At 40.1% G+C, this 144,179-nt stretch overlaps 1 protein-coding gene and 1 pseudogene across 2 annotated transcripts; both read left to right on the forward strand.

The window, feature by feature from the left end:
* Positions 1 to 7,920: 7,920 nt before the first annotated feature.
* Positions 7,921 to 8,346, forward strand: LOC308514524 (small ribosomal subunit protein eS24-like; annotated as a pseudogene). The gene has a single exon. The product of its transcript is annotated as a small ribosomal subunit protein eS24-like (transcript).
* Positions 8,347 to 8,897: 551 nt separating this feature from the next.
* On the forward strand, positions 8,898 to 112,275 carry RERG (RAS like estrogen regulated growth inhibitor). Its single transcript, XM_081084607.1, has 5 exons — positions 8,898 to 9,152; positions 13,057 to 13,220; positions 99,754 to 99,810; positions 108,542 to 108,615; positions 110,440 to 112,275. Exons 2-5 carry the CDS (start codon positions 13,160 to 13,162, stop codon positions 110,845 to 110,847), a joined length of 600 nt encoding a protein of 199 aa, XP_080940733.1. The 5' UTR covers positions 8,898 to 9,152; positions 13,057 to 13,159; the 3' UTR covers positions 110,848 to 112,275.
* The last annotated feature ends 31,904 nt before the right edge of the window (positions 112,276 to 144,179 follow it).

Raw genomic sequence — 144,179 nt, forward strand, 5'->3', positions numbered from 1 at the left:
CCTTGGGCAACTCTGATTTGTATTCTTTCTCAGGCTCACCTCTTGGCCTCTCCATTGGGATTCAGCCTGCCCATTTCCCTGAACTTCTGGAATACTTGATTTCAATCCCTGTCCCCTAAACATCACCAGCTGTCTTGTGTAGTTGATGAGTTGATTCTTTCAGAAGTTACTACTGTCCTAATGTCCAATGTATCTGGGTCTATTGGCACATTATAGAGCACAAGGGACAGGTGGAAAGATAAACACTATATCTGTGACTCACCAGGGTTAGTACCTGGCTTCTATACCAGGAGAGTGGGAGTGTTGTACGGAGAGGGGCAGGGACAAATTAGCTATAGTTTAGAAATGCAGTTATCAAGGGCCGAATTCCTTTTTTTGCTTGATCTTTTAGAGGATATTGTTTCAAATAAGGAATAATGTTTTTTTTTCCCTGGTACCCAGACTTACACTGGGGCAGTGATCTTGGCCTGTCCTGGCCTGCCTTGGGCCCATACCTCAGGAGATACTGCCCTCAAGATTATACCTGGGATTTCAGTAGAGCTTATTTTATTATTAGAGTTGCATAGGGCTACCTGTAGAGCACAAGTGTCTTCTGGAAGAACTTTAATGTCTGTTTGGCCAGGGGCAAAGATTACTTTTGTGTTCAATTTGGCCAGTAAATCTCATCCCAGGAGCAGGTGGGGAACTTGGGCACATATAGAAAGCTGTGTCTCAGGTACATTTTCCCCATTTCACAGTCCAAAGTTTGGAGGAATGGCTGTTGTTGGGGTTTTCCTGAAACCCACATTAACATACTTTCATGTGATAGTTTTGGCAATCAGGTCTTTAACACAGAGTAAGTGACTGTTGTTTTGATGAAGAAGATAATTAATCTGTTTTCCACTGCTAGGGTAACCCTGAGCACCATGTGGATGATGTGGAAGGAGTTTCTGGCTAGATTCTGACTTAGGATCAGGCAATTTTTTTTTTAGAATGCCCTTGTTTGCAATAGGCACATTGTTTGGGGCTTAACTTTGGGCATCCTCTGAAGTTGGACCATTTAGGTGCAGGGAAAAGGGGTTGTTATTTACCTAGTTTCTTGTTACCTTGTTTCCTAGTATCAGGCTATCTTGGCTTCCTGTGGTAGCCAGCATTTGGGCATGTAGTTTTATTTATTGTCTCTCTTCCTTTTTGGAAGCCTGGTTATTGACGATCGTGAAAGCAAGTTCTACTAGTTGTGATGTAGACATCGCATAAGCTTCCTCAACTATTTGGAATTTCCTCTGAATATCTGAAGCAGTCTGTTATAAAGGTCATGTTAATGACCTTTAAGTTTTCGGAAGCATCAGGATCTGGGTCAGTGCACTGACAGTAGCCCTTGCAAATCTGCTCCAAGAATTCTGATGGATTTTCCTCTGCTGGTGGTTGGAACATTTAAACTTTACTGAAATTCTTTTGTTTAGGTACTTTCTTCCTTAACCTGGCAAGGATACATTCTTTTTAATGTTCAAGTTTTGGTAAATCCCAGTCATTAACATTCCTGGCCGCAGAAGCTTCAGCTCTAATCAAGTCTTGAGGATTCTCATTGTGTAAGTCACTAGCCTCTCCTCTAGCTCTTTCTAAACCCATCCGCCACTCTTTGGCAGTAAGGAGAGTATTCGGCATTTGCTGGAGGTCTAACCAAGCTGAGTTATGGGAGGTGAAGATAGAGGCAAAGAGACTTTCCATCCTCAAAGGGTCCTCTTTATATGGCGGCTCAGTACTTCTCCAGTTCAGGAGGTCTGGGGTGGAAAAGGGAGTGTATATCCATGCCATTCCTGCCAGCTGGCCATTTACACCCAGCCTCCCTATTGGCATCTGTCTTAAAGGGTATTGCCTGCCTGGATTGGAGCAGTTATTAAGTTTTAGTTTGGTGATATGACTTAGCAAAAGTGACTCCATTTGGTCTTTGTTTTCTTTTTCTTTTCTTTTTTTTAACATTATTAACTTGGTGTATTTAGATAAGAAACTCTTTGGGCCTCACCTTCTTTATCTCTAAAATGAAGCTAATGTAGAGTTAAAGAAATAACACTCTCATTAAAGTGCTATCCAAATGTTAGAGATGATTGTTTTTACTCATATTGGCAATGTGAGGTTGATAATCTGGTTGTTACAGTCTGAGGTTATCAATCACCTGGAAGTTTATAGCATTATAATAAAAGTAATATATCTCAGTGACAACTTTATATAAACTCATCTCCTGGCTTGCTCATCCTGATATGCTGGGAACAAGAGACAAATCACTTATTTTTATTCCTTACCTTTAAAATGAGGACAATGCATATCTGCCTCCCAGTTAGGACACATAAATTAATTCAAGTATGTGTATCAGTTCATCTATCCTAAGATTTCTCTTCTCTGTGGAGCAAGAAAGTGTCCATGGTTAAAAGAAACAGGCAATTATATTCATCTAATTGTTATCTGTGTTTTAGATTTTAAGTCTGCTGTTTTATATCAAAATGTAGAAACAACTGTTAAAAACTTTATGAAGTTTATCTAATGCAGAAATGAAAACTCAAAATTAAATTGTTCCATATTCTGTTCTTGCTGTTAATTAATCCTTGTTATTACCTTCACGAGTAAGATAGATCCTGAAGTAACCTAAGCATGTTGCACAGCATATTAATAGGAAAATCTTGTAATGGTTTTTAACCATATAAACCTGAGGATACTTCTGTAACTTAAGAAGTAGCTCTACAGTGAAGGTTACTTCACCATAAAGTGAAGGTTTAGATTAGTAATGGCCAATGTCTTCCAGGAGGCACCCAAATCCCAAACTCTTCTCATTCCAGCAAAACTGCTAGAGAATTTTCCATCCCTAAATAGCCTCCCTCACCATGCAATGAAAGAAACCGTGGAAAATCTCCCTCCTCATAACTGTGAAAGCTTCATGGAAATAAAATGCCCTTGTCTCTTAAGACTAAAGGTCATTCCCTACAGAATGTTTCAATAATAATGAAAGCCAAATTTCAAAAGTACTTCGTGAAAGTGGGTGTTAAAAAACATAATTCAACAGAGTAAATGTTAGAGATCTTACTTTATTCAGTGGTTCATGAGCAGGACAGCATCCCATCTAACAAACAGAAAGGAGCTCCATGGAGCTGTACAAAACAGAAGACTTTTATACGCAGAAGGCAACAGGACGAGGAAGTTATATTAGCGAAAAACAGATCAATTGTGCCAAAGTCCCCTTTCCTTTGGGGATGGCAGGGGTCTATCGGGCAGATGACCTCATTGGTGCTGACCAGTTAATTTCAGATCGACTGGTTTAAGAGTGTATTCCTGGGGGAGGCTGAAACTGTAATCAAGTTAGGTATTAAGTCTTGGTTTGGTGATGTGGGACTTAGTATAACTGACTCCATGTTTGGCCTGTCATTTCTTTTTTAACACTTGAGATCCAGGATTATAACTGTGTGAGAGCTGTAAGCAGCAAGCTAGGCCAAGGTTCTGGACAGGGCCTCCCTAACTCCAATACAGCGGGGAGGGATGGGCACTCTAAACACTGTATCGGCAGCATGCACAACTCTCATATTACTTTATAGATTTAACAATTATTTAAATGTGCGGGTATTTTCTTAAATGAGTCCATCCTGTGTTAGCAGTGTCCCTGAATAATAAAAGGCATGCCTAGTTAAGTATGCCATAGAAAGGTACCCATGCTAAAGTTGGTACCCCAACCTTTATATCACGGAGTGACAATAACAAGGCTCCTACATACGGAAGCAGCACTGAAATGTCCCATGGGAAGCTTGGGAATAAGGGAAATATATTCACCTTCTGAAAGTTAAGCTAGTGAAATCTGCAGTAGTAAATAATGGATGTGATAAGTAACCAAGAAATTGTCTATACCTGGATCAAGATAGGATTTTGAAAAGTATTTTAACTCCAAACTGGGTATCGAATCTGATTGCAACGTAATATCAAATTTATTGTATCTCCTCCAGGGAAAGAGAACAGAAGAGAGTAAAGAAGAGAAAAGGAGAAGCTTGTTCTCTTTTCTGGGTATCGGAGCATTTTAAATATACAGAGAAATCCCTCCCATTGCATATGCACAGCTGGTACATATTTCACAATTTATGAAGAAGATAATGTAAAAACATAACTAAGAATGAAAATAAACTAAGTACAATTTGCCATCATCTCCTCCAGGTGAAACGTTCCCTTTTGCCAATTTCATATTCTTTAGAATCCTAAAGAATGTTATTTTGCTCTCTAGATACACAAGAAATAAAGTGATCTAATGGGGAACCCAAACTTCTGGTCATAAGAAATTGATGTACATCATTAAAACTTGTCAGCCTGATGTATGAACTTCAATATCGTGTGAGTTTGAGTAATGTGAGTCAGCTGAGCTCAATCGATTCTGCAAACTGAAACCTGAGACCCAGACCTGGTTTATTATAAAGTCTAAAGGTAATGCTACCCTGTGAGGCCTTGTCCTAAGTTGGTAACTAGAGTTCTTTTGATAACACCCTGATCTCGTGGTCCCCCATCTTTTCCTTTACCTTTATAAACTTGTGAGTGGTACTCAGATTCCATTATATGCACCATATACCTGACACAAATGATCAAAGAGATGGATAATTCCCCAAGTTGAACGAAGACTCCTGCTCTATTCTCTTTCTATAGGAACCCAGGTTGGGAAATATTCCCAACTTCTCTGCCAACTATAAGAGCTAGGTGACAAGAAATTGCTTCCAGTTTACATTCAAAATATGCCCGTGGAATTTTGGATGCTGTAAAGCCAGCTTTAACCATCCCTGCCCAATTCCACTGCTTTGCCAGCCTACAGCCAGCTCCCCAAGGTTAGGACCCCTAATCTCACTATTTGAGATTTCCCAACTCTTGTCTCATTCCCAGTCTTCTGGAATTTAGCACCTCGTGTGCCTGAAGCAGCACCCCTAGTTCACAACTGAGGTGCTGGTTTTGAGGTCAGACAGTCAGTTCAGACTTTCTCATTCCTTCTCGTGTTTCCTCTTAAGAGTCTCATGATCCTAACTTGCCTTTGCAGCTTATGACCTCTGTGAGGTCAACCCAATAATCAGTCAGGTTCCGTAACTTTGAATTTCAAAAGGAAAGAGGTCTGGTTCATAATGCCATTCTTCCCTGAAGGCTTTTACTTCCATTTTAAATTCATGGATGCAAAGAGATCTATAGGGAGACAAACTTTATATTCCCTAAGGACTCAGGCTATTGACAATAAAAAATAAACAAATAATTGAACTCCTCCCTTTATATGATTTCCCTAAGGCAATGCCTAGGTTTCCAATAACTCAAAAGGCCTCTCAAGTAGTTCTTCCTAGAAAGGAAGGAACCTGCCCCACAAATGTCTCCAGAAATAGGAAACTATTAGCAACTTTAAGTGTTATCTCCCACTTCTACCCCCCCCAAAAAATAAATTTTGATCGCCATCAAGAAATCCATTTCATGACTTACCTAATGCAGTCCTTACAAGAATATTATAAAACAGGCATTATTTTCATCATTTTACAGATTTTAACAACCAGTTGCCCAGAAACACAGCTACTAAGTGGCCAAGCCTAGATTCCAACCTATGCTGTTCCTTATCTTATCCATGATGCCATTGTCCCAATTAACAACTGGCAGGAATTAATTTACCAAATTGCTCTGCCACTGAGCCAGGAACTAAGAAATTGAGACATCAGCCAGGTATATTTGATGGGGGTGTAAGTGAGGGAAGGAAGACAAATGGAGATGAGCCATGCAGGCATTCTGCTCAGAAAACACAGACTCAAGATATATTGTAGCTGAGAGCATGGTGGACTTGGGCATCTGGGAGGCGGTGGAAAAGAGGATGGAATTCCTGAAATGAACAAGTGTCACAGATGCACTCATCTCTAGCAACTTTTTTTAAAAAATGTATATTTTTATTGATTTCAGAGAGAAAGGGAGAGGGAGAGAGATAGAAACATCAATGATGAGAGAATCATTGATTGGCTGCCTCCTGCATGCCTCACATTGGGGATCAAGCCCACAACCTGGGCATGTGCCCTTGGCCGGAATAGAACTCAGGACCCTTCAGTCCGCAGGCCGACGCTCGCTCTACCCACGGAGCAAAACCGGCTAGGGCAGCTCTAGCAGCTTTTGAATTAATTTGTATCTGGGTCCCGGATTCTTGCTTCTGTATTTTAGCTTTAATACAACCTGCCTCTCTGTCCCTCTCTCTTTTGAAAACTCTCCTAGTTCAAAATCTGCATGTTTTTATCTTGTCTTGTCATGGCAGGTCGATGTAATCCAATCCTTACAAAGGTTTTTTGGTTGGAGTGGAAAACCAGTTAATATTAGGCCACTGTTTCCCCAGGTTTTTGTAGAATGCTCTAAGAATAAATGCATGCTATAATATATGGCTTCTCTTCATGTATTCATTCCTCGTCTCTTCTCCCAGCCAGGATCAGCATACTTCAAAGCCTCTACATAGTCATTTGGTTGTCTCTGGCTGTGCATTCATCAGACTATCTGTTGCATAACAGTGCAAGTAGTTTTTTAAATGTTTAAAAACATTTACCTAAGAGGTCTGCTTACTTGATTTGCAGAATCTTAACAAAATAACTGGTGGGGTTTTACCTAGTCTGGATCTTTGAGGAAGTTCTTTCACTTGGGACTTTATGACAAAAACAAAAATAGGTCATCCGAGAATGACTGATTTATGTTGCAAACTCAGGAATAATTACCTACATTGGCATATATTGCACAAGAGTCTTTTGACATGACTTTGAAATTTATTCTTACTAGAGAACCAATAAAAGTCTTAGTGCCAGCTTGGCCAGGAGAACCAGCTCTTTGGTTCAAAATTCATTACATAATCCAGGTTTTTCTGCCTGTATTAGGTTATTCTTCCATTCTCAGCTGTGACAACCACATCTTTGTATCAGGGTGAAAGAATTTGATGTACTTGTATTAGTTAAAAGTTTGATACCATGTTAATTAGCTAGTGATTAATAATAGGAAAGAAGCAAAGGGAAGGCCAGGCATTAGAGGCATGTCATTTGGGCAGCTTCACCAGGAAGCTGCATTTTTACACTCTCCAGCAAACCAACTATTAAGTGGCCAAGCCTAGATTCCAACCTAAGCTGTTCCTCATCTTATCTTTGTCCCAATTAACAACAGGCAGGGATTAATTTACCAAATTGTTCTGCCACTGAGCCAGAAGCTAAGAAATTTGAGACATCAGCCAGGTACATTGGATGGGTGTATAAGTGAGGGAAGGAAGACAAATGGAGATGAGCCATGCAGCATTCTGCAAAACACGGAGGTGGGGGGCGGGAGGAGGAAGGGGACTGGACAAAGGGAAGACAGAGGCATGCTGAGGATCAAAAAAATAGCCTAGATGTTTCCTGCTCCTTTGATAGTCATTGGGGAGGCATTTAACCTTTCTGACAGTCACCTTCTCATCTGTGAAAGGCTAGTAATTAGGATACTAGTGCTTACCCCAGGGAGGGGTATAAATATCAGATGAGATGAGAGGTGAAAGCAGGTCTAGCACCACATAAAATTAATCATCTTTGTTAGGTTTTGGGCATGATAGAGTATGACTTTGATTCAAATAGTGTAAGTGCTGATCTTCTAAGGAGGATGTGAAGCTTTTGGCACTTTCTCAAATAAGTAACGATAAATTTTAATTGAATTCGGTACATATGTCCCTCCTAGCATCTCTCAGCTTCCATTCCAGCCGGCCTGGACTTAATTCCAACAAAATACTAGCCTTGGACAAGTTATTGATCCTCTCTTTCAGTTCCCTCTTGGGTATCACGGGGATAATCAAATGGACCCCAAAGGGATGCTGTGAGCATCATTTAAAGTCAGAAATGGGGCGTTAATATGATTGGCCAAGGAAGAGTGGCCCTCTTTTCCTCTCTGGTTGCTTGAAGATAAACCTTCATCATGAATGACACGGTACTCATCCAGACCAGGAAGTTCATGACCAACAGATTACTTCAGCAGAAGCAAATCGTCATTGATGTCCTTCACCCTGGGAAGGCAACAGTACCCAAGACAGAAATTCGGGAAAAACTAGCCAAAATGTATAAGACCACACCTGATGTCATCTTTGTGTTTGGATTCAGAACCCACTTTGGTGGTGGCAAGACCACTGGCTTTGGCATGATCTCTTGGATTATGCAAAGAAAAATGAACCCAAGCACAGACTTGCAAAGACATGGCCTATATGAGAAGAAGAAGACCTCAAGAAAAGAGCGGGGGGGGGGGGGAAAAAGGAAAAGAAAACAGCAAAAGGAACGCAAGAACAGAACGAAGAATGTCAGGAGGGCTGCGAAGGCCAATGTTGGTGCTGGCAAAAAGAAGGAGTAGAGATTCTTCGGTGAGTTTATCTGTGATGGTTGTGCAGCTTTTTCATGAGAGGATTAATAAACTATAAACTTAAAAATAAATAAATAAAAATAAAGTCAGAAATGGGCCCAATTGGTGTGACTCAGTGGTTGAGCACTGACCTATGAACCAGGAGGTCACGGTTTGATTCCCGGTCAAGGCACATGCCTGGGATTGTGGGTTCCATCCCCGTGTGGGGCGTGCAGGAGGCAGCCGGATCAATGTTTCTCCCTCATCATGGATGTTTCTATCTCTCTCTGTCTCCCTTCCTCTCTGAAATCAATAAAAATATATTTTAAAAAAGAAAGAGAAAACCAGGAATGGAAAATACCACGTAGTGATGCTTTCACACCCAACATGCTAAGCAAGGAAAGAGGTCCTCTTGCGAGAACCTAGAGGCTGGGAACTGAGCAAGGGGACGGAAGCCTGACTCCTGTGTAGCCCAGAGAAGGCGCAGAGTCCACGCTCTCCAGGAGGAGGCAGCACCGCGGCGGGAGCAGGTCCCTGGCCAGGAGGGGGCGCCCGAGCGCCGCACTGCAGCATCCCGGCCGCGAGCGGGCTGAGCTCGCGCGTCCTGCCGCAGTCCCCAGGCTGCGAGTGGGAGCGAGGAGACTCCTCTCTGGCTGGTCCGCTGGCACTCGCTGCTGCTGCCGCCGCCGCTCGCAACCCCGATCGCAGCCCAGCGACTCCGAAACGCAGCCTGCACCCTGGGCTGCGCGGCGTGGAGCGGGAGTGATTCCGAACTTGCAGGGGACTGCGCTTCTCCCGGGCCTGGAGATTGTGAACAGGTGAGTGTCAGGCACGTGCCCAGGTGGCTCTTTCGGGACGACCTCCTGCAGACCCTTCCGCGTCCCTGAACCCTCGGTTCTGGGTGTGTCCTCCCGGTCCCTGGGCCCCCAGGCCGGCTCTGGGGTACCCCAAGAGGGAGCCGTGAACGCAGGCGCCCAGAGTTTGGCAGCGCCCTGCGAGCTGGGACCGAGCGTGCCCTTTTGACTTGGGCTGCATTGGCCCTCTGGGCTGCCAGCAAGTGACCTGCGAACGGTCCACAGCGGGCCTGTTTATCATCCAGGATACCTGTTGCTCCGGAGCAGCGCCACAGCCGGGGGTCTGGTACAATTATTCTCGTGGTTGTGGGTGCTGCGTTGTAAGATGAGGGAGAATTCCGGTGAAGAGAGGAGGAAAACTTGATTTCAGGGCTAGAGAGGGGGCAGCCCAAAGAGAATCTCATTCCCACGCCCGGGCTAGAGTCTTTGCTTCCCTAAACAGCTGCACTTTATTTTGATGATAAATACAGAAGTTAGAAAAAAACTAGTACCTTATAAAGATGCTTTTCTTTCTTTTCTTTTCTTTCTTTTTTTTTAATTATTTTTTTAACCAAGAGGAAGTGGGAAGCATGGGCCTTGACAAGTAGTCTTGGGAATGATTTATTATGAATGAAACCTTTCTTTAAATATTTTTTAGATGAGGTTATTAGTGACCTAAATGTCAGAGGTCTAAGCTCCTGGGAGGTAGCCATTCTGTTTGTATATGCTTAGCATAAATGTGGAATGAAACAATTAATGCATTAATAGCGTAGGATTTGGAGGGTAGCTCCTGTTTTTCTTCTTTCTAAGCTTTCTTTTAGGTCTTTATTGTTTAAAAAAATCACCGTACCTTTAATCTCTTAAATATCTAAGTTTATGTAAGTTTAGCTTTGGGATTTATAGGGACTCAGAAGTTTTTGTCCTGGTAAAGCACTGTCTACATAAAAACTAAATGGCAACTTCTGGATTCAGCCAGAATGTTTCCGCACAACATTAAAACTAATAGTTTTTTTTTAGATTCATGTTATGGGAGGTCTTGGTTTATGAATTTCTTAAAAATATACCTTTATTGATTTCAGAGAGGAAGGGAGGGGAAAGAGAGACAGAAACATCAATGATGAGAGAGAATTGTTGATTGGCTGCCTCCTGCACATCCCCCAGTGGGGATCAAGCCCGCAATCCAGGCACGGGCCCCCGACCAGAATCGAACCTGGGACCCTTCAGTCCCCAGGCTGACACTCTCTATCCACTGAGCCAAAGCAACTAGGGCTATGAATTGTTTTGAACGTCAGAAATTTGGCAACAGGTCACTTATTACAGCAATTTATGTAACTTGACATTTTCATGAGAGAAATAAAATATTGAAGGATGTATGTCAGTTTGTGTCTTCCTTTAAGTCATTTTTCTAAACATGACATAAGATTCAGAATAACCAGATGCATCTTTATTATGTTATAAATGAAAAAAATTAGCCCAAACAATTTATCTTTCTTATGTGAAATTCCTATTCCTCTGAGGCCATTTGGGAGTTACTGAAAAGCTACTGAAATATCTGACTTAACAAATGTGGTTTTCTTTTTTTTTAAATCACATTTGATGGCTACTTTCATGAAGCATCAATTGTATTGACAATAGGTAATGACCCAGGTTTTTATGTGTATGCAAATGAACAATTTTGCATGAAATAACAAATTGTTGTTTATACAAGCTCCAGACACTGGCATGGTCTATGTTTTAAAGAAATGCTTGCCATTCTTGTATAGAATTTGCATAGTTAATGCATCTTTATATATTATGCTTCTGTGAAACTTCTATGATGAAGCACTAAACACAGAGGCCTCTTCTTAATGAATGCATATAAAGTTAAAATAAGGACATCCTGTGATCTTTGGCCCAAATATGGGACTGGACAAATAACAGATGTTAAAGCTTCTGGGTTTGGTACTATTAATGATTACTAAGAAGTTTTTTTCGTTATTGAGGATGAAGGAAACTATAGCCAATGTTCATGTTGACCTTTTCATCCTTCAGGGGAAGTTCTGGCACTTTGAAAATCAGTACATACAAAATTTGTTAGGTACAGGTTGATAGCTTGGATGCATAATGAAGAAAACAATTATGTGTTGATGTCTTTGGAGAAATTTTCAGAAGGAGTTTTACTTTTATCTTGCACTGGAGAAGCTGTTTGTGAAAATGTGTAGATGGCAAAACGCTGGCAGGAGCAGCTTACACATTTAGATAACAGATTTGTGTTTCAAAATTCTCTTTACAGACTGGAAAACTGGATGAAAGGAAGACTGATGTGATTAAGTTTAACCAGGATAAAAGTGAAGTCTTGTATTTAGGGTTAAGACGTTGACTGCAGACGTGCAGAGTGGGGAAGTCTGCAGCTCATGTGGAAGAGGAATGGCTGTGGGGCAATACAACCACGGTGCCCAGATAATGAATAGAGAAAATGTCAGTGAACTTGAGCTGGGTCACTTTGTCAGGTCACATCTCTAGTGGGGAATGCAGTGGATGGCACGTTTTTAGAGTACTTAAAATGGCAAGTGTCAGAGGAAAGAGCTGCATATGGTGAAGAGGGAAGGTGAAAGTCAAAAAAGCATAAACAAGACCCTACATCCTGTGACGTACAAGGGGAGATTCTGGCCCTCGCTTCCCTAGAAAGTAGAGCCTGGGGTGGGGCAAAAGGTCCTCATAGCTGCTAGGCTACCTGAAGGGCTCTGAGTGGCCGAAAAGAAAAGGCTGACAATGTTTCTCCTTCCCCTCCTCACCTGAGAGTGGTAACTCAGACACAGGCTAGGTGTTTCATGGTTGTCTGTTAATAAGGATTCCTGCAATGGCTGGAGGATTCTTTGGTTGACCCCAAGGCTCTTTTCTTTTCTTCTTAATATTTTTATTGATTTCAGAGAGGAAAGTAGAGAGAGAGAAAGATAGAAATATCAATGATGAGAGAGAATCATTGATCAGCTGCCTCCTGTGTGTCCCCCACTGGGAATCGAGCCCGCAACCTGGACATGTACCCTCACCAGGAATCAAACCTTGACCTCCTGATTCATAGGTCAGAGCTCAGCCACTGAGTTGCATCAGCTGGGCCCAGGGCTCTTGTCAACTTTGTATTTCTATGGTACTAAGAACCCAGGTGTCATTCCTGAAGCACCCACCTATATAAAATGTGCTTATGTTTTTTGGAATATAATTAATTTCCCAAGTGTTAGGATAATATCATAAACTAATTTACTTGAATTTTTCATAGAAAAGGGCATGGCATTTATCTTTTGTGTACCAGGCCATTGTGCCCAGAAAAATATTAAAATATGATCTATATATTACATAACAATTCCTGGAACATGAGTATCTATCACATGACTTGATCATGTGATCTAGTGTCAGCTGAGATAAAATTTAAACCTTAAAATGCAAATTCAATTGTGTTACATTGGGGTTGACTACTATGAATGTCTATTACTTGGCCCAAAGGGAAATAATAGATAAAGAGTTCCAAATGTGACTCTCCCCATCACATCTGTTTGCATCTTGGAAATTTACAGACACATGGTAAATGCATGTAGTCACATACTCTGAATATTTGTTATCAATTACTGACAGAAAAACAATGAAAATATTAATATTCATTAAATATTCTTGAGGAAGTACTTTAGAAAATGCTATTGTAAGTGAAAATACATGTTTTAGAACCAAAACAGATTGAAATTCAAGTCCTGGATCTGGATCTGTCATTTAATAGTTGAATCATTTACAGTAAATTACTAGAGCCCTCTTACAGGATTGTGGTGAAGGTCAAAATGGAAAATGTTGATCAAGTTGAATAATGGCTGGCATCGAGGAGATGCTTAATAAATATTAATGCAAATCTCTTTTGTCTAAGGGTTGCAGATTTGCAATGATATGGTGAACCCAAAGGCTGGAGCCAAAACGATTTTCTCAGCTCTTTAGTTTGAACGACAGGGAGTTGTCTACCACCACCCAGCATGGCTAAAAGTGCAGAGGTCAAATTGGCAGTATTTGGAAGAGCAGGCGTGGGCAAGTCAGGTAAGTTTTGTTGTGGTTGTGGTTGTTGTGGTTGTGTGTGTGTGTGTGTGTGTGTTACTGCCTCCTGGGATTGGGCAGGAGGGTGGTTGGCATTTCTCATAGTCTCATGTGCTCTTTCAGATGAAGTCTCTTTTTCTTTATCCAGAACTTTTCTTTTGCATAGCCAAGTTTTATGTACTCTTTTGCTTATTCATGATAAAGTAGCTTTGTTGATAATATGCAAGGCAATGGATATATCATCGGTCTTGGTATTTAGAGGAAGGATATTAAACAAACCTCTGAAGAAATCAGATTGCGGAAATTAAAAATATATTTGCTCCTTTTTCTCTATATGAATTCCTAAGGGGCCAATTTTATATCTCATTCATCTTACTAGTCTCAGCAACCAGTCAAATGCCAAGCATGTATTGTGTGCTTAATAAATGCTAGTTGAATAAATATGTCTTTAAAAGAAACAGAATTGCATTATTGTCCAAAATCGGGGAGGACTGGTGAGAACTTAGAGTGACCAAGCAAGACAATTGCCAGGGCCTCTGGGTTGAATTTAATGATCAAATTTTGGCTCCGATGAGTAATTCTCACAAAGTGCTGAAGGCTTTTTGATTCCTCACTGAGAAAAGGCTTGCATACCTTCAAAATTAAGGGTGAAAATAGTGAAAGTGAAGATGTATCTAATCCAATTTGAAAAATATACCTCAGATTTTATAATTAAAGGATGCTAAGTAGGCTTTTCAGATAATGTTGCTTTGATCTCTTACCGGAGAAAAGACCCATAAATTACTGCATATGGAGCCTTTGGTTCTTAGGAGAGGACTCTAACAGCTACCTGGTAGGAGTGTGTGTGTGTAGAGGGAAACCCGTTTGGATCTCCCAATACAATAGGTAATCCACATCATCTTAAACAAACACACATGTGCAGCTTTTAATTCTGCGACCAACCTCTCTTTCCTAACCTGCTTTCTGGCTTAATTTCAGCAGTAAATCTTCCCTATTCTGTGTCTTTCTTTTTTCTTTTAATCTTTTCTGCTTTCACTCTTTCCTTTGACTTGTTACTTGCTCTTGCCTCTGGCAGAAACCAAGCAAAGAAAATAGATAGTTGGCAAGGCTGAGAAACTGCCAGCCTTCACGAGATGGAAGATAGAGTAACTCCTCCCCATTAATCTCCTCGGTGTTTCCCGATGGCGTGAGAGCCTAATTTCTGAAGTCGGTGGACTGGTCTGGAGAATGAGGAAACTGTGCCAGGGAGTGGGGGAGGGAGGTAGGGGGGGGTGTGGGAAGGCCTGTGCTCCTCTGAGTCCTTGGTGACTGAAGGGTCAAGGCCTGGGTCTGACTGTTTATTATTCATTCATCCAAAATTTGTCATAGGCAATAAGGGGAGGGGATTTATTACCCTTATATCACTTATCAAAATAAATTCCACATGGTTTGAAAGTTAAAAATAAAAAGCCAGTTGGGAGAACCTCTTAGCTGCAAGTATATTCATCTCAGAGCAAGCTGTGTACCTCCTATCAAGGTGAGCCCATCAGCCTGAGTTTAGACCCCAGTTCACTTTGTCTTCTTCCCAAATTGTTTATAGTTTTGAATATTTTCTCATTCTCTACTGATAGTTTTCCTTGATCATTTCTTTGTACATTTCTCTGTCTTTTTCTTTTCTCCAAGTTTATTGAATTTAGGCTCTGCCCTGACTGTCGTAATGCACTTAACTCCCATTCATTGCTTAAAGCATTGCAATCTTCCATTGCAATCATGCTGCAGAAACTGCTTTTGCTAAGGTCACCACCCATCAATAGCCAACAAACATAATGAACATTTCCCAGTTCTGGTCTTCTGTGACCTCTTGTTATCGTTCAGTACAATCACTTATTTTTTCCATTGCTCCTGTCTTCCCAGTCTCCCAGGATATCACATTCGACTTATCTGCTCCCTCTCCATTGCCCCTAACCAGCTGCCTTCATGGCTGCTCATCACAGGGCCCACTTCTCAAAAACCAAAGCTCCCAGGGCTCCACATACCATCCTCTTGTCTTCTCACTCCGTACATCTTCCTATGGCTGAGGTTAACACCTGCACATCGACTACAAATTCTGATGACCTTGGTTTAGTTATGTAAAATGCTCAAGTTAAACTTGTTCACAAAGGCCCTGCTAACTCTAAAATCCTATAGTTCTTTATTAATGAGCTGTCTTTAGACTATATAGAAGAAGCCTATACACATTCTATCACTTGTATTTATTTTCATTTAAGTAAAAATGACAATGACAGACTACATGCCTTTAAACAATTGTCTTTTGTCTGTCATTTACGCACAGTGTTTTCCTATTTCAACATTGGACTTATTTTCCTGAGGCCTTGTAACCACACCTCACATTGAAAAGTACTATTGGTTTAACTTAAGCATGGGGGAAAATTTTGAAACCTTTACCCGCACTTTAGTAAAAACAACCATAGAGTACTTCGTATCTATTAAATTTGTTCTATAAATCTTTGTAAATGTGGGTATATAATATCTTTGCTTAGTCATTGTATCACGTGTTCATCTTCCTATTGTACAGACTATATCAGTCATATTAGTAACTTTCGTTTTTTTAAGTCTACAAAAACATGACTGAAGCTCCTCACTTACTCTTATGCCTCCCAAAAATGGACATGATCTTTGCATGGGCTCAAGTGAGGTGTTTCTCTCCAAACGCCCAGCATGGGAACTATTCCTGGGGGAGCCAGTTTGAGATCGTGGATTAAGGAAGCTGAGCATCTCTGATTTGACTTGTGTTTGTGTGAATTATTTCAGAGGTCTGAAGTCTCACTGGTCCCATCTACTTTCCCTACACTCAATACCAAATTGAATTTGTGGTAAAGAAGACCATATTGTGCATTTGCTAACAGAAAGTAGAATATTCTAGAGTCGAAAGCATGGGCTGTTAAATTTTATTCCCAAATCTGCACTTGCATAGCCGTGTGAGCTTGGAAACTTTGGCAAGTTATTTAACTTTTCAGTTTCCTCAACTCTAAAAAGGGTACGATAGTGCCTATCTCAAAGAGTTGTTGTTAGGATTGAATAAGCTTTTACATGCAAGTTCATTAGAACAGCACCTGGCACATAGTAAATGCTCAATAATTAAATTAAAAATTTTTAAATTATGCTCATTTTAACTTGTTATTTAGTGAAACGTACAATCTAAGATATATTTACATTCAAGTGGTTTTCAGTAAAATTTAGAAAAATTATAAGACAAAAATTCCCTATTGCTAGTCACCACACTCCAAATTTACACACACACACTTTCTCTTAAATCGAAACTCTGATTAATGTCACTTACAGCTTGACAACTGACAATCAGAACTATATTTCTCATGGCTTATATCTTGGAAATCTTGGGGAGACAGCCAGAAGATGTTAATGTCATCAATAAATTAACACCCTTAAATTTGAAAGTGACAGCTTTCTAATTCTAGGTAATATATAGGACCACTGTTTAAAACTGAGTTTTACATTAACCAAAACTCTTTGGTTGGTGAGTTGACCAAAGAAGTGTCCTTGTAGGCAAAATTTAATAATGTCTCAATCACTAAGAAACACTGATAAAACACATGAGGGTTGTGTGTGTGCCCGTATGGCAATATTATACACATATGGTCTTTTTGTGTTGGGGGAGTCATCTTTCTTCTAATTTTACTTTGAAGCTCTGTCTTCTAGTGCGTTTACTTGTTGGCTTACGGAGCTTCCTGGCTCAGCATGATGAGAACCATGGGGATACTGCAAAGCATAGAGCCACCATTTCTGAGATTTCTGAGCCCATTTCATTTTCCCTTCCCTGGCTAAGGGTAAAGCCCTAAAAACATGACATGTAGGACATAGATTTCCTTACCTGTGTGTCAACTCATCATTTGATAGGCTCCAAGTAATTGAAACAATAAGACCTGCCATATACCCTAGAACACACACCATATTTATTTAAATGCCTCCTGGATTCATATTATTCAAATTTGTAGTAAGTGTGGGAGGGGCTAAGAGAAAAAGAACTGAAATTTTACATTTAGTTTTACAGTTGACATTCTCATTGTAGAATTGAAATACTGTGTGCCACAGCTAAATATATTTCTTGAAAAGGCTAGTCTCAGAGTTGATTGAGTAATGCTATCCGCGAATTCAAAAGCCAATTGGTGCAGTCATCCGTGAAGGCTTTGGGTCATTGATTCAGATTGCTAAGCGAGAAATTGGGTGCCAAACAAACAAGCTTGTGAATTTTTTTCCCTTGAGAAAAAGAGAAGTGATTTACTTTTTCCTCCTTTTTCTAGTTCTTGCCTGCTCTCTCTCTCTCTTTCTCTCTCTCTCCTCCCCACCTCCCATTATTAAAAGTTTTGAAAAGTATTTTCCTCTCATTTTCAAGTGGAATGGGGACAATTTTGATTTTAAAATGTGACTTTTCCAAACATTTATTTAACATATATATGTACTTTATGGAACTAACCTTTGCGTTTTAGAAATGTTTCTCTACTCTCAGTCGCTATAAACCAGTTTGTTCCCTTCACTCCCCACTTAATAGGGTAGTATGATGCGTCTTTAACATTGTTTTCAAAGTACTTCTAAAAGAAGTAGAGAAACAGCTAGGGTATTTGGGGTATATAAGCATCTCATTACAATAATGTAACTAGCTTGCATGCCTTATTAATAAAATATATGCAAATTGTAATATTAATCTGATTGGACCAAAGGGAGGAAGGTGTCATTGAGACAAGTTTGGATGAGGCTAGAAAAATAGCCATTCCATTGTCATAAAATATGGTGATATGGTTATCTGAGGCATTTCTTTACCTGCAAAGATAGAAAAGCCAAAAGAGGCAAACAGCCTAGGTGAGTTGATTTTCATTTGTTTCTTCCAATCCAAATTGCAGGTGTATCCTGTGAATCTATGTAAAATTCAGACCTCTGTGTAAGGCATAAGTTGCACTGACCTTTCTCTCATGCCCAGGATAAGCAAAGGGGAGGAATAGTGCTTATGTGGGCTTAGAAAAAACAGCAAACTAAAGGAAGAAAAGGGGAGGAAAATTAAATCACCAAAATCAGTTGTTTAATCGTGGATAGTTAAACATTTTGTAGGTTGGCAATGATCATTGATTAGACTTTTCTCTTAAGAAAAAATATACTTATGGAGGAAATGATACTGGAAAACAAAACAAAACAAAATCAAGACATGTTTTTCAAAACCACAAGGAAGTATCTCTATCTCTGCTTTTTTCTATTGGAGTATATTTTTAAAATTCATTGGTCCCTTATTTTTAACTGATGACTAATTTATTCATTGAAATATTTTCCTGTAGTTAATTATCAGTTATCATTCAGTTCCATTTTGATCTTGCCTTGTTTTTTTGGCAACTGACAAGGACTACCTTTGAGGGAAGGGAGTGAAGAGAATTGTAAATCATCCTTGTAATTCCCCTTTTTATTCCTGATATTTTTCCAACTTATGGGTTTGGGGAAATGAGCCAAATGTTCAAGGTGGTACTGGCCTTGAAGCCAAAATTCCAGTGCAAACGCACCTCTGTTGCTACAGCTGCCTTTGAAAATTGATGTGGTTTCAGAAAAACAGCCATGATTTCTTCCATCCCATTAAAAATGAAAGTAGTTATATTACAAAGAAAGGCACTCTAAAATACACACACACACACACACACACACACACACATATATGAGGAGAGAGATGCTTACCTAGATCACCCAGCTTCCTGGTGCCACAGCCAAGTCTGGAATCCCTGTTTATGACTCTATGAAGGTTTTTGCAACTTTGCGACTAAATGTTTTCATTTTGTATCATTCCATTCTCTTTGATATCCTTTCAAACACCTTACATTAGGAAATGAGATGGTCATTAGAATTTTATAATACAAGGTTTATACAACTGATGAGTTTTGTTTTTATAAAATAATCCTCAGTGATCAATAAATAAACCAAGGCATGGCAGAGCTTCTTGGGCTCCCTGGGTGTGTTGCCCGTCAATACAGCTGAGATTCTCAGCATCCTGTCTGTATAGAAAAATTCCCCTGCAGTGCTGTATTCCATGCCTTAGGGCTTTAGATCAAGTGTGAGGAAACTGATGAATCATGTTCTATTTGAACATGATTTCTTGTTATAAATAAATTTCTTGTTATAAAAAAAGAATATGTTACATATGTCCTGTCAATATGATGTAACAATTGAAAGTTTAAAAAGTACCCACTGTCCTGACTGAAAAAAGTAGGGTCAAAACTGTAGCTTCATCTCAATCATGTCTCTTTTCATTCACCTATCAAATGATACATTCATTTGTTGATTGATTGATTGATTGATTGATTGATTGATTTACACTGATGCAGGCAGGATGGGCTTTGAAGGTACTTTGAAAAATTACAAATTTTTGTAATACAAATGTGGTCTTCACACTATGATACCCTCGTTATTGAAATTCATGTATTCTCCCGCTGTGTTCCTTCACATTTCTGCTTGGAAAAGTAGTATGGAGAGTTCTGTGGCTGTCCATTCTTGGAGGCCCGAGGAGCGTGCTCAGCCCAGCAGTCAGCGGTAGGTTCCTCCACTGCATACACAGCATTACAGACTAAACCGGGGGTGCAGTTTCTATGCTTTGTAATTTGACCTTTCAGATATGTAAATAAGTAGATATTGAGTCAGGGTCTTTTTTTAGGATCAGTGGGTAAGAGCCTAAACTGTTTAGGAAAATGGTTTAGATGTCTGCCTTGTTGGAGAAGGAAGCATGGCTTGTTATAGAATTGTTTGATAATCAAATCTTATCCTTATTTAAAAATCAAAGCTTTAAAACACTTAAATATTTTCGATGGAAATATTTTCCACATAATGTATAAATATACGTACCTGTATATTTCCCTATAAACTTAAATGTTTTTATGTATTTATTCAATTATTCATTCGAGTATCGGTTGAGCACCAACTTTGTGTTCTAGAATAGCTTGCCCATAGTACAGGATTCATGTACATACCCAAAAGGAAGAGCAGTACCTATTTCTGCTCACCATTATAGCCCCAGAGCCTCAGACAGTAATCAATGCAGACTGGATCCTCAGTAAAACAAATAAATTGAATTACACTATGCAGTCTATACATGCTTTATAACTCTATTAGGAGGCATATATTTTAAATGGACTTCCTATTATAATCAAAGTGGTTTCCTCACCTCCACTTGAATATCTTCAGTGACAAGAACTCAACATTCCATCCTTAGACAACTGTGTCAGTCAGTCCTCAAGAGTAACAGAACCAATAGGACACTCTGTCTATCTATCTATCTATCTATCTATCTATCTATCTATCTACCTGTCATCTATCATCTGTCCATCCATCTATTTCTCTATTTTTTTCTGTCTGTCTGTCTGTCTATTAGGGCTGGAAACTCAGGTAGGAATTATGTTGCAATTTTAAGGCAGAATTTCTTTCACCCCGGGAAACCTCAGGGTTTGCACTAAAGGCTTCCAGTAATTGCATGAATCCCACCCACATTATTAAGGTTAATCTCCTTTACTTAATGTGAACCAATTATAGATGTTAACCACATCTACAAAACACCTTCATGCTAACCCCTACATTAATGTTTGATGACATAACTGGGTACTATAGTCGAGCCAAATTGGCACAGAAAACTGTCACCACTCTTTCTGTTAGTTACTTTAACTTCCTTGGAACCAAAGGCTGTTCATTAGTTTCTACTCATTGACTTTACATTTAAGCCCCTAGAGTTACATAGAGCACTTTTAACCCCTCTTCCCTATGACAGCCCCTAACACATTTGAAGATAGCCAGCATGCCTCAGCCCATGCTTGAGGTTTCTCTTCGAGTCTGGTTAATCGTAGTCACCAAATTTGCCCTACAGAAATCATGGTTTCTACTTACAGCACCATCTTTGCTGCCCCCCTCTACCCCCACCCATAAAGTGTTGAGCCTGAAAATGAATGCAGATATTTCAGATGTGGGATACCCCAGACCAGATCAGAGCACAGCTGTGGTTTTGCTAGTAGACACTTTGCTTCTGCGAAGACATCCTAAAACCACTGTTGCTTTCAGGGTGACAGTGGAGGCAATATTAACTTCTGGGGAGTTTATTGCAAATGAGTCTTAAAAAATATTTATATGCTGTTGCTGAATCACATTTTCTCAAACCTATATCTGAGTATGTGTATTTTAACCCAGGTGTAGAAGTTTACTTTCATCCTTTTTAACTACTGTTTTGTTAGATTTAATCTATCCTCTTGCCTGTCAGGAGCCTTTTGGGTCCAACATAAGTATCATTCTTTCCCACTTTCTGTCATCTAGAAATATGTTAGTTTTGGAACATTATAGGCCCTTGATCCTCTTATTGAATCATAGAATTTTCCACTTTGGTATTATTTAGCTCATTGGAATGATGATGAATCCCAGTGAGGCTTTTGGATAATAAAGCTAGTAAAGAAAAACAAAGGTCTTTGGCTCTTGGTGTTGGGGCATTAACATCATATCATATTACTTCTCTATTCATTAAATAAGTTCTGTTTAGATGTGCCATAAAAAGGGTGATCTGGGAGGAAGCCTTACATATTAAGCCTTGTTTAATATTTTATTTAACACTAGAGGCCCAGTGCACGAAATTCGTGCACAGGTGGGGTCCCTCTGCCTGGCCGGCAATCGGGGCTGATCAGGGCCATCTCGCCCAGTTCCAATAGGGGCCAATCGGTGCTGGTGACTGGGGAGGGACCACGGGAGGGACCGCAGGAGGGCTCAGGGTGTGTCTGGCCCTGTCTCACCCAGTCCTGATAGGTGGACCCCAGCAGCAAGCTAATCTACCAGTCGGAGCATCTACCCCCCTGGTGGTCAGTACACATCATAGTGACCGGTCAGTCGACCGCTTGGTCGGACACTTAACATATTAGGCATATATATATATATATATATATATATATATATATATATAATTTGCTATTTCTATCTCACATTCTTGTCTTAGGATTCAAGGTACATTGCTACGCAAAGTGCATAAGAGTGATTAACTTTTATTGGTTCAAATATCTATACATAAAGTCATCCTTCACTCATTCCAAGATATGCATGTATACTTTTGTACTAGAATGGCTGGATTTATGTCATTTGTGACTGCTGCTGGGAATCAGAGCTGAGTGTGGTAAAGGGTTTTCTTTACTGAGTTAAATTGGTAGAAATCAAACTTTAACTTGCCTCTGACTCACACAGAGGCTTATTAAAAATATGTGCTTTTGGACCCCATTCCCAGAGGTTCTGATTCAGTAGGCCTATAAAAGGGTCAGAGAACTTGTATTTCTAACAAGTTCCCAGATGATGCTTATGCTGCTAGTCTGGGGACCACATTTTAGGAACCATTGTTAAGTGTGCCAAGTAATCCATTTCTACTTGAAATAGGTGTTGTCAGCATTGAAAAAGCATATAGCGTTCTGTGAGCTGCATGTAATAAGCATGGAGTACCAGGCACTGTCATGGGTACTGGTGTAGAGCAGTCAACAAAACAGGCAAGATCTCTGCCTCTATGAGGCTGATACTCTAATGGGAATAGACAGACTAATTGGACCAAAATATACTCTGGGAGGCAGAGCAAATGTGAGGCTTTTCTGTGGTTGCTTAAGACTAGAATTTTTCTTTCTCATATTAGTATGGTAAGTTTTGTTTAAAAAAAAGTGTAAGCCTCAAGGACTGTGACATGCTGAGCTTGGGTTTTAAGGTCATACTTTGAGCTGTTCAGCAGTAGTGGGCATGAGTTGGACTAAACTGCAGTATTAAGTGTCTGGGGTTTAGCATATAAGGTAAAGACCATGGTACCAAATTTTCTGCTCAGAAAAGCTAAAGTAGACCACATCGGAATTGAACCCATAACCTTGAGTTTATTAACACCAAGCTCCATCCAGTCAAGTTAAGGCTAATGCAGATCCAAATGAAAGTAAGGTAGTTGTTCTTTCTGCAACATTTGGAAAAAGTGATTTTAAATTGCTCATTGACAGTGGCATTTATAAAACTTATGCAATGGTTTTGTAGAAAGAACTGCAGCATTAAGAAAAGTTCATAAGTTTCCACTGTTTGGGGTAGAAAAGATAACATCTTTTTCTTGATGATGCATTTCCTGTTCTTTTAACAAGTATTTTCAAAAGTTCTCTTTTGTTTTCTACCATTGGGCAGCAGTTTAAAAGGTAAGGCCAAGAACAAAAGAGTAAGAGTAAAATATTGTGAATATTTATCTGTCTGAAAACTATTTGACTTCTTTTTGTACTAAGAACCTCATAAATTACAACGGAACCTAACAACTGAGCCAGCTTCGTAGTCATTTGGCAATACATGTTGAGTTAGAAGTTATAAAGGAAGACTCAGCCACACATGGTAGTATGAGTAATGGTTTTCTGTTCCAATGCCTGGGACTATATTTCCATTCAAATATTTTATATCTTGAATCTGTTTTTCTAGCAGTGTTCCAAAAGAGGTGAAATCAGGAGCACAGTAACTGTACATTTAAATCCTTGAGTCCTCAAATGTAACCCATTATTTCATGTCTTCCACTTATTAATTTACAAATATTTACAAACTTTCTCCTATATTCCCAACTCTTCCACCCTCTGTAATCTCCCACCAAATGCCCAATGCAGTGTTAGTAATTGTGGGAAAAGCTCAGAGAACTATATGACTGTCCTTGTTTTCAGGGACTGTATAGTGTTTTGTTGGGCATGTATGACTCACAATTAGAAATTACCCAGTGATAGTTTTTGTTCCAGCAGAATGCTTGGTTTTTCCAATTTTTTATCTTGAAATATTTTTAGAAAATTGTCAGAGTTGCAAGAACAGTACAGAGAGTTCTTTTGTAACCTTCACCTAGCTTCCCTCAATGATAACATCTTTGTTACATAATCACAATATGTTATCAGCATCAGGAAATTGATATGGATGCAATGTCAATTATATGGCATGAATACAACTAAGTTACAAATCTTAGGATGGATTGAGCTTTGACTCAATTCAGTCTCAGAGTCAATTTGAAAAGACAATTGGGGAAGGATACGGAAGGAGAACCTTCAAGAAAGGATGGAGCTCATCATGAGTTTTTAAAAGCTGAACTCTGATAACCTACTTACTATCAGAAATTTATATGTTGAGGTGTGTGCAGTTTAGTGCTTTAGATCGCACATAAGACAATCTTCTAGCACTTTAGTTCAGGTCATAAATGCTATAGGAATCTGTGAGAGGAAGAAATATCAGTAGGAAATACTGGAGGAGACCTTGAAGGAGGCAATAAGAATAAAATACTGTAAGTTCAGTGAGATTGTTATGGTGAGAAGTAGAACAACTTTCCCTCTTATTTTTTATTTTTTATTTTGCAAAATGTCGTTAATGTTGAAATTAGAAAGGGACAACAAAGTGACAAAGGAAAGGGGCAGGAACTAAGTGATGGTTAACAAGGGAGGAAAGGCCCTTTTAAAGCTTCCCAGAGCTAACACATCAGTCCTCATTTCCCTTCAATGGATTTGGAGGCCAGTCTGACTCATCATTTATTAACTGTGAGTTTAATATGCATGGTGAGTTTACTTAACTTTGGTGCACTCCAGTTTCCTCTTCAGTAAAATGCAGATGATAATAACCATGTTCTTTTAAATTGATTTTTAGAGAAATAGAGGAAGGGAGAGAGAGGGGAAAAAAAACATCGATTTGTCATTCCACTTATTGATGCATTCATTGGTTGATTCTTGTATGTGCCCAAATGGGAGATCGGACCCACAACCTTGGTGTATGGGGAGGACGCTCTAACTGAGGGGCTGCGGCTGATAATAACCATCTAAGAGTAAGGTTGTTGTGCACTAAAACAAATGATATATAATAAAACCAGCAATCAAAATAATTAGCTAATGCTTATATCATTGACTGTAAGCCAACCACTGTTATAGGACTTGACACATATGAACTCATATAATCATCTATAATCATCACAACTATTCTATAAATTTTGCCCTATTATTATCCCTCCTTTACAGATGAGGAGCTTGAAGTCCGGAGGAGTAAGTAAGTAACTTGCCCAGGGCCATACAGGTAGTGACAGGATTCTGGCAGAGCTAGGATTCAAACCTAGACAGTTTGCCTCTGTTGCCTGTGTTTTTATCTACAATACTCCCAAAATTTCTAACTAAATGCCATGCACAATTATAGATTCTCAACAGATGTTTTCTTCCCCTATCCTCCTCTAGTCTTTTCCTCCTTGTTACTTATGAACATTCATTTAGATTAATGAGTATCTATGAAAAGTACTTTACTTTGCTTGAACCATTACTAGAGAAAATGAGGAACCAGAACAGAGGAAATGGTGATTAAACTAAGAGGTCTTATAGCCTTATGTTACATTTTTATTCTATTCAGTTTATAATAATATTTCTATTCCAAATTCTGCCTATGATTTCATGCTAAAACCTTTTAGTTGGCTTTTGAGGCCCAACAGTATGTGAAGGAGATGGTAAGGGAGGAGGATGGAAATTCTAAAGAAAGATCGAAGAAATTAACATGACATGTGATATATGAAAAATGTGAAATGTGTTAAACATCCTCGGTGGAAAGAGAGGATACATTAACAATTTGACCTGGAAGTGTCGCAAAGCAAAACTCAGAAGCTTTTAAAAATGTGGAAGTCCTAGTATGTCAACATTAAGGAAAATGCATAGTCAAGTCAAAAAATGTAAATGATGATATGTATTTAAAATATTAGATTCAGAGATTATCTTCATTATTGATCACAATAAGAGACTGTTGTTTGTTTCCTTCATTGAAATACAAGATGTTCTTGTGAACCAAAGAATCAGACTTCTACACAAGGCAAAATGCCAAAAGGTTTGAAACATTTTATGAGGGCAGATTGGGTAGGATTGAATCCCATCAGATAACTAAAGATCTTTTGTCTGCCATGAATAATTCATGATTAATTATTGTTGGAGACGTCTAGGTCAATAAATATTGTTAAAGACTATGATGCTTCTTATAAATGCAAGGGACCACCACAATCTTCATAGTTGAAGGTTGATTTTGATTCCATAATTCATTATTCAAAATTATATTACGGTGGTGCTATTTTGGATGAATAGTTGGCATAGACTTGATGGCAAAATGGAAACTCTCAATATAATTTTCTCAGATTATTTTTTAAGATCCAGTAAAAAGAAGGTTTTGTTCAGTACCAATTAAAAAATTCCTCAAAGCAACCATCATGAGCTTTTTGTTAAATAATTTTGTAAGTGTGTTTTATATGAGGTATCATAAGACAAGGGTTTTTTAGTTATCTTTTATTTATGAAATGTAGCATTGCCATAGTTAGTAAGTAAACACTTTTATCTTACCTGATCTTCTACAGAATATTCATTATTGTCTATCAAATACCTCTGTCTGTCTGCTCAGTCAAGTTTATTGTAAGTCCTGCATACTTGTCTTGCGCTCCAACATCATTCACACTATTAATAAGTTTTGTTTTTAACATGTTCTGGTTTGAATGACCCAAAACTTATTGTAGAGTAATTTTATTACAGTGAAAGGGTTTTATTTTATTGAGGAACAAAAGCAAATAAAAATAAATTTCCAAGAAATATCAAGCTCATTTTAATCTTAGAACACTTTTTCTATAAAGATAAACGTAGAAATAAACTGAATTCCTCAAGCTCCACATTTTAAAGATATTGGACTAGCCATTAGATTAATTTAGATAATTTTTACATCTCCACTGTTACTTAATGAAAGTGTGTGTTTGTGTGTGTATGTGTGTATTGTCTGAGAGTGTTACTCCAGAAAAAAACTAAACCAACTATAAATGGTAGTATTTTCTACATTCTAAACATATGGAAAATTTTGAGATACTAAAGGGCTTAATAGTTAGTCTCTTAATAGTTAGCTCGTTATTCCAAATAGTGGTCTAGAATATAGGAATATAAGGAAAACATGTGACTAAGCTCTACCCTAGGAGTAAAGAGTTGCAGTCAGAATGAGAAGATTGAAATTACACATACTGGGGCATGCAGAAAAGAAAAAACAAAGCACACATGGTCTTTTCAACAAAACATTCCTCACAATGCCCTCAGCATAAGGAAACATTTGGTAAAACATGTAAACTATGCAAATAACAACATTGAATTATTTCAAAACACCTGCATTGGAGAAAGGCTACCTTATGTTGCCACCCAGAGCCTCACCCATACCTGATTTATATGAAGTAGTTAATGAAATTTGGGATTTTTTGGGCTAATGAAGTTCAGATAAGATTTGGGACTTGGAGTAGATCCTGTAATGGGTTGAGAATATTGAGGACTTTCGGATGGCATGCGTGTATTCGCATGTGCAATTCCCTTCGGAGGCCAGAGAGAGGAATGTGGTGGGCAGAATAAATTGTTCCAAAGATGTTTATGTCCTAGTTTCCAGAACCTGTGAATATGTTACCTTTCATAGCAAAACAAAACAAAACAAACCAAAACTTTGCAGATGTGATTGAAGTTATGAACCTTGAGATGGGGAGATTATCTTAGATTGTCCAGGTGAGTCGAACCTTATCACATGACTTCCTAACATTGAAGAAACCTTCCCAGGTGATGTCAGAGACTGAGGTCAGGAGGAGATTTGACTAAAATGGAATGGATGCCGAGATATGATGTGCTGGTTTTGAGGATGGAGGAGGGGACCATTAGCCAGGGATTGTGAGTGGACCCTGGAAGGTGAAGGAAGCAGGGAAATGGATTCTCTCCCAGAGCCTGCAGAGAGGCCCCGCTGACCTGCATCAGACTTCTAACCAACTGAAGTGCACGGTGATAAATTTGTGTTGTTTGGGGGCGCTAAGTTTGTGAAAATTTGGATTCTTATGCATACAAATTGAGTGTAGTTCCCAGAAGCTTTGATTTCATAAAATAAGATAATGCTGAGAATCAATATGCTCTTCACAGAAAAAGGGCTCTGAGCCTGTGCATATATTTGCCCCCTTTTATGACTTTCAGACTAGCCTGTGAAAACTCTAAATCAGACTTGGGGAAGACCAAATGCACAGGGATGACCAACATCCAGAAGGGTCATAGCTAGCCCATTGAGCTATCGCTGGAGTGAGGTGTGGCCTGAGTGGACTTGAATCTGCATCCCTCTCGGTAAAGAAGGACGTGCCTTTGAGAACCGTACACATAGGAGAGGGGGTTACCAACAATAGATTAAACCATATGGATTTAGGAAAGGCACATCCTCACTAAAAGAGAGGATAGGAAAATGGACAGCAAAGAAAACAGAGCTAGACTTTGTGAAGGAAAAAGAACCGAGGCATCAGGTAAGGAGCGGCCAGGACAAGTGAAGTCCTCATGGATGAAGCAGTTTGTGATCTTTGCATCTTTGCTTTTTATGGGCCCTCAGTAACCTGGACATTCGTGGAGCAGAGACCTAAAGGAAGTAAAGGTGATGGCAGAGGATGAAAGACTCAGGTTCCTTGGTAAAGGCAGCAGGGTGTCTGAGGCAGGCTAAACGGTGGCCCTAGGGAATGCAGGGTAGCCTGCCCTTCTTCCCCTCATGCACCACATACTGAGGACAGGTGGCTATAGGCCTCTATTCTGCTTCAACCTGTATAGTTAAAAATGTTTGCAGTTCAGGACTCACATTCCTAAGAAAATGTAGATTAGCTTTTGACATCCTATTGTCTAGGTTTGAGGGCCCATGAGTAGCAAATAATAAAAATAGTTTACTTTATATAACACCAGGCACTTTTCAAAGTATTTTATTTATAATATCTCATTTAAATAGTTCAACAAAACACAAAAAATTAGGTCTTATTATAATTTTTCTCTTACAGATGAGGAAATTGAGGCTCAGAGAGGCTCAACAACTTGCCCAAGCATATGTGTAATAAATGGCAGAGCCTGAACTTGACCCCAGCTGAGCTAACTGCAATGCTAGTAGCTCTTTTCAGTGCAAGGCCCTGCTGGCACTATTCCAGTCGAGAAGAGCTCAATCTCAGCACCCCCGAAATATAAATCACAGAATGCAAACATCTCCCAGTTGTTTCACACTTGAGTATTTGTGACCTATGAGATTCTCACTGGTCTCTAAAAGAGGCAGCATTTCATGACACCTGCTCATAGCTATAATACCTTTACATCCCAGTAGCCAGACTTCTTGGATTCAAATTCTGGCTGCGCTGCTTCTGGCTGCACTAGAATGTAAATTATACAATGCAGGCGTTTCTCTGTGTTTTGATCAGTGCAATAGTCTCATCACCCAGACTAGTGTTTGACACATTGTAGGTGCTCATTAAATATTTGGAGAATAAGAGCATGCCTCAGTTGTCATTTATTAAGTGGGATAATCCATGAACATACTTAGAACAGTGCCTGGTAACTAGTAAATGCTCAGTCAGTGTTAGCAGTTGTGACTATACATGAGATTGAAGCCCTTGATCTGTGATTGAAGAGGCCTGTGGTCCCTTGAGATGCCAAGGATGAGGTTTGGTTATTTTAGGACAGAACCTTTCTCCCTCATTCTTGGCCTTTCTTGTTCTTCTTCTCATTATCTCCTGGGATGTTTGGTTTCAGTGGCAACAATTAAGAAGGATTAAACGGTACTTGTAAAATATAAACTGTACTATGAATGCTTAAGAATAGCCTTTCCTCTCCAGTGTAATTATGCATAAAATACCTTTCTCTGAAAGAATTACTGACAGTCATTGGGGAATCACCATCTCTGAAGGTCTTTAACAACTGGGTTTAGTTTTCAGTGTAAACTAAGTGCTCACCAACCCTCAAAAGCTTTCCCTTCATCCATGTGTTTGCTTGAGTTGACTTGTAGCATATTTTTGGTGCAAGGTCCATGGCCCTGGAAGCAGAGGAGTCCTGCTTGACCTTTACACCGAGACTTTAAACTTGCACGCAGTTGATAATAGGAAGCCATACTTGAGGTTGCATCTGTTTGAAAAATATTTCCTCAGGGAAAAAGAATGATTACGACAAGGTGCTGTTTTCTAGCGTGTTTATACCAGCCTCATAATGAGCTGATGACATTCATTATCTCTGTCCAAGAACCCAGGTTCATCTCTTCCATCAGAAAAGCTGTGCCTGGGGAGAACGAAAGGTTCTTTTTTCTTGTAAATAAATAAAAATCTCTACTTCCACACCATTTCGCTGCGATGGGAGACATGCTCATTTCCACATATCTCTGCTGCTAGGCTGCATTCTTATTTGACTCATGATGAATCCTGCTCAATAAATTGTTCACTTGAGAGGACTCACTCATGTAAACTTGTGAAGGAATAACTATCCCGTTCTCATATTTTAAAATATGTTTTTGTTGGTTTGAGAGAGAGAGAGAGAGAGAAAGAGAGAGAGAGAAACATCAATGATGAGAGAGAATCATTGATCGGCTGCCTCTTGCCCCCCCCCTCTGCCCCCCCCCCCCCCCCGAGGATTGAGCCAGCATGACCTCCTGGTTCATAGGTCAATACTCAACCACTGAACCACACTGGCCGGGCCCTTTCTCATATTTTAAATGTCCTGAAAGGAGGAAGTAAGTAATTAGATCGTGTTGCTCAGGTAGTCCAAAATCACACACTTAACTTTGGGGATGTTGCTTTGGATGGAGCCGGCATTCAGCCCATTGAGCATTAGGGTGGATGCCTATGTCCCCTCCGCATGCTTCTCCATTAGCTTGTAAAGTATCTCAAGATACGCAAAACAGTACCATCTAACTGATGGCTCTTCACCCTACGTTTTTCATACATCCAATTTAAACCACGTATGGGAACTGAAGCTGTGAGCCGTCTGGGGAGGAGGATGAGCTATTAACAGTGTATTTGTCATTAGTGATGCAACTTCTAGGTATCTGCCTGCCTCAGTTTGGTGCCATATGGCAGCCACACAGTTTTCCTCCCACGTTCCTGAACTGATTTTCTTTTGACCTCAGTTCAATTTGAGACAAATGCATGCTAATGGATTTAGGTAATTAACTAAACCAACAGGGGGCGGGGGGGAGATGGGGGCTGAACAAAACAGCCAAGCTTGCTTTGCATTAACAAGGTAAGTGAAGACTTTCCATGGGTGGTTACAGAACCAGGATGCACAATCAATCATTGGTGGAACAGGGTGAAGGCCACCTACTTCGCAGGAAGCAAATGAGTGGGCAGAAAAGACTGAGAAATTAACAATGACCTCTGTCTGTTGATCCAACTCTTCTTTTCCTAATTAAGCACCCTTGGCATTACAGCAGTGCCGCTTGTATGTGCAGCAGGAAGGGACGGTGAGGGGGTCCTACAGAGTTTGCGCCTCATTCCATTTCTGCCACCCTAAGCTCACCCTCAGTGGTACTGGACCTTACCCAAAGCAACACTCCCAAAGGCGGTACGGGAATCCCCTCAATTCTGCCACCTTCTTTAGGTGGCTAATTAGAATCTTTCCATTTCAACAACTACTTGTTCATTAGCCATGACTATAATGATGTTCAGAAGAGCTTTGCTCAAGTCACTGTGCAAGCATTCATTTGATAAGCTCTCTAGCTTTCTGGGTAGTACATTAACTTTCCCACAAAGTGTATGCTGGAAGACAGTGCATGGAGAAGTTTTCAAAACAAAACAGCTCTCAGCTTCTAATGGATGTGAAGGGGCGAATCCTTGACATAAGTTACCACATGCCATCAGGCAACCCGGAAGTTGGTCTTGCAGAGATAGTGGCTATTGAGATGGCTGCTGGAAATCACACCTGGCGAACCTAGCACTACCAGTAAGATTTTCTCTGTGGATTCCTCAAGCTCTCAGTGGCCAATTATCCTACAGCGACCAACGGGTGAAAATGGACACAGCAAGAGATCGGCTGTTGTTAACAGAATTGCTTTTAACTAATAAAGCAAAATAAAACGTCTTTCTTGGCAACTGTACCTGGGACATCATGTTAAACATCCCTGGAGGAGATGGGCTCCAGGCTCTAAAACAACACCAAAATTGTGTATATAGTGAGTAAATTTGAGATAATGGAATCCTAGTAAAAGAGCAAACCATTCCTATTACAGATTTCACTGAGCACCAACCTTTTGCAGGAGTGCAGGTCTTTTCTTCTTTCTCAAAAATTAAAAACAGTCTAATAAAACCTATTTTCAAAAGCATAGGTGCTGAGGGGAGAACAGGTATATTTGGGAAACAGGAGCAGCAGACAGTGCATGAGAGAATATAAAAAGAGTGTGGCCAGAGATCAGTTTCTGGTGACTTCCGAAGGATCATTTATGATCATGCTGAAATGTTTTTGTCTTTGCTCCCTAACTCACGCCTGGAATGAGCTGCTGCTGGAAGTCACTGTCTGTTATCTTAAGTCCAGCCCGGACCCTGTGAATGGGTGTCCAGCAGCTGTTGCCGTCCTCAGCTGCACACACTCTTTCTCAGCCCTCACATATGATTTCGCATAATCCCCTGAAGGTTCTCAAGACAAGGAAATCATCTTAAATCCTCGCAGAATTTGTGAGTCATTGTTTTGATTGTTCTTGTAAAGGTGCTTACTTTTTTTTCCTCCTGGCAAAGTGAAATCTCAGATTCAAATCCTTGTGGGGGAGGGGTGGGAAAGTAGAGAATAAAAAGGAAGCGAGTCTCCTTTTTATAGCATAATAACCTGAATCATAATGCCTGCCACTGATACTTGGGAGCATGAAAATGCATGCAGGGGAAATAATAGCCAAGCGTTCTGAGGCATATTCTCTCACTTGCAATGTATTTGTAATTTCTCTTACTCACACACCTTTTCTATCCAAACTAGACTCAAGCTGATGAATTGTCTCCCAGCTCTAAAATCAGCATTCTTTCTGCTATATGTGTTGCCATGTGTCCTTTATTATGTCATGGACACAGGTAGGTTTCTAAAACTGTCATTTTAAGTTTATTTTTCTTTGAGGGAAACAGAAGAGAGGATACCAGTGTGGCAAGCATGGAAATGGGTGCAGCATTAAGACTCTCACAGTGTTCAGAGAGGCGGGTATAATTCTCCAATAAAATGAACCAGAATTCCTTGGAAAATGGTTGGTTCCAGGGCTGGGGTGAGCATGAAACACCTTAAGGTGCCAGAAAGTAAAGAAGTTCTGACAAATAAGACAGGGTGGAGATATGTCTATCACCTGAGTTGGGACATTGTGAACAAAAAAACCCCAAACAACATAAATCCAATAATTGTATTGATTATAACATAAAGGATGAAATGGATATCCTTGAGTCATACTGAATAAGTAAATAAGAGAGAGGAAGAAATGACAAGTATTCCTTATAAAACAATTCCAATTAGCAAATATAGAAGGAATGAGGGAAATCCAGCATTAGGACACCACAGTAATAATTGCTGGAAGCAACCATTGATGGGGTGAATGGGTAAAAGTTTAGCAGAAACAGTATCTTTGCATGTCAAAATAGCTCCCCTTAAACACTTATTAATGACAAAGGGGAAAATAATAACTTTACAGTGAAGACACCTGTCAGATGTCACCTTAACCAAGTCCAAGGGTTAATATTGCTAGGAATCGGCATATTGACATGATGATATGAAGGGCACGTAACTTCTGTGGCATTCTTTCCAATAATGCATAACTTCAGTGTAATCATGCATTAATATTGGACAAACCCATGTTACAGGAAATTCTACAGAATAGTTGACCAAGGTCAACAATAGATGTGTCAAGGTTGAGAAAGAGAAGGAAAGACTGAGGAAACTAGGAGGCATGACAGGCAAATGCAACATGGGGCCCTGGATGGTGTCCTAGAAGATAAAATAAAAGGACATTGTTGGGAAGACTGGGAAGATCCAAATAGAAGCCGTAGTTTTGTTAATAGTATTGTGTATTTTACCGATATTCATTACGTATTGGTTTTGATCATTGCACTATGGTTATGTAAGATGTTAACATTGCATGATTGTAAGTGAAGGGTATCTTCAGCATCTGTACTACTTTTACAATCTTTTTTCAGTCTAAAATTAGCTTAGAATAAAAACTTACTGCATAGGTGATAGTTATCTCTCGATACTTCTCAACAATGGAAAATAAATGAAGTGTGAGGCATCTGGCACAATGGCAAGATAATTTTGGCTGGAAAAGCCCTTTTAAGGAATCCTATATAATAAAGATGTAATATGCAAATTAACCCTCATGCCCTCACAAGATGGCTGCCTACGACCAGGCGGGCAGGGGGGTTAGTGAGGGACGACCAAACGACTGTACAAGCAGGCTGCATGGGGTGACCAGGCCGGCAGGGGGGTTAGTGAGGGATGACCAAACAACTGAACAGCAGGCTATGTGGGGTGACCAGGTTTGCAGGGGGCTTAGTGAGGGATGACCAAATGACTGAACAGCAGGCTGTGTGGGGTGACCAGGCCAGCAAGGGGGGCATTTGGGGGCGACCAGGCCAGCAGGGGGGCAGTTGGGGGTGATCAGGCCAGCACGCAGAGGCAGTGAGGGACGATCAGGCCAGTGGGAGGGGGGCAGTTAGGGGTGACCAAGTAGGCAGGCAGGTGAGCGATTAGGAGCCAGTGGTCCAGGATTGTGAGAGGGATGGCCAACTTCTGGTTTGGACATCCCCGAAGGGGTCCCAGATTGGAGAGGGTGCAGGCTGGGCCAGATTTCATGCACCGGGGGCCTCTAGTAGCAAATAAAGTTTTACAATTTTATTATTGAACACCCATTGTATGCTAAATATAATTTTAATATGATATTAGTAGAAGCACACATAGTCCATCCACTATGTGCTAAATCGAATTTAAATATTATTTCATTTTTATCTTTATATTAAATATGTAAGGTTTATCTCCATTCATGGGTAAAGCCAAAGCTCAGAGAAGGCAAATGGCATGCTCAGGGTAGGTGGTAGTGTTGGGGCAAGAACAGATCCAAAGACCATGCCTCTTTCATTGATGCACTTCATACTGCCTCCTTTCTGGGCATTTCTTGATGCACAATGATCAAAGAAGAATGCTAATGGGCTAGGAATCTTTGTACATGTGTTTGTGTAACTTTCTTAGTATGTCTGCAGAGACACTGTGACCTTCTCTAAGTAACAGTGCTTACCCAGGCTTGATCTCTGAGCAGAGTGTGCTTTCTTGTCCTTTGTCAAAGCCTATTCTATTAACGCATGAATGATAAACATCTCTTCACCGAGGAGGCATTAAAGCTGGCCATGTGAGAAAAAGAAAACACTGGGGGGTATACATGAACATTGCATTGGGTAGGGATGGGGTCCAGAAGTTATGGTCTTGACTTTGCCTCTAATTAGCCTTTTGAACTTGAGCAAGTAGGTCATCCATCTCTCTGGATTCCTCATCTTAAAATAAGACTGCTGACTTTAAGAACCCATTCTAGCTCTAGAACTCTACAAACCCAACTTGGTAGTGTTCCTTCATCTTATTTACTCTGGTGGGAATAAGTTTTCTCAGTTTGGGGTATTTTTTAAATCTGTATTTGTTTATTTCCTGATAATGCAGAGGAAAACTATATGTATTTGTATAAAATTATAATCAAATCTTACTTCAATGTAATTCTCTGAGTACAATTCAAAAAAAGGTCCCAGAGTACATATTTAATTTTGCTATTAAAAATAACCAAATGATACTCAGATGGTATGACTCAGTGGTTGAATGTCTATCTATGAGCCAGGAGGTCACGGTTCGATTCCTGGTCAGGGCCTATGCCTGGGTTGCAGGCTCAATCCCCAGTGCAGGGCATGCAGGTGGCAATGATTCTCTCTCATCATTAATGTTTCTATCTCTCTCTCCCTCTCCCTTTTTCTCTAAAATAAATAAAAAATATATATTTAAAAAAATAACCAAATGACTGAGAAGCAGTACATATGTATGGCATTAACTCACATTTGTACTTAAACGTAAGAGCTAACAGTATTATGGCTGGTCACTGAAGTATGAACAAATTAATAATAATGCTAAGACTCCAGATCTACAGAACTTTATGGCTGTCAGTCAAATCATATTTAAATTTTGTATTAATATATTAATATTTAGCATTTGGTTGTGCTAAATACAGCAATTATTCTCAGGTACATTGTAAGCTTTGCTCTCCAAAAAGAGGAGTGTCATTTACTTGGATTTCATCATTGCACTTAACCTACATGTTGACTTGAATGCTGGTTCTATATCTTGAAAGCTAAAATTTTATAAAGTCTATTCTCCCTCATCCCCACCTCCATAAAAATTATCTTGGTCACAACTCCCAGTTTAGCCTGGGATAGTGGAAGAATTTTATCCATAGTCAAGAGATTTGAACAGAGATGAGCTAGACAGTCTATCTCTATAGGAGTCTTAATTGAAACCAATCTATCTGTGTGTCAGTTTTGTTAAAATAAGAAAAAAATAAGAAACCAAACCAAGCACCCAAGTCCTCCTCCATTTTCTGCTTCATAGTGAAGTGAACTAGAGGCTTTTCCTGGGTATTATTCATTGACTGGGATCATTTTGGCTGTCCCCAGGGCCATCGACTCTTCCCAGATGCTCCATTAATCTCTGGGAAATCCCCAGCGCTGCAACTGTCACTGTATAATTAAATGCGCTGTTATTCTCTGCATGGCCTGTACTTTGGCAGCTGATTTTCACTAATAGCAGGGTCTGTTCTTTGTCACTTATCCCATATGGCTGTGAAGAAGTAGCCTTCAAATCCTTCCTCTTTTTTTATTTCTTCTTCTCCTGAGTCAAGTCATTTCCTCCTCCCCATTCCTCTCTCCTACTTTCTCATCTCTTTGCCTCAAAGCCAGATTTTCTAAGTAATATATCAGAGGGATCACAACTATTTTTATATCCATTCTAACCTCTTCTTAGTCAGAAGATTTAAAACTTTAGAATAAAGTGCACTGCTTTTAAAATTTTCCCCCATAAAGATTAATAGTTGGCTTAGTCCAACGAGCATCTAGGCAATATGAATTGCTATAGAAGCTGAACAGGAAAAATATTTCAAAATTCACTTATTGATGTTGTTACCATGCTAGTAATTTTATAATTACTGCTCACTAATAAGGCAGTAAGATATTTAAAAATCATTATTGTTCCCCAGAGAGTCAGACTTCAGCATTTTCCCTTAAGATATCCTGTTATTGCTAAGAGAAAAAAAAAATGCCTGTTGACACTAAATGAGGCATCTTCTCCTACTGGACAGTAGTATCATCCCAGATTTAGGGGAGTGAGGAGTTCTAGGAGCAGATGATCAGTGAATTGAATCACAAGCTTCATAAGGAGCCTCCATACTCATTTTTGCATCCCCTGTCAATTGATTCTCAGCCTTTGGGTGCACATTAGAATTAGATGGGGAAGCTTTAAAAATCCTTATGTCTAAGCTATACTCAAGACAAATATGAGAGGGGTTGATGTGGGGAGAGAGCACTAATTTAGTAACTCCGAAGAAAAATTAATGAGAAGTGGCTAAAGGTCCCCACTGGAAGCCCGGTTATTGCACAGTTACAAGTTTGGCACCTGCCTGGATATCTCTTTTTCTTTAAAGGGGTCAGTATAGTAGAGCAGGAAATCCTTGAGCTCTGGGGTCAGATCTAGGTAAGAACAGGTACCACTGCTTACAAACCTGGAGCAACACTTTTGCCCTCTCTGAGCCTCCATTCTCACATTTGTGAATGGGAATATGTACACCTAGCCCATGTGTTTGCCATGAAGTTTAGACAAGAAAACACTTATAAAGCGTACAGACAATGTGGGCACTTCTAAGAATCCAACAAATCATTTAGGTGTTTGGCATGATGATGGCTCCACACCTCATTTCTGTTCTGAACCTCCTCTGCTCCCACAAATCCCAGCCCATGGCCCATTACTCACACTTCTCTGTCATGCATCCATGATTTTGTACGTGTTTTTCATTCTAACCACAGATGCCATCCCCTTTGACAGTTTCAAGGCTTAGCTCGGTTTCTACCTACAGCATCCTTCAACTCACCTAATCAGACTCGGTACTCCTTCGGTAATGTACTCTGCACTCTGTACCTACTGTGAAAAGGCACAGAACATGCCAATAGTTTGAAGTCCTATCTATTTTCTCATTAGATTCTAGCTATTAAGGGCAGGGACTAAATCACTTTGTTGTGTATCCCAGTGCTTAGCACAATGTCTAGAAACAGAGTAGGTATTTAATAAATATTTTTGAATGAATGAACAAATGAGTTCTTTCAATATCTCTTTCACAGAAAAGTTGGAGTTGCCCAGAACGCTGTCGGGGGTCAGAAAGGGGAGGAAGACGCTGAGAACTAGTGGTGGAGATGACCTGGTAGTCAGAGAAAAGAGGCTTGGAAGATGAAGAGAGGATGGTCAAATGTTATTGTTGAGGGTTCAAATTTAATTCATTTCACTGAATGGAATGGCAAGCCTCCTGAGGAGCTATCTTTCCCAGGTCTTTTCCCTTATGCCTGGGAGTGCACACTAGAATTATCTGGAGGCGTTTTAAAAATCTAAGTAAATTCCTAGACCAGGCCTCAGCATTTTTAAAAGTTCCCCTAGTGATTTCAGGGAGAGCCAAGGTGAAGAGCCATTGCCCAGTGTAGATCCTAGCTTAGTTCCTTGCCCACAATAGAGGCTCAAAAATCTGCTCTCTAATTGCATAACTACCTTTCACTGAGTACCTGACTCCATCATCATAGCTGAGAATAAGAGCAAACAGTCGTGTTTTCCAAATACTGAATTAATCAGCCCTATAAGTCTTTGAAACAGACAGGAGCAACTAATTTGTAGCTTTAGGGAATGAGTCTTTGTTATTACTGGGTATTTTTGTATGTTCATTTTTTGTTTGCTGTCAAACTAATATATTATGTTCTTAGAGTGGTAAGACAAGTCTAAAACTATTGTGGCAGAAAGTGCTGTTTCAAGGAGGGAAAAAGAGTGGTGCAGCTTCTGTTTCTGTCAATTGGCCATTCAGGTAGCTTGTCATCCATGCAAACAGATGGTTCTCCTAGGTAGACATTGGCCTGTTCAGCATGTAAAAGCTAGTGGGCATTCCCCAAAACTGTCATTCTGAATTTAATTGTTGATTTCAGTGTAGAATTGCACAGCACAAATGGTAAGGGGAAGAATCCATGAGGACCAATATAACCTTCATTCCTAGAAGCGAGAGGATGTTTATTGCACATTTGAGGTCAGGAGGTGAAGGAAGAGAGGAGATGAGGAGTATATAATTTTAAACTCTGACTTGCCTTACCATTTTTGGCAGTCAAAAAATTCTGATTTCCAACCAGACTCCAGCGCCTATGGATTCATGTTGAAACATGCCGTGCCAATAGCCTACTGATTGCTTCTGGAACATTTGCATGCTACATAGAGAAACTTTTTAAGGCTTGTCTTTCATCAGCGTTCCTTGAGGGGGTAGACAGGATGTTCCTTATAGATTGGCACAATGAATACCATTGATTTCTCATTGTTCAGAAGTGCAATACCATAGAAGAAGTTGTTTTAACTATTTACTCTTCACAGATATTTAATGTAGTACCTTGTACCTTGTGTGCTTAAGACCCATACATTATAAAGATAGATGGTATTTGTATTAGTTTCCTATTGCTGCATAACAAATTATCACACATTTAGCAATGTAATACAACAGCCATTTATTATCTCACCATTTTCATGGGCCAGGAGCCCAGGATCATCTTAGGTAAGTTCTTCCCTAAGGGTCTCAGTCAAGGTGCTGGCTGGGGGGATGTTCTCATTTAGGGAACAGTCCGCTTCCAAGCTCATTTAGGATTAGTGTGCTCTGTAACTGTGTCGTTCCATGGCCTTAGACTAGCTTGTTACTTTGAGACTCAGTTTTATTTCCAGTAAAATGGGGACAACAACCTTCTATCATGTAAAGTTGTAAGTATAAAATTGCACATGTATTTGAAAATTCCTGTATATTGTGCAATAAACCTTAGTTTCCATTAAAAAAAAATCAACAGGGATTATTATAGTATGTCTCTGTCCTTTAAACCCAAGATCAAGCCACCAAGTTTAAATGCTTCTTTATTGAACTTTATTTCTGGAATTTTAGCAACTTATTCAGAAACAGTACTTTATAACTTAGTTTCTCTAAAAAGTATGAATCCCTGTTATGCTAGATCAGCTTCTGGTGAGCCCTCCAGGACCAGATTATACACAGGGAAAAATAATCAGACAAACAGAGGTGCCTTAATTACCACAGACTTTTCTCCTTCCAACGAAAAAGATGAAAGAGGCATTTTTTTAATATAGAGAGAAAAATGAAGGTCTTAGAATATCAAGCTGTCGGTGAAAGAATTTCATGCCATGACAGCCATACTGTCTAGGAAGGTAGACCACATCTCAGGAGCAAAGAAACTAAGCATTTTGTGCTCTGTATTCTAGTTGTTGAAACATTGCAGAATTTGGGTTCAATTTAAGTGTATTTTGGCAATTAGGGCAATCAACATAAAATCTACTGGTTTGGGAGGAATGATTATTATATAAAAACTAGAGGCCTGATGCCGTGCCAATAGCCTGCTGATTGCACGAAATTCATGAAAGGGGCTCAGCCCTCTCAGCCCCGGTTTCATCTGGAAGGTCATCCGGAAGGAAGTCCAGAAGGTCGTTTGGTCGTCTGGTCTAATTAGCATATTATGCTTTTATTATCCTATCTAATAAAAGAGAAACATGGTAATTAGCATACGTCCGCTACCCTTCCCATTGGCTAATCGGGGCGATATGCAAATTAACTGCCAGCCAAGATGGCGGCCGGGAGCCAGGCAGCTTTAAGGGAACATGAGGCTTGCTTGCTTCAGTGATGGAGGAAACCAACGTTCCCCGCCTGCCTTGCCGGCCACTGAGCTTGCAGTTTGAAACATTGTTACAAATATAGAAGCTAAACAAAACCCCTGAAACCTGCTTTCAGCCCGCCGGGAACTCAGAGCTGGAGCTGATACAGTGTTTCAATTCTAGAACCCAAACAAACCAGATACCTGCTTTCAGCAGCAGAGACATCAGAGCTGGAGCCAGAGCTAAAGCTGGCCCAGAAAAAAAAAAAAAAAAAAAAAAAGGAGCAGTTGGGAGCTTCAGTCACCACCAGCCTGAAAACAGCCCTCAGCCCCTCACCCAGACTGGCCAGGCACCCCAGTGGGGACCCCCACCCTGAAGGGTGTGTGACCAGCTGCAAACAGCCATCATCCCCTCACCCAGGCTGGCCAAGCACCCAGTGGGGACCCCCACCCTGATCCAGGACACCCTTCAGGGCAAACCAGCCAGCCCCCACCCGTGCACCAGGCCTTGACCCTATATAGTAAAAGGGTAATATGCCTCCCAGCACCGGGATCAGCAGAGCTGAGAGGCCTCCCGGCACCAGGATCAGTGTGACGGGGCAGCGCCCAAACCCCCTGATTGCCCTGCGGCTCTGTGTGTGACGGGGCGGGGCCACAACCTCCCTATCTGCCCTGCTCTGTTCGTGACAGGGGAAGGCACCCCAACCCCCTGATCAGCCCTGCTCTGTGCCTGATAGGGGGGAGCTCCCCAACCTTCTGATCGCCCTGTGGCTCTGTGTGTGACAAGGTGCGGCGCCCCAACCCCCTGATCGGCCCTGCTCTGTGTGTGACAGGGTGCGGTGCCCCAGTCACCCCCCCCCACGGGCCCTGCTCTGTGTGTGACAGGGTAGAGCCATAACCTCCCCATCGGCCCTGCCCTGAGTGTGAGAGTGGCGGCACCCCAACCCCCTGATCGGCCCTGCACTGTGGGTGATAGAGGGTGGCGCCCCAACCCCCTGATCCGCCCTGCTCTGTGAGTGACAGGTGGGAGCTCCCCAACCTCCTGATGGGCCCTGCTCTGTGCGTGACAGGGTACGGAGCCCCAACCCTCCTGATGGGCCCTGCTCTGTGCGTGACAGGGTACGGAGCCCCAACCCTCCTGATGGGCCTTGCTCTGTGCGTGTGCGTGACAGGGTACGGAGCCCCAACCCCCTGATGGGCCCTGCTCTGTGAGTGACAGGGGGCAGCGCCCCAACCCCCTGATTGGCCCTGCTCTGTGCATGACGGGGGGTGGCGCCACAACCTCCCCATCGACCCTGCCTTGAGTGTGACAGGGGGCGGTGCCCCAACCCCCCAATTTGCCCTACCCTGAGCGTGACTGAGGGTGGCATCACAACCTCCCAATCCACCCTGCTCTGTGCATGACAGGGGGCAGCGCCCCAACTCCCCAATCGGCCCTGCTCTGAGCCCGACCAGGGGCTGCACCTAGGGATTGGGCCTGCCCTCTGCCACCTGGGAGCAGGCCTAAGCCAGCAGGTCATTATCTCCCGAGGGGTCCCAGACTGTGAGAGGGCACAGGCCGGGCTGAGGGACACCCCTCCCCCACTCGAGTGCACAAATTTTTGTGCACCGGGCCTCTAGTTATAGATAACCATCAGAAAAAGGGTGGGCATACAAGAATGAGCAAATGTAGGCTTACAGAGTGAGTACGCGAAACACAGTTTTTCTTATATTATTATTTATTAAGTATTGTATTATTTATCATTATTATTGTTGTCCTAGTTTTTCCACCCCGGTACTCCTTCCCCTCAGACCTTGTCTGCTTAGGAGTAGAGTCAATGTTTGGGAAATCACATGGAGGCTACTTGTGCAGTGCGTAGTCTCGGACAAATTCCTGGAGATGCTTCTCGGTCACTTTCCATCAGGGTAGTATATTAGGTTCAGGGGAAGTAAAGTTACATCTAAAACAGAATGTCTTTCCTTATGCCTGTCCTCACTCTTTCTTGTGATATGTGAAATCATGGCACCTAAGAGAGACTTTGGAAGTAGCTCAGTTCATATTCTGAAAGAACTCCTGAGGGCTGGCCCTCTTCAGAAGTAAGAGTACAGGAAAATCACATAGTCGCCCCAAAGTTGACTTGATAATCTGCATTTTTCCCAGTTCGCCTCTGACGGCTTTTGACATGCCCTCTGTCATTACTGTCTGCTGCTGCTGCTGCTGCTGCTTGCTATTAAATGCATCCATTCAAACACGCTCTGTTCCCAGGTTTGCAGCTCGGGATACCGATTTGGATCGTTGCATTCCTGACAAATTAAGCCAGTGTGATCACGTAGCATATGTGGGGAAGAAAGTTTACTGGATTCAAAAATTTCAGACATTCTGGTTCCTTGTATCTTATCTAGAAAACTTTTTTGTAGGTCACATTTCTTTCTTTTGTAAGAAGCAAGCCAGAAGTTTAGGAAAGCAAATGACCTCCACTTGAGGATAAATAAGACCTTCTTCCCCAAAAGACAAGTCCTATATTCAAAGGAACAACTCTTTCTCTTTTGTTTGGATGAGGCCCTTTTGGATTAGCTACCTGTCATTACTGTATTATTTATTTAAAAATATAAAATATAGTAATTTTAAAAATGAGATTAAAACCAAGAGAAACCGACGTGTACATTTGCTTCCAGCACCCTATTGGAGATGACTGGTGATGGGTGAGGAAACAGAGTAAAAGGCATTGAGTGATTCCCTAGTTCTTCCTTCCCGTCCCCAGTTTTGCCTCCAAATCATGAGTGTCACTGGGTTTGACATGTGTGTCTGTTGGTTGCAGACGCTGGGGAGTAACAGTGGTGTAGGGTGTGTTTCCATGAATTCACATCACACCTTTTACTTTTAGAAAAGTTATGTGGCCTCCCACAGAAATTTGATAGGAAATCAGAGATACTAAGTGTTTGGTTACAGGCTTCTTCTTATTCTCTTCATAGAAGATGAAGAGATACATAGTTCTGATAAAGGTGGTCATTATTCCAAGCTGGATTCATGGCAGGCAAACCTGAAATATGTGAGTTTAAGGTTAGTCAGGATGAGCCATCGCCTTCCACACTATTCACAGGCCTGTTAAGAGCTGTGCTTTTTATGGATTTAAGATAAACTGCAATAAAACAATATTTTAAAAATAATATATGAGGGCAGTTATTTAAAGAAAAGAAAATATTCTAATAGCTTTCTAATTCTTTGGCATCCAGAATGACAGATTGTTAAAATAAACATGCTGTAGGCATAAAACTTTAGTTAACATCAGGGAAATATTCTTCCTGAGTTAGGAATTATATACCTGAACTAGAAGTTTAGATCAAATACCATAATTCATGCCTTCACTGGTTTTCTTTCACTATAAATTGAGATAGATGCCTATATTTTTGGCTGCCAAAAAATGAAAGGCTTTTCTTTATCAATATATATTTCGGGAAGAACACACAAAATTTTAAGTTGCAAAAATGGTATAGAATGAGCATACCATTACACATTTAAAGTTATAAACAAAATTATTTTTATTTGCCATTACTTTTTACAATTCTAAATTAGGTTGATTACTCACTTTTAATACTCTAGTACTCTCTTGGTCACAATTATATATTCTCCTTCCTGTCTTATAGGTTTATGTTAAAATAGACATCATATCATGACTAAAAGGATATTTTCTAAACCATTAAAAATGATAGATAATGAGTTAATACATTATTATTACATAATATATTATTACATATAAAGTTATTATTTTTACACTCATTGAAATTTAGGTCTTCCATCCCATGTATCTTCCAGCCCCCTTTTTAATAATGTTTGGACAGGAATCTCCTGTTAATACCTTCTTCATGAGATAATGTCTGTGAAATACTTTGAGGTCATCAGGAAGTGAAAGAACATTATTGATAAATCAGAATATAAAGATGAACAGCTTATATCACTTGTTGATATCATTCTGTAATCAACATGTATATGTAGAATTCACATGCTTTGCAATTTAGAAACTGGCTCATCTTTCCTAGAATATCTAATGGCTTTCGATGAGGAGAGAAGAAAGAAGACATGTACCACTGATGGGATCTTGTGTGTATGAGTCAATAGTTGATTCTTTTTGACCTCTGAAACTTATTAGCCAGGCTGTCCTTTGGTCTTGGTTATGTTTAAGACTTGGGGGTGGAATTATCTGGTGTGGATGGATAATTCTTTTAGCAAGAAGCCAGCAGACCCTTTTCAAGCTTAACCTGTCAGTTGTTTTCTTCCTCTGAGATAAAATTGTCTCATGAACTGTAATTTAATTCCGCAAAGTATGAAAGAGAAAATGACTGAATTTCCAGATGGCTCCTGCCAGTGGTCAGGAATAATGACATTCTTCTAGAGATTTGGCTCCTCGAATAGCAGAGCCATTCGGCCACACCTTTGTAATGACCTCACAGAGCATTTTCCACCTGCTTGTATGTGAGACATCATTTATCACAGTTTCTCCAATTTTCCACTCTCTCCTCATTGACATAAACGTAGAGGGGCAACCTCAGCAGGCTTTAGTCATTTTCCCTCTTCCTATGTGGGATGGAGAGTAGGTTATCCCAGACATAATAATAAAATCTAACATTTATTGAGCTCTTCTGATGTTCCAGGACTTGTTGTAAACATTTTACATATACTAATTAATTTCTTAACAACCCTATGAAATAGTTAACATCACCCCTCCTTGCGGATGAGAAAATTGAGGAGAAGAGGTTAAATAAATGATACGGCCAGGATTTGAAACTTAGCAATGCTGACTGCCCACACCCTGCACTGCCTCCTGACAATAACTCACTGCTCACTCTCTAAGTCTACAAGGCCCAGCTATTAGCTGTCGTGATGAATGGGGTATCTGTGAACACAAACAAGGAAACAAACCCCATGCCAGCCTTTGAATTGAATGTGGAATTTCATATTTCACATATTGTTTGGGTTAAGATTTTTCAGCATCAAGAAGACTAGCTTGCTGGCTTTTGAGTTCCTGGGTTAAAGCCACATGACTCAGTCATTTTGGGACTCATTTAAGGCCTCTACAGTCCTGGGAGGATTGAGGGCTTTATTTGAACTGCTATCAAGTCTAAATAAAGACCGCTATAAAGTCTTCTAAATGAAACCAGAGTCTCGGATGCAAAGGTGAACCCAAACCAGATTTTTTAAAGCCATTGATGTTTGCGTTCGCTTTCTTCCTGGCTAAAGGATGTTTCCCAAGGAAAAAGAAATCAGTGGAAAAAATGAATGCCTGGATGCAATAAAATTGTCACTATTAATCATTAGTACATGTTGGAAGAATCGAGCCTGAAAACATATGAAATATCTTTATATCTCACAGTCTGCCTGACAACCAGAAGCAACCTGGCTGTGTGGTCTTATTCCCCAGTTTGGACAAAGAATACTGGAATATTCTGCTTTCCTCTCACAGGACTGGGAGCCCCTCCTCTCATCTCTCACCACATCAAAAGGGGAAGATAGATCCCCATGGAGTAGCAGTGAGCTTTCCATCTGATGAGTGAGGCAGACAGACAGACCCACCTCGGAGATTTCTTTATCAGTAGTGCATAGGATAGGTGGGGGTTCAGAGTCGCCTAGCTCCTAGCAGATAGGAGGACTGCACATCACCCCTGCTGACTTCACCAGTGTGATTGCAGTCTCCAAGGCTGTGCCTCCAGGCGTAGGGTGCTGCGGGTGATTGATGGGATTTGCCATAAGGGCCTGGGGTTTTGCATTTGAGCATTCTTGGCCACAGTCTTCAGAGCTACTGCTTGCAGGAAGCTTGGCTGTCGGGCCTGTGCAGAGAGGCAGACCTCCTTAGCCAGAGCCTGGCCAGTAGCTCAGACATAAGGGCCCCAGGTCTCTCACCTCTTACCCCAAGGACCGGTTTGAAGAAGGCTTCTGGCAGACTGACTGGCCCAGGGTAGGGACTCCCAGCACCCACAGTGGATGTGCCTCGTGGGTCTATTTCACCCTGGAAATAGGACCACATCTTTGGTTTTTTGTTTTCTACCTCAACCCTTGTTCACTTCCTATGTCAACACTTGGCAGTAAAATTCCAACATCTCCATTGCTTATGGATTAATATGAGTCTGTTTGAAAGGACAGTCTTACATTATATTTCTTGACTTTCCAGTTTAGAAAAAAAAAAAAAAAAAAGATAAATTCCTAGCTAAGGAATAATGTTATCCTATCCTTTTTTTTTTTTTTTTCCTTTCGGTTTCCTCCACTGGAAACCTCCCAAAATAAGTTCCTATGTGTGAATTTCATATCTCTTCCTCCTCTTTCTTCTCAAAACAACTAAACTCAACCCACCTGCTTTTCATTACAACTCTGGCCCGGCCACTGACGCCGATGATGTGTGTCCAGGCTTGTGAAGTGCTGCTCCGCGCACTCCTGCGAGGTCAGACGGCATCTTCTGAAGCCCCCACAGCCAGGGAACAAGCCTTGATAAGGCCTGACCATCGCTGCAGCTGCCCACGCCAGATCCCTCAGTGCCTCATTTTGCTTCCTCCTTCAATTGGTAATTTTCTCCGTGAAAAGCAGTGACTCACTCTGTTGTGGCTTTCAGGGATGGCAACTGGAATAAGAAAACCCACAGGCATTTTCTCACACGTCTCTTAATGCCTCGGTATTTTTGGATGTTACATAGCAGCAAGCAAATGTTTCCCAACAATTTTTTGGAGAAAGACGCAGCCTAAATATGGAAGATAATATAGTCAGGGGAATAAGCCAGGTACTTCAAAGACTGTGGTGGAAATTCGGAAAATCTGTACATTTAATTGCAGATCTGTGGGGCAGGGGCTGCTCTGGAGTGAGTAGGGAACTCTCACCCTAGATTTGGAACAGTGACTGACGGCTGAGGTCCTCCTGCAGCTCTGCAGTTCAGTTTAGATGGATGAAGGTGGTGCAGAGCCCTGGGTTTCAGGCTGTCGTCAAACTGCATTGGCTTTTATTTCCACAATAGTTGTTGTTGTTTTTAATTTACCCTCATTGTTGAATGTATGAGAGATGTCCCCTTTATCCTTCCCCATTGATCCCCCCTTCTCCCTACTCCCATCCCCTCCCCAGGCCTTTACCCCACTATTGTCTGTGCCCATGGATTATGCATATATGTATATGAATTCTTTGGATGTACATTGGCTTTTGAGATGCTTTTGTTCTAAACTACCTTTGAGAATTTTCAAAAAGTTATGGCCCTGTCATGTATGGAGAAAAATCACTGCTATCTTTAGAAGCAATTGTATTAATTACAGGACAACAGAGAGGTTTAACTTGGCCCCAGGGTAGCTAAGAAGTATAGATACTTTCACTCCTGACCCGACATACATACACACTCATTCCTACCACCCACGCCTCCCCACCCCCACATAAACACACATTCTCTCTTGCTCTCCCACTTCCCTTCCCTTTTTTCTTTTATTTCTACACTAGAGGCATGGTGCACAAATTTGTGCATGGGTGGGGTCCCTCATGATCAGGGATCAGGGCCAATTGGGGCCGGTTGGCCAGCTGAGGAGAGGGACTGTGGGAGGTTGGCTGTGGGAGCGCACTGATCACCATGGGGCAACTTTTGCATTGAGCGTCTGCCCCCTGGTGGTCAGTGTGCATCATAGCTACTGGCCATTCATCTGGTCAGAATGGTCGCTTAGGCTTTTATATATATAGATTTCTGATGTCCAAAATATTTGTTTAACTGGGGCCTGGCAAAATGTGTTTTAGGCAACACGTCAGATATGAAAAGTAGTAAGTTACTTGATGCAAACTCTTAGCAATAAATTAAGAAATGTTTACGGTAGGCACTCACTTCTTGTAACTGAGATGAAAGAATTATAGCTGATTTTTAACATAGGTATAACTCCAGAAAAGAGTGATATGCTGCTAGGGGAAACCTCTCCAGGGAATCGGATTTTTTCACATCTCTAATGTGATGCTCCCTTTATGAATTTCCATGTAAGTTGAGATGCTTAAAGAATGTTGCTGTATATGAGTCCTAGATGAATGTCTTGGATTTTTATAGGAATCAAACTTTCCTTTTAATGCAATCATTTAATTCATGTTTATGTTTTGGTCCTCACAACAGATTTCATTATCCATCTTTTATAGATAAAGATATTGAGGCTCAAATATGGTAGTAACTTGCATAAGGCCACATAATAATAAATGAACCTGGAATGCATATCTAGGACACCATGAATTCAAAGCATATTCTCTTCCCATTTAAAACAGTGGTCTATAAAATTAATGAGAAAAACAATGCAGATATGTTCTTAGGTATTAATCATTTCTGATACTTGAATTTTGCAGAGTATGGATGAAGTCCATTTAGTAATGCCAAGGTCCCAGTATTTATATTTTTACTAGAGGCCCGGTGCACAAAAATTTGTGCACTCGGGGGAGGGAAGGGGGGGGGCCCCTCAGCCCGGCCTGTGCCCTCTCGCAGTCTGGGACCCCTCGGGAGATAACGCCCTGCTGGCTTAGGCCTGCTGCCGGATGGCAGAGGGCAGGCCCAATCCCTAGGTGCAGCCCCTGGTTGGGCTCAGAGCAGGGCCAACTGGGGAGTTGGGGCACCACCCCCTGTCACACACAGAGCAGGGCTGATCAGGGGGTTGAGGAGCTCCCCCCTGTCACTCACAGAGTAGGGCCAATAGGGGAGTTGTGGCCCCGCCCCCTGTCACACACAGAGCAGGGCAGATCAGGGGTTTGGGGCGCTGCCACTGTCACACTCAGGGCAGGGCTGATGGCGAGGTTATGGCTCTACCCCATCACACACAGAGCAGGGCCCGTGGGGGGCGGGGAGGAATTGGGGCGCTGCACCTTGTCACACACAGAGCAGGGCCGATCAGGGGGGTTTGGTCGCTGCCCCCTGTCACGCTGATCCCGGTGCTGGGAGGCCTTGCAGCTCCGCTGATCCCAGTGCTGGGAGGCATATTACCCTTTTACTATATAGGATAGAAGCCTGGTGCACGGGTCGGGGCCAGCTGGTTTGCCCTGAAGGGTGTCCTGGATCAAGGTGGGGGTCCCCACTGGGGTGCCTGACCAGCCTGGGTGAGGGGATGATGGCTGTTTGCAGCTGGTCACACACCCTTCAGGGTGGGGGTCCCCACTGGGGTGCCTGGCCAGCCTGGGTGAGGGGCTGAGGGCCGTTTTCAGGCTGACGGGTGACTGAAGCTCCCAACCTGTCCTTTTTTCCTTTTTTTTTTCATTCTGGGCCTGCTTTAGCTCTGAGGTTCGGCTCCAGCTATGAGACTTCCACTGCTGAAAGCAGGTTTCTGGCCTTTGTTTACCCTTCTGTATTTGAAACAATGTTGTGGTCCTGCTGGCTGAAGCCCGGGGTTTTGTTTAGCTTCTATTTTTGTAACATAGTTGCTTAGAGTGCAGCTGAGAGGCCGGCAACGCAGGCAGGGAAGCTTGGCTTCCTCCGTCACTAAAGCAAGCAAGCCTCATGTTAGTTTCAAGCTGCCTGGCTGCCGGCCGCCATCTTGGCTGTCAGTTATTTTGCATATCTCGCTGATTAGCCAATGGGAAGGGTAGTGGTCGTACGCCAATTACCATGTTTCTGTTTTATTAGATAGGACTAGACACCCAAAGAAATACATAATAGTAAACATTGCAGAAAATACAATGATGTCATTTTAAGTGGCATAGGAAGGTAGCATGTTTCAGTTAGAAGAATAGTTGAAAGGAATAAAAACAATATAATTAGCCATTTTTAGAGTGCTTAGAGCTACTCTTGAAGTTATTTCATTATAGAATCATATTCTTAATACATAGACAAAATGAGCGGATTAGAAAGTATCCCTCTGTTATAGCAATTATCTTTCTCCTTTCCTACCCCACTTTAGCAATAAAAATGTGAAATGTATTCCTTCAGCCTTACACGGAAGAGTTTCAACCTACTTGGGAAAAAAGCCAAAAAGGAGAGATCTGGAGATTATAGCATTTAAATGTCTAAATGTAGGCTTCCAACTGCCTTTGTTCCATGTGCTCTGTGCTTATGGTTAATGCCACAAGTAGTAAAGCGTAATATTATGATTATAAGTAGCAAAAATAATTTAATGGGTGATGCAAGTTGAAAAGAAAAAGATGCAATCAGATCACAATTTGCATCTCTCGTTTTGCCTCTCGCTTCTTCATTCCTCCCATCCTTCACAGGCTCTGTGTTTCAAATATAGTTTGTCCTTTGTCTTTATAAAATAGAAGGTTGGTAAATTTGAAGACAGCTTAGGTGTCTTCAATGTTAAAATATACTGTGATTATTTTTACTGCTTTTCATGTTCAAACATGGAACCATTGAATTATTAGAAAGAAATAATACTTTAAAGTGTTCCATTAAGCAATGGTATGAATTTCAATGAAATTCATAAATTAGTCAGCTAAATTATACAGGGAGAATTTTTTATGAGCTGTAAAGTTTTTAAGAAATTAGAATTCATCATGTCAAAATTTGTTCTTAGATTTATTGAGAATTAAACACAAGATTATGAATACTTGTATGTCATTTAGATATAGAAAAACTGGGTGAGAAAATTTTCAATAAAATCAGTGGCTTTCATATATGATGATAATATTTCAATAAAATATTAGAAAGGTTTAGTAGTCAAATAAATTTGTTTACCCTTTTCATATTTTGTTTTTTAAGGTGTGTATATGTGTGTGGTTAGTTAATGAGAGTTCTTTAATTGAAATATCAAATATTAGACAGGTACTGTAATGTAATGCATTATCCAATGGGAGAAGAAATCTTACATTTAAAAATGTTAAGGTATCTTACCTTAAAAAATGTTAAAATATTTTTTAAGGAAAAGCAAAATAAAACACTAACTAAAATTTTGTATACTCAGGTATTTTAAATTCGATTCTTATAATCATGAAGCATGGATGGATTTTTTCTTTTTATTTTTTTTAAAATATATTTTATTGATTTTTTACAGAGAGGAAGAGAGAGAGAGAGTTAGAAACATCGATGAGAGAGAAACATCGATCAGCCGCCTCCTGCACATCTCCCACTGGGGATATGCCCGCAACCCAGGTACATGCCCCTGACCAGAACTGAACCCAGGACCCTTCAGTCCGCAGGCCGACGCTCCACCCACTGAGCCAAACCGGTTTCCGCCTTTTTATTGTTTTTTAAAAGTATTTACAGGCATAGAAGGCAGTTGTAAAGATGTGTTTCAGGGGACTAACCTAGCCATTTTCAAATTCCAGTGTTGCAAAGTACCTCATCTCCAATAGCAAAAAAATTAACCTAGGCTACATCTTTTTTTTACAATTTTAATTATCCAGTGTCCTTCTTCAAGCTGGTAAGAATCTGTGTAGGTTCACATACTCAAGCAAGTGTATATGCTGATAAACCACAGCAATATATATATATATATATATATATATATATATATATATATATATATATATATGCCTAAGTGACTTAACGACTGGTTGACCTGTCACTATGACACACACAGACCACCAGGGGACAGACGCTCAACGCACAGGATCAGGCTCCCTCCTGTCTGGATTGGGCCTATGGGAATGGGACCTGTGGGGATTGGGCTCCCTCCTGTCTGGATCAGGCCTTTGGGGGTTGGGCCAAACCCAGCTATCCGAAATTCCCTGAGGGGTCCTGGATTGCGCGAGAGGACGCAGGCCAGGCTGAGGGACCCCACTGGTGCATGAATCCATGCACCGGGCCTCTAGTATAAACATAATACCTATAACAAGGGAAATGAAAAGTTCTTCCTATGTTCTGTGAAGGTCTGTGTTCTGTTCTGAGCATGAATAGTAAGAAAGGCACAACCAAAATAGGGGAAATAGAAAGGAGGGTCACTGGAAGTGGAATATTTAATCTAATATGAGGACTTATGTGATATGAAGTAGGAAAACTTAGGTTTTTGCCATATCATAATTCATGAATTTTGAACTGAAATATGCAATCACCTAAATGAAATAGATGAAAATAAAAGTGAAGGATCACTTGTGAGAAGTTTTAACCAAATTCCATTTCCCTTTAAGAATAAATAATGGTAGGGGACTTCTGGAATGGCAGAATAAGGACCTCTGTAAATTTACCCTCCCATAAAAGCAATGAAAACACTGGAAAAATCATCAAAATCAACTTTTTAGACCTCTGGAAATTAATCAAAGTCTTGTAACAACCTGAAAAGCATTTATTCAGGGAAAACTGATGAACCTCATTAAGAACTATAGGATTTGGGACACTTTTTTTTTTAATTGTTTTATTGCTTAAAGTATTACAAAGAGTATTACATATGTCTCCTTTTTTTTTTCCCACCCTTAACAATCCCCCAGCCTCCGGATTTGGGACACTTTAACTTGATCTCCAGCAGCCTCATAACCAGGGTAGCTGTGAAAGATGGTAGCTGGAAGGACAGGCAGATCGGATTTGGAGCTCCACAAAAAAGTTCTATCTTCAGAACATTGTCATTTTTTGACTTACTCTCACAGCCTCTGGAAAAGCCCATTGATGGTGCAGTTGCTATTTGATCTGACTCAAAGCATCTGATGGAGAAAAAGTCATATATATATATATATATATATATATATATATATATATATATATTAGTGGTAATTGTTTAATATATATTAGTAGTAATTGTTTAATATTAGTAGTAATTGTTTAATAAACAAGAACCTGGTCAGAAACTTAAAAGGAAGATAAGGGAAATATGATGCCCATAGGATGTTTTGAAAAGCTCAAACATTCCTGGGGACCTAGGAGGCTGTACTCATGTACAAAGCTGTATGCATGCCCAGGAAAGACATGAGAGATTGCCAATCTCTCACCTCTGGATGACCCTGAATCTGTGCAAGCAGAAAATAAAATCTAAGGGAGGAGAGTAAACTGACTGACTGAGCATAGAAATTAGGCCCCCAACACATACACAGAGCCTAACAATAAAGGTTGGAAGACTAAGTTTTTCAGGACATTTAAAGATATCTCTGACCAATCATTAGCTAATTAATAAGTTAACTGAACAGAGACTTAAGCAATTACACACTACAGAGAATAGAGACTCTACAGTATTGGTCCAGGAAAGTTACAAAACAAACAGACAGCAGCAAAAACAACAAGAAAATAATAAATAACAACATAACTCGGGAGGGGATGATCTAATTTCCAAGTTTTCATATTTTTTATTTGAAATGTCTAATTTTCAACAAAAAAATTATCAGACACACAAAAGAATGATAAGGTAGTATTTATACAAAGAATAACAAGCAGTCAATAGAAACTGTCACAGAGGGATCTCATATCTTGAACTTACTAGACCAAGACTTTAAATCAGCTTATAAAATTTCTTCAAAGAACTAAAGGAAAATATGTGAAAACAATTAAAGAATAGCATGACAATGAAAGTTACCAAATAGAGAATATCAATAGATAGGAATTATAAGTAAAGAATCAAATAGAAATTCCGGTTTTGAAGTTATGAAAACTAAAATGAAAAATTTATTAGCAGAGCCCAACAGCAAATTTTAGTTGGCAGAAGAAACAATCAGTAAACATGAATATAAACCAACTGAGATTATCTAGTATGAAGAACAGAAACTAAAAAAAGGAGAAAAATACAACCTTAGAGAACTTTGGGACACCATTAAGAATACAGACATATGTAAAATGGGAATCCCAGAATAGAAAGAGAAATAATCAGAAAGATTACTTAAAGAAATAATAGCCCAAAATCCCCCAAATTTGATTTTAAAAAAACCCCATTAGTCTACAAATTCAGAAGGATAAAAAAGGTTCCATTAAGATAAACTCAAGGACATCCACATCCATACATATCATGGTCAAACTTTCAAAAGATAAAATCTTGAAAGCAGCAAGAGAAAAACTGTTCATCATGTATAACAAATCCTCTTAAGAGTAGCAGCTGACTTATCCTTAGAAAGATGAAGAACAGAAAACAATGGAAGGATATATCCAAGATACTGAAAGAAGAGGACTGTCAACTGAGAACTCAAAATCCAGCAAAGCTATTCTTCAAAAGTGAGGAGAAATTAAGACACTTCCCCCAAAACAAATCAGAAAGAACAATAACCTATACAGATAGCTGAGATTTTTCTGAAGCTTCTTTAAATTGTCTGCAGAGCTTTGTGCTCACAGTCAGGTAGTAAAAGAGAAAGGTAAATTCTACTTCCTTTGATTGGTCGGAAAGTGATTTGTATTTTTTAGGTGGTTGCTTAAGCTCATTTTCTCTTTAGGGAGCTAAAGTAGCTAGGAAGCAGAGTGTATGGGAAAGCTGCGGTGTCCTCAGTGAGAGCTGGAAATGTCATTTTTATTAAGTGCCTTACCACTTCAGAGCTCTTCAGACTTCCTTATAAGATGGCCGCCCATTCTATGTTCTAAAAACATGTATATTCAGAGCAAAGATCTGTGACCATCAGTTAAACTAGATTCCAAACTAACATTGTTTCAGGGATTTGAAGCCTTTGGTCTCTGCATGTTTGTAAAATGCACTTGATAGCAATGATCCTGAAGACTACAACTCCAGAATGTGTGCCTTTAAAAAAAAATTATAAATACAATTTTTTTAGGTTCACAGCTAAAGTGAATGAAAAGTACAGACAGTTCCCATATGATCTCCTGACCCACAACCTGGCCTCCCCCACTATCAATATCCCACACCAGAGTGGTACATTTGTTACAATCAATGAACCTACAGTGACAATTCATTGTCACTCGAATCTATAGTTTATATTAAGGTTCACTCTTTTATTATTTATTTTTAAATAATTTAAAGTATTAATTTTATTTAAATAAAATTGTATATGTATGTTAAAGTGATCCTAAGTCTTATAAGTAATTGAATTCATTTATCAGTACCATTTCTATATATGTGTTTCTAACTTCCTTTAAATTTGGTAGGGTTAACAACAATTAAAAATACTTTACAAGCTGGGTCTTAACATATGGTCTCCCCAGAATTCCTGCATTGTATGTTACACACACACACACACACACACACACACTTTTAAGTTGATGATGTGTTGATGTATGTCCTGCCTGTTTCATTGCTTATGTGGTGTCTGGCTTCTATTAATGGTCTCATCTCCTGCTCTCTATAGAAATGTGGGTTAATCATTAAAAGGGGAAGTTTAGTAGGAGCCAGAAATTGGTGTCACATGAATGTCTGGTTAGGAATGCATAAAAATACTAGACACATTTGAGAGGGAGCTCTTTATAGCTAGAAGGAATACTACAGATCTGTCTTTATAGGTTGCCTCTTATAGAACCTGTCATGAGCTGAAACCATTTAAACCTCACCACTTCAAACCTTGTAGGTTTATTTAGGTTTATGGCTCATTTCACTGGCAAACCAGAGGGAACTCCTATTCTCTTGTTTTACTTTCCTGCCTTGGAATTCCTTTGATTTTTAAATCAATTCAAACCTTTTATTCCCAAAAGTTGTTAAAATAATATCCTCTTTTGAAAAAGACAGCTTTAGTGTATCAGGTGAACACACCTTTTTATTCGGCCGTCTGTCCATTCATCTATCTGCCCACCCACCCACCTGCCTGTCTGTGCACTTAAATTTGGTTTCCTAGAAGAGAAGCATCTTAAGGATGGAAAGATCATGTGAGGGCTGTGTTCTGCCCCTTACTATGTACTTGGAAAGATAGTAAAAGCTGTTTCTTTGTTTTCTCATTTATAAATTGGGGGGTGGGGGTAGGAAGAGATAATATTAAGTGTACAGGGTTTTAAAAGTTAAGTGAGATTGCCTATTTGGAACTGCCTTTATTACCGGTACCACAGCAGAGAAATGCTAGCATTATTGTGGTGGCAAATTGGTGTGAAGCCATCATCATCTCTCATCCATCTCCAAGTGGGAACCAGCAGCACGCATCTGAGCTACTGCTTGCTCACTGGGAGCAGGATTGCAGCCTGTGAGCACAAACCAGGGCCCACTAGCAATCCATCACCGAGAATACACTGTACCCACAATGTGACACCAGGAAGGAGGAGACCTCGCTGTTCTGAAAGCTTAACAGTTTCCGAAGTGCTCTCACTCATACCGCATTCTTATTTTGATCACCCAGACAACCCTCGGAAGGAGTCCAGGCACAGATTATTGTCCCCGTGTTACACATGAAAAAGTCTGGGGAGTCCAAGGATTCCTGGAGGTTCTAGAATCAATGAACTTAAAGCTAGATAGAGGCCTAATCTTCAGACTTAGGGCAGGGCACTCTCACTGCTGGGTTGCTCGGTTGCTGACAAACCAAGCAGAGTGAGTGAGGGCCAAGGCTAGATGGACCATGCTGACACTTCTGGTTTATAGTGGATGATGGAAGCTACAGAGGATGCAGCGGCATCATTAATATTAAACATGTAAACAACACATAAATCTCATGTAATGTAATCTTCCTAGGAAAGTAGGGAATGGCATGTTTTATTATTGAAGTGGAGCCTTGGAGCTCTGAGTGTGACGACAAAAAGACTCAGAGCTTAATTGGTTAATTAGATGAGAAGCAATCATAAACCAGACTTGCAGGTATATGGTAATGAAGGGGAAAACCGAGCTCTAAAATTGACCTTACCTTCTCCCAGGGCATAATTTCTAATTACTTTTCAACTTTCAAAGGACAAATTGTAAATTCCTGTTGCCAACCTGAAAGCTTTTTGCCTTGATTGGGGCAAAGAACCAATTATAATTTTATTTACTTTTACAGCCCAGGGGGGCGGGGGGAGATTTAATAAACAAAACAGATACCAAATAATTTTGTGTCTTTATAAACATGTGTAAAAGAGAAATGTCACATAAAAAAGAATATTTCTCTAAATAATTTACATAACTACATTATTTTTAAAGCTTATGCACATCATCCAACTTGTGAAAGCCCCTTTTTCTAATCCAGTTTCCATCAGAACCAGCTCATGACACTGCTTGTTTTGGAGGCATATTTACAGGCTTATTTTAGATACCAGGGTATGTAAGGTCTCCTCCACAACAGTCATTCTCAACATGTGATCCTCAGACCACCAGCATCAGCATCAGCATCATGGTGGCAATGCAAATTCTCAGGCACCACCCCAACTCTACCTAATCAGGAATTCTGAAGTTGGGGTTCAGCAATCTCTCTGTTACAAGCCTTCAAAGCGATTCTGAACTTTTTAGACCACTGCCCTAGAAGAGTCAGGCTTTGTTGGAGTGAATGAGGTCCTTCGAATGTAGATCCCAAATCTCCTCTGATTTCACAATGGAACAAACAGGAAGGGCCAGTCTAGAGGTGGACTTGTCCTACGGCAACCCAGCAGACAGTCACATACCCTCCAGACTGGGTTTAGTCTCTGAGAAATTTTGCTGTGGCTTGGGCCTCCACGTGAGCCCAGTTGGAAAAGCCAAGTCAGGTTACCGCTTGGGATCTTCACACATGCCCTACACTTGGTAAGAAAATTCTCCTCTGCATTTGGCAGAGGGGACGTCCAAGGCTTGCTTGTGCATTGTCTCCTTAATATGACTTGACTTACTTGTAATCCTATCTAATAAAAGAGAAACATGGTAATTAGCGTACATCCACTACCCTTCCCATTGGCTAATCAGGGTGATATGCAAATTAACTGCCAGCCAAGATGGTGGCCGGCAGCCAGGCAGCTTGAAACTAACATGAGGCTTGCTTGCTTCAGTTACGGAGGACTCCAACGTTCCCCGCCTGCCACTGCCGGCCTCTGAGCTTGCAGTTTGAAACATTGTTACAAATATAGAAGCTAAACAAAACCCCAGAAACCTGCTTCAGCCAGCCGGGATCTCAGAGCTGGAGTTAAAGCAGTGTTTCGATTATAGAACCCAAACAAACCAGATACCTGCTTTCAGCAGCCAAGGCCTAAGAGCTGGAGCCAAGCCTCAGAGCTAAAGCTGGCCCAGAATAAAAAAGAAAAAGAAAAAAAGGGGCGGATGGGAGCTTCAGTCACCCACCAGCCTGAAAACAGCCCTCAGCCCCTCACCCAGACTGGCCAGGAACCACAGTGGGGACCCAGACCCTGAAGGGTGTGTGACCAGCTACAAACAGCCATCATCCCCTCACCCAGGCTGGCCAGGCACCCCAGTGGGGACCCCACCCTGATCCAGGACACCCTTCAGGGCAAACCAGCAGGCCCCCACTCGTGCACCAGGCCTCTATCCTATGTAGTAAAAGGGTAATATGCCTCCTGGCACCGGGATCAGCATGACAGGGGGCAGCGCCCAAACCCCCTGATCGCCCTGCAGCTCTGTGTGTGACAGGGGGCAGGGCCACAACCTCCCTATCCACCCTCCTCTGTTGATGACAGGGGAAGGCGCCCCAACACCCTGATCAGCCCTGTTCTGTGCCTGATAGGGGGGAGCTCCCCAACCCCCTGATCGCCCTGCAGCTCTGTGTGTGACAGGGTGCGGCGCCCCAACCCGCCCCCCCCCAATGGGCCCTGCTCTCTGTGTGATGGGGTAGAGCCATAACCTTCCCATCAGCCCTGCCCTGAGTGTGACAGGGTGCGGCGCCCCAACCCCCTGATCCGCCCTGCTCTCTGTGTGACAGGAGGCGGTGCCCCAACTCCCCTATCGGCCCTACTCTGTGAGTGACAGGGGGGAGCTCCTCAACCCCCTGCTCGGCCCTACTCTGTGAGTGACAGGGGGGAGCTCATCAACCCCCTGATCGGCCCTGCTCTGTGCATGACAGGGGCCAGTCGGACATCCCTCTCACAATCCGGGACTGCTGGCTCCCAACTGCTCGCCTGCCTGCCTGCCTGATTTCCCCTAACTGCTTCTGCCTGCCATCCTGATCAGCCCCTAACCACTCCCCTGCCAGCCTGATCAATGCCTAACTGCTCTCCTGCAAGCCCAATTGCCCCCAACTGCCCTCCTCTGCCGACCATCTTGTGGTGGCCATCTTTGACCACATGGGGGCGGCCATCTTGTGCAAGGGCATGATGGTTGGTCAATTTGCATATTACCTCTTTATTATAGAGGATTTTCACTGGTGTTTTGACCTTAGATGATGAGAAATGCATGAGCATGTAGGATAATAGAACCTTAGGGTCACAAGGGTTCTTAACACATTGTATGCGGGAAACATATTTACACGTTTTACGTATTTATACGTTCTACCAGTGTAGTAGAGCGTGGGACACATATTAATACATTTTTTATAGATGCGGTAGAATGCGGGTAACGTATAAATACGTAAACTAAAGTTATTGTAATTTTACTGAACGTTGCCATTTGCGCAAAAAATTAGCAAAAATGGCCCGTACCACCTGTTAGTGTGCGATAAAAACTACCCACAAACAATATGTTAAAAGCCATCTAGTGCAACCCTTTGTCAGGCAGTTTAGTGGTTAATTACAACATTCTGAATAATAACATTAATATTAATAATACTTGCAAAGTACTATATCTTTTATAATTTCATAACTTAATGTGATGTTCAAGTAACCTGTATATTAGGGAAGGTGGGTATCATCATCATTGTCACCATGATAAGGAAACTGAGGCTCGGGGAGGCTCAGTAACTTTTCCAGAATTCCAAAGTTAAATGGGAAGAGTTGAGACTGAAATTCACATTCTCCCATCCTCTTTGCATCAAACCTCCATAGAATCAAGGTATGAAATTGCATGAAATGGATGAATATGATGTTCTATTTCTAAAAATTCTCCTTGCAAGCCCATGGTAATGGATATTCCTTTTCAATATTTTCCGGACTGTAAGAATCCCTGGGATCACTAGCTGTTTCCTTGCTCCCCTGCCCTTGGCAGCCACTTTTTCATTGCCTCCACCACACACCCTTGCCCAAGCAGATAGCGAGGCAACATCTCATACTTTTAGAGGTTGAGAACCATGGAAATGTCTTTGGAATTCTTGTCCAAGTTAGAAATGATGGCTGCTCATGGAGCCGAGTCCTTCTTTACTCTGCATGCTGAAATGAGTGTTTGGAATTGTCACTAGTAGTGATAATGATTACACACCACCTACACATCCTCTTCCACTTCTCTTGTAACTAGTGACATATACTCAGAAGGTGACCAGGGGAGCTAATTATAGTCATGGAGCAGACTGTTATCCAAGCACCTCCTTGCATTTGTCTTTCTTCTGTCTCTAAAAGATTGAGGTGGAGGGTGGAGAGGATAAGGTTCTAAGACAGGGGTGGGCAAACTTTTTGACTCGAGGGCCACAATGGGTTCTTAAACTGGACTCAGAAGAAGGAGCTGTGGCCGTGTTTCCCGACGTTGCCATGTTAACACTGCTGCTGGTGAAGGAGCGGAGGGGAGAGCAAGGGAACCCTCCGCTCTTTCGGCTCCACGGGCCGGATAGAACAGCCGAATGGGCCGGATCCGGCCCGCGGGCCGTAGTTTGCCCATGGCTGTTCTAAGATGAGCAAATTACAGAGTCATCCTAGGTGGGGACTGGGGGTTGATTAAGGGGATAGGTAATCCCTGAGCAGAGTTCACTTTCAGGGAATACTAAAAATGTACTATGCTGGGAGTCTTACAGTTATTGTTATTATTTTTTAACCTTCTTGGATCCCTCTGGTAGCAACCCCAGGGCACCATGACCCTAGTTTTTTTTAAAAAAAGCATTCTGCTCCTGAAAGCCTCCCCATTTCATCTGGGTTGGGCTGTTATATAAAGCCACCCCAGGCACTACATGCTACAAGTGGATGGTCATTCTTGCCACCACCTATGACAATGAAATTATTGGCCCAGGGGCTGGCAGTGCATGAGAGGAGGAAGCGCAGAGTCCCACGTCGTCCATTCTGTCATGTCCTGTAGGGAAGCACAGACTGTATATTTTCAGTAAGTATAGTTTATTATGTTGTTTGAGAATGTCACTCTGAGCAACAGATGTTATTTTTGGAGTCCAAGCAACTTTATTTTAGTGAAAAAAAAGCCTTGGCAGAAGTTAAAAGATTGTTGGCTAGAAGAAGGAGCTGGTATGTGGGGCTTCCAATCTAGTCCCCTTAGTTGCACTGTGACAGTTTACATGCAGAGACAGAAGTCCGTAATTTGCAGTCCTGGAGTGGCTGCCACCATGCGATGACTAATGCCACCAGGACTCAGCAGGGGGATAGGCAGAAGGAAAGCAGCCGAGCTGTGTCCCCACAGTCCATTTGGGTTTTGGTTACACTTCATGCCCCCTCCTCATTTGGCTTGTAGAGGAAAAGTTTGAAGCCCTGAAGAGAGAGCTCAGTCCTCAGTGCCAAGAGGTTTACTTTCAACTTGCTCTTCCAGTTAAATTTTCAGAGTGGCACTCTGGCTTAATGAAGAGAGCCCTTCACTGGAAAACTTCAGTAACACCCTTTTTTGGATTTTCTCTGAGGACAAAAGGTTAAGTTTGCAAAGGAAATTTGGTTTTATTTCTAACTTATTCTCATGCACCTTTCACTATTTTATGCTAATTAGCATCTCTCATGGTTGGAAAATTACTGAGGGAAAGATAGAGAAGGAAAACTCAATGTGATTGTTTAGTGGACTTGGAGTGATCTACATGCAGGGCTCAAACCAGCGGTTCTGTTGCTCCCAAGGTTGATAGTCTAAGGATGAAGACATGGTGCCTCATGGGAATTTCCTGTTGACCATATCAAGGCATTCCAATCTGATGAGTAGGGATACTCAATGGTGGGGATGGACATTTCATAGATGGCTATACCAAGGTGCCTGGTGATTAACCATTTGAAGTCAACAACTGATGCAAAGTTGAGCATTCAGGTTTTGCTCATGTCCCTTAGAAGAAAGAATTAAAAAGAGCTACTTGGGCTTTTGGGTCTCAGAAAATTCAGGTCCAGGGTAGGCTTTTGTGGTGAGCTGGAGGTTAACTTTGGTTGGCCCGGATACTTTGGTTGTCTAGGGAGAAGCCACAGTCTAGCAAATAGACAATGAGTTTGGAGCTCACTTTAGAATCACTAGAGAGGGGAATGGACAAATCCAGACCCTCTGGTACTGGAGGTGCTAATGTAAAACTTGCTCAGTCAGGATTGGCTCAGAGATCAATGGAGCAGGATCTGCTGGTGCCCGACAGCATTAACTGTGATGTGTGATGGTCAACCTGAGTAATTTCTGATTTATTGTAGCCCTTGTCTTACTCTTCTCTGTTTCAAATGGAACTATATTTCCTAGACTCCCTGGTCCTTTTCTTCCCAGTATGTTTGGCCAATGTGAGACAGAAGATGAAAGGACAGGAAGGAGGGAAAAACCACAGCATTTCTCTCTCTGTTTCCTGTGGTTTCTCCTGTAGTAACTGCCCCCATCTAGAGTTCTAATTACCTCAAAATGACTTTCCCTCTGTGATTCCCCTCTCCCACAAGGAAGTCTCCACTGCCTTCCACTCCTTCTGGAATCTCCGTATGCGACGCTCTGATTACCAGCCACCTCCTGTTGTCCCTTCAGCTCTAGTTGTGCTTATAGCTTTCTGCCGTGGCTTCCCCATCTTCTAACTGGCTTCTCACTTCTCCCATCATTTTGTGTAACAGTTTTCCTCTATTAAATGCCCTTTGTTTCAAAGACCTAAAATGGTTTCTGTTTCCTGACTAGACCCTAGGATACATGTCCACAGAGCAGATCTGGAATTGCATATGAGACCATCTGACCATCAAATGACTTCCTTTCCCCTGTCCCAGATTTATGTCCTCTCATCTGCCTGAAACATTTCCCCCTTCTAGCCCAGTTCTTCACATCCATGTTGAACTTCAATTCTTTGGGGTCATCATCCCTTCTTTCTTAAATCTGTGTATTCATCTTAAAAGTCACTGGTGCTATTTGAAATACAATCTAGGAAAAATGGCTCTCTTGAGTCACAAAATGAAATTATAAATGTTAATTATCATCCCTTTTCCTCCCTCCAGACTGAGTCATCCATTTTTCCTAGCATGTTATGCCTTTCTCAATTTTGAATGTCAGGCCACCTAGCAGGGGTAAGTCTGCTCAGGTCTGCGTGGTGCTACTAGCACTGTTGGCTCACAGCAAAGTACTAATGATCTCCACCTACATCTGTCATGTTTCAACAAAAGGCAGAAATGCCATGTCACCATGAAGCTAGGGATCCTCATTAACACAGCTAGGGGCTCAAGAGCTTATATTGCTTCAGCAAAGTTTGTCAAAATTCTTAGCAAAAATTTTGGCTTAATGTGAATAACTCTCTATACAGTTATTGCTACTGGTAGCAATTTAAACTGTTCAAAACACAAATGTATATTATAGGATTCCAAAGCCTGGCACTACATTGTGAGGAGGCCTGGGTTCCACTCCTCACTGTAATGACTTGTGTGACCACAAACAAGACTTTTCTTTCTGTGTTTATTTTCACATTTGCACAACAAGGGAGTTGGGCTAGATAATCTCTAAGAGCCCAGAAGTATGTAGTTATAGAGAGAAATAGAAATTTATAACTGTACAGTAAATTTGGTTGTGATTATTCTTATTCTTCATGCTATATTTTCTCTACTTGATAACAAAAGAGATCCTTATGAGCATAGAAAGAAAAACCTTTCTCTGCTCTCTTTTCCACTCCAGTACTAATTGGATGCCTAATTATTCCTTTGTTCTAAAAGTGGTATGCTGGAAGTTGGTTCTAAGAATGAGAGAAAAGACTCATGGGATATTTGGTTCTGGATTTTCATTTGTGTACTTAATATTCATATACCCAAGCTTTCTACCTCTCTTAGCTGGAGAATGAATTTGGTGATTTGAAAAATTTGATCTTCTGATATTTTTCTTTATTCTGACTTATTCACCCCATGCTTTCTCCTGGTGATAGTGCCCTGGGAGGGCTCTGTATGGGCCTTGGTCCATTGTGTGCATAACCAAAGTAGACAGCCATTTAAACAATTAGATTTGGGTTCTTCTGTCTTCACACATTTCTCTTCTCATTCCCCTTCCATTGTCCTGTATAAGAACCCTGGAAACTTCATAAGAGAATCAATATTTTTCTTCTTATTAAATTTATTTGGGTGACATCTATAATAATCTATAATAATAAAAGCATAATACACTAATTAGACCAGACAGCCAAACGACCTTCCAGGCATCCTTTGGGATGAAGCTGCAGCTATGAGGGCCGAGTCCCTTGCATGAATTTTGTGCATTGAGCCTCTAGTTGGTTAATAAGATTATATAGATTTCAGGTGCAAGGCAGTTTCTAATTTTTCACATCTCAGCTTAGACTCATTTCTATCCCGAATGGGGTTAGAATATGTTTCTATAGTGCCCTTCCTTTATTTTCATTACCAGAGAGTACTGATACCAGAGCCAAACTGGGTTTAAATTCTGCCTCTGCCATGTAGCAACTATGTACAAGTTACTTAAGCTTCCCAAGACTTAATGCACGGCCAGAGTCCAAACTCCTAACACAGAGCTTGATGCAGAATAGGTGCTTCATAAGTATCTTTTGAGTGAATGAACGAAGGAATGAAGGAATCTCTAAAGTCTCTTTCTAAAATGCATGTACTTCTAGTAGAGGTGATTAGGCCACTGACACTGAATAAAACAAATCTGAGTAGCTCCTGAACAGGGAAAATATAAATGGGAAGAAGGTAGAAGGGAGGTTCAGAGCATATGGAGAGCAGGTCTGTGTACTGTGCAAAAGGCTTTAGTAACCAGCTTATCCCGAGAAAGGAGAGTGCTTAAAGGAAGATGAACGGCTCCAATGAGCACACACTCACCAATTCTGAAGTTTTCCTCACCTGGAAGTTTTGTTGTGTGATAGTTTATTTATACCAGGTAGACCTGAACATTCGACTATGCCTTGGCTTGTAAGAAACATTACCCCCAAAAGCTTTAGTGCATGTGGAGTATTCTAAGATAATACTTTTCCAACTCGGTTCTTAAATTTCTATCTCTATTATACTACTAACCATGTGATGGGATAAAATGGATTCTTAATTCCCAACATTTATGCCATGTCTTTGGGCAAAGTGTGATTCTTGGTCACATGCAGAGTATTTTATTTACTGTGCATTATCTCATTTAATTTTTATATTACCCTGTAGGGTAGATAAGGTAAGTATTGTCAAACCTTTTTAGAGGTGGTGAAATTGCAGTGAAAACGTTTAATAGCATACCGAAGGTCACACTCCACATTCTGCGTATCTTCTACTGTGTGTTTCATTTATGCTTCATTTATAGATGGAACCCTTAAAAAATTCCAAATAGGTGGGCTTAAAAAACACACACACATTTCAGTGGCACTTACACATCTCTTGCATCTGCTTCGGGCCCTGTGTGGTTCATTCTAGCTCATGAAGTGACCAGGGCCACCCAGGGTTACTATGCTGACCAGCAAGAAAAAGATTTAAAGCAAAAACAACATAAATATGCTACGCTATATATAGAATTCCACAGATTAAAACTGCTTAACTACCTAGAAAGTATATCAGCCATGATAATGAAACATATTTGCAGTTTTACAAAAAAAATTGTCATAGATGCTAAGTAGCTATGGCCATTTTTCTCCCTGTCCATTTTCCAAAATGTAAGGCGATCCCCACTGCTCTCTTCCTCCTTATATGAACAATGGAATAGCAGAATTTTCCTCATGGCCTTAGGCAAGCATTCACTAAGCCTCTCTTTTTCCATTCTCAGGAAGACAAATGTGGTTGGCCTTTGTTGTTTCATTTTGGGTCTGATTTATTCTTTTATCAGTACATATGAAGAAATGTCTGCAATTAATAACTAACATAAAGAAAACTAAAAGTCCTGAAAAACTAAATACAAGTTTAAAATGCATACATAGTTTAAATCAACCATTATTCTCCTTCCTGTAAAAGTAAAAAGGAATGAAATATTGTCATCGTTGTGTTCGAGAAATTATTGGGGCCTGTCCAAAGAACACAGAAGCCAGCCTGGAAGGGCTCTCACTGGACAATTCTGAGACAAAATTAATGTTGATAGTAATGAATTACAACTCATTTGATAAAATAATAATATATGAGTTCATGTCTAGAACAACAATAAGTTGCAGAACAATACCCACTATTAAATGCGGAGAGAATGACAGATGTAGGGAATTGCCACTTGGGGGAACCATCATAGTACTAATTGTTTCATGAGTGGATGCTGAATGAGGATCGGGATATTTACATAGCTGCAGAGTATGTTCTAAAAAATTATTTATTAACTACAAATGGAAAAATAGCAACTTTGCAGTGGAGAAACCTGGAACAAATGCCACCTTAATCAAGTGAATAAAATGAACTTCACCAATGATGGAACAAACCAACAACCTGTGCCTACTGAGAAGGACACAATGTCATTTCTGTGGCATTTCTGTCCCCAAATGCAGAAACTGAACCTAATCATGAGAAAATATTAGACAAATCTTACTGAGAAACATTTTAGTCTGTCCCTCTTCAAAAACGGTATACTCTTCAAGATGCCTTGTGGTCTTCAAAAATGCCATAGGCTTGAAATATTTTCTTTTAAAAACTGAAGAAATCTTTCAATTTAAAAGAGATATGACAACTAAATACTGGTATAATATTGGCTCCTAGATTAGATCTCAGACCAGGAAAAAAAAAAAACTATAAAAGATATAGGACTGCCCTGGCTGGTGGCTCAGTTGGTTGGTGCATTGTCCCATACACCAAAAGGTTGTGGGTTCAATTCCCAGTCAGGGCACATACCTAGGTTGTAGGTTCGATCCCCAATCAGGGCAAGTAGGGAGCTAATAATTTTTTCTCTTTCATATCAGTGTCTCTCTCATTCTCTCTAAAATCAACAAACATATCCTCAGTAAGGATGAAAAAAGGCATGGGACAATTGAAGATGTTTAAATATGAACTGTGGACTAGATAATATTGTATCAATGTTAAGTTTTCTGATATTGATAATTATACTGTTATTATATTACAAAATGTCTTTATTACTAAGAATACATATTGAAATATTTAGAGATGTATATCTTCAACTTATTCTCTAATGCTACAAAAATATATCCATATATATAGAGAAAAAAATGATAAGACAATGAGGACAAAATGTAAATAATGGGTGGATCTGATTTAAGAGTATATGAAAGTTATTCTATTTTCATAGCTTTTTCTGTGTTTAACAATGCTTTCCCAAAAAATAACCAATAAGTATTGGGAAGCAAAATTTCCCTAGTCATCTGCAATCCACTGGGGTAAGAAATCAAAGCCAGCTTCCTGAAATAAGCAGTAAGAGCTCTCATTTCCCTGTCATCAGTCGTCTTTGTGTGTTTGGGAGTTGTTTTCATGGGGAGGGGGGTTGCTTTTCTTGTTTGTTGTTGTTGTTTGTTTGTTTATGCATTCTTAAGTATAAGTTAAGAACTAAAAAGAGTAAAAATGATAAATTTAGCCATAACATTCAAGGACAGGAAGCAGTTGATCAGTTTTAGCACCATATTTTCATGAAATAGAAACATGGTTGTTTCCCAAGAATGGCCTATAAATCACATCCTCCAAGTCAGCACCAACTGGTGGGAATTCATATGACAAATTACTTTATAGTTCTCAAGCTTCCTGCACAGTCCCTCATGACATTTTGGCAAAAAAAAACCCGGGGGTGGCTGGGTTGTAAAGTATTTCCCAAAATTACAAAATATTTTAGAGCTGATACCAGACCTACACTGTTATCTGCTGACTACGAATAGTTTTACGCTGTTCTGGTATGGCTGGGCATCTGCTTTATATGCAACCTGTGGGCTCTCCTCTGTTCTCCTACCTTCTAGAAAGAACAGATCTAGAGTTCAGGATGCAAACCAGCCTATCCACTAACAGGGAGAGTTTATAGCAGGTTGACGAAGAGGAGCTGAAGAGCAGACAGGCTGAGAGATGACTGACAGATCTGTCCTCATGTTCTCATTTTATAACAGGCACTGGTTTAGCATTTTATCATACACATTATCTCTTTTAGTCCCTTAATATTTCTGAGATGAGCACTACTTTTATCCCCATTTGACAGCTCGGCTAACTAAAGTTTAGAGAAGTAAGATGGCTTGCCAAATGTGAGTGGCAGGGTTGAGATTTGAACCAAATTCTGCCCAACATCAGAGTTCCATGAAGCTTTGACTCTCCTGTTTTATTAACTACTAGAAGCCTGATGCATGAAATTCATGCAAGAGTAGGCCTTCCTTCCCCCGGCTGCCGTCACCGGCTTCCCTCCAGCCACCAGCACCTGGAACCTGGGCTTCCCTCTGGCTGCTGGCTGGCACCCGGGACCCGGGCTTCCCTTGCAGCCGAGGTGGCTTGCCTTGGCCCTTATAGCCCCGGCTTCATCTGGAAGGTTTTCTGGAAGGACATCCAGTCTAATTAGCATATTATGCTTTTATTATTATAGATATTAATCGGCCCCACTCTACTTCCTTCTCCTGAGGACTCAAGGTGCAATGGTAATGCCATTCCAGACTCTTGTATAATTTGTTGCAAATCCTGGTTTAGAAAGAAAATATCAACAGCTTTTGCAGATTTTCTGAACCCAGCGGTTTCATTAACAAGCATTTCTCTAATCTACAGGATAATTATTTGATACTCACAATGTTACCTCTTGGCTTACTGTAAGATTTGAAAGTCACTTCTAAATCATCAAGGAGCTAGAGATTAAATTAAGTTTTTAAAAGTTGGTAATCATAGTACAATAGCTAAAAACTGATGTGATATTTGATGGGTAAACTTCTGTAGCAAAGTTGTTAAACTCAGCTCCAGGCCCACCAAGGAGTCTATAAATCAATTTCAGGGGGCTAGAAATTGGGTGGGAAAACATATTACTTTCATTTTTACTAACCTTTAAATATTGTTTAAGTGAAATTGAGCTCTGCTTTCCATGATGAATGTAGATACAGATCACAGTATTGAAAGTCACACCTTGAATTGCCTCACTGATAGAAGTCACAGATTTTTCAATCATACCAGTTGTTTCTCATATTTCAAAATGTCATTAATACTCATAATTAAAGATTATGGTAGTTATTAGGTCATTATTAAAGTTGTGACTAGATCTTATTTAATATGTTAACAGAATAATGCAATTGCTTTACCACAAATTTGGTTTTTAACAATTTTCTAACAGTATACTAATATTTTAAAATATTTTAATAGTGCTATTTCAACTTAGCTGGTTTTTTGGCAATTATATGACTTTTATGTTATATATATGTTAAGATACTAGCAGTGGTTCTCAACCTTCCTAATGCTGCAACCCTTTAATACAGTTCCTCATGTTGTGGTGACCTCCAACCATAAAATTATTTTCGTTGCTACTTTATAACTGTAATTTTGCTACTGTTATGAATTGTAATGTAAATATTTGATATGCAAGATGTATTTTCAGGGGTCGCGACCCACAGGTTGAGAACCACTGTGAGGCCCAGTGCACGAAATTCTTGCACAGGTGGGGTCCCTAGGACTGGCTGGCAATCAGGGCCTATCAGAGCTGGGCCGATTGGGGCCTGCCGGCCAGGGGGAAGGGCAGGGCATGGGAGGTTGGCCACCAGCCCCAAGGAGGGAGCCAGCCCTCAGCCCGCCTGGGAAAGGGGCCCCATCCACCGCCACCCATCCCCCAGTTCCCCATCCCAGCCCAAGACCTGGCCTCAATTGGGCAATTGTGGCCTGCCAGCTGGTGGGAGGAACCTCAGGAAGTTGGCTGGCCAGGTGAGGTTGGCTGTGGGAACACACTGACCACCAGGGGGCAGCTCCTGCATTGAGCATCTGCCCCCTGGTGGTCAGTGCACATCATAGCGACTGGTCATTTCGGTTGTTCTGGTCATTCGGTTGTAATGGTCACTTAGGCTTTTATATATATAGGTTATTCTGAGAATTAGTTTACAAGTTATGCCAAAATGGCCAGGGCACAAAAATGGTTAAGAATTCTGCTCTAGCCAATCGGTGTGGCTCTGTGATTGAGTATTGACCTATGAACCAGGAGGTCACAGTTCAATTCCAGGTCAGGGCATATGCCTGGGTTTAGGGCTGGATCCCTAGTGTGAAGTGTGCAGGAGGCAGCCAGTGATTCTCTCTCATCATTGATGTTTCTATCTCTCTCTCTCTCCCTCTCTTTTCCTCTCTGAAATCAATAAAATATATATATATATATATAAAAGAACTCTGCTCTGTAGCATAAACCCAGCATAACCATCATGGGGAATACCCTGGCTTAACAACTGGCTGCTTTCGGTGTCGCATGGAGTATTGCAGTGACCCCAGGAATGGAGAAGGCTCTAAGTGCTAGAACAAGATAATTGTTAGATACTTCAAGCACGTCCAACCCTGCGCTTCTCAATCAGAAGAGGGAGCTACCCTCCTCCGCCCAGCCCCAACCTCCTCCAGGTCCCAGAATAACTGCCCAACCCTCCTGCCTATTTTCCTCCCTCTTCAATTTTAATGAAAGCATCTCTTCTGGCAGCAATTCCAGGGCGACCCCAGTGCTCTGGGGAGTTGGGCCTGTGTTAGCAGGCCACAGGGGTGGATTGGCGCCAAGACTTTTGTGATTCTCTCCACCCTCATTTTCTTGTGAAAACACAGCCCAGGACGACTATGCTGCAGGGTTGATCAACTTCCCTATATGTTTGCTTTGCCGGAAACTTAAGTTGTCCTTTTATGTGTCATTTTCTCTACTTTTTTTTTAATCCTTTCTTTTCCAGCAGGCGGATTCTAGTCACACCTATACAGGTGGCACCAGGTGTGCACATATTTTTCTGATAGTTACAATGCATCATAGATCCTTTCTGAGAAATGAAAGATGGAAAAAAAACTTAGTGGTGTTAGATTACTTTATATGTTCTAACTAGAGGCCCGATGCACAAAAATTAGTGCAAGAGTAGGCCTTCCTTCCCCCAGCTGCTGGCACCGGCTTCCTTCTGGCACCCGGGACCCAGGCTGCTTCCCTCCTCCTGCTGCTGGCAAGCACCCAGAACCTGAGCTGGCTTCCCTCAGGCCACCCGCAGGCACCCAGGACCCGGCTGGCTTGCCTCAGGCCGCCCTCAGGGACCCAGGACCCAGACTGGCTTGCCTCAGGCCGCCTGCAGGCACCCACGACCCAGACTGGCTTGCCTTGGGCTCTGGCTTAATCAGGAAGGACATCCGTAATGATGTCCAGAAGATGTCTGGTCTAATTAGCACATTACCCTTTTATTATTATAGATACTATGCCTGCTTTTATTCTCCTCTATTTTTCATTGGTTGCATTTCATAGCTTCATCTAGGTTTTCTTGTTTGGTCTTTTTTTCTTTTTTTTTCAGTCTGAATATCTCTTACCTGAGTTTGTTATCCTAACTGATCATTGTATACATATACTTTTTGGTTTCTTTTCCAAGTCTCTCTGTGGAGCGAGGATCACCACGGCGTGGCATCAGTGTCTAAAGGCCTCAGAATGTGTAACCTACATTGCAAAAAAGATGAAAACCTATGATACTATAATCTCATGTAAACTAGCTTCTCTAAAGCTCCTTCATCAAATATCGGGACAGGTCCATTCTGAAGTTTAATATATTGGAAATATTTAAATTGTGACAATTCTGTTTGCATGAGAGTGTTTAAGTCTTCCTTTTACCCAGGTAAAACACAGAGGTCGTGTTTATGAACCCGGTTGCTGAGTGTGACAGGCAAGCTTTGACATTGATTGCCCTGCTGGGCAGAGGACCAATGAGCTGCCAGATGATGGAAGCACAAAAGACTAGCTATGTGCTTTGGCTCTCAGTGGAAGTCCATGGTCACTTCTTGTAATTCCAGTGTTTTTCACATTCTGCACAATCCTCATTAATCAGATGACTCCAGCTATTAGGCCAAATTTTCCTGGAAGGAAATGAAATAAAATCAACCCTTGATTCTTTTCTGATGATCAGGGTCACGGCTTCTTTCATGAAGAGCAATAACCAAAATAGAACTTGTTTGGCTTCATCATGCAATGTGTGAGTGTTTAGAACAGATTTGCCCTCCTAATTGCTTTGGTCTGGCAAATTTTAAAAGGAACTTGCTCTGTGTGGATGGCTGTGTGAGATGGTCCAGAACCAGGTCAGGTGGTGGACTCGAAGAGCAGTCTGGACACAACTTCTGTGGTGCATTGATTGCCAGGGAGCTCCCGTGGCTAAATGGGAGGCCAGAAGACTGGGATTAGGAATATAGATCTGTCTTTGTTTCCTGCGGCTGCCATAACAAGATGCCATAAACAACAGAAATTTATTCCCTGATAGTTCTGGGGACTAGAAGTCTGAAGTCAGAGCATCTGCAGCACAGTCTGTTCCTTCTGGGAGCTGAGAGGCAGAGTCTGTTCCAGGCCTTTCTCCCAGCGTCTGGTGGCCTCAGGCACTTCTTGGCTGGGTGATGTGTTCTCCCAGTGTCTTCGCATCATTTCCCTCTGTACATGTCTGTTTTTGCTCTGTGTCCAAATTTCCCCTTTTTTATAAGGACACAGTCATATTGGATTAGGGCCCAGCTAATGACCTCATCTGAAAGACCCCATTTCCAAATAAGGTGACATTCATAGTCACAGAGGGCTCAGATTTCACTATTAATATCAATTTAATTCATAATAATAATAATAATATCTATCTTGAAAAATCACCAGAGAGGATCATATGTATTAGTGAAATGTATACAAATCACATAACATGCCTTCAGTGAATGTATTTCTTATAGATGTCTTATTTAGATGATAGGATGGCATAAGTAATGTACTGTGAATATTCCTTTTCTGTGAATTATGAAGGCTTTTCAAGTAGTCCTATTTTTTCCAGGGACCATGGCTCTTTATTCTTTCCTCATAGACCTCCTTGGCATTTTACCAATTTTCATTGTTTCTCCTTCATTTATAAACACCAGACTTTTCGTCTTTTATGTTGGATAAGCAAATATCTCTAGGTTGGGGGTCAAGGATCTCTTTTATAAACAGCATGTTTGTCTGGGGCCTGTTATTTGGTAAATTCAATTCAATTTCATTCATTCCAGATATTCAAAGTCTATACCACTGGTTCATATTTTTCGCTGTCCAGAACAGCAACCTTCACAGTGGTTAGTTGTGTTCTCTTAGAGTAGCAGACGATTGTTATCAAATATAAAATTAAATACCCGTCACAACTCCCCTCATCCTTTCTTTCAAGAAAACCTCAAAAAACCTTGGGTGACAAGAGGGCTCTGTGGAATGGCTGGAAAAACACTGACCCAGGGGGAAAAAAAGTATAACAAGTCACATTTTTTCCATTACTTAAGGGAAATTGTGGTGTTAATTTTTTTTCTTAATCTTTGGGCTAAGTGTAAATATGTGACTCACCCAAACTAGCTCATTCTTAGGCCATAAATATTAGGAGTGATGACTTACGAGGAGGTCATGGTGATGTGTGGAGAGTAAATGCTTGTCTGCACACATTAATTTAACAACAAAATACCATTTTCCTGAGAAGCATAACATTAAAAGTAGAGAATTCAATATAAGTAAAAAGCAGTGCCATTTTTAAAGAAAAGTTATTATGACAAAAGAATCTCTTTTTCGTCAAATAGTAATGTAATTGTATTAGGCTTTAATACCTAAGAACATGTGTACTAGGTCTGGTTTTAATAAAATAAAGTTCTATTAAATTTCAAATACTATGTGAAAATTAACTTTAAAATATATATTTGTTCATAGCAAATTTCTATTCCTAGTACATGGAAAACCACAAGGAGGCCTTCCAGCTGGACTGGGTTCCTCCCTTCAAGTTACCGCTGTTCCACATCACTCCTGGGCACGGCTATGAGACTCGAAGTCTCAGGGCACAGATGGGTGGTGCCATGCATTCTCTGTTCTTAGAACAAACCCTTATGATGTCCAGGATCAGGCGGGACAAGGTGAGGGCCTCGGTCTCCAAGAGGTGGCTTGCTTCAGTCTACTCTGTTAAAGGAAAAAAAACTGTGGGTAACAGATTCAGAAAATATGAAAACCCACATATTCCAATATGTGGGACAGAATATTACTTGATCTTGAAAGCAAGTGAATTGGTGCAGTTAGAAGTTTTCCAAACCAGTGTGGGACAACTAGAAATCTATATATATAAAAGGCTAATATGCTAAGTGTCCCTCCAACCATCTGACTGGTCGCTATGATGTGCAATGACCACCGGGGGGCAGACACTATACACAGGAGCTGCCGGGACATGCATTTTACAAAGAAACAGCACCACGGACCTGGCACCAACAAAGCAACACTCGGCTTCCCCCAAGTGGGACACAGGCCCCACCATCACCCCAGAGCAACAGCCCACCAAATCGCAGCCAATACTGCCGAGACCCCATGGCACAAAATGCAGCCCAGAGCCCAGCCCAGAAACAGTGGCTGTGGGCGCCAGATAATAACGTCACGTAGCAATGCTTGGCTTCCTCTCCGTAGCAACTAGCCTCCGTGGAGTTTTTTCAGCCCAAGAACATGACTTGCTTTATAGCCAGGTGCAAAAATTTTACACTTAAACAAAATGTCTGTGAAGTGTTTTCCCGTGCCTCATCTCATTTGATCCTCACAGCAGTCCTGTAGTAGGTAGATAGGAGATTCGGTAGAATCCTAATTTCTTTTCATTAGCCAGAAAACAGAGATTTAGAAAGTTTAGAAACTTGACCCAACTGAAAAGAAGTAAGAAATGGTGGACCTTGAAAATGACTTCAGGTTTTCTCACTGCACAGAATATAGTCAAACACTGCTGCAGTTAAATATTTTACTCTTTGTTCTCGCCTTGTGATCCACAATAATAATCTGCTTCATGTTGATATTTACTGCTCTGTTGCTGACAATTACCTGAAAGAGAAGTTGGGGTGCTTCACTGGGCTGGAAAAAGTTTAGCTAAATCAGAAAGCAGGTCTAATTAAGCAAGTTTATCTATATATATAAGGCTCTCGCTGGTGCCAATCGCACGTGTGTGTTTCCATCTGTCATTGTCGATCGTGAATTTGGTTGACACTTCTATTATAGAGAAAGGCCGAATAGCGATATTAAAATATTTCTTCTAATTAATTTCCTTTCAATGTGCACAAATTCGTGCACCAGACCTCTGGTGTTAAAAGCATTCCTTCTCCATAGTAATGATATTTCTACTTCTGTGACTTTGCTCATGCTGGCTTCTGCTGTCCTTCTGTGCCTTCCTCAGATGGCTTTCCACGATGGCTGTGGCCGATATTGTCACCTCTGAACAATAGTATTTAGAAGTGAAAAACAAAATAGCACCGACCTGCTATGTTTTATAGTTTCTGGACTATTTCACGTGCCTCGTCGTTATTTCAGAGCCACTTATTTATCTCCAGCCTACAGGCAAGAAGGTGGTCTTGTCATTCATGTATACCATCATCATGACAAGGTCAGTTCTTAGCACATGGGAAACATGCAACATTGTAAAATAACACTTTTACAATCAAATGGTTACAGGAATTTGAGGCAGCCTTAACAGTATATATAACACATTGAGCCCTTCATAAGGAGGACAAACTGACCTGATTTATGCAGGAAAAACAAACACTATGAAAGTGGAATTATAATGACCTCATCACATTAGCCTTCTCTACTTAGGGGCAGGGGGAGGTAAAAGGTAAAAGGGATATTGAACTTTTCCTGAGGAAGTTTTGTACATAGTACTGGTAGCGCCCTCTAGTGGATGGTCACAATTCTCTTGCACCACTCAATTCCTGGACATTCCATTTCACCTGAAGGATTTGTACCTTTTGCTACCACTTAGTACTTTTTTCCCCATCTCAGGATTAATAAGGTTTTCCTTCAAAGCTACTTAGGATGCTAAAATCTACAGAAATCACTGGTGTGTAGTTTGTCAGAAATATCTAATGTAAGTTCCACTGACAGGAAAATCAGTTTTTACCATTGCCCTTTGAAGTCATCCGGTTGCCAATGTGGGTGCAATCTAACTGTTGCGTGCAAACACTTGGCTTGGGTGTGTTTATGTAAATGATTCAAAGCTGTGGATGGTGTCTGGCAAGCTACTTCTAAGAAACAAAGGAGAAATAAGCATGTTTTCCATTTAAAAGACATGTGGTTTTTATTTCTGTACAGAGATTGATTTTTGTTTTCACTTGATTTTCTTTTTCAAGTCAGTTTTCCACTGTGAAATAAAGCATGTTCATTATAGAAAATGTTGGAAATACTGAGGGAAAATAATCACCCATAGTTCCACCAAAGCCAAGACTAGTTTTGGATACAGCCTAACAAGGTAGACTGTTTTCCTGGAGTATATTCTATGGGCGCAGGCACTAATTGGACCAAGGCTGAGCTTGTCACTTACCTTTCATGCAGCTGTTGTCTCCACTTATAAAGTGCAATGATAATATTGCATTTATGTATTTCATTTCCTATCCCAAATTAGGTATGGTGATTGCATACTAATAGTAGCAGCCATTCAGCACAGAATTTCAAAGCCTACCTCTAGAGTTACCATTTGCCTCCTGCAGAACAGCAATTTAGCCCACACTCAATTCTTCCCTATAACCTCCTACATCTCTGCCAGCGTTTGTGCTTGTAATAGTAATACCTACCATTTATTAGGTCCTTATTACACAAGGTAATGCAGCTGTTAAATATGTAGCCTGCTAGGATTTTAATTCTGGCTTTCCTCCCCTCATAGCAGCATTATCTTGGATGCATAATTTAAAGTCTATGCTACAGTTTCCTCTATTGTCAAATAAAGGCCTCACCTACAAGGAGAAAAATTAAGTCCCTAGAACAGAACTGGGTACATTGGACAGACTCTATAAATGTTAGCTGTTATTATTAATATATTATGATGACATGTTAGACATTATACTAAGTTCTTGATATTTATTATGCCATTTAACTGTCATAACAATCCTGTAAGTTGGATATTCTTATCCCTGTTTCAAATAAGGACGATGAAACAGTGATCCTCAATAACTTGTGCAAGTCATGTGGCAAATTAGCCCATAAAGCCTAAATCCTAGCCCAGATCTGACTGTCTATAGAGCTTGAAGTTCACCACCTACTGCTCAGTGTATTGGGTTGACTATTCATTTGTGGTTTCTTTATGTGAATTTTATTGAAGCATCAGACATATATAAAAATACACAAATCATACATTTATAGTAGACCAAGGACACACACAGATCCAAGGAGCATGGCATGAGGAGGAGTGCCTCTATCCTGGAAAGTACAATGCAGGCATCTCGGTCAACTCAGTCAGCTGGTAGCATCTCTTAGCAGCCATATGTCAAGAAAGGAGAATTCTGCCCAGCCGGTGTGGCTCAGTGGTTGAGCCTCGACCTATGAACCAGAAGGTCACTGGTTTGATTCCTGGTCCAGGCACATACCTGGGTTGTGGGCTCGATCCCCAGTAGGGGGCATGCATAAGGCAACCGATCAATGGTTCTCTTTCATCATTGATGTTTCTCTCTCTCCCTCTCCCTTCCTCTCTGAAATCAAAAACATATTATAAAAAAAAAAAAGAAGGCAAGAAGGATTCTAAGGCCCTGCTGTAAGCACAGAGGAAAGTATGCCATCATCAAATACTAATGTCAGCTACAGGCACAAAAGGAGGATAGTGAGAGTCTGTAGGCTGGTCCTAAAGATCATTTTTTTATATACACACACGTTATTTTAAATACTTTTCTATTACTCCAAATCTAGTATCAGAGTAATTGACATGTTGGCACAATCCAGTGTAGGCTAAATACTGACATAGGAATCATTGGGTCCATATTTTTTCTGCATTTGTCCAGTAGATATTTTTTGATAAATTACTAAAAGTAGAATTCCCTGTATTAGAATTAAATATCCTATACTCTCCTAGACAATGGCCTCTGCCACTTTGATGCGTAACACAGGTCACACTCTGCTGTGTACTGTTGTTATTTGTGAACATTTCCCTCCCCATCTGCACTGCAAAGACAGAGTTCTGTCTTATGCTTTTATAGTTCATCCCCTTCCCCGGCCAACAGTGCCTAGCATGGCATTTCCCTTTTACATAGTGGATATGAATATATGTCTTTTGCTTTAAGTCTAATGATACATTTTAATATTTTCTTAAGTGCTTAGAATTACGTGTCAGAATTCAGCTTATAGAAGGGAAGCCTGAGATGAAGTTATAGAAAAGCAGGTGAAAATGTTCTTGATTTTAAGAAAGAACAAATAAACACAGCCCTCTTTTTCTGAGTCACTGTTAGACACAACATTAACAGTTAGTGAATTTAATGGGATCGTTGCCCAAAAGGTGGATGCTCATGTAAAGACCAAAATTTCAGTTTTAAATAGACACATGCATATTGCAGTTGGAACATGTGAATATTTTTAAAAATCTCTGAATGCCTATGGAATAAGTCATTGAATGCAAGTGACCATCTCTAATGCACTTCCCATCCCCTCAGTGGCTCTGCCCTGGGCATCAGGGGCTCATGTACCACTTATCACACGCAATGCTCTTCCCTGACAATGAATACAGTTAGATTATTCCTGACCAAGTTTCTTGTGCTGACATGGATGGGAATCTGTTTCAGTGTCTTTAAGTTTGATTCTTGCGGCACTCAGCTCCACGTTCTTTCAGAAGCAGGAGGCTCACCAGAGCAGCCCATTCCTGGCATCTCCTTCCTCTGCTGTTCTTTGTCATTGTTTTTTCAGCTCTTTGTTCTTTCTTTGCCCCCTTCTTGTTTTACTGCAGTTAGCATTTCCAGGGGTCCTTCTGGGATCCCCAGAATCCCCATGATGGCCATTCTGCCTGGACTCCCGGGTGTCCTTTCACTTTACTACCCACAGTTCACTTGTAATTGGCTTTGAACGTACTTGTAACCTTCTCTTCTGGAAACATCTCCCTCTGGATCCCCTCGCCCCCTGCCCCGCCCCCCGGCCTCCGTTCACATGATCTAAGAATGTGTTGCACTCACGCCCTGAGCTGCAAGTCTGCTTGCAACTTTTGCAGCAATTCCTGGGATCTTGCTGACCACTCTCTCTGTGAAGCGCATCCCAGATCCAGACCCTGCTCCATTCTCCTCTGAGGGAGTCTTGCAAATCATGTTGGATGTGTGTCGTTTCTATTATCCATCTGGGTTCTAGATGTGCTCTTCGATCCCTGAAACGCGTTTTTCATCCTGTAGAAATTTAGAAGGATTCGTTCCAATTTTATAAACATACATCTTCCCAAATAGAAAGCAATTCAATGTCTCTCTTTTCTCATTCAGCATCTTAATATATGCATGCAACTTTCTAAGAATTAAAATATTGTCTCCAGTTAACCATTCTGGGGTGATATTTTGTTTGATGTTGAATGTTCATGCCATTTTGATAGCAGTGTCTGGGTCAGTGAGCACAATTTCCATACAGGGTCTACACGCACATTTATTTCAAAACAAAGTTGCCATTTCCTCATATTTTATCGGTACAAGAGGATGATAACTTATGCCCTCACTATCCTGGTAATGAATATTATCTGCATAATTATAGTTGTAAAATGATTCTTTCTTTCTTCCATCTTTGTTCAGATTATATCAGCCTGAATTAACTAAAGACCATTCCCTCACATATCCATCTCGTTTGACTTGTAAAGACCCAGTTTTAGTTAAACAATGTTGCAAAATGCTTTTTTTGCCTGAAGCAAATTTTACAATAGGACTAATATTCATTTTCAGGCCAATATTTTAATCTTTTTGATTTATAATATTAACTTAAGATCACATAATTTTATAAACTAAAACCAGAGTCTTTTTGGTCACCAGTATAATTACAACTCTCATCGGATGTTTACCAGGGAATAGTGAATTCATTCTGTTAAAATGAGATCTGGCATAAACCTTTACTCCAGGCTTAATGGAAGCAAACATATCCACTTTTCTTTCTTTTTTTCTTTTTTTGAGGGTTCACTAAATTAGATTTATAAGCTGGATACAATTAAAAGTTTTGGAATGCCAAGGAAAAGACAGATTTGAGGGAGATGTCGATTTTTCTTTTAAGAATTTTTGAATAAAACCCAAATAAAAAGAAAACTGAAGAGATGGGTTGTTCATGTAATATTTTGAGCTGCTTTGCTTACAGCTAATCTGCATGCTTTTGTACTGCTTGCCAAGCCAAGGCGAAGGCCAGATCGCTGAAGGTAAACAGGATTTGGGAGGCTGCTGGCTCAGGAATTCAAGGCTCAGCCTGCACTCTGCTCTTGACTTGCTGCTGTCAGTCCAAACGGGCCCATGCTCTGTGCTCCAGAGGAAGTGCTCCAGTCTACACACGCATCCTCAGCAGGGTAATATGATACCTGGTACGATGGGACAGCAGCCAGAACAGACTGCTCAAGCTGACGGACTTAGGTTTGATTTTCAGTAACACAGCAAGAACAGCTGTGAGAGCATAGGTAAATTACTAAAGCCACTTAAGCTTCAGATGCCTCATCCATGGAAAAGATAAAAATATCCCCTTTACCCTGCAAGGAGATTGTATGGAAAATAAATATAGGGTGATCATGTAATTTATCATCCAAACGAAAATACTTTTGAGAGTGAAAGGGGCATTATTAAAAAGTATGCCAAGACAATAGCAGTACAATAAGGCTATCCCAGAAAAGCCCAGAATGTAATATATACACTAATAATAGACAATTATGTAAATTGGCCATATTGTCATGATGCCCCACAGCCAGTCAGGAATGAGTATGCAAATTAACCCAACAAAGATGGTGGGCCTGTGAGCAGTGTGCACGCGCACAGGCGCTGAGCGACCAGGGGGCAAGGCGGGATGCAGGTGTTCTGTACCGCCCCAGCCGCTCCGGGCCTCTGGGCAGCATGGGAAGGTGGAAAGGCAGCTCTGGGCTGGAGCGAAGGCAGAAACGTGGCTCCGGCAGGAGCGAAGGTGGTGCTGGCAGCCAGGGGAAGGAAGGCCCGTTCTTGCACGAATCTTCGTGCATTGGGCCTCTAGTAATGTAATATAATGTAATGTAATGAAATGTAATATATTATACAGCAGTGGGCAAAAGCAGGTTTACAGTTGTGAGTACACAAAACACAGAATTTATTCTTATATTATTATTAATTATTGTACTATTTTCCATATTAATAACTGTAAGCCTACGTTTGCCCCACCCTGAATATTAAATATCCTATATAATAAAAGCCCAGCGACTGAAGGGTAGAACAACCAGAACTGGTCAACCAGTTGCTATGATGTGCACTTACCACCAGAGGGCAGATGCTCCCACAGTGGGAGCAGCGCTCGGCTGACCGGGATGAGTGGCTGCTCCCACAGGAGGCCGATCCCCGTAGGCCACACCCCCCACCGTGCATGAATCCTGAGCACCGGGCCTCTAGTAAAAGTATAATATAAAACACATAGAATTTTACCATAGTACAAGGAGTCTGGTACATTCAGCACCTGGTACCAGTTTCTTTACCCTTTAGTTTGGAACAATTAGAGTTTATAAAACACATATATATGAAATTTGATCATCACAGTAGCCTTGTGAGGTACATTTCCTTGTCGTCCTTTTATAAGTAAGGGCACTAGAGCTCAGGGAGCATCATTACCTTGCTTGAGATTCTAGGGAAAGTAACAGGGCTAGGATTCCAATTCAGTTCTTACCATTCCAAGTACAGGGTTATATTTGCCTGCATCACAGCTTTTCCCAAAGAGATTGTAGGCATGTTTTCTATGCAATTGTGAGTCTTATGTGGTTGGTAAACTTCTCTAAAACAACATAATATTAATGCTAAGTCTTATTTTGTGTTCTGACATGAAACTTAAAATAGTCCATTTTTATGTGAGTGTAGCCTGTAATTTTTTAGTGGAATAATGGTCGATTCAGCCACTGTAGGGTTTTACTGCCACCTCTTTACTCCCTGTTGTGAGATAAAACATAGGAGGGCTTACATCAAGCGCTGGAAGTTCTCCATGTGTCCCTCCACTGTGTACCATCCACTGATGAACCTGAGCACATCTGCTGTTGAAATCCCCTGTCAGAGTATAGGACATTCCTGCGCCCACTGGCTCTTGATGGCACAGCTGTGGCCAGCATTTGGATGTGCCAAGCATCTGGACAGTATCTCTCTGTCCTTTTTGAGATTTATCTGCCTGGTCATCTAATGAGCTGCCCTTCCTGTCCCTCCTTAGTCACGAGGCATTTGATGAGGGCTCTTGGGGCCAATTTAGGCTATGGAGGGGATGTCCTCCCATGTTCTAAATGTCCTAAACCTACCTAGGGATATCTCTGCCCCTTTCTTCTTCTCTAACCCCACATCACTGACTCAACCTAGGGAAGGGACATAGGTCCACAACAAAATTTCTATCACTTGCTTTTCTCTCCGACTGTCCTCTCTCTTCCTAGGCCAGAAAAAGTATTTATCTCAGGCATCTGAGGGTGGGAGTGTTTAAGGGTCAAGGGTAAGAAGGGCTTTCTGACTATAATCTAATCTTAAATCCAAGATACTGGCCTCTGGAATGCTAAAGTCCAGGGATAAATACCTGGTTTCTCTTTGTGTTTGTGCTCTGGCTTCCCTTCCCTTGGAGGGAGCGGAGGTCAAGGTTTAGTTTAAATAGGAAAAGAAAATGGGGGAAAGATCCAAGAGATTTCCTACTTTAAAAAAACACTTTTAAGTAAATGCTTCACCACATTATCCCCCACTTTCATTCCGTTCTGGTCTTGGTTCTATAGCATTGCACATTAAAACTAAATTTGCTGCACTACTAAATAGTCGCTGAATATACATCTCACTAAATTTGTGTGGTGCCATCAAACAAAATGATAGCTAATAAATGTTTAAGATGGGTACATTGCCAAGAACTGTTATGTTATTTAGACCCATTGGATAATAGCTTAAAAGCCTACATTTACTTCTTTTTTCCTCTTCTCTATATTCCCTTGAGCTCACTCCAATTAAGTTGTTATCCACACCAGCCCATAGCCAATGATTTCACATAGTTAAATCCAATTGTAAGTCCTCCTCTTACTTATTTGCAGTATTCAAAACAGTTGGTCAACCCTTTGTTCATGAAAAACTTTCTTTTTATAGCTTCTGGGATTCTAAACTCTCTTAGCTTTCTTCCTACTATATTTTCTGTCACCTTTTCTGATTTCCCCTGCATCATCCCAACTGTTAAAAGTTAGAGGTGCCCCAGTGTTCAGGCTGCTGCTATATCCATACTGTCTCCAGATGACCTCATCTAGCCTTGTGTCTTTAAATACAACCTTTATACTGAGATATTTGCAAATTTACATCTCTAGCCTGAATCTCTGCCCTCAACTCCAGGCTCTTACATCCCACTGCCTCTTAACATCTCCATGGCATGTCGAAATGATATCAGAGACTTCACTTGTTCAAAACTGACTCCTGACTTTTCCTCTAAAATCTTCTTTACCCTCAGCCTTTTCTCATCCCAGAAAATGGCACTTCATCCTTGCAATTTCCTCTTTTTCTCTCACATGCCACAGCCAATCCAGAAGCAAATCTATTTCCCATCACCTCCACTGCTGCTCCCTGGTCCAAGCTGCCATGATCTCAGTTATCACAGTAAGCTCCCCATTGCTCTCCTTACTACTTCCCTTGCCCTAATCCTGATAGTCTATTATCCATGCAGCGATAAGAATACGTTACTTCCTCGTGATGATCTGATGTGTCTCTGCCTCCACTCGATGTCCTTACACTCATCTACTTCACTTCTTCCACTCTTCCCTTTGTTCACTCTACTCCAGCCACAATGGCTGCCTCCTTTTACTTAAACTTGCCAGGTGCATATCTGCCTCAGGGCCTTTGCATTTGTTCTTTGTTCTGCCTGGAACATTCTCTCCCAGATACTTAGATGGCCCACTCCTTTACCCACTTTGAGTCTCTGCCAAGATGACAACTTATCAGTGAGGCTTTCCTTGATCACTCCTCTTAAAACGTACACCATCCTAACCCCTCCACTCCTCTTCCATGTCTCTGCTTTACTTTTTTTCTCCATAGCACTTATTACCCTACATCACACTATGGACTTGTGTTTGGATTTAATAGTGGTCTTTCTAAAGGCCAGAAAGCTTCAAGGACAAAGCTTTGATCTATTTGGTCACCTCTCTACATCCTAAAGGAGTCTGGTGCATTCTAGTTTCTCAATAAAGATTGAATGAATGAACAACAAAATAAAGCCTCAGGGCTAGTACTGTTACTCAGCAACCAGCTCAATGCCATGCACATTATAGTGGTTAGTAAAGACTTGTTTCATGAATGAATGAAATGGGTTAAACCTGTGAACATTTGTCTCAAACTCTAAAACTCATAGAAAAAATATATATCTTACTTTATCTTTTCTCTAGTTGTTCTATGGAAGGAATTATTAATTACTGTTGAATTCATTCTTAGTGGGCTTAAATACAAGCCTGATATATATTAAATGCATTTGGTAATAGTTACCAACATGACCTACCACTTTAATACCCTATCACCCCCTCCCTCCTCCCCAGAAGAGCATGTACCAAAGAAGATCATTGAACCAAATCCCTTGGATTTGAAATAAGGGTTCTGTGAGGACACTATTCTTTCTGTATCCAAATGTATTCCCTGCTATGGTGCAGATTGCTTTTATGTCCCACACTGTGAAGAATGAATGAGTTTGGACAGCTAGAAGAGAGCTGGTTAAGTTGTGTGATTTTGCCAACAGATGCATCAAAATCTGTGCCAATTACTTCAAAAGCAGAACATATGGCTTCAGAAAGTGTATATAAAGATATGCTAGTGATGTTTTTAGGTGATTTAATGAAAGAGACTGGTATTACATTTACTTCTTCTCTCCCACCCTTTCTTTCTTCTCTTCCCTTCTGACCCAAAATGTTATTATTCAGAAAAAAAAATGCTAGAAAAAGCAAAACAGAAAAAGAGGCTAATTGATAAATCACTATCAATAACTTATAATTGACATTCAAATCACACCACATGAGCCTTATCAATCATACATCCATGTAAGGATCATGTATATAATAAATAAATGAAATGACAATGATTTTGTGAACTTTTAATTTATTTCAGAACAAAAGGAATAAAAAAGATGAAGTATAAAGAAATCTTCCTATACCTGGTAAACTACTCCAGTGAGCTGTGTGGAAACATTGCTCTCTCTCCATAAATTTCCAGCTGTTAGATTTTGGTTTGGGCTGACAATTTACTCTTAAATAAATTGCCAGCAAGAGAATATGCTTGTGTCATTTTTGGTAAAAAGAAAAGAAAATCAACAAAGTTAATCTGAAATGCAACCTTTTAATTTAAATAAAGTAATGACTCTGGGATTATTAAGGCTAAAGATAACATATAAGTTTATGAGTATATGAAAAAATTAACACATTATTATTATTAATAGAGCATAAGCAAGAGTTTGTGATTTTATATCTATGCTAAGAGGCACGGTGCACAGTGGGGTCCCTCAACCTGGCCTGTACGCTCTTGCAATCCAGGACCCCTCGGATAATGTTGGAGAGCCGGTTATGGCCCGATCCCCACAGGCCAAGCCAAGGGACCCCACTGGTGCATAAATCTGTGCACCAGGCCAGTTTTGGCCTGATCCCCACAGACCAGGCCAAGGGACCCCATCAGTACATGAATTAGTGCACTGGGCCTCTAGTATACATATAAGATCTTTGGTTAATCTCTTCCCACCCTTCCTCCTACCCACTTCCCTCTGAGATTCATTAGTCTGTTCCATGTTTCTGGGCCTGTGGTTTCCGCTCCTGGGTTGAGCATCTGCACCCTGGTGGTCAGTGCGCATCATAGCTATCGGCCAGTCACTTAGGCTTTTATATATATACTAGAGGCACAGTGCATGAAATTCATGCGGGGGGGGGGGGTGGCGTTCCTCAGCCCAGCCTGCACCCTCTCCAATCAGGGACCCCTTGGGGGATGTTCGATTGCCGGTTTAGGGATTGGGCCTAAACTGGCAGTCAGACATCCCTCTTGCAATCTGGGACCACTGGCTCACCTGCATGCCTGCCTAATCACCCCTAACCACTCTGCCTGCCTGCCTGCCTGATGCCCCTAACTGCCTCTGCCTGCCTGCCTGATTACACCTAACTGCCTCTGCCTGCTGGCCTGATCACCCCTAACTTCTCTCCCCTGCTGGCCTGATCGCCCCTAACTGTTCTCCCCTGCTGGCCTGATCGCCCCTAACTACTCTCCCCTTCTGACCTGATTACCCTTAATTGCTCCCCTGCCATCCCCTATCTGCTCCCCTGCCTGCCTGATTGCCCCTAACCACCTCTGCCTCAGCCCCTGCCACCGTGGCTTAGTCCAGAAGGATATCTCGTCTAATTAGTATTTTACCATTCTTTTAGTATATTACCATTCTTTTGTATAGATAGGTATCTATATATACATACACTACACATTCTTATAAAATCTGTAAAGTTAGGTGAATATGAGTAACTTGAAAAAATTAAAAACAAACTAAATAAAACTAATTTGGAAATGTTAAAAACTTATCAGTGAATTCTATTTCAAGCCCTATGGTGCCATTGAAGATCAGTGCAATTTATCTTGGTATTATTACACACTTAAAATATACTAATATACATATAATGCATGTCAGAGCTGAAACAAAAGGGAAAAAATTACTGAAGAGGCATCAATAATAACAGGGTAAGGGAGCTCTGGAACCTACTTACAATAAGAAAAATGCTAAACAAAATCATTACTTTTCTTGGACCATTAAAAACTGGAAGTTGCTGGACAAGCCACCATATAAACAAATCTTGAGAGAGTCAGGCAAATACAGAAAATCATAGCCAAGATCAGCTTACATGAACAAAAGCTGATGGAACTATGAATGGGTCTCTAATTTAAAAAGTAGACGACATGTAAGAATACATGGATAATGTAAGCAGAGGAATGGGAACGTCATAAAACAATTAATAGAATTTCCTAGAAATCAAAAGTATTGTACCAGAAATGAAGACTGCTTTTTCTCTTTAAATCAATAGGCCAGACACAGCTGAGGAAAGTATTAGTAAGCATCAACATTTGTCAATAGAAACTTTCTAAACTGAAATGAGAAGGGACAAAATAATGGAGGAAAAAGCATAGGATATCAAATAACTGTAGGCCTAGGGACTCTACCCGTGCATGAATTCATGCACTGGGCCTCTACTCTATACTAATAAAAGGGTAATATGCTAATTAGACTGGGTCGACTGGACATCTTCCAGTCATCTGGTCCTCCTTCCAGAAAAAGCCACGGTGGTAGGGGCTGAGGCAGAGGTGGTTAAGGGTGATCAGGCAGGCAGGAAGAGGTGCAAGGATAGGGCCTAAACCGGCAGTCAGACATCCCCTGAGGGGTCTCAGATTGGAGAGGGTGCAGGCCAGGCTGAAGGACACTCCCTCTGTGCATGAATTTCATGCACCAGGCCTCTAGTTTTTATATAATGGGCAAAAAATCTGAACAGACACCTCACCAAAGAATATATGGATGGCAGATAACCATATGAAATAGTCCCAACATCACTTGTCATTAGAGAATTGCAAGGAAACAATAAGATAACAATACAACCCATTAAAATGGCAAAAATCACCCAAAATAAAAACAAAACTGACAACATGAAATGCTAGAAGGATTTGAAACAACAAACTCATTCATTTCTGGTGGGAGTGCAAAATGGTACAGCCACTTTGGTAAACAGTTTGGCAGTTTCTTATAAAGCTAAACATAATCTTACCATAATCCAGCAATTGTGCTTCTAAATATTTACCCAAGCAGTCTGATAACTTATGTCTACATAAATACCTCCATGCAAATGTTTACAGCCTAAACATAATTGCCAAAAATGGGGAGCAATCGAGATGTTCTTCAATGGGTAACTGGATAAACAAACTGCCGTATATCCATACACAGGAATATTCAGCAGTAAATAGAAATAAGCTCTCAAGCCAGGCCGTGACACAGAGGCACCTTAAATGCACGTTGCTAAGTGAAAGATGTCAGACTGAATCGACCTCATGCTGCGTAATTCCAATCACGACTTGACACCCACATATAATAATGGATAGGAGTGAAGGAAGAGCCATTCTGTCTTACTCTGTTGTTTTTTCTTTTGTAGTTTTGGAATAGCTCTTTCATAGCCCTTCCTGTCTCCAGGCTTACCTGCATCTGCTCAGTTCATCTTGACACTGAAACAGCATGACCTTTACAAAACAAAGTGATGATCATCTCATCCTTGTGTTTATAACACTATAATGCTTTCTCATCATTTTCAGCATAATTATAAATCTCATCGCTTGGCTTATAAGCTCTTCATAATGTGGGAGTTTTCCAGCCCAGTCTCCCCCAATTCCTCTCACTTCCTTATTTTACCAGGCTCAAGTTTTTCATACACGCTGTGACATTTTAAGTCTCCATGTTTTTTTAAGAGTGTTTGTTTGTTTGTTTTAAGATAGCGGTAGGAGTGGTAATGCGGCTGCAAATGAAGATACCCTCTTGCGAGTGTTCACGCCCCCCACCCTTTGGCACAGCCTGTAAATCTACATGTGCCCATATAGGCAGGAAGCAAAATGAGTGTGGAGCAGAGAGTATGTAAAAGCAGAGTAACTTGTAAAATCCTTGATTCTTTATCAACTAAGGCATCCAGTGGGGTTATACAAGATATTTTTCTGCTTCTCTGGGATACTTAATTCTTTTGCAACACTTTTATGCCTCAACAAAGTCCAAATATTTCCAATCTCCAATTTCTTATGTGCTCTGGTAATATAAGCATTGAAAAAAATTAAGATATTAACATACTTGTTTCTTCTTCCAGAACAAAGTAAAAATTAAAAGTTCAAATTTTATATCCAAATTTCTTTAAGTTTTAGAAAATAGTTAATGTATTACAAATAATTTTACTTAAATATTATGCCTTGTGAAATATTATTTATAATTAAAATGACAAAAAATTATAAATTATTAAATTTAAAACTCATTTGGGAAATTTAGCGATATATTTCTTAAACACCCCTCGTAATTAAAATGATTCAACTTATATAAAACTGGATTGAATTCTTGGGCACGGAATCCATTGCTTTTTATTTATTAACCTTCAAGATATAAATGAAAAGACAAAACCAAACCAGTTGATTACCATATTCCAAATTTAACTCCTCTGGTTTCAAATTTAAATCCAGGAAGAATTTGTTTTCATTCAATCACACAAGTTAATTTTTTTATTTAAAATAAAGTTGTTGTTTTGGGGGTTTTTTACATTCTTTATAAGCATTCCCATACTTTTGCTTCCTATCAAATATGTTGGAAATTGCAAGTCATGGTCCTGGCAGTTTTCCCATTCTCATTAGTCATCCCCAACAGTTGTCACTATCAAATAAACCTTTACATAAAAACAGAAAGAAAAACAAAACAAACTGTATATATAAACTATATATAAAAACAAAACAAACTATATATATATATATATATATATAAATTAGCCTTTATCTTACCATTCCACAGCAAAAAAAGTCAATTTTCAGAACTTGAAATGCCATGAAGCTAGACTATCAGGCTAAGTTTTCAGAGACAGGAGTGCTTCCTAATAATTATTGGAGGTTACACCATTTCCCTTTAGGAAATTCTTTGCAAGGAACAGTGACATTTATTCTGTAACTCTTTCTCAGAGTGGTATTTTTGTCAGATGCAGGGTAAGTCAAAATTTTCTGGCTTAAACAAACAGTAATTTAAAGGCAATCCTTAAACCTCCATCTGGAATTGATTTACTTTTCATTTTAACTTCTGGCATTATAAAGCATCCACTTCTATATTACATTAATTTTAAATTTCCATTAAGTTGTTCACTGTCTGTGTTTTATGAGGCTTAAGGATTTTTAATGCCAATTTATTTTGACCAGCACAGGAATAGAGCAAGGGAGAGATGAAGTAGGAAGTGGGGGATGGAGCTACTTCAGAAACTACAGGTATATGAACAAATTTGTCCCCTGGCTGATCTGTTGATTTATTTATTTATTTTTTTTACTTCAGCTAGAAATTTTGAGGAGTTGAGGTGGGGAGGACATAGGAAGCAAAGGAGGACACCATGAGATGAGCCTGAAAATAGAATTGTGTGCTAACTCCACTTTCCTTACTTTAAACTATCCACATGGAACATCTTATACATGCCCAGTGCATTTACCAATCGCTAGAAAGTGTCATTCTGGCAATGAAAGTATGAAGGGAAGGATAGAGGATACATGGGTAGATAGATGGATGGATGGGCCGATGATATTCCTCTACCTGGATGATTTCATTAATGTCTCATTCAACAGGTTCACATCCAAACTTACTTGACTTTAACTCATTATATTTGACCTCAGAGAATAATGATACACCCCAAACTTTATTCCATATGGGCTAATCTGTCTCCCTTACTCTCTACATATCCAATCAATGAATAATTTTTATAGGTGACCAGATCAAATTGAGCCACCTCCCTAAACAGAACTCTCTGCCCATAGACTTCAGGGTAAAACCCAAGCTCTTCAGTGTGACAGATAAGCTCCTTGACAGCCTGGGCTCTGAAGAACCTCACAAACTCTCCCCATGTGGCTCCACCTACACATCACTCAACCTGCCCTGAACAACATGTGATTCCTCCCTGATCCAGGCTCTCCCTTGTCTAGGCCTTGGAACATGATGCTCTTTGTTTGGAATGTTCTTCCTAAATCAGTGAGCTGTCACTCATCAAGGCTCAGCTCGCCATGTAGCTGTAGTATGAAGTCATTTCTATTTAGGGAATTCTCTTGTCTTGCTTTTTTCTTGTGCCTAGCACAGTGTTGAATAAATAGTTATTGATTAAATGCATGTGTGTGAAACTCACAAATGTGGGGAGGAGAGAAAGGTTTCCTGAGAAAGCCAAATGGATAAGCATTTGAAAATTATTAAATTTAGATATCAGTTTATCTGCCTGAGGTTTGATTTCTGTACACACATCTTTGCTCTGAGCCCCTCTTCTTAAGACCTGACACTTCAAGGCACACAATTTGCTGGTTTTTTTGACATCTCATTTCCAGTCCAGCCTATGTCCATCCCCTTTTAGTCCAGCCCCTCAATTCAAAAATGGCTTCGCCTAGGGACCCTGAAATTCCAAACTGGCGCATTCTTGGTCTCAATCATCAGTGGCTGTTAAGCCAAAACTTCAAAGAGCTGTCCTGGCCCCCACATGGCCTAGATCAGGTCTCAGTGCCCAGGTATCCATACTTCACTCTTTGGTTTGAGGCACAATGGCCCATGTTTCTTGAAGGAGGCTAGTCATAGAAAAAGAGGACTGCTAAAGGGAATATGAACTTGGTAGTTGATGTTTGAAGAAAGACCCAGAATAAGGTATGAAGGACAGGAGTGTTGGACCCAGGGTTCAGGGAAGAAGGAAATTGGATCTGGAGGCTTGATTTGAGAGGAGAATGACAGCGGTCCAGGTAAGGGAGGAAAGAAGGTGAAACTGAACTTCCTCTTAGATTTTAGGTAAACCTTCTGGTTTGTTGTCTCTAAGATGCAACAGAAGTGTCCATAGGATTGACACTTTATACTACATACTATTCTGATTTTTGTCTGTTACATTTTCTCTTCCAGAAAACAGATGTTTTTCCCCCTCTGAGGCACTAAAGTTAGTTAGACTCATCTCAGTCTGGCCTGCCTTCTTTTAGCTAGCTAGGCATCATAACAGGACTTGAATAGGATAATATTCTAAATTACCCAGGTATCTTTTTCCCAGAACATGCAAAGATGCAGACTCTCAATTGCTCAAGCATAGGAACTGTCTCTTATTTTCTTTGCTGTCTTCCTGGTTGCCTAAAATGGTTCCTGGCATCCTGTTTTTTGTTGTTGAAAGAATGAACTTGTTAACGACTGAGGAGATGAATAAGGAAACAGTTGCTCATCACATACTACTTATCTGTATCATATAATGTCTGCATCATTAGATTCTTGTTTTCCTCCTTTGCTGCATCTTTGAAGACCTTTTCAAGAGAAAAGCAAAAATCTTACTTATATAAATGTCTCCTTCCTGCTCCTTGAAATTCATATTCTCTTTCTGTGTTGCCATGGTTTCTGGTCATGGATATTCCCCCCATTAAGGATGAAGAAATCTAGTCATGAACAGAAATGTTTTGAAAACATGCCTCTCTGTAAGATCAATGTTCATATGGAAAATAATTCTGGCCATTGAGAATTGAATCATATTCATAGAAATATTAAAATATAGTGGTAAGTAAAGTAAACAAACCTGGGTTCAGTCTCAGTCTGTCATTTAATTGCTCTGTAAAATAGACTAATTTATTTACTTTTAAGTACAGTTTTCAATGGATAAAATAGAAACAGTAATTCTTACTTCTGAGAGTGTTTATGAGAAATAAATAATCAGCATTCAATACAAACTCCCCTTTTGATAGTTAGCATTCCAGAAGTACATTAGTGTTTTTATATATATTTAAAACATATCTAAAACTACCGAATGGTATTTCCTAAGGATATATATACTTTAATCAAACAGCTAATATGATTTAAAAATGAATACTTAATTATACAAAGTTAATTTAACCAATAAACTATCACCAAAAATCTAGGGTAGAATTCTCTTTATACAAGGTGGGGCTAAAGGAGGTTTACAGTTGTGAGCTTTCAAAACACAGTTTATTCTTGTATCGTTATTTGTTAATTATTGTGTTATTTCCCATATGAACAACGGTAAACCTAATTTTGCCCCACCCTGTATTTGTAAGTATGCTTATTTGTACTTCTCTGAAGCCTTTTGTCCACTGAAGGGTTAGAGGTAAATTTAGGGCTGATAGCAGAGGTCGGGAGTAGTGGTTCCCTTTTGGGAACCAAGAGAAGAGGTGTGGTGGATCCATGGATTACATTCTACTTAGTGAATTTTCCATTTTTTAGAAACTGGCTCTTTCTGATAGCAGTGAAATTCAATGCCAGTAACACCAAAAATAAACCACATATGAGGAAGAATTATCCAAGTAGGTTATAAATTAGGTAAAATGAGGAAAATGGTCTTCTCTAGATTAGACACGTTTGGCTTATTTAGTGAAAAGGTATGAGTTTTCAAGGCAATGGAAAGAAAATCAGATATTTCAGAATGCAGAGACTTAACTGTAACACATCAAACATGTCAAACCTTCAAACTTCTAGAAAGACAAGACCTTATATCAGACTTCCAGGGGAGCAGAGGTTATCAATACCATCATTTTTATTTCATAAGAAAACCTTGCTCAGAATGGTGGTGATGGAGAGGACAAGGTATTCAAAAGAAAAAAATATATAGTAACTATTTTAATAAACTATAGAAGTATAATTTGTAGAAGAAAAATAAAACAGCCAAGGCATTTCAGATGATATATTTTTGTAACCTTTTAAGACAAAGTTATAAAATGATGGCATGGTTCTGCTGTGACTTCTGTTGTGTTAATTTTTCTGCAGATTCTCTCAATGTCTGGTTATTATTTAATGTTAAGGAAAGTAAACTGTGACTTAGATTGATACACTTTTTCATCTATTTAGCAAGTATTGTTTAGTCTACTGTGTGCCAGACAGACACTCTTCTATACAGTCGAAAACAGTGACGAATAAAATAAATAAAATACCCTCCTGGAGTATACATTATAAAGAAGGAATCAAGTAAAATAATAATATTAAATAATGACTCCAGTTGTTTTTATTATTATTACTATTATTAATATCATTATTGTTGGTGGTGGTAGTGGTGTTTATGGAAGACCTGACTGGGAGAGTGGCAGGAAATGACCTCCTATCCTACTACACTGGCCATTGCTCATTCTGCTTAATGTTCCTTACTGTTCTGCCTTCAGGCCTTTGCACTGACTGGTCCCTCTTCTTGGAACACTATTTTCCAAGATACCTTCCCTCATCTCTTTCATGTATTTCCTGGTCACCCTATCTTAAATAACAACTCACATCATCTCTCAATGCTGCATCTCCCTTACGCTGCTCTACATTTTTATCCCATAGCATGTATCACCTCTAATCTACTATGTAACTTATCACTTTTACTTTTTATGTATCCTTCTCATAGAATATAAGCCCTGTAAAGTCAAGGATCTTAATCTGACTTGTTTGCTAGATTAGTCCAAACACCTAGAACAAAACAGAGTAGGTACTCAATAAATATTCATCCAATGAGATGAGCTCAGGGAGAATTGGGGGAAAGATGTGACATGAGCTGGTATAAGTTTTAATTGAATCAGTGAAAGTAGTTTAAGGGGGTTCTGGGGTGCAGATGAAGTAGGGATACCACTGAGGAAGCAACAGTGTTATTGTTAACATGTAAAACCAAGTGATGAGAGTGGTAGTGGTACAGGGGGTGAGAAGTGGTAGAATATATCACATATGAAAATTGTGTGCCATAGCCCTGGCCAGTGCAGCTGAGAGGTTAGAGCATTGGCCTATGCACTGAAGGGTCACAGGTTTGACTCCCAGTCAAGGGCACACATACCTGGGTGCAGGTTCAATCCCAGCCCTCCTGGGGATTATGGGGGAGGCAACCAATATATGATATTTCTCTCTCTCTCCCCTCCCTTCCTCCCTTCCACTCTCTCTTAAAATAAAGCAATGAAAAACATATCCTCAAGTGAGGATTTTTAAAAAAATCATATGCCATAGTAAAATTATAATAAAATCGGGAGCTAAAAAATACTGTTTTTTAATTACATCAGTAAATTGTGAAATGTCACCCACGCACCTCAATCACAATTTCAATAACAACAGAGCCTTTAACAAATACCACATCCACAGAGGTAAAATTATCTTCATTCTTTAGACGAATAATTTAAATTAATATGTTATTGAAAAGCTAACATTAGAAAATGTGTTTGTCTTTCCCATGAATAATCTGTGCGAGAGACGAACACACATCATCAAATAAGAAACATATGACGTCAATTTTTTCAAAGTGCTTTCTGTGTTTTTCAATGCACTCGAAATAGATTGGATTTTTAAACAAATGTATGATTCTGTTGTTAGAGCAACCATCAGATAATGATGTGTGTCTCTTTAAAAAGAATATAAAAAATGTTTCTATTGATTTTGTTGTTTGAGCCCAGCAACACTGCCCTGCTGGAAGGGGGCTGTCTACACTGAGCCAATAATCCGAAGTCAGCAGGACCCACTTATCAACAGCTGACGTCGTTTCCCAAAGGTGTACCAGAAGCCAGTTCAAGAGAACAAGTTCCTTAGAATGAAAACCCTGAGCTAATTTACTCCAATATTAGACAAAATTCTAACAAGCTTATTAATATGGCTTATCAGTCTCTGGAATAATACAAGTAGCAAAGCAGATGAATAGCTAGGTTATCACACATAGTCTCAGTGACTGGCAAAACAGAGAAAGCCGTGGTATTTGAGGAAGGAAAACAATTTATATTTATGTGTATATTAAAAATATATATTTGGATGTATTCAAAAACTAAAAATACTCAAAGCCCTAGTACTCTGGAGTTGCTTTGCCTCAACCACTCTTCAGCTCCTAAAAGTATTGCCACATAGCTGCACAGGGCACTGATCAAGGCTCCAGACATTTAAAAATGATTCAGTTATGTTCAGTGTTCTCAGTTCTGAGAGGTGATGGAGTGTCTAATACATCTTAGAAATATTTCTTGGACATATGATTAGTTTTAATGGTCTTGTAACTGGGGTACTTCCAATGTTATGTAAAACATCTTGTTAATTTTAATAGCACATTGCTTGAGGATGCCAGATAAATGCATTTTTATACGTCATAACCTTTAGAGTTAAAACTACATATTCTAACAAAAGATGAAACTCTTTGGCTTCTGCAGGCAGTTGTTTATTGCTGCTGCTGATTTAAAAAGGACCCTCGTAGAGATGCTGGGGAATGAACCCAGGGCTTCATACATGGAAAGTAAGCACTCTACCACTGAGCTACATAAACATATATACACTAGAGGTCCAGTGCATGAAATTCGTGCACGCGTAGAGTCCCTAGGCCTGGCCGGCAATCAGGGCCCATCAGGGCCTTCCTTCCCCCGGCTGCCGGCCAGTGTCTTTCTTCATTCCACGCTGCCCCCTGGAGGTCAACACACATCATAGTAGGTAGTCGAACTCCCGGTCAGTCCAATTCCCAAGGGGACAATTTGCATATTAGCCTTTAATTATATAGGATAGGATAATACATAGACACAGATGACAGTATGGTGATATCCAGAGGGTAAGGGGGACAGGGGCTGGGTGGAGGTGGGCAAAGGGGAGGAAAATGGGGATGGAGACTGTGCTTGGGGCAATGGGCACACAATGCAGAATGTGGATGAGGTTTTGTTGAGTTGTACACTTGAAACCTATACGATTTTGTGAACCAATGTCATCCCAATAAATTCAATTTTTTAAAAAAGATCAGCAATAGGACTAATCAGTCTTTAATTTTTTAATTTTTTTTTGCTTGCATGTCCCTAAAACCATTTTGGAAAACTATGTGACCTCTTGCAAATTTTTTACTTTATATCCAGTTTTTTTCCTGTGAATTTAAATAGCTACAAAGAGTGTAAAGATTCTGATGTCTTGTAAATATTGACATTTTAAAATAAGGACGTTTATTTTACTCTTTTAAATGTACCCAACAGACTCTAAAGCACTATCTCTTTGATATTCAACACCATCCTTTAAAAAAAAACAACAACATGTGAATAAACTCTTCTTCACCAGTTGAAAAAAAAAAAATAAAAACAGAAAAATATCTGTCTGGTGCTTACGACTTCTTACATGCCAATAAAAAGACTGCGTTAGTCTCGAGAGTGAGGAGCGACAGACTGAAAACTGAAGATAAAACCACAGTGCACTCCCTGTGGGAAGTACTGCAGGGTCAGTGGCCTGCTACTTTAGGCACTGCAAAAAATGTTGGCTCACATCCAGCCTTACACTCAGTAATTAGAAACAAATTGCTACTTTTAGTCTCTAGCCAAGCCACGTAGGCTTGTGGCCTGTTTTATGAGGTTCTCGTTGCAATGGGCACTGTGATCTCTCATATAAAACACTATGATAGTGGGTATAGATCTCTCTGTTGACTCTAACATAAGCAATCCTATTAATAAAAGCCTAATATGCCAAGTGTCCAGTCATCTGGTCGGCCGTTCAACCAATCAAAGTGTAATATGTTAATGATAAGCTAAGGTCGCTCAACCGCTCACTATGACGTGCACTGACCACCAAGGGGCAGACAGTCAACCGGTCGACCAGTCGCTATGATGTGCACTGACCACCAGGGGGCAGACACTCTGGTAGGTTAGCTTGCTACTTGGGTCTGGCCGATTGGGACTGAGCAAGATGGGCTGGACACACCCTGGAGCCTTCCCGCGGTCCCTCCCCAGCTGGCCACCTCCCACATCCCTCCCCAGCCCCAGTCATGCACCAGTGGTGCCCCTCAGCCTGGCCTATGCCCTCTCACAATCTGGGACCGCTTGGGGGAGGTCAGAGAGCCTGTTTTGGCCCGAGGCAGAACGACCAGTCACTATGACGCACACTGACCATCAGGGGGCAGACACTCAATGCAGGAGCTTTCCCCTGGTGGTCAGTGCATTCCCACAGAGGAAGCACTGCTCAGGCAGAAGCCAGGTTCATGGCTGGCAAGTGCAGCTGTGGTGGTGGCAGCCTCTCCCACCTCCGTGGGGAGCAGGCCTAAGCCAGCAGTCAGACATCCCTTGAGGGCTCCCAAACTGTGAGAGGGTGCAGGCCTGGCTGAGGGAACCCCCCTGAGTGCACAAATTTCGTGCAACTGGGCCTCTAGTAGATAAAGAAAAGACTGACAGTAACTTTCAATGAACTAGTCATATTTCTTCATGGAGTATCTTTAGACTACTATATACAGGGCATTTCCATAAAAATAAAAATACCCAAATAATAAGTATATTTTAAAGTATAAAATATGACAGACATTGATTCTTTAGTTGGGGTCAGTGGGATCTCAGGAAGACCCACCGTCTTCAGAGAGCTCATGAGCTGCCGACATTATGTACCAAACCGTGTGTATATTTTTCCAGAGAAAGGGTCCAAAGTTTTTATTGCATTTCTGTAGGGTCTATGACACTCCCCTCTAAAAAATTTCTTAAAAACTACTGTGGTATTTTGTGGAAGAGCCACATTCAAGGGGACAAAGAGCCGCATGTGGCTCGCGAGCCGCCATTTGCCGACCACTGGCCTAGGGCTAGGCCTTAAATTCCCTTTAGCATAATGGACAAATTACAGGCTTGGAAAGAGACTTCTTGGGTGAAAAACCGGACTCAGCCACTAACTAGCTAGGTGAGTTCAATTAAATTAGTTAACTCTTAGCATCTCAGTTATCTTATCTGAAAAATGGGACCAATCCCAGTACCTGCCTGCTAGGGATGAAGTGAGGGTTGAGGAGATTATGCAAGTGAAGTGCCTAGCACAGTGCCAGATCCTTGCCCTGACTCTAGTATTTCAGCAGCATTGCTTTTGATGAACTTTAATGAGTCACTAATAAAATACTTAATCTGGAATATTTTTATAATACAAATAACAAGCTAGTGGTCTTCTCATTACAGGAACAATTATATCACATCTAAAACTCACCTGTATCAATCGTTATCAATAGTCAAAGCTTAGACACCTGTATTGTGATGCTCATGTCTGAATTCATTGTTTGGCTAAAAATTTTACATGTGAACATTTTCACATTGTGATTTTTTTTATTTGTTTGTTTTTAATCCTGTGGCTAAAGTAACAAATCTAAGTGTTGATTAATCCATAATAAACTCAGTAAAACAGTATACCAGTTTTTAAGCCACAGTATAAAATTGAAAAAGAACTTGAGTAAATGTAAATAAATGTATTGGGTTTATATTCCAAGGAAATACAAGACACATATGATTTGATGGGCTATTTCTCTTTCCTTGTAAGGATAAAAACTATAAGAAAATTAACAAATATGTTTGATATGTTGCTCTTTTTCCCCCACAGCTCTTGTAGTGCGATTCCTGACCAAGCGGTTCATCTGGGAATACGATCCCACCCTCGGTAGGTCAAGTTTTCTTTCCTCCTACTCTCCAATCAAAGCTTATGACCCTAAAGAGAGAATGGCATTTTATGTTGCAACATTTTTAAGCACCTTGCAGATGTCTTAGAAGTGCTTTATTGAATCATGCGGAGTCTTCCTCTAAGAAGCTAGATGCGTGTTGCATGCTGTTTGTGCTTCAATTTTAATGCAGGATTTTAAGGCTCAGAGGAAAAAATCAGGTCAAATCAGAGACAAGAAGGAAGTAGGTACAAATGATGCTCTTTCATTAGGAAACATGGCATCGTTCCAATGGCAGACAGAGGATACAGTGGGCATGGCTACTTTGATGTGGGATAGAATTGCATGTTAAGGAGACTGTAGCAGTAAATTAAAGCTTATGAATACTGACTTGGGGAAAATGTATAAATAAATTGTGTTCCTTCCTCTCTCAACCCCAATGAAACTGCTTTGAGCCTATTTAAAAAATACAAAAGAAGAAGCAAAAATTGACATATGTATCTTGAAAATAGCAATAATGTCGATGCTTTAAGTATTTATCACATGTATTTTTCAAATCATAGTATTTATTAGAAATATATTTAGTTATCTTATAAATAATGCTAAAAATCCAGAGGCTCTAAGTTAAGCTTCAGATTTTACTCTGAATGAAGCCTTTGAGTTTTTGTTTGTCATCCCTAGTTGGTTTCCCAAAGGGCACCAACACAGGAAGAGGGAAAGGCATACAGTATTTCACTCCCAGGCCCGTGTCCCAGGCTGAGCTGGCCCGGCTCAGATGGTGAAATGGGCAGAGAGGATTCCTGGGTGTTTTTGTTCTGGGGCTGTTTCTGTTGCTGTCGCTGTTGTTGCAGTTGTCACCTATGTTCAGTTTAAAAGGGAACTTTTTCCCCCCCTGTGCCTCCTTTCATTGCTTTACTCATCCATTCACAAATGTTTGTTAAAGGCTCCTATGTGTCAGATTATTCTAGGTGCTGAGGATAAATCAATAGGCAGAAAGAGAGAGCTTTGGCTCTTTTGAGCTCATTGACTAGTAAAGAAGAAGAGTCAGCCCTAACTGGTTTGGCTCAGTGGATAGAGCGTCGGCCTGTGGACCGAAAGGTCCCAGGTTTGATTCTGGTCAAGGGCATGTAGCTTGGTTGCCGGCACATCCCGGTAGGAGGTGTGCGGGAGGCAGCCGATTGATGTTTCTAACTCTCTATCCCTCTCCCTTCCTCTCTGTAAAAAACCAATAAAGTATATTTTAAAAAAAGGAAGAAGAGTCAATAGCCAACTAAATGTGTCAATTGCGATAAGTACTCTGAAGGAAAATTGAACAGGTAAGGGGATAGAATGATTTTATTGTTTATTTTATTTTAATGTTTTAATTTATCTGGAACTTACTTTAGTGAGAAGTATAAGCTGAAAGCCTAACAATTTTTTAAAATAGTTTATCAATTATTACCCTATTATTTATGAAATACTCCACCTTTCCCCTCTACTTCTAATGCTGCTTTTTATGCAATCAGTTGTCTTTGGAATCTCTTATGTAAAGTTACATAGGATTAGCATATAAGCTACACATCCTTCCATATACTTTATCTTTAGATTACTTATAATACTAATACAGTTGTTAACACTGTATTGTTTAGGGAATAATGACAAGAAAAATATTGGTATATGTTCAGTACAGACCCGACTACATAGTACATGTTAGCAACATATAACCTTTTATTTTCAAGTATTTCTGATGCACAGTTGGTTGAACCCAGGTATACTGGATCATTTGCAGGTATAATGGGTCATTTACACCAGGAACTAGTTCTAAATTTGCTTTTCACATCCTACAAAAGTACCACACTCTTGATGATTATGTGCTCTTTAGAACACAATACCCAAGTAGAGAAAGTCTTCCTTCTTTTCTGTTTTACAAAATTATCTTGGCTGCTATTTCCAGTTTATTTTTCCAGGTCAATTTTTAAAACTCTGTCAAAATATGACATAATTTTTATTGGAAGGGCATCAAAACTATAAATTACTTTGAGAAGATTAACATCTTTATGATAGTCAATTTTTTAACCTAAGAGATCTTTACTTCTCTGTTTTTCCTTTTAGGTAAATTGTTTTTCACCATCAATAATTTTAATACATTTTTAATATAGCCATAACCTAATTTTAAAATGATGTAGTTGGATTTAAAAATGCATTTGGTTTTTTTAAAAAAAACATTCATTTCTGTTGTTTGTTCCACCTAAATACTTACTCTCTTCTTAATTTTTATTACTTATATAAGCTTTACAAAGTTCCCGAGACTCTTAATGATTTATGGAAGTTCAGTAGAAAAATACTAATTTCATTTAGTTATACCAGTACATCTCAACAAAAGATGAAGCTTATAAAAATGATCTCATAAGAATTTTGAACTCTCTCTGAATATGTTCCAGTCATTACTCTTGTTAATACCTTAGGTGAACCAATTTTACTTTTGTTTTTGTTTCATTAATTCTGAGAAACAATTGTTGTAGACAGAATTCTGCCTGCATCAGTTATCTGTGGTGCAGGCTTCCTCACTAGAATAATGAAACTGTTTCGAGTGACCTTGTACGGTGCTGCTCTGAAAGGGTTGCAGCTGCTAAGCAACAAGAGCGTTGATCAGACGTCAGGAATAGCTGCTGTATGACTCACTCCCAGGTGAGGCCTTCATGGACTCATGCTGGAAAGTGGTGTGTGTCTGTGTGTGCGCACGTGTGAGAAGTCACGAATGTTCTAGCCTAGAGGAGTTCCATTTGATCCAAGAGCTGTCAGCATTTCCGGAACTAAACTTCATACTGTCATAGAGTTTTTCAAATCCACCACCAATAGAGAAGGCTACATTAAAAAGCAAAGGCGGGTACTTGAATTATCAGGGGGATCACTTTGTAAATTAAATAAGTGTCTAACCACTATGCTGTACACCTGAAACTAATATAAAATAAAATTGAATAGCAACTGTAATTGGATAATAAAAATTTAAAGAGCAAAGTAGGGTAATTGCAAAAAAAAAATAGTCTTAAATTCTGAATTCAGTGCCTTCCTTAAAAACATGGAGCAGTTTTTTTTCAATCTGTAACAGAATTATTGTTTCATGAGAAGCTGAAGGGCATAAATACCATTCAACATACTAATAAAAAATGGGCCCTAACCTGTTTGGCTCAGTGGATAGAGCGTCGGCCTGTGGACTCAAGGGTCCCAGGTTCAATTCCAGTCAAGGGCATGTACCTTGGTTGCGGGCACATCCCCAGTAGGGAGTGTGCAAGAGACAGCTAATTGATGTTTCTAACTCTCTATCCCTCTTCCTTCCTCTCTGTAAAAAATCAATAAAATATATTTTTAAAAAATGGAATATTTACTACTCTGAAATAATTCTATGAAGGAAATGTTTGCTACTATAATAGCAAGTGATTCCCAACTTTTTAGATGTCAGGATGCAATGTTTTTGTTTTGGCGTTTGTTTGTTTGTTTGTGGGGTTTTTTAAAATATTTTCACTGTTGAGAGTACTGCAGATGCCCCCCCCCCTTCTTTTTTCCCTTTCCCCCCACCACCTGATTCCCACCCTGCCCCAGGCCTTCACCACCCTATTGTCTGTGTCCATGAGCTATACATATATGCATATAAGTTCTTTGGTTAATCTCTTCCTTCCTCTCCCTCCTGTTTGTTTTTTAATGGAGAGGGAACATTGTAGGAATTATGATTAGGGGTGTAAGCAAGGGGCAGAGGGTAAGGAAGAACTAAATTTGTTCCCTTAATAGACACTTGCATTCCATAAAAAAAGAAGAAATATTTTTAGCATTCAGGAGTTTTGGAGGATATAATAATCTAAGAAAAATATTCAATCATTTATTTACATTGAACAATTATATATTCCCCTAAATTTTTCTCATTGTATTGTGGGTCAGTGAAATCTTTGTCAGAGGCCAGAGCTGGTCAAGCACAACATTTGAAAATCACCACTGCAGCCTGTGAGATTTAGAAATTAGACCACCTAATCAGGAAAACTTCTTGATGGTGGTAGCAGCAATGTTCTGGTTGCAAAACAATAGGATCCATGTTCTGAATAGATCCCAGGAGAGAATTGAATTTCAAAGAGTCAGATTACCTTCAGATAATACTGAACATGTCAGAGAACACAGACAAAAGTTTAGATCATGTGCAATTATGTGTGTGTGTGTGTGTGTGTGTGTGTGTGTGTGTGTGGTGTGGTGTGTTGGGGGCATTAAGAGAGATTGCCTTTTGGCACTGACCACTACTTCTGTCCCATAGAGGCTCCCAGCTCTGTGTTTGAATAGATCATGGTGTCTATCTGGTTAGTAAAGACTCAGACAAGAATGAGGGTAGGAATTGGGAGACATACTGAACTCAGTGATGATATTATTTTGTGGTTGGTTCTTCCTGCCTGCATTTCTGCTTAGAAAGGCTCATACAAAGAGAGGGACACACCTAGAACAAGTCTCTCCACCGAAGATTAAAGCAGAAGTACTTAACCAACTCAAAGAACTATTCAATAGTTCTTTAATACTGGCACAGAAAGGAACTTTGAGATCAGCATTGGACAAATAAGAATAAGTGTCCAACCAAGTAAATTTATCCACAATTATGTGACTAGTTTGTGGTTAGACCAGCAATAGAACTCAAGTCAGTACAATTTCAACTCTAGCACAAATCAATGTTACTAACTGCTGTTGTTACTGTATTGGCCAATTGTCCATATTAATATGTTAAAATTTACTACAAAAGCTAAATTAGTGAAAGGATCAACCATACAAGACCTCTTTGAGCATCAGTTTCTCTTAGAGTATACAAAATATACTTCTATTTATAAAAATATACTTCTATTTACTGAATGTACACTTTAAGCCATGTATCTCTCATATACAGTGCAATCCGGACATAATTTTTAATATGCCTAATTCCATATTTGTACTAATATTGGTTTTACAAGTATACAACATTTTGGTTCATTTAGAAATATCTCTTAGATAATCATCCCCCTACACTGCATAAAAAGGACTGAAAATGTCATTTTCTGTCAGTATGAGAAAAATGAAAAGTATTTCTACCCTTCAAACACATACACATTTCCTTTAATATTCTAAAATGAATAGTGGAGCCCAGCTGGTGTGTCTCAGTGTCTGAGCGTTGACCCATGCACCAGGAGGTCACGGTTGGATTCCTGGTCAGGGCACATGCCCAGGGTTATGGGCTCAATTCCCATAGGGGGCGTGAGGAGGCAGCTGATCAATGTTTCTCTCTCATTGGTGTTTCTAACTCTCCCCTCTAAAATCAATAAAAATGTTTTAATAAAATAAATAGCAGAGATTCGTTTCAAAAAGTACCTAATACATTTTTTTTTTTAGAATTATCTTTAGAAAAACTAGCACAGCCTTTTGCCTCTCTGGGCGGCACTTCCACTATTTTACTTGTAGTCAGGGATCCCCAAGGAGAGAAGAGACTCAACGGAAAAAAATGCTCAAAATGGCATGAAACCAGCACTCGGCTTAGATGAAATGACTGCTGCCACCCGCGGCTACGTCGTCGGTGGCAGACATTCCCTCATTTCCTGCATTTCATCGTTTTCGTTTCGGTTCACTAACAGCCACAGAATCACGCAACTTCATACAGTTTCCATTATGTTCTGTTCCCCCCACTGCGGTCTTCTGTGGTTGAAATTCATATCCTATTTATCATGGAAGCAGCAGAGAAAAATGTCCCTGTCTGTCAGACTTTTGGTGCAAAGAGATGGAAGAGAGCCCAGACTCCGTTTTCCAGTCTCCCGGGCTGGGCTGATGCCAGCCCCTTAAAGAGGGGAGGCAGCAGGGAGGAGACACAGGGCGTGGACCCCAGCTCCAGAGCTGCTCTCTTGGGCCTCTCGGCCCCAAGCTGGGACCCTGGGGATGAAGAAGGAAATGAATGAGAGGACACTTAGCAATGAGTCATTGTAAATGGTATTTTAGGGCATTAAGTCACGCAAAACAACAATCTCCCCTTTAACTTAAAAGAGTAAGGGGGTGGAATGGCCTAGAATTGAGAATCGGACTTACCACCTATGGATTGCATATTCTAGGAGAATGAGAACAATATTTCTTAAAATATAAAGATGAGAGTACAATCTCATCTTTAAATTTTAATTCTCAGAAAAGACATCATGTGCCGTGCCCAGGACAGTAATCATTGTCCAGGGCTGGTGGCAGTTATGCTACTGGGTTAAGTCTCCTTCTTGTAGTTTGTATTTTGAGTAGATTTACAGCAAAATAACGTAAAACCGTGGCCAAAAAAGAACTATAAAATATTTGATAAGATGAAGAAGTGAAAGTCAGGAACATGAGGTAAATAGGGGGGAAAAACTAAAAGCACTGGCTTACCGGCTACCCTGATGGGAAAGAAACTTCTAGGTTTATTTGGTTTGCTGATTGGTTAGTGATTTGAGTAGGTTAGATGCAAATAATTGAGCTAATTAAATTAATACTTAAGTTAGTCACTCTGTTCTGGTCCTTGTACCCTGTCAGATAGGTGTGAGGCCTTTATTTCATTTAACTTTTCCCACGTCCCCTATTCTGACACCATTGCCCTCCTCTTTCCACGGGTATATAATCCAACATGGTTAAAACTTAGCATAGTGGTTAAAAGCTGAAATTTCCAAAGCCAGTCTTCCTGGGTTCCGATCCACTTACCTCTTGCCACTGTGTGACCTGTAGCAAGTCATTTAGTGCTGCTGTGCCTAAATGTTTCCTCATGTAAAATGGAGCTAATGGTAACACATACTTCATGAGATACTTACGAGAATTAAGTGAGTTAATATGAGTAAAGCATTTAGAACAATTCTTGTTCAAATGGTAAGCAGTATGTGCAAGCTAATATATATATATATATATATATATATATATATATATATATAGTTTTGAAAAATGTATTTTTGTATATGCATACATTTTAAATTTATGTAGATTTTTATCTTGCTCTAGATCTACCTATAGAGGTAATCATGTGATTTTTCCCCCTTTAGTCCCTTAATGTGTTAAATTGCATCGATAGATTTTAAACAGTCTTTTCAGTCCTGAAATAAACTCTACCTGATCATGACGTACTTTTCTTATTACAACTGTTGGATTCAATTGAATAATATTTGATTTAGGATTTTTTTTTAATCTATGAGCCTACAATTTCTTTTTTTCTCTTATTTCTCTTGTAATACTTCTTATGAGAATCAACATAATGCCCCATAAAAGGAATTGGGTAGCTGACCCTTTTATATTTTCTAGAACAATGTGTTTAATGTTTAATGGAAATCTCCTGTAAAGCCAATTGTATGCAATTGTTTTTTTATGATTAGGAGAAATCTACAATTAGCATTTAAGTGTAGTTACTGGCTATAATTAGTTAACTATTCTATTCCTCATTGTTCTAATCTATGCATTGTCTTCTCCCAGAATTTATTAGGGTTTGAAATCAGTTGTTATACAGTTCCTAATATTATTTTATTTCATCAAACTATGTAGCTATTTCCTCTTTTTGTGTTAAATTTTGTATGATTGCACCCTCTCTCTTAATTTACTTGATAGCATTGCCAGATTTTTACCTCCCTGCTTACCTCTTTTTTTAAAAAAAATTTTTCAAGCACCGTGCTTTGGTTTTTGCTATCTTTATCTAATGTTTTTTCCCACTGTTTTCTCTTTTGCTTCTTTTCTCATATCTTCTTGGATTTTCATATAGAGCAGCACTAATTGGTATTTATTTTAACCTCTGGTTTCCATTTCATGTGCAAAGGGGCACATTCAGAGCCACCAAAAACTCTTACACCTGCTAACTTCTCACCCCAATAGAGCTTGGGGACCATTCTCTCAGGGGTGGGGAACCTTTTTCTGACAAGGGCCATTTGGATATTTATAACATCATTTGTGTGCCATACAAAATTATCAACTTAAAAATTAGCCTGCTGTATTTGGTCAAACATTTAATTAACTCACCCCTAATGCCTTGGCAGGGCCAGAGCAAATGATTTGTCGGGCCTTATACAGCCCGCAGGCTGGCTGTTCCCCACCCCTGCCTGGTGCTGAGCTGCCATTGTTTTTCTACCCTGAAGAGGCAACAAGAGCAAAAGAACTCTGCTTTGTTCCATCTCCCCTCCATACTGCCTAGCCCTCCTCAACTTTTCTCACCAATTCCCCAAACATCAGGGCCCATTCACCTTCTACTGCCACAAGGGTTTCTCAAAGTTTTACATGATCATTTTTACATGGATAACCATCACCTTCTTCTAATGCCTATTACATTTCTAGGGTTGAGGTCTAGAAAGAAATTGGAAGCTCCTGCTTCTATGTCATCTTGTCTGGAACAGTAACAAACAGTGAGTTCCAAAAACTGGATTTTTTAGTATCAAGGTAGAATGCATTCTGTAGGAATAACTTTCTCATTTTAGGATGTGGAGGCCTCATTGTAGAAGGAAGAGAGCATCAGGAAGCTGGCCTCATAGGAGATTAAAATGAGCAAGAAGCAAAGAGACTCTCATGTGCCATATCCTGAAAGTCTGTTACTTGTTACTTCCGGGAACTCTAAGGATATGAAGATGGCACATTCTTGCAGTCATTCTTTCCTTCATGCTGTGCACATTCCCTTATACCACAAAACAGGCATACTCCTGTAACAAATTTGTAATTTTAAGGATCAAATCAAACCGTGATCTTATTTAACTTTTTTCTTTTTCTTTTTTCTCATTCCCTCAGAATCAACCTACCGACACCAAGCAACCATCGATGATGAAGTTGTCACCATGGAGATACTAGATACTGCTGGTCAGGTGAATAAGCAGTTCAGCTAAAATATTTTTTGGTTCAAATGAGATGTGCATAATATGAACAAAAGATACTTTCCTATAATTAACCAGTTATTCATAAAGACATTTTAATTTAATTATCTAAGTAATTCTATATCAATGTATTTGCAACAGCCTGTGTATGCATCCTTATGTAAATTACTCAGTAATTCAAGGGGTTTGGAAAATACCGTAACATTCACATTGCCCACCCATATTTTGAGGGGCAAATTGCAAGATAGTAATAGATTTTCATGCTTAAAAGTGTTTTGAAATGTTCTGATAAAGTTAAACAGGAATCTTTCTTTACAGAAGTTCTCAGAGCACTTATTATGCTTATGTGTAAACTAACTCATTAAGAACTTTAGTATATATTATATTCTAAATTTATATGACCTCAGAATCTTTTTTCAGAATCTTTTATCTTAGGAATCTCTCCTTTTATATTCTTTCTAGACCTCACCACACCCTATTGAAAATATGAGCCATATCATTAAACAATAACAATTTATTTAATATAAATTTGCTCTGAGGTCAGTCAGTTCTGAGATTACCAACGGGTTCATACATGGTTTAGTTCCCAAAGATAGGAATGATCACTAGGAATGAGAATTAGGAAGCTGAAGGATTTCATGGTGCTTATCAGTGACCTATGACCCCAAGAAGACTGGCATTAACGTATTTAATCCAAGAAATGTTCTTGCAAGTAACTATATACTTTTATTTCTCATCACCATCTGTTTCCTATACATGTTCTCACCTTCTACCCAGAACTGATTCTAGAAAGAAGCAGCAGGGAAGTACATGCCTGCAGAAGTCACTGAGCCCATGAAGGCAATGCATTTTCAAATCACACATGCTGCCTTCCTAGGAAGGAGTGATCACACCCTTTGAAAGATACTTTACTATAATTAACCAGTGATTCATAAAGACATTTTAATTTAATTATCTAAGTATTTATCTATCGATGTATTTGCAACAGCCTGTGTATGCATCTTTATGTAAATTACTCAGTACTTCCAGGGGTTTGGAAAATACCATAACATTCACATTGCCCACCCATATTTTGAAGGGCAAATTGCAAGATATTAATAGATTTTCATGCTTAAAAGTGTTTTGAAATGCTCTGATAAAGTTAAACAGGAATCTTTCTTTACAGAAGTTCTCAGAGCATTCGTTTTCAAACACCCTTTGAAAATCACTTCAAATGAGTTTCTATCATTTTTGGTACTATATAAGTTTTGGGAGAATTGAAATAGGAGAGAAAAAAAGCCAAAAGCCCCAGACTCTGAGTTTGACTCTCTATATGATTATTCATTTTTTCTGCCCTTGGTGGCTAATTATCCATAATCTGAAGAATATAGAGATAAAACAAATAAACAACAAAAAATCAAAACTATTTCACTAAACTGTGCCTCTAATTCTGATCTCTAAGGGGTGAGGTAAGGTCTACTTTGTTACCTGTTTGCTAATTCCTTAATTGTGATGAAGTCCCAGAGGCAGTGTGCTTAACTAAGATGGTACTTTCTTTATAGTTCTTGTGATTAAAGATTTAATGATGTAGTAAGAAAAATTAAAAGCAGAAAGTTAAGGACTAAGCAGACAGAGAAGTTCTAGTTTCCTAAAATACCTTGCTATGAGTAAGGAATGCTTTTATTCTCAACCAATTTGAGAGGGTAACCTTGTCAAGAACTTTTAATGACACTGACTAGAAAGAATAGTCATTAAGGGATCACTCTTAACATCAACAGCATCTCTACACGGGGATTACTTCCAGGTCTCCTGACTGCTGTGTTTTCTTGCCATCAGGAAGACACCATTCAAAGGGAAGGACACATGCGATGGGGGGAAGGCTTTGTGCTGGTCTATGACATCACTGACCGAGGAAGTTTTGAGGAAATGCTGCCCCTGAAGAACATTCTGGATGAGATCAAGAAGCCCAAGAATGTGACTCTCATCTTGGTTGGAAACAAAGCTGACTTGGACCACTCCAGGCAGGTCAGTACTGAAGAAGGAGAGAAGCTGGCCACGGAATTGGCATGTGCTTTCTATGAGTGTTCTGCCTGCACTGGAGAAGGGAACATCACGGAGATATTCTATGAGCTGTGTCGAGAAGTGCGTCGCCGGAGGATGGTGCAGGGCAAGACAAGGCGACGCAGCTCCACCACACACGTCAAGCAAGCCATTAACAAGATGCTCACCAAAATCAGTAGCTAGGCAGCTCGTTCTCGCGAAGGCTCTGCGGAGGTGGGTCGGGTCATTGGAAACACTTTCTTGTCCTTTTCCCTTTTTTATCCCCCCAAATAAAAGAAAATAGTCCAGCCCTCACTCTAACTCTGGGAACTATCTGAGCTTCCCCTTGTTCCCAGCCTCCTATATGTTGAGAAGTTATAGAGTGTTTTATGCAATTTCAGTGCTGACAATTACTCCCTTCCCTGCTTGAATAAGGTACACTTTCTTGCAATTTGGACATGTAATCACTAGAGATTCTGAAATGGCTGGGTTCATGTTAAGCTATTTTTAGGCATCATCACTTTGCTTCAGTAGGTTGAAATCTTTTCAAAGGCATTTTTAAATTCCTTTTCTCATCAAAGTCTACAAATGATCACCTTAGAAGTTCAAGACAATAGGATATACAGTAAAGACGCAAGAAGAGTAGCTGAAAGATTGGAGCATGGAATGGTGTCCTGGTTCCTATTTGAAGCAAGGATTTTCTGAATTATGTTATATTATCTTGTTTTTCTTGAACCTTTATTTTGTTCTTAAATTCAAACATGTTCTCCCAAGGTTTTCTATTATGTAATAGAGAATTCCATTTCAATTGGTTCTCTCAATGATCTATTTATTGATCATTGCACTCTAATTCTTCTTCTGTAACTCCAACAAGAGTTCATTATAACAGAGGCAGCAGGACCCCTCTGCTCAGATCCTGCTATGCACTTTCTCACCAAGCCTGGGGTGAAGTAAAGACACTAGGAATATTTTCACCAAACCCTAACTTTATTGAATGCTAACAGAACGTTTAGAATTAGAGATATCTGATTCATGTGTCCAAAACCAGAAAAATTAAGAATAAAGCTGAAATACCCTTGTGTTGGGGAGCCAAGCTCTGTGCCAGACACAGTAAGAAAAATTGGCCTGTGATGCATTATGTTGGTTACATGACTTCTTCTAATTCAGGTTGGGACAAAAGTAGGTTTACAGCTGTTCATGTGGAAAATAATTAATAAACAATAATACCAGAGTAATCTGTGTTTTGTGTACTCACAACTATAAACTTACTTTTGCCCCAGCCTGTATTTTGGATAAATTAATTCATGTAGGAAAATTCAGAAAAGAGTGGCTGATTAAAGTTCACTATACCCAAATAAATGTGTATAAAACAGGTTCTTTTATTGTGAAAATGCACAGTCTATAACTGATAGAGCCTTATGATTCTTTTTTTCCTTATTTTGCCCCCATATATCAAGACTTGGGCACTTTATTTTAGAAGAAAATATGTATCTTTTACATATGTGTGTATTTATAAATGCATAGATATATGTATAAAAATGTGTAAGAATTGGAGGCTTCAATTCACCAAATGCATTTGGACAACTTGGTGTAACTATTTTGTGTGAATATAATAAAAAAAAACAATTTTCACATTCTCTCACATTAGAACAGTCTTTCTTGTGATAACATGAAATGTTTGTAAATTTTAATAGACACTTGAGGGGACATTCAAATCGTAGAGTTGCTGAATCAGTGAATGTGATATAAAAAGCTTCAGTTCTCAATAATAGATATGATTTTTTTAAATGCTCAGGTGCATATTTCATCAAATCCTCACAATAATCTTATGCAAGAGATGGTACTATGATTACAATTGCAAGGAAGAAGATATTGAACCACAAGTTTGCATATTTAGAGGGTAGAGGCAGGATTTAATCCAGAGAGGCAAAGTCAGACCCTGGAGCCCATGCTGACATTTGTAAAATATTAATAGACTGATATATGACTCTTGTTCTTGAGCTATAAAGATGAAGACATGGAAAGAAGAAAAATTGATAAAGACTTGCTTCAGTTATGCTTTCATTCATGAAACAAATATTGATATATAAGTTGGACATGTAGCTTGACACAAGTTAGTTCATTTGATTGTGTCTGAGCTAAAACTTGAAGAATATATACAAGTTATTCCGGGGGGGGGGGGGGGAATTCTAGGCAAAAGGAATAGCTTGAAACTAAAATATGGAGATATGAAAGGTGATGGTAAGTGTAATTGAAAGCAGTTGAAAGAACTACATATATCATATTTCAGTATAAAGGGGGAAGGATAACAGAGAGAAGGAATTAAAAGAAAAAAAATAAGGGATTTGGAAGTTAAAAAAAAAAGGCAAAGATTCATAAAACTTCAAGTTTACATCACTATATATTAATGGACCTAGTAGCTGACTTAGCTGTGATTAGTTTTCAGAAATATCCATTTAAACAGGGTAGGAAAAATGAAAGCAGAGTGAAATTGCTTTTTTTAATGTTGCCATCTTCTAGAATTACAGTCTATTTCATTCTCTCCTCCCTCTACTGGGAATGAAGCTCAGCCAGTTCCTATTAAGAGCAAACTCCTAAGGAGACATAATGAAGTATCCCGGTGCCATCTTAGACCAAACACTAAGGAGGTGAAATTTATAGTCACCAACAGCAGCAACTCCCCTCAACACATGCATACAAATCCAGACCTGTTAAAAAAGCATAGAACCGCTGGCTTAAGTCCCAACTGGTAATTACACAAGAACATGAGATTGCACAAATATAAATTACTTATTCCTCTCATGCCGCAGGCTTTTCCACAAATGAAGGTTATAAACCGTTGTGGTTTTTAAAATAGTATTTTAATGATGGAAACCTGTGTGTTCTTGAATAATAATGATGGGTTGTTATCACCACATTACCACTACCAATGTTTGCTGTTTGGAGTTGCTTTCCTTTTCTTTTAAGATTCAAAAGGCTTTATTCCTAAATATTGTGCCTCACAGCACTGAGGGAATAAGACCTTAATTCAACATCTTCCTTTTCAGTAAAGTGTCATACTTACAAGTTTGTAAATAAAAACATTTTGTATTCTAAGTATAATACCAGCCAAGCTTTCTTATTAAAACAGCCCATGCTCACCTTGAGAGTACTGTAATAAAAAAAAGTAGCTAGTTCACTAGGTCAAATTTAATCAGGGTCAAGATGAATTCAGTTGTCCTGAGCTAATAACTTATTGGAAGATTCTGAGGGAAAAAAATGGCATAAATCTTTTCCCCCATAGGTTTGAAATGCTGCATTTAGCAAATTCTGTATTCCCATATATAGGGCTCTATTTTTATATTAAGCTACCTGCTTTTAAGTGCTTATTATAAAGCAACACTAAAAAGATAGCATGTTATTAGTGTAAGAGTAGACATTTAGATCCCTGAAAGAGAATAGAAAGACCAGAGGCAGAACCACATTTATATGGTTGGTTGATTTTCGACAAAAGCACCAGGAAAATTCAATGGGAAAAGAATATTTATTTTCAACAAGTAATGCTGGAACAACTTTATATCCATCTGCAAAATAAATATCAACCCCTAATTTACATCATATACAAATATTAATTTTAAATGGATCATCAACCTACACATGAGAGCCAAAACTATAAAACTTCTAAACTAGACAACAGGAGAAAATCTTTGTGACCTTGAGTTAGGCAAGGATCTCTTAGAAAACAATACACACAAATAAAAGCAAAGTTAAAAATTTGTCATTTTAGAAGACCAAGAAAAGACAACAGCAAGCCAGACTGGAAGAAAACTATGTGAAAAATACGTATTTCACCAAGAATGTATATACAGAATGCATAAAAAACTTGTAGAACTCAACAACAAGATAAATAATATGGTTAAAATATTGGGTTAAAGTTTTGAGTAGATAATTCACCAGAAATGATATATAATTTGCAAATAATTACATGAAAAGATGCTCATTAGATATTAGAGAAATGCAAGTTAAAACCGCAATGTATTACCAGTACACAACCAATATAATGGCTTAAACTCAAAAAGACTAACAATAGGGGTCAGTGAGGATGTCTACATTGCCAGTGGGAATGCAAAATGGTACAGTCGTTTTGTAAAACAGTCTGGGAGATAATTATAAAGTTAAACATATATTTAACATACACTCAGCAATCCTGTTCCTAAGTATGTCCCCAAGACAAATAAATGAACATCTATGTTCACATAAAGACCTGTCTACTAACATTTATAGTAGCTTTATTCATAATTGTAAAAAAATTGGCAACAACTCAAGTCTCTATCAATAAGTGAATAAATAAATTATGGTGTATTTTCACCATGAAATACTACTAAACAAGAAAAAGGCAAACTATTGGATGATTCTCAAAGCATTATGCTAATTAAAGTAAGCCAGACTCAAGATGCTGTATATGATAATCTTCCATCCACACAAAATTCTAGAAAAAGAAAACAATAGTGAAAGCAGATCAGTGGTCACCAGAGTCTGAGGATAACAAATGAGAATAGACCATGGAGTGGCTCAAGGGAACCTCCTAGGATAATGAAAATATCCTATATTATGATGGTTATAGTAGTGATATGACAACATGCACTTTCTAAAACTCATCCATTTGTAAAGTTAAAATTGGTTTATTATACCTCAAAAAATGCTGATTAGAAAAAGAAACATCTGTCATTTGGGAATTCAGCAAGAAGGGCAAGTCCAAGAAAGCCATCCTGAAATCTATTTAAAACAAATGTTCAACATCTCTGAATAGGTTTTTAATTTGCATCATTTCTATTTTTAATAAAATAATATTTTATTTTCAAATAATAGTGCCACTTAAATTCTCCATGCTCCTATAACAATTTCAGGCTCCCTGGCTGCAGTACCTCCAGTCAATGCAGACCCATTGCAAGTGAAATTGTCATTCTGTTCCCTTGTATCCAAACTATCTTATTTTTCCTTAGGAACTATGAACAAGTGTTTGGGCTTTTTGGAGTGTGTGTGTGTGTGTGTGTGTGTGTGTGTGTGTGTGTGCATGTGTCATTGTACTCCTTACATGTTTTATGAGAGAAGAAAATTTGGTTTGTTCTATGAAAGGATATTTTTAAGAATAAAAACCTCACTGTTCAGTAACTGAGGGAAGTAGTTGATGATGCCTTCTTGATGTTCCTTTATGATTCATAAGATTCTATAAACACTGTCGTAAAAAATTTTACTTTGTCATCCACTTCATCTTTTCACTCCTTGGGGAAGCAAAGGGCTTATTGAGAAAAGTAAGGTAGTACATAGAAACAAATACAAGATATTGATTACTTCTATTTCCTGAGCTTCTGAGTCTATCTATATATTGGTAGTAGTATCCAACTGTAATTTATGTCCCTAACGTTTGCTTGTAAATTGCCTTTTGGGAGTGCTGAATGAAATTTCACTGGAAAACAAAGTTATAAATCATATTTCGTTTCTCCAGCAGGTTTATAGAAATCTGTGTAACCCACAACATAGCACTTTTCTTTGTGAAGAATACATTAACATAAAATTTAAAAAAATTTATTTTCAGCATCCTCTCACCTCTCCTTCTATATCTCTCCACACATGCTGGTGCCCCCTCCCATGGTTCCTTAAACCCTTGACTCTATACCTTCTTTGGGGGTGGGGAAAATTAGGAATTTTTTAAGAGGATGATTGCTGACACACACACACGTGTAACTGGTAATATTTCAAGTAGCTTAAAAAGTGAAATAAAATATTTTATGTAGACTGGAGAAAGGATTTTTTTACAAAAGAAACATGCATCAACACAAGTACAATTTACAGGAGATGAGTTCCTATAAACTTCCCATAAATACACAACAGACAAAAGGGAGCTGGTGATTATCTAATCCTCCAGCATTTCCCAGAGTAACTTTTTTGAGTCCATAGAGTGTTACTAGTTACCATCTATAATAATAAAAGTGTAATATGCAAATCGACTGAACAGCCATCCAGGAGTCCTTCTGGACGACCTTCTGGACGAAGCCAGGGGCTGCAGCCATGGGATCGAGGCAGCTGCCGTGGTTGCCAGGGATCAAGGCAGCCACGGGGGCTGTGAAGGACTACCCTTGCAGGAGTTTCATGCACCGGGCCTCTAGTTTAAGAAATAAAAAGGATTCTGTTTCAAATGAATTTGGGAAACAGATGATTAATACAAGAAAAGCAGGTTTTATTACTGACTTCCTTGAGCTTCGTTATGCCGATTAAGGTTGTGCATCAGTAAGAAGGGTTTAGTAGCACAGTGTTGCCTAAAAACTCATTGGGCCCTGGTGATGCACCTTGCAAGACCAGTTTCCAGTGAACTATATTTTAGAAAACAATGTGCTCATCTTATCTTTGAAGAATTTCTTCTACATCATTAGGGCTTGCCTTGAATAACACCAGTGATAGAGAGGTCTCCTCTTCAGAAGGATTCCTCTGTAGGACATGCTATCTTTTTAAAATTAGAACTGCCCAATAAAAACATCATGTGAGCCATATGTGGAACTTAAAATGTTCTATTTAAAATTTATTTAAATTTGAGACTATTAATTGCCCAAATTTAAATTATTGAAATTAAAAAGGTTTACATGTATAGTAAAAACAAAATACATGGAGTTCATTTTAATATGTTTTATTTAGCCCAATATATGTAAGATATTATCATTGTAATATGTAGTCAATATAAAAATTACTAATTCATGAGATATTTCATTTTTTTGCTAAGTCTTTGAAATTTAATGTGTACTTTCAATTTACAGTGCATCTCAATTCAGATCAAACATATTTTAAGAGCTCAATAGCCACATACGACTAGTGACTTCTCTATTAAAAGGCAGGTTTAGAATCTTTTAACATCTGAGTCTAAATCCTTACTTATTTTGAACAAATCTAGTCACTAAAACATTGAAATTGGAATCCTGAATTTTAGATGTGAATGTGCTCATAGAAATCACCTAATATAATCCTCTCAATTTGTAGCAGAATAATGAAATAGCAATGGGAATGGAAAACAGGCTGTTACATTTTCCTGGACCCTGATATATTACACTGCTTTAAAATTAAAACATTAGGATTGAATTTATAAAAAGAATTGCTAGCTTTACCTTTAAAAACAATCATTATAGAATTCCCGTTAAAATTTGTCTACCTCCTATTTATCCTAAGAAACCCAAAACACTAATTCGAAAGAAAATATATAACCCCTACGTTCATTACGGCATTATTTACAATTGCCAAGATATGAAAGCAACCCAAGTTCCCATAAGTAGACAAGTGAATAAAAAAGCTGTGGTACATATATACAATGGAATATTACTTAGCCATAAAAAAAGAATAAAATCTTGCCATTTGCAACAATATGGATAGACCTAGAGGGTACTATGCTAAATGAAATAAGTCAGTCAGAGAAAGACAAATACCATATGATTTCACTTATATGTGGGATCTAAGGAACAAAATAAATGAACAAACAAAATTGAAACAGACTCATTCACAGACGGAGAGTGAACTGGTGGTTGCCAGAGGGAAAAGAAGTTGCAGAACTGGGTTAAAGAGGTGAAGGTACTGAGAAGTACAAATTGGTAGTTACAAAATAACCATGGCATGTAAAGTACAGCATAAGGAATATAGTCAATCATATTGTGATAATTATGTATGGTGCCAGATGGGCACTGGAAATATCGAGGGGAACACTATGCAAAGTATATGATTATCTAACTACTGAGTTGTGCACCTGAAACCAAAACAAAATAATATTGAAAATAAACTATAATTGATAAAAAAAAATTTTAAATTTCACCTCCAGAAAATTTAGTGTGTTATTTTTTTAAATAAAAATTCATTTTGCAAACACATTTTCCAGACTGTACCTACTGCATAAAGTGATGCCACCTGCCCACTTTTAGTGCCAAGCTAAAGAGCAACACTTGTCTGTTGCTACGTTTTCTCTGTATGAAGTGCTTAAATCAGCAGTGTAAACATATAATAAACTCAGCTACCACAGCCAAATGAGTGATGTGCTAGTCCTCCTCCATTCTCTCAGGAGAGGGGGCATCCAGCTTCCATTTATCTGCTCAGTTTTTGTCCCTAAGCCAAATAAATTACAACTTCAATTTTAAAATTCACTTTGCCAGGTTTCTTACCAACATATTCTATTGGACCTTCGGGAGGGGGGTAGAAATAGGCAAACAGATTTAATTATCTACACTATAGATGTAGGGGCCCAGTGCACAAATCCATGTGCAAATGCCACCTTTTCAATTAGTTATTTTCCAAGCTATTTTTCTATGGAAAATTGATACATTTCACAGCCATATTGACTTATTGTAAAAAAAAAAAAAGTACTCTAATTATTACTCTAATTCTTAGTTAATAGTAAATAGTATGCACAAGTCAACTAGAACACCAAATGGATGCTTTTCCTGGAGTAAAGGAATACAATACAATCAAAAGATAGGCGAGCGCAAAGCAGGCAAAGCACTATCCATCCAAGCTTCTCAGGGACAATGACAGAAACAAACAAGCAAGAGACAAGCAGCTGTGGTTGCCTTCCCACTTGAAATGAACAGTGAGTCAACATCCTGTCTCCAGCGACCATCTTGACTAGAAAAAATCCATTAAAGTCACCACTCAGAGAAGGGAACAGAAATTATACTGGACAAATGTAGGATGCTGATAAATGATCTGATCATGACAGTAAAACATCATGAGCAATTAAAGCAGATTGAAACTCTTCTCACCAACTGTAAATACTGGGCACCAGCCCATAAACTATACTGCTGTACCTGAATTCTGCTGAGCCTTAAGCTAGCTACACTCTGGACTGCCAACCCCCAGATGTTACTTCCATATTGCAAATCATGTCCTTTCTAAAGAGTCAAGGGCAAATCATGAAGGGGGGGAATCTGAACCCATAATAAATAGCACTTTCTCTTGGGACATCTTGGTTAAATCCACAGCTTTGGGGACTATAGGAATCCCCAGGCTATCCTGACACAGCTGAGTACTCTATTCCCTATGGAAATGTTTCTCAAAATATAGCCCATGGAACACTTTAGTGGAGTCATCTGGGACACTTGTTTAAAATTTAAATCCTGGACCCACTCCAGACTTATGAAACCAGAATATATGGGAATAGAGCCCAGAAATCTGCATTTTAACAAGCTCCCTAAGTGATGATTGAATATATCAAAGCATTACAACCTCTTTTTGGGGGCCAAAAGGACAGAACAAGAAAACTATATCAGATATCTCAAGTATACATTTTCTGAATAATCTATGAATCTTTTGTAGGCTGGGAAGTATCTAAATTGTTAGTTTTCTGCTGCCGTACACATGGATCTGCCAGATCTTCATATTACTGTGCAGGAGCCTTGGTTTTCTGATGTTCTAAGAGTTTAATAAGAACTTCGACTGGCTCATTCGTATAGCTTCTGGAGAAGGGAAGAAACTGGATTTCTAATGAAGTGTTTCACCTCCAACTTTATAATAATACTTGTTTAAATAAAATGGTATAAAGAACTCAGGCCAATATTGTGTACCTCAGTGCCAGTGTCTCTGTAATCATCTTGTCGTTTTATATACAGACTAGAGGCCTAATGCATGAAATTCATACAAGAGTAGGCCTTCCTTCCCCTGGCTGCCAGCACCGGCTTCCCTCTGGCACCCGGGACTGGGGCTTCCCTCACAGCCCCGGCTTTGTCCGGAAGGTCATCTGGAAGGACATCCAGTCTAATTAGCATATTATGCTTTTATAATTATAGATAAGACACTGTCTTGAAAAAGCCTTGGCATCAATTTACTAGGCTCCTTTAATGGGCCACCCTTGCCTAATTTGAGCAGAAATGCATCTAAGACATGGGAAAAGGAGTTAGATATGTTAATGTTTGATGCCTAAGGCAGCATCCCAAATAGCCTGTGGATAAACTGCTAAACCTCTTCAGTGATGTAAGACCCAGGATAATTTGTGCTGTGGAGAGAAAAAAAAAAGTTTGTGCGGAGGTGTGGAAATTGGTGATTTGGGCTATAGCCTAAAGTTCTCAAGGGAATGAGAGAAAATTGTTTAACTCAAGTGCTGGGAAAGTGATGGGGAAATGATTACAACATTATCTGAAGTTTTTTCCATCTTAAGCATGTGATTATTCTATTTCATTGAAGGAATCATGGATCTAGGTAGGCATCAATGGCTCAAAATCTTAAAATCTAGAAAGTGTTGATCATTTGGAAGGAGGCTTAGACTTAATACTCCTCAGTATGCAATAAAGCAAAACAAATTTACAACCACTTTATTGGAAGTGTAGAGGAGAGATAAGCTTAAATATTTCCAGCAAGCAAAGAATAGTATATATAAATTGATTAAAATATATTTGCTATGCTAAAGCTTACTTTATTTTTTCCCCTCAGGTGAAACTTTTATTATTTTAAACTGAGACAAACACCTTTTTTCGAGGATGGTAGTAGCACAATCATGTCACAAGCATGATTGTCCATTTTTCTGGAACGTATATGCCACAAATCATGTTACTCTTATTTTCAGTAGCATTCTTCCAAAAATAAGACCTTTCCACTTGTGTCACACATTCAATGAACAGTAAATTCGTTTATCTTTCTGCCTTTGGGTAAATAAATGGTGTCTCTCGGTGATGTGGTGTGAGGGCTGCTTTTTAACAGTGCTCTTTGCTCCAACCACTATCAGCCCCTTCAGTTACCACTGAGCTCCTCAGTGGTTCTCTGTGGTTCCAAATCCATCGCAGCCAAGCTTTCAAGATCCTTTCCCACTTCCTCTGTCAGAACTCTCTGGCCAGCCATGTTCTATTCCCTTTCTCCTGCATGGCATGGCTCCTCAGAGTCATAGATGTCGGAAACTTGGCTGACTTTTTCCTGAACTGGAGGAGCTGGTCCAGCTCAGCCAGCCGGTCATACTGACTTTTTAGATCCAGTCTGCAAACCGGGTTTCTCTTCTCATATCTCCAATTCCCAGCCTCCTCAAAGGGCTTTTACTCCCACCAGTTACAATTGTACTCTGGGAAGAAATTCTTCTCATTTAAGGTCAGCCCATTTTCCTCTTCACCCGCCAGAAAATTGTCATCCCCGCCGTCTTTTCTCTCACAATGACTGCTCTTCACACTGTTGCCTTGGAGCCTGGCTTCCTCCCTGTTCTCTAAAATCCTGCAGGTCCTCCTGCTGCTCCCACTTCTTTTGGGCTCCTTCGTCACACTCTCTAAAGCTTACCTTAAAAATCAATAACATTTTGTTTACTCAATGTTTAATTTGCTTGATGTTTCTGAACTTAATAAATACTCAGCAGTATAGTTGACCATCTAGCCTTGTTTTTGTTACTCAAGATCCCTGAACTTGTCCAGAGCAAGTTCTTCCATCCTGGGAATTCTCAGGAACTCTGGCTCAAGAGGGATTAGGGTGCATTTTACTTTCTCCCTTCACTATATAGAGTCTTACACATAAATATTGCCTCTTCTTTAACAAACTCATTCCTGTATCACATAAGAACTGCATGACCTGTATTAGTCAGTATACTATCTTCATGCATAGCTAACAGAAACTATGCAATCTGGCTTAAGCATGAGTGGAAAGGTCGGGGATCAGGGCTTCAGGCATGGATGGGTCCAGGGAATTAAAGTAGATATTACACAGGATCTATGTGGAAAATCACCCCTACATCCATAGTCCTCTTTCTAGATGCGTATTTTCCAGTTATTTTTACAACCGGGGAACCAGCCTGCCTGTGACTATGCTGCTACCTGTGTTTAGAACACTATTTCTCTATGTGCCCCTTACACCTTCAAGTGTTTACACTTAAAGGTCCATTTCTACAAAACTACTTTAAGAAGATTTAAAAAAAAAACGAAACAAAGGAAATATTAAAGATATTAATTGTACTGTTACTAGTAAGTCTCATCACAAAAATAAAAAACAAGCAAATAAAAAAAAAAATGAAGCCACTTACATATCCAATTATAAGGGATTTGTTTAAAATTACAGGATAGGCAAACACATTGCAATAGTATTGACAAATTTTTGAAACGATCGGAAAGTGCATATGACCTTTTTAAAAAATTATAAATGGAATATAAGTTATACAAATAAATCTCAACCATGAGATATATAAAATATATAAGAACTGTGCATAAAAAGAAAAAAAGACAAAATGCTAGTATTGTTGCCTTTTACTGGATTATGGAGGACTAGTTTAGGTCTGGCAAATAACCTGCACATGTATACCTTTTAAGGTAAGAAAAATACACTATAACAAATATTAAAAAATAAATACTGCCTACTCTTAAAGATTCAGCTTAAATACCACCTTTTCAATGAAATTTTTGCTGACCTCTTTTTTTCCTTCTTTGTTTTCACAGGTTACTTAGTTTCTAATGATCACTTAATTTTATTCAAATCTTTTTTAAAAAATTTATCTTTATTGTTGAAAGTATTACAGATGTCCCCTTTCTTTGTCTATTTGTTTTTCCCATTGACCCTCAGCCACCCCTCCCAGGTGTTTGCCACTCACCACTCTATTGTCTTTATCCATGGGTTATGCATATCCTATATAACAAAAGGCTAATATGCAAATAGACCAAATGGCAGAACAACCAGAACAACCGAACAACCAAACAACTGGTCTCTATGACATGTGCTGACCACTAGGGGGCATGCGCAGAACATGGTGGGAGTCAGCCATGGTGGGATGGTGGAGCAGGTGGGCCAGGGCACCAGACCAAGGTGGGGTCCCAGTCACTGCCATCGGGGCGAGCATCTGGTGGTTACTGAAAATTCTTTGCTTCTGTGTGCCATGGTCCTGCCCAGCACTTGCACCTGCTGCCCGTGTTGGCCCCGCTCACACCAGCAGCCAGCACCAGAGCTGCCACTTGCACCTGCTGCCAGTGCCCAGCACTGGTCCCAATCACTCGGCACCATCAGTAGGTGCTAGCGGCGGCTGCCAGCCCTGATCACCCCTGAGGGCTTCTCCACCTCCCCCTGCTCCTGAGGGGTGATCGGGGCAGCAGCTGCCACTTGTACCCGCTGATAGTGCCAGCCCTGCTCGCACCTGCTGCTGGCACTGGCCCCAATCGTTCCGTGCCTTCAGCAAGTGTGAGCAGGGCCGGTGCCATCAGCACATGGGAGCGGCAGCAGAGGGAGCAGGGCTGCTGGCAGAGAGGGACCCAGAGTCCATGGTGGGAGAGGCTGGGTGGGGGCGCAAAGGATGGGCCAAGACCCGCCCCTTTGCCTACCACAGCCTCGTAGCCCACAGTTCCTTTCAAGGTGCACGGATTTGTGCACTGGGCTCCTAGTATGCATATAAATTCCCATTTAATATCTCCCCAGATCTTGTTAACTTACATTGTGGTGATTTATGTTTTTGTCAATCTCATGCACCAGATCATCATTCATTTGATTGTTGGTGTCATGCCTTGTTTTGGTTTTGGTTTCAATAGCCCAGAAGACATGGTCTTCTAAAACCTTGATAACATTTGCAGTAATTATATTAAATTGAAAGCATAAGAATTGCAGTTCTCTTGATTTTTAGCTACTACAACTTCTACCTTCTAATGAGTTTCTGAGGATGCAGCTAGGGACTTTTAAAAATCAAACCAGCAACTAATCCATAAATAAGAGAAATCTGACATGAGCTACCCAGACAAATTCAATCTCTGAAGGAAAATAGCCATTGTTTCCAGAAAAGGGGCGTGGGGGAGGGGGGATTTATCAGAACTAGAATAATAGCCCAGACTATTCATAGTCAAAATTTTAAATTTGGGAGCATATAATCTGTGATCTTTGTCCAAGATAAAAATGTCAATTTTTTTTGACACATCTGCATCCACTCGGTTACAATCAAGCTTGGTTTTGATCCTCGATTCTAGTTGTAACTATGGAGCCAAAACCACCAGCTTCAAAATGTCCAGTTAGTAAAGCCAGTTATTTGTTTTCCATGGGACCCAAAATAACCCAGTTGTTAAGAATTTTTACATCTGAGGTTAGCAAATTGACCTGTGGTCTTGTCTTGCCTGAAATATGACCTTAAATTCTAACTCTGAGTAGTTGAGGATGAATACAATGAACTCATATTGTAGGGTTCAACCTGCCAGAAATCTGAAATAAGTAGTCTGTCTTACATCTCCATTTCCCTATTCAAATTATTCTTTCTTTCAATGTCTTGTTCACTCTCTTTCTTTCTTTTCCTCTCTCTCTCTTTCCCTGGCTTATTACCATTTGCTGTATAGCAAATGAATAGATCTAAAACCTAATTTCAAAATAATCATGTCTTAATTATATTTTTTTAACATTTTAAAGTGAATACATGACTTATAATAATACTTTTTAAATCCCCTTACTTGGCAAAAGGAACCGGGCAGACGGAATTAAGTAGAGGACCTTGAGGTGGGGAAGTTATCCTGGATTGTCCAGGTGGGTCCAATCTAATCACATGGGTCCTTAAAAGCAGAGACTCTTTCCTGGTGAGTCAGAGAAAGACATGTGACAACAACTGGAACAGAGTAGAGAGATGCTGACTAGACCTACCAGTGCTGGCTTTGAGGATGGAGTGAGGGAACCATAAGCCAAGAAATGCACGCAGTCTCTAGCAGCTAGAAAGAACAGGACATATATTCTTTCTTAGAGCCTCCAGAAAGGAACACAACCCACTGACACCTCGATTTTAACCAAATGAGAGCCATGTCAGACTTCTGACCTCCAGAACCAAAAAATTAGTGTTGCTTTAAATCACTACGTTTCTGGTAATTTACTTGAGCAGCCATAGAAAATGAAAACAGGAATGCAGTTAATGAGTGGCAGAGGGAGGACTAGAATCCTATTTTTACTAATAGTTACTAATATTTTTACTAATATTTGCAATCTGTCTATCACTATGTTAGTCAATTCACATAGTATTATAGTTAGTCTATAAAAATAACCTATGAGGTAGATATTATCCCTAATTTTCAGATAAAAAATTAAGATTTGAGATGGTTAAATTATTTGCCTAAGTTCATGTAACTACCAGTCAAAAGAGCTGCCTTTGCTATTACAAATTCTATATGTTCCCAGCATCCCATACTGCTTCCTGGCTCTGGGCTCTTGACTTCTAATAGAGACTGCCTTTAAGACTCAGCCTGTTACAACATGGATGGACCTAGAGGGTATTATGCTAAGTGAAATAAGTCAGACAGAGAAAGACAAATACAATATGACCTTACTTATATGTGAAATCTAAAGAACAAAGTATATGAACAACAACAACAACAAATAAACACACACACGAAACAGACTCATAGATACAGAGAACAGGCTGATAGTTGCCAGATGAGAGGGTGGTTGCTGGGTGGTGCTGGGTGGAAAAAATGAAGGGCTTGAGGAGTACAAATTGGCAGTTACAGAATCGTCACAGGAATGTAAAGTACAGCACAGGGAACACAGTCAATAATATTGTAATATCTATGCATGGTGTCAGGTGAGTACTAGACTTATTAGAGGGAATCGCTTCATAAGTTATAGAAATGTCTAATCACTATGCTGCACACCTGAAGCTAATATAATATTGAATGTCAACTATAATTGGGAAAAAATAAAATCAAAATTAAAAAATAATCACTCACTATAAAAAAAAGACTCAGCCTGTTATTAGCACAATTATGAACTACATGAAGTTTGTTCCAAACATTCCCAGGTGTGCAGCGCCTTTAAGCAGCCCAGAGATCATCTGAAATAGGACCTCTAACCCATACATGCTGTTAGGAGCTAAATTGTATTCCCCCAAAATTCACATGTTGAAATATTAACCCCAATACCTCAGAATGTGACTCTATTTGGAGGTAAGACCTTTAAAGGAGGAATTAAGGTAAACTGAGCCTGTTGAGGGGGTGGGAGGGGAGGTCCCGAATCCAATATGACTGGTGCCCTAATAAGAAGAGGGGATTAGGAGACAGACAACACAGACAGAAAGGCAACCATGTGAGAATACAACCAGAAGGCTGCCATCTGCAAGCCAAGGAGAGAAACCACAGGAGAAATCAAGTCTGAAAACACCTTGATCTCAGACTTCTAGACTCCAGAACTGTGCAAAAACAAACATATTATTGAAGCCCCCAGCCCTAAAAAACTAATATGCATGCCCTATACCAAACTCATCCTCATCTTCCAGAGATAGATTTAATTGGTCTTGGCAGGTTTTGTGTACCAAGTTCATGTTTGTTTATCTTAGTGTAGATGAATTCTGTTTTCAGAGAATACAGAACTGGTTCTTTATAGATTAACTAAATTCGTGCATGGGGGGAAGGGGGGCGCGGGGCGGGGGGGTGGGGGGGGGTGTTCTTCAGCCTGGCCTGCACCCTCTCCAATCTGGGACCTCTTGGAGGATATCCAACTGCCTGTTTAGGGCTGATCCTCATATAAGTGAGGTCATATTGTAGGGCTTAAACCAGCAGTAAGACATCCCTCTCACAATCGGGGACTGCTGGCTCCTAACCACTCACCTGCCTGCCTGCCTGATTGCCTCTAACTGCTCCCCTGCTGGCATGATTGACACCTACCTGCTCCCCTTCCAGCCTGATCTCCCCCAACTGCCCTCCCCTGTTGGCCTGATCGCCACCAACTGTCCTCCCCTGCCGGCCATCTTGTGGTGGCCATCTTGTGACTACATGAGGGCATCATGCAAGGGCGCGAGGACTGCCTAGGCTTTTATTAGTATAGATAGGATTTTAACAGATGGGGAAGAATCATCTCTCATAATTCAGGTGTATTCACAAAATGTTCATTTGAGTGTTATGTAAGATAACGTTAGCATATCAGACAGTTGGAAACCAGCTTTATCTAGTTTCCATGCAAATATTTCTACTGGGAATGGGTCTATAACTGAGCTATGGCAGGTACTTATGTATAGGAAAGTATGCCAGCTTGAGTTGAGGGCCCAGTCTGAGCTCTGACCCTGCTCTCATCTGTAAGCTTTAGTCTGCCTAATTTTCCTGGCACTCCATTTCTTTCAGTGTTACATCCTCACCTTTTCTTAAGAGTTCAGACCAAAAAAATTTTTAAAAGCCTTTCATAAGAGACTGCTATTGTATGGCTATTCTAAACACATTAAATACAACCTCAAGATTTCCTATGTTGAATTTCACAGCAAGGTAAGTTGTTTCCTTCAATGAGAAAATTTTCTACTTCCCCTTCTTGCCTAAAATTCTATAAATATAATTCCCTTTCTCAGTGAGTATATCCTGAAATCTTCAAGAAAACATTATTTTAGTAGCTTTTTATGACAATTGCACATATGAAAACTGGTACTTACTACTCTGGCCTGGGTAAATGGAAAAAGAAAATTACTGCTTTTAGGAAGAGCGGGTAAGAAAACTAGAGGCTGCCACTCTCATGATGCCAAGTTCTCTGCCTGGTCAAGTTTAGCTACTTTCATCCTGCCAGGCACATGGAGGGCAAAGATTCCCATAGTTCCTTGCTCCTCAATGTTTTACTATCTCCCTGATGGGAAAAGGGGCTTTAAAAATTCCCAAAATGTACTTATTCATTCTCTAATTAAATATTTAGCCTTCAGAAAGACAATTATAAAATTGGTAGCTATTTGGATTTTTCAAAATGATGGTATTTAACGTCAGTCATATCAATCACAATTTCTTCTAATGTTCTCAGAACATTAGTGACCTCAATCTCTTTTACCTTCTCTGTTCCTGTGCCCAGAATTTCCAGAAAGCATCTTCATTCCATGCAGAGCGAAACAACCCCTGCATTTGAGTTACAGACTCATAAATTAAAAGGAGGTTCTTTTTATTGTGCCATTTGTTTAATGGCACTGCCAACTTGGCTGCAATTTGTTTGGGCACTTGGCATGAGTGCTCCCGAAGGGTTGACATTTGGCACATCAGCACCGAGCACAGTGTTCATCCTTTGAAGGCCCAGATAGTGGGCACATTCTAGTTGCCGCCTCTTAAAGCCTTTAAAATTTTATGTCATCCACTCTGTACTGTAATCATACATCCTATTTATTGTGAATTTGCATTTGTATAATTGTCTTGTGTTTCTTTACTGGACTTCAAATTATTTCTTTGTATACTCCATGGTTTTTGACAGTACTAAGAATAAAGTTGGTGCTCAATATTTTATTTACCTGAAACCAGAAAATGCTGGTCAGAATGTAATTTTTATGGAAAAACTTATGATGTTTATTGATACTATAAGGTAACAGCTATGACTTAAATAGATAACGAACATAATTACCCTATATAATAATAGACAAACATGGTAATTAACCATAGCTCCGACCCGCTTCCCCTTGGCTAATCAGGGTGATATGCAAATTAACTGCCAACCAAGATGGCGGCTGGCAGCCAGGCAGCTGAACAAACAGGAGGCTTGCTTGCTCCAGTGAAGGAGGAAGCCAAGGTTCCCTGCCTGCTGCTGCCGGCCTCTGAGCTTGCACTCTAAGAAACAATGTTGCAATTATAGAAGTTAAACAAAACCCAGAAACCTGCTTTCTGCCAGCTGGGCTTTAGCCAGCAGGATTGCAACAGTGTTTCAATTATAGAATCCAAACAAACGCAGATCCCTGCTTTCAGCAGCCGAGGTCTCAGAGCTGCAGCCGGGCCTCAGAGCTAAATGAAGCCGGCTCTCAGCTCCAGTGACAGCCATAGAAGGTAAATAAATCCCAGAATAAAAAAAAAAAAAAAGAATAATAGGAGAAGTTGGGAGCTTCAGTCACCCGCCAGCCTGAAAACGGCCCTCAGCTCCTCACCCAGACTGGCCAGGAACCCCAGTGTGGACCCCCATCCTGAAGGGGGTGTGACCAGCTGCAAACAGCCATCATCCCCTCATCCAGGCTTGTCAGGCACCCCAGTGGGGACCCCCACCCTGAAGGGGGTGCAGGCAGCCTAAAAATGGCCCTCAGCCCCTCACCCAGACTGGCCAGGCACCCGAGACCTGAATCCGTGACCCTTCCCGGCGGGGTGGCAGCTCGCACAGGGTCGGATCGGCCGGGGTTGGGCAGGGCAGGACGCCTGGCTTCCGCCCAGCCCCAGTCACTCTGGGCAGGTAAGCAGCACAGAGAGCCTCTGGACAGGGGAGGCAGGCCAGCGGAGGGCGGCCTGTATTCCCCACATGGTGGTGGTGACAGCTGTGAGCAGAGCTTGCAGGCTGAGGTGAAGTATCGCCTGCAGGCCATCAGTGCCCAGGAGTGGCTGCGCAAGATCCCCTTCCTGGCCCAGAAGGTGCAGGATCACAGGGACCGCCACCATGGCGGGCCAGACTGACGTCCTCCTGGCCGCACCATGGGGTTTGCGGATCTGCAAAGCCAGAGGCCTCCGGTGTGCACATCCCCCACTGGCGGGTGAACATCCCCCAGCACACTGTCACCCTCCCGCGCTGCAACAGTTGCAAACCAAGGCGTGCACAAGTTCCTCCCGCCGCCTCTCCACCGCACTTCCATCAACCCGGAATGCCTAACACCCCCACAGGATGTGCACACTTCCCCTCTGATGCGCTCACGTCCTTTGGAGAGTGTCTGGGTGTTCTGGGTGCTGAGGGTGGGGACCTGTGAGATGACAGTGAGAGGGCGGAGTGGTGATGCCCTGTTCCCACTGAGGCCAGTGCAGCTATGAGATCACCTCTGGGGGTTAATGCAGGTGCTGAGGCAGGAGCAGGTGCAGACAGACACACCTGGTGGGCACGGGAGGCCCTCTCTGAGGTGCCTTCGGTCAGTGTTCAAGATCAAGAACCCAGAGGCGGAAAGGAATTCCGTCCTCTCAGTGAAACAGTGGGATAGTCAGGGCGACTGTAGAGGAGGAATGTGCACTTTGGGTGCCAGCACCCATGAGCGAAGGCTGCCCTGACTGAGCCTCACTTGCTTGGGGCCTAGTGCACTCCTGCTGGGCAGCAGGTGACAGGACGTGCTTTTCCGAATTAATGAGAGAAAACGTTGATTCTCCTGCTGCCCACGAAGGTGGAAAGTGAAGTGGGGAGACATGTGGGGAGAGAGCGAGATTCCCTGTCTGGGGGTTCCAAATCTGCTGTTGGTTTGTTTCACCGCTGACTAGAGATAACAGGGTGTCCCCCCAAAATGTATACACACTTTGAATACCTACTAATTCCAATGGTTTTAAGCATAAGAAAGAAACAACAATGGAGCTGTTATCTGTTAAAAGTGTGGGCACAAGCAGGTAGTTGGATATTCCCTGAGGGGTCTCAGATTGGCAAGGGTGAAGGCCAGACTGAGGGGCCCTGTTCCCCACCACCCCGCCCCCCCCCATGCATGAATTTCATGCACCAGGCTACTAGTATAACAATAAACATTAATAAATAATGAACAGCAGAGGGAAGACCCCTTTCACTGCAAAACTTTCTTATCATTCTCACATAAATGATTCTTTTATCTGTAAATGTCACCCATTACAATTCCTTCATTTTTTCCTGAATAATTCAACCCTACAGACAGCTCTATTAATAATTCAAAATGTAGTTAGTATGATGTCAAGTCATGTTTTTCCAGCTATATAAACAATGGATCATAAATTTCCAATTATCACTGATTGGACTGGTGTCACCTAGATGCCACATCTCGCATTTCATGGCCATTATAACTTCAATATGTCTTTGGGGACCCTCTTTGAATCAGAAGCTAATTATTTGCTGAAGTAAATACCTGTTGCTGTCCCAGACATTTTAGAAATAATAAGCATACAAGAAATCAGAAAATGTTTACAACTTCTTTAATATACATACAAAAAAGTTTTTTTTTTTAATATGGTGGGCACTTGCTAATAAATAAAGTGACCATGGATACCATCCAAACAGAAGCACTTTAGAGCAAAAGACAGCATCCTATATAATAAAGAGGAAATATGGAAATTGACTATCACTCCAACACACAAGATGGCTTCCCCCATGTGGTCAAAGATGGCTGGCAGGGGAGGGCAGTTAGGGGTGACCAGGCCGGCAAGGGAGGGCAGTTGGGAGGGACCAGGCCTGCAGGGGAGGGCAGTTAGGGGTGACCAGGCCGGCAGGGGAGGGCAGTTAAGGGCAATCAGGCCGGCAGTGGAGCAGTTAGGCATTAAACAGGCTGGCAGGGGAGTGGTTAGGGGGTGATCAGGCTGGCAGGCAGAAGCGGTTAGGGACAATCAGGCAGGCAGGCAGGCGAGTGACTGGGAGCCAGAAGTCCTGGATTGTGAGAGGGCAGTCAGACATCCCTTGAGGAGTCCCAGATTGGAGAGGGTGCAAGCTGGGCTGAGGGACACCCCTCCCTCGTGCATGATATTCATGTACCAGGCCTCTACTTATTAACATTTGCCCAGAAAGTTAGCATAAACCAAAATGGCACCTGTGTTCTTCCTACTCATGAATACACTTTTGTCATAGAATCAAGGAAAGGGAATTTGTGTTTAAAAGTGTATCATTGCTGCCCTAACTGGTTTGGCTCAGTGGATAGAGCATTAGCCTGCAGACTCAAGGGTCCCAGGTTCGATTCTGGTCAAGGGCATGTACCTTGGTTGCGGGCACATCCCGATTGGGGAGTGCGCAGGAGGCAGCTGATCAATGTTTCTCCCTCATCGATGTTTCTAACTCTCTATCCCTTTCCCTTCCTATCTGTAAAAAATCAATAAAAATAAACTCAAAGTGGATAAAAGACTTAAACGTAAGACGGGAAACCATAAAAATACTAGAGGAATCCACAGGCAGCGAAATCGCAAACATATGCTGAAGAAATTTCTTCTCTGATAATGCTCCTAGGGCAATGGAAACTAAAGAGAAAATAAACAAATGGGACTACATCAAAATAAAAAGCTTTTGCACAGCAAAGGAAACCATCAAAAAAACAACAAGAAGACCCACTACATGGGAGAACATATTTACCAATGATACCACCGATAAGGGTTTAATTTCCAACATATACAGGGATCTCATGAAACTTAACAAAAGGAAGATAAACAATCCAATAAAAAAATGGGCAACGGACCTAGATAGACACTTTTCGAAAGAGGACATACAGAAGGCAGAAAGACATATGAAAACCTGCTCAAAGTCACTAATTATACGAGAGATGCAAATCAAAATGACAATGCGTTATCATCTCACACCTGTCAGAATGGCTATCATCAACAAATCAACAAACAACAAGTGTTGGAGAGGATGTGGAGAAAAAGGAACCCTTCTGCACTGCTGGTGGGAATGCAGACTGGTGCAGCCACTGTGGAGAACAGTATGGAGCTACCTCAGAAGACTAAAAATGGAACTCCCATTTGACCCTGTGATCCCACTCCTAGGAATATATCCCAAGAAACCAGAAACGCCAATTAGAAAGGATATATGCACCCCTATGTTCATAGCAGCACAATTCACCATAGCTAAGATTTGGAAACAGCCTAAGTGCCCATCAGCAGATGAGTGGATTAGAAAACTGTGGTACATATACACAATGGAATACTATGCTGCAGTAAAAAAAAAAGGAACTCTTGCCTTTTGCAACAGCATGGATGGAACTGGAGAGCATTATGCTAAGTGAAATAAGCCAGTCAGAGAAAGATAAATACCACATGATCTCACTCATTTGTGGATTATAGAGAACAACATAGACTGATGAAAAAGGACAGACCCAAAGACTGAGAAACAGCGATCAGGCTATCAATCCCCAGAAGGAAAGTAGGGGAGGGCGGGGGTAAGGGGAAGAGATCAACAGAAGGACTTGTATACATGTATATAAGCCAAACCAATGGACATGGACAACGGGGGGATGGGAGCATGAGTTTGTGTGTGGGGGGGAGGTTGGGGGTTAAAGGGGGGGATGAGGACACATTTGTAATACCTTAACTAATAATAATAAAAAAAAAGAAACAAAAAAAAATAAATAAAAGTGTATCATTGCTCTAAGAGTACCTTGATTTTTATTAAAATTTTGAAGTCTGTTGCTGTCTGCATCATTTTCCCCTGCCTTCCAGAATCCAAATGTCAGTCCAATGCATAGAACTTACAGGGATGCTGAGCAGAAAACTCAAAATTAGAGCTGTCCGACACCAGATGTGACTCCCTAATGCTGCCCCAGTTCCTTCGGCAACGCATGCAGCAGTTCACAGACACGGGGCACCAAACTCGGAGCTCATCCCCTTTCAAAGCTCTATCCCACACTAAACAATAAAGAAATAGAATCCATTTTGTCTAGACAGCATCAATGAATGTCAAAACATGAACAAACATCAAGACTAATGAGAAAATAAACTTGAAATGCTCTCAGTTAACTAAATTGCATGCATATTGCCATACAGAGAAGCTCAAAATTAATGTTTAGGCTTTGCTTCTGCCTTCAAATTATGTGACTGTTGTAAATTCACAAACCAACCTCTGCATAGACAGAGCCCTCAAGAGGCATTCTGATTCTAGAGAACTTGAATCTTTTTTGAGAAAGAAATACAATTTAAATATTTTTATCCCATATGGCTGAATTTAAAACATAAATCTTGTCTTACCACAAGAAAGAAAAAAAAAAAGATGAGTTTGAAAGGCTTTTTCTTCGAGACCTTGGGGAAGGGAAACGTTATTTCCTTTATTTTGGAAGACTGTTCCAACTGAACTAATGAGCACAGGCCCTGAGAGCTAAGGGTGCAGACAGAGAGGGTAACTGCTCCATTATCCCATGTGGCCTGTGCGTGATGGCAGAGAGACTAGACCTCAGTCTAAATCAGGCGCATTCCATATCTTTGTACTAGACAAGGCATAAAAGATTGATCAGGGTCAGTTGCTGGTGTGTTTGTTTTGATGAGTGTGTTCCTTTTCAGGGTCTGGCTGATGAGAGAATCTTGTAACAAAAGCCTCTGGGGGGAAATGTTGCTGAATCACTAGAGCTTAGTGAACGTTCTTCATCATAGGAGTACTTTCAATTCTGTAGTAAGAGGGTCTTCATTCTAGGAAAACTGGAAAGAGCCTGTAGAATATGCACGTTACCATGCACCCCTGTAAGAAGAAGCCTAAGTACAAATAGATTTTGTGGTTAATTTAAGGGCACACCAGGTGGGTGGCAGAGTTAAGGAAGCACAATATGAGTACCTTCTGCTTTGTTATGCTACAGGGCAGTGAAGGATATTTTAGGCATTTCAAGAACAAATTGTTCCTGCTGTGTTTCCTGTGAAGAACACTCTGTGTTTTAATGTATTACCTTGATCAGTGGTTCACAAAGTGTGGTCTCTATGTTGGAAGCATCAGGGTCTCCTGGGAACTTGTTGGAAATGCAAAGGTCGTGGGCCCCACCCCAGATCTACTGAATCAGAAACTCTGTACAGAACCCCCCAAATATGTTTTCATAACCCCTCCAGCTAATTCTGAAGCATAGTAAAATCTGAGAGGTACTGAGCTCATTGTTTCTTGGAACCTGTATTATTGGCAACACATTTAGAAGATTTCTTCTCTGCTCACAATTTTAATAAAAGTACTTTGAAATCGGTGTGTGTCTGGTCATTTATTGGCTCTAAATGGTGAGGAAATGGCCTAATTCATTAATGTATTCATTTTCTTCCTTCAAATTGACCAACTGGAAACTTTATTCTGTAAGTCACTTGTCGGTGTTTTTGAGATGGGAGGAGAAACAAAATAGATATAAGATATAATTCCATTCTTGAGAAGTTCAAATATGCCAAGAAAAGAAGAAACTATAGTTAACTGTATTTTTAAAGTGGTATTTAGTAAATGCTACGATTATCTAGTATTGATTAACTGAGACCCTTCTTGCCATCTCAGCCAGGTAAGATATTTCAGAATTCCCATAGCCTGTGGAAGTCTATTGCTCTTCCCAAGATTCTTGTGCATTGTTCCTGTGACCACATATGTCTCCTGATACCTGATCTCTCTTGTCCTTGATCTTTTAGTCTCAATGTGAGCAATCTTTTTCAAATTCTAAAGATCAAAGTAAAACAAAATACAAAACACTCACCCAAATTATTCATGAATGCAGTCAGTCTCAACTAGAGATTTGAAGGTGATGAAAAAAGGGTTCTTTACTGAAGCAAGGCAAACAGATTCCAGTCATAGAAAGGATTTTCTGTACCTAAGAAGTATTTATGGTTTCCCTCTGCCTTTATCCCTCACAGCCCACAGCCCTCCCGGCTCCTGACTCCGCTCACCTCACTCTTATCCCTTCTTTTGCAGAGCCAACAATCTGAATTGTTGCTCATCCTCCTGCTTGCCACCATGCCCAGGGGTTTCAGTTTCTAAACCTGAATAAGGTTTTCTTTTTTCCTGTAAACAAATAAAATCTTCTCTAAGGGACACATTTGTGCTGATGTTTATAATAATATGTTCACCTCTTATAACCACAAATATGGCATCCTCATAATCTAGTTCGTGGCTAGCAAAACACTGTACTTGAGATAGTAATAAGACTCTCAAAACGGACATAATTGGTGAGCATTTACTCAAGAAAATATTTATCTGCTGTGTCCAGAGCACTGCAAAGTCCACACAGATGAAAAAGAGTCTGCCTTTGCCTTTATGGACCTTATAAACTAGTAAATCCTCATGGGGGAAGAAGTTGGAAGAGAGAAAACTCCAGAGAAATTGGGCAAATTGCTCTCAATTTTCTACAAAATAATAACAGAAATGCTCAGCTCAGTGCTATTTCAATAATTTCATAGCTTCCAAGAAGCTGATTTTTTGAGGCAAGACCCTAAGAAAAAGTTTAGGACCACAAGTCTAGACCTCTTCCTATGTGTTCCGTTGGCCACAGTGCTATCCACAGTACAAAGATAAGTGAGACAAATGTCTGGCCTCAGAGAAAGACAAATTTTAACATTTAATTGATATTGATTTAATGTTGTGTTGGGATAGAGGTCATTGCTGATAGAGGACCAGACCCACACAGCAGGATGGGTGTGAGAGCCGTGCAGATAAAAGGAGGGCAAATGTTTCAAAAGGATTATGTAAAAAACATGCAGAATGAGAACGGTGAGCCATCTATCATATCATACAAGTTGGGAGCAAATAATAGTTACATATAGGCAAAGCTGCTTTGGCATAGAATTTTGTCATTGTAAAACATAAATGCAGCAGGTCCTCGAATAACATCATTTCATTATAATGTTGATGAGATGCCAGCAGAACTTAACTCTTGCTTATATCAATTAGCCTGTTGTAAAATTGGTTTCATTATACATCATTTCACTTAAAGTCACAGAACCTATCAACAACAGTAAGTGAAGACTCACTATAGTTATTCATAAAATGATATAGATACGTACATCTACACTGGTTAACAAAACCATAACTCTAGCATAATACAATTACAGCAGAATACCTTCAGGATACTTTGGAAATTTGCTGTACTCCATCTTCTTTTAAAAACCTATGAAAAAGATTTTTGTCCTCAAATTATGCTAAATACTCCTTTCATCTAGTTATACATTGTAAACTATACTTTTTCATAAAGTAAGAGAAGGCAAGATTCCTATTCATTATAGTAAACTGTTACAAATATTGAAGATTGTAAGTGTATGGAAGAAAGCAAGAGCACTTTTATTTCATTAGAATTGCACCTCTTAAGAGTAGTTTTCCTGAGTGGCTAGAAGACATAGCTGTATTTGGGCTTAGCCAATAACAGAAGACTACACACCAACCACAGACTCTTCTCATATCCCAAACCACCTTATTTTAGGGTCACACATGTATATCTGTATTTGATGGAAAGTTGTTTTATTCCTAAACAGTGTGGAGAAGATAAACACTCCTTTCTCAAAATAGTAAAAAGCAGTACAACCTACCAGCCATTTTTATTCACAATGACTTAAACACAAGTCCCTTTCCATTCCTATTTCAATCTCAATTTACTCATCAATCAAGTAAAAAAGTTAACATGCCAGAAAGGATAAATAGCAGAAGGGCACTGGGTAAGGGCAGCACTGAGAGGCATTTTACACTTTAAAATGATGAAACACTTCACTTCTAGTTAAGGGCTGGGCATCACTGCTGGGGTGAAAGATATGTGATTTCCTTTCTCTATAAGTTCCACTGAAAATACATTTATATCTGTAATTAACTACACCTGACAGAAAATTCCACTTGGTATTTTTCAAATGTTCTTGAAATTTCTGATGCCAATTGTCATGAAGACCTATATAAATTCAAATGATCACAGTTGTAACCAGAAAGATAAAAGTTTAATCTGTGAAATTCAACATGTAAGATAAAATACCAGAAAGAAACATAGATTGTCTAGGTCAACAACCTTAGTTTATAAGGAAGGAGACTGAGGCCAGAAAGGACATGTGACCTTCCTGCAGGTCCCAGTCACTAAGTTAGAATGCTGATTAGGAATCTTTCCATAACCTGATCTTTGAGCTAGCGTGTACACACTAGACTAACACTGGTTTACAAATATTGGTGGTTAGCAGTGATATTTAGCGCTGCATTTACTCATTCATCTTTTTAGTTTCAGTTCTTCAGAAGGTTCCAGTGACATACATAGCCATCTTACAAAAGGGGAGATTAACATACACAGAAAAGTCTTATAGATGAAGGCAATTAGGCCAAGTGTTCCTCCCTTCTTTCAGTGCCACTATCACCTAAATCGACTGCTTTAATCATTTCAATCAATTCTTCTTTCAGTGTTTATTAGAATTATAATACATTATAGTATACCTAATTTTAGTGAATTAGTTTTGTATCCTCCCCTGAAGCTCAAAAGTTTCCAACACCTTTCTTTAGGAATCTCACAGGACTCCATAGAGCAGTGGTTCTCAACCTGTGGGTCACGACCCCTTTGGGGGTCAAATGACCTTTTCACAGGGGTTGCCTAAGACCATCGGAAAACACATATATAATTGCATATTGTTTTTGTGATTAATCACTATGCTCTAATTATGTTCATGTTTTAACAATGAAATTGGGGGGTCACCACAACGTGAGGAACTGTATTAAAGGGTCGCGGCATTAGGAAGGTTGAGAACCACTGCCATAGAGCCTTAAGGAGAGTATAAGCATTAAGCAATCTAAACAATGTGGAAAATATTGCACGTCTCATTTCTAAAAGCATTATTATTAATATAAAGATTTTTTATCATAACAGCAAAAATAACTATTTAATATAACCCTACCTCAGACTTAATTTGTGAGGGTTTCTTTTAGCAATTATTTAGAATGCATCTGGTTATTTCTAGCTAACTTGATGGAATTCATTTCAATGTACAAAATCCCATATGTGAGTGACGGTAATGCCAGCATCAGACACTCAACATCTTATAATTTTCATAGGAAAGAAACTTCAGTTTCCATTGTAGGTAGTTATCTTTATGAGTCTTTTTAATCCCAACAAACCTATGACTCCACTCTTGAAAGCTCATTTAACAAGACTTGACTACAACCAATCTCCCCAAAATTAACTTTGACAAGCAAGAAAACATAAATACCATTCTTTTCAAATAGGACAATGAATAAATGAATTTTCAATTTTATTTAGCAATTCATAATGAAAGGTCAAATTGTGTTCCTGGGCGAGGAAGTAGAAATGAGTATTGTTAGACAGTAATTTAATAAGTGAATGAATGGGCAAATAATCTTGCCTATTATGGTAACTGATTTCTCTGTGGCCATAGTGAAAACAGATTTGCCTGAGAAAGTAAAATCTCATTTTATTCATATGGGCTAGATTTCATATTTTAAAAGTTGAAGCATAAACAAGCATTTGCTGCTAACATTTTCAGTGTTTGCAGTTATGATATAGGTGCTTAGGATGTCTATAGCAATGGTGAACATTTTATTAAATACTAGAGGCCCTGTGCATAAAATTCGTGCGTGGGTATGGTCCATAGGCCTGGTCTGCAATCAGGGCCATCTTCCTTAGCTGCTGGCAGCCGGTCCCACTCCCCACCGTCACCCATCCCCAGTTCCCCATTCGCCATCGGGCAATTAAAGCCTGCTGGCCTAGGGGAGGGGTAGAGAGGTCAGCCATTCCCACCCACTCACTGGTCCCAGCCCTGCCATGGGTTTCCCTCTGTGTGGGGCAACCGGCGGGGTAGGGGCCTTGGCCTAGCACCACCTGTGTCCCCCACCACCCACCCCCAGTTCCCCATTCGCCACCGGGCGATGGGAGCCGCCGGCTGGGGAAAGGGACTGAGAGGTGGTTAGTGCGCCTCATAGTGACTGGTTGAGTGGTCGTTCTGGTCACTCTGCTATTAAGGTCAATTTGCATATTACCCTTCTATTATATAGGACTGTACACTGTGGTTACTTTTACCAAAACAATAAATAGGCACATATTAAACTACAAAGCATAAAATTTTCAAACCAGTATCCCAAGCTATGTTTTTGAATACATCAATATTAGAAGGAGGAGAGAGAGAAACATCAATGATGAGAGAGAATCATTGATCAGCTGTCTCTTGCATGCCTCCCACTGGGGATGGAGCCTGAAACCAGGGCATGTGCCCTGACAGGGAATCGAACAGTGACTTCCTGATTCACAGGATGACACTCAACCACTGAGGCACACCAGCTGGGGGAGACCAATCAATTTTTATTTCTAACAGTTCCCCAGATGATACTGAAGCTGTTTGTCTAAGACTTTGAAAACCATTGCTCTAGAGAACTAAGAAAATTCTCCTAAAAGTTTAAACTTATTTAAGTTATGTAATACAGTGCAATAAGCCAAGAAAAATATAAACTATATAAAAATTAGAAAAATTATCTATTTGCAGGTAACATGATTTTTATGTACAAACCAGAGGCCCAGTACACGAATTCGTGCTCATTGAAAGTAAATTAATTAAAAGGTGGCCAGCGGGGTGGGACTAGGACTAGGCAAGAAGGGCTGGACACGCCCTGGTGCCAACTTCCCACTGTCCCTTCGCAGCCAGCTGCACCTGGGGCAGCACCAGGGCTCAAAGGGCATCTGTGGAGTGAGTGGGGTCCCTCCAGCAGGTGGGGTCCCTTGGCCTGGCCTGTGGGATTGGGCCGAAACCAGCAGTCCCACATCCTCCGAGAAGTCCTGGAGTGTGCCAAGAGGGTACTCTGCAAAGTTGCTGTCGCTCAGCAGCTCCTGCGTGGAGCGTCTGCCCCCTGGTGGTCAGTGCGCATCATAGCTACTGGCCGGTCAGCTGATCAGCCGGTCGCTTGGCATCTGAGTAATCTATGAAACAACTAAGTGAAGTTATGAAGCTCTCCATGCAAAGTCAAAATGCAAAATTAGTTTATTTCCATATTCTGTGCTACACAATTAAAAATAAACTTAAAAAATTCTATTCACAATACTATCAAAACAAAATACTGAGGAGTAAGCTTAACAGGACGTCTAAAGGTCTATATACTGAAAACTACAGAGCACTGCACAGAGACATCAAGGGCCTGTGTAAGTGAAAGGGTGTGCTAAGCTCATGGATTGAAACACTCAATATTGCTTAACTGTTAATTCTCCCCAATTTGACCTATAAATTGGGATACAATCTAATTATAATCTCAGCAGGATTTCACTAAAGTTAACAGACTATTTCTAAACTTAAATGGAAATGCAAAGAGCCTCCACTAGTCAAAAGTATTTGGACAAAATCATTGGAAGACACTCTCATTTCAAGACTTGCTCTTAACCTACAGTAATTAAAATATTGCAATGCTGGCATAAGGATCAAACAAAAAAAATGGTCCATGAACAAATATGCTTATACAGTCAACTGACTTAAAAAGAAGATAAAGTATTCAATAAGGAAATAAACACCTTTTCAATGAAAGTTGCTGAAACTGGCTATACACATGGAAAACATTAGTCTTGACATCTGTATTACACCATACAGAAAAATTCACACTAATGGACACAATGTAAAAATTAAATTTACAGACCCAAATGTACAATCTAAATCTATAAAACATTCAGAAAAAAATACATCTTTGAAACCTGGGTTGAGGCAAATATTTCTTAGAATGCAGAAACCAATAACAATAACAGAAAAAATGTTAGATCTCCATTATCAGGACAGAGTCAGAAAATAAAGAGGCAAGCACCATCTCAGAGAACACATTCACAATACATACAATTGACAAAAGATAGGTATCCAGAATATATAAAGAATATCTACAACTCAGTGACAAAAAGACAATTTATTTTAAAACTGGGGGGATGGCGGAGGTTTCAACACTACACTAAGAAAGATACATGAATTGCATAATATGACAAGAAAAAAAGCTCAACATATTAACCAAGGGAATGCAAATTACACCATAATGACATCCACTATATACCCATTACAATGGCTAAAATTGAAAAACTGACAATACTAAATATCAATAAGGAGGTGGACTGAATAGTATACATTATTGATGGAAACATAAAATAGAACAACCACTTTGGGAAAAGCCTTGGCTTTTTATCTAACCTACTAGAGGCCCGGTGCACAAAATTAATGCACTGGGGGGTGGCTTCAGCCCGGCCTGTGCCCTTTCACAGTCTGGGACCCCCCAGGGATTGGGCCTAAGCTGGAACTCAAACATCCCTCTCACAGTCCGGGGCTCTCGCAGTCCAGGACCCCTGGCTTCTTACCGCCTGCCTGCCGTGGAGGTGGGAGAGGCTCACACCACCTCCACTGTGCTCACCAGCCATGAGCCCGGCTTTTGGCTGATGGGGGTGGAGGGGAGAGTGTGGCTCAACCAGAAGCTGGGCTTGCTGCTTCTTAGCGCTGGCCCCGCCCCCACCCACTGGTGAGGGGAGGGCGATCTGGGGCCAGGCCAGCTGGGGGAGGAGCTGTGGGAGGTTGAGATGCCATGGTTGCACCCCATCATCCAGCCTCTGCGGAGGCTCCAGGACTGCACCACCCCCTGTCCCCCCGCCACTGCAGAGGCCCATGCTGCCGCCTCTGTGGCTGCCTCTGCGGAAGGGGCAGCTCTGGGACCACCATGGCTGGCCTGGAAGAGCAGGCTTGCTGGTCCCACCCCCCACCCACTGGTCGTTCAGGAAGGTCGTCCAGAATGACGTCCAGAAGGTCGTTCAGCTGTCCAGTCTAATTAGCATATTACTCTTTTATTATTATAGATAACCTAGCAACTCTCTTAGCAAAAATGAAAATGTGTATTCACAAAGAAACTTGTACACAAATGCTTATAGCAGTTTGATTTATAATAGCTAAATATACTAGTAATGAACAACCTAACTGCTCGTGAACAGGAGAATGGATGAAAAACTGTGCTACATACTCAGCAATAAAATATAATAAACATTTATACAATAAGCTATTTAGACATTATGCTGGGTGAAAGAAGTAGGACAGAGTAGCCTCTCTATTATATGATCCTACTTATAAGGATATTTCAACCAAGCAAAACTAAACTATGGTGGGAAAAGAAATCAGAGCTTTGATTGTCTGGGGTGGGAGTTATAGGAAAGATCCCCAGAGAATTTGGGGGAAATAGAAATATTCAATACCTTGACTAGCATGTTGATTTTGTACATGTGAATCCATTTCTCAAAACTCAGATTATACACTTAATAACAGAATATTTCACTCTATGTAAATTTTACTTTAACAATAATAATAACAAAAACTGAAGTCCCAAATATGCTCAGTGTGATATCATGTAGTAGGAAAAAACCTTGCCCTGTGATCTAGAAAAGCTGAAAAAAAGAGGCCAAATCCTACCTAGTGACTTCAAAAAATAATTTTAACTTTGCAATGCTTGGAATACCCACTTTAAAAAATAAGATGTAATATTTACATTTTATTCAGTCAATATTTAAGTTCAGGGGTTCAACAAGTGAGTTTACTATTTCGTAGGCTTATTATAAAGTTCAAATGAGAATATGAAAATGATTTATAGGTAATGAGACAGTACAAAAATGTTATAATTTGTTATGGAGTCAAGTAACAGAAACTACCTCACTGGGGGGAAAAGAGATATACTCAGGATTCAAATTAGGGGGACATCCTGTATAGCAGTGACTAATTTCTGCTTTTTTAACATGAAAGGACACAAGAGATCTTAGAGGAGAGGGAATATTTTTAAAAGCAAACTACAAATAGCCCTTTTAGTTATGATCACAGAAAGAACTCTTATTGGTGCAATTAAAGCTGGTTGCCAAGGGAAAGCAAACTTAAAGTCGCTAATATCAAAAGCCTAAAGATCAAGAATTTAAATCCCTGAAGTAGAACAGCTGACCCAAAATGAATCATAAGAAAAAAAAAATCCAAACAAGAAAATGGGGGTAAAATCAGGATTGCAATAGATCAGTCCTATTCTCAATTTAAAGTTGTTCCATATGTACAAGAAATTGAAATATTAAATTCTCTAAACAGAAATAACTATTTTTTAATTATTTAAAGTTAGAAAATATGTGTTTTAAATCTATAGGTCATAAAAGGTAGTGCATTTGGTAGCTACTTCCATTTAGCTCTGAGCCTTAACTAGAATACCAATTATGTATCTAAAATGCAAGAGACAAGCCCCACACCATCCTAAAAATGTTTTAATAAGTGCCCCCCAAACTTGGCTCCTTGCGGTCTGAACTGAATTTGTAAAATAATTTTATCACTTGAACTAATTTAGTC

The sequence above is a fragment of the Myotis nattereri genome (genome assembly GCF_964212035.1).
Source record: "Myotis nattereri genome assembly, chromosome: 2".
NCBI lineage: Eukaryota > Metazoa > Chordata > Mammalia > Chiroptera > Vespertilionidae > Myotis > Myotis nattereri.

Bases quoted from the DNA above. Each gene is read 5' to 3' on its own strand.
- RERG (XM_081084607.1), top strand. From the start codon at position 13,160: ATGGCTAAAAGTGCAGAGGTCAAATTGGCAGTATTTGGAAGAGCAGGC. The intron at 13,221-99,753 runs GTAAGTTTTGTT...TTTCCCCCACAG, and splicing joins AGCAGGCGTGGGCAAGTCAG to CTCTTGTAGTGCGATTCCTG. The intron at 99,811-108,541 runs GTAGGTCAAGTT...TCATTCCCTCAG, and splicing joins GGAATACGATCCCACCCTCG to AATCAACCTACCGACACCAA.